The sequence below is a fragment of the Coenobita brevimanus genome, chromosome 40, assembly GCF_032717465.1.
Source record: "Coenobita brevimanus isolate Jiangsu-jjx chromosome 40, ASM3271746v2, whole genome shotgun sequence".
Taxonomy (NCBI): domain Eukaryota; kingdom Metazoa; phylum Arthropoda; class Malacostraca; order Decapoda; family Coenobitidae; genus Coenobita; species Coenobita brevimanus.
Window position 1 is genome coordinate 59,337,466 of NC_136993.1, and position 144,179 is coordinate 59,481,644.

The 144,179-nt window shown below is 40.9% G+C and overlaps 1 protein-coding gene across 1 annotated transcript; it reads right to left on the reverse strand.

The window, feature by feature from the left end:
• Positions 1 to 6,518: 6,518 nt before the first annotated feature.
• Positions 6,519 to 100,178, reverse strand: LOC145397141 (uncharacterized). Its single transcript, XM_080270338.1, has 14 exons — positions 100,144 to 100,178; positions 99,133 to 99,295; positions 98,700 to 98,814; positions 96,064 to 96,199; positions 95,461 to 95,485; positions 61,615 to 61,728; positions 56,435 to 56,667; positions 51,824 to 51,952; positions 51,118 to 51,289; positions 50,503 to 50,579; positions 13,801 to 13,938; positions 13,393 to 13,582; positions 12,588 to 12,800; positions 6,519 to 6,689 (listed from the first exon to the last, which is right to left on the reverse strand). Exons 1-14 carry the CDS (start codon positions 100,176 to 100,178, stop codon positions 6,519 to 6,521), a joined length of 1,911 nt encoding a protein of 636 aa, XP_080126464.1.
• Positions 100,179 to 144,179: the final 44,001 nt, after the last annotated feature.

Genomic DNA, 144,179 nt, shown 5'->3' on the forward strand with positions numbered 1-144,179 from the left:
GCTCCAAAGTGCCACAGACGATGTTTCTTTGGAGGGTCCACAGGCCGTACCGGAGTGATAGGACAGGTTAAGGTGATAAGGTTGTGATCGGACGAGCCCAACAAAGAGAAAAGATTAACAGTTTAAGCAGAAGGATTGGTTGTAAGGAAGAGGTCAAGTATGTTGGAGCTCTCTCCATGGTGGCCTGGGATACGGGTAGGGTGCTGTACAAGCTGCTCTAGGTCATTAACCCCTTAATCGCGGGCTTGTTTTTCTTTGACTTGTGGCTCCCGCGGGCATAATCGCGCTCCGACATACTCTCTAAAAAATTTTGCCAAAAATCAGTTATTAGTCCTAGAATATTAAAAACACATATGCCTATGGTACGTAGCTTCTGCTTTCTTCTAGTGTGTTTGTTGAGCCTTTGTCTAGTACCGTAGGACTTGTGGAGACCTCTGAAGTTGGGTAACGAAGTCTCCACTTTACACTTCCCGACAGCCCGTAATATGATTACCACAGCCTGATATTAGCACTAGAAACACTATTCTATGATTCTCAAATAGTTTGGAGTCCATACTCCAAAAAAAAACACTGTGAAAGCAATGAAAATTACGAGCGCTTATATGACCTTCCCACTTGCGATTGTTCGCCGCTGGTGTTCTGTCATTTATTATTCATAAAACCCCTCACAGTTTATATTTCTATTACTATATAACACGTATATATATCTACAGGCTTTATCCATAAGTTTCCTTCAGTAATAGTAGTTTATTGTCACTGTAGGCATTCAATTTCTCTTTCAGTAAAATATGTAGCATTCACTTCCTTGTCCTGTATACTAGCGTTGAGAGTGAATGTCACTTTCACCTTCACTTTCATAACTCATGGTATTCATACAAGCTTGAGTGAAACTTTCACTTTCATTTCTCCTAGCATATATACTCGTATTCTTATAATACTACTCATTTACATTTCTATTTACGTTCTCTATTTTATTTACATTATTTACATTTCTGTTTTATTTACACTGTGTTAGGCACTGTCACTTGCAGTAACTTATAAAACTATTTTCCACTGTTCACTTATATTTACATTCATTGCTTTCACTTGCTGTTTACACATTGTTTACACATTATTTACATTTCCACTTGCACTGTTTTACTCACCAGAAAGATCGTAGGCACTGTCCATTATTTTCATTGATAAATTAGCCAGTTCACGTTCCACAGTAGTCACTCAGCCCTTTACCTCTTTCCACACGAGGTTTAGTAGGGGGTAGAGGTCACAGGGCCCTTTGCATTGGGCTAAAAAGCGGCAGAATTTGGCAGGTGCAAATCCGACGTACTTTCACCATGAAAGACGACAGGAAACCGTTACTGGTGGCCTGCCTAGGGAGAGTGCATTACTGCCAACGTCAGCCTTGTGAGAGCTGCTAATATATAGCTATGAAATGATTGGCAGGAAATCTAGACAATACATAATAAATTAGGTAGTTCCAGGAGAAAGTTAATATCACTTAGGCTTCTCCCTTCCCTCCTTATGTATTTTTTTATTACGATAATAGATTATATGGCATATTTCAAGGGGAAATAAACAACGAAAATTAGCGAACGAGTGTACGTGAGGTGTTGTCAGGTGATAATTAGCCAATTCCAGGTGTATGGCACTATCACTTACCTTATTACTTTTTTGTATATATTATTTGGTATAAGAATAGGGCATAGGGCTTATTTCAATGGATCAAATCAGTGGAAAATTCCAGGGAAGATTTACTTAATGCAGAATACAGTGTGGTGGCCTGCAATAATTAGGTAGTTCCAGGTGAATGTAAATATCACTTAGGCTTCTCCCTTCCTTTCTTATATATATTTTTATTCCGAGAATAGATTATACGGCATATTTCAAGGGGAAATAAACAGCCAAAATTAGGGAACGAGTCCACATGAGGTGTTGTCAGGTGATAATTAGCCAATTCCAGGTGTATGGCATTCTCACTTACCTTATTTCTTTTTTGTATATATTATTTGGTATAAGAATAGGGCATAGGGCTTATTTCAATGGATGAAATCAGTGGAAAATTCCAGGGATGATTTACTTAGTGTAGCACAGCCAGGCAGGCTAGAGGAGAGGGTAATGGAGGGGAGTCAAGAAAGGGGAGAAATGGCTAAATTGTCAACAATGGATGGGAGTACAGATGAGATTAGGAGTGCTGACTAGTGTTGGACATTGGCAGTACTGATAGATGATACAAGCCACCACTTGAAAGCCTGGGCGAATTCAAAATAACACAGAATCACAAAAGTGACGCCCCGCGGTATGATCCCTTGCTCCCAAGCATCACGAAAGTGACGCCCCGCGGTTAAGGGGTTAAGGATAGAAAAGATGTAGGCTTGCTCACCAGGTGGATCAGTGAAAGGAGAGGAGAGCCAAAGATGGTGGTGAACATTGAAATCTCCTGAAAAGGAGATTTCAGAGAAAAGAGAAATGGATAGAATTTGTTTAATCGTAGAAGTAAGATAGTCAAAGAATTTTTGATAGTAGAATTTGGGGATAAGTAAACAGCACAGATATATTTAGTCAGAGAATGACAGGAAAGCCAAAGCTAGAGTGTAGATAATCAAGAAGAATTGAGTTCAGGAATACGAGACCAAAATAAGATGTATATATATATATATATATATATATATATATATATATATATATATATATATACAACATCCACTTTTGGCTTTGAAATGAGTATAAAGTAGGAGGATACAGAAAAGGGTTTGCTGTCAGTTGCCTCAGACAGCTGAGTCTCAGTGTGAAAGAGAAGGTGTGGTTTAGAGGAGGAGAGGTGGTGCTCAACAGAACGAAAGTTAGAGGAGAGGCCACGAATGTTGCAGAAATGAAGAAGATGTGAGTCACACAGTGGTTCCAGGCAGCTCAAGTCGTCACCAGGAGAGGGGTGGAAGATGGGGGCATTTATGGTCCCCCCCCTGGGGACTCTGAGGCTGAGTGTTGAGCAGCCATTATTATTATTTTTTTTTTTGGAAAGGGAAGTGTAGTGTGTAATGTGCATGTAGTTTGCTGTAGATAGTTAGAAAAATTTGTATTGGAGAGCATGCTGGCCTACTGTCTGTGTTACTGAGACACTGAAAAAGTTCAGCAAAGAGGAATGGTCAGGATAAGTCCTGAGGGCTGATGAAACGGGAGCTCCAGCTCTCCAAATAGTAGGGTTATTAATAATTCTGATACCTGTGTTTTGAATTATGTCTAGTTGTTTTAGTCCAACCTCCTCACGTCCAATCTGCAAGGGTGAGCAATATTCCAGCTGAGAGTGCACATGGCTCCTATAAATTATAGCTAGCTGCTAGCCAGTGAAGAAGTTACGAACTCTGTATAGTAATCTAGGTTTATTTGAAGCAGTTTTAGCAAGTCATCTAACATGAGGGGTCCAGCTGAGGGCATTGTTAACTTAAACACCAAGAATTTCGATACTTTTTGAGACAGGAAAATTAGTAGCATTGAATATAATCTAGGAATAAGGAATATCTGTCCATTAGTAAATTGTATATATTTGGTTTTACTAACATTAAATGAGACAATGTTATTTTGTCCCAATTCAATGACCTTAGATAGATCTTGATTTATGGAGATTTCTGTACTGAGTTGTGAGTTTCAAATACTGAACTTTTATGAATGGGTGTTTGAGTATGAAGTGTTGTGTCATCTGCATATGAATCGATGGGATTATGGATGACAGATAAGATATCATTAATATGAATTAGGAAGAGCTTGGAGCCAGAACTGACCATCGTGGCACGCTGGTAATTGGAATATACATAATCTACTTTAACTCTTATCTTTCTCTCACTGAGATATTAAGAAATCAGAGAAACAAAAGACGTTAGACCGTAGCAAGGGAGTTTGGATGGCAGGGAACGGTGACACACACTGTCAAAAGCTTTAGAAATATCAAGAGCTACTGCATGAGTTTTACCATGTTGGTCAATTGACGGATGGATGGTCTTAGTTAGGAGACTGAGTATTTCAACAGTGGATCTTTCGTGGCAAAAACCATACTGTCACTAATTAAGTTGCTGGATTCAAGATGTTTAACTACTAGTGTGCTTATTAATTACAATCTCAAATACTTTACCAAGAGAAGACCTGATTGCTATTGCTCGGTAATCAGAGGGGTCAGAGAAACTTCCCTTCTTTGGAATTGGGTGGATATTTGCTTCTTTCCAACAATCAGGGAATGAAGAGATCGCATTCTTAGTCTGAATAACTTAGGTAGAATAGGAGCAAGTTCTGGGAAACACTATTTCAAAATAATTGGAGGAACTCCACCAGGACCTGTAGCTTTGTTTGTTAGTAAGTTCTCTAGGATGGATTTTACATGTCTAGTCTATATCTTAAGTAGAGCAGTTCCGGGAGAGTCAAGTTCTAGTACTGTACAGGGATGTTCCGGCTGACCTATTCTAAAGTAAAATTATTGAGAAATGTATTGGCAAGGAAGTTTGTTTTACCATCCAGGCCATTTGTAATGCTACCATCTGAAGAGTTTAGCGGAAGAATGGGTGATGACTTGTAAAAGTAATTATTGAAAGAATTGAGAGTTGACCAGAATATTCTATTGTCATTTGAATTGTTTAATAATTTTGATGCTTGGTTGTGAAGAAAGTTTGATTTAGCGACATTTATTACTGCTTTGGCATGGTTTCTAGCAATATTTTAAATTGACTCAGAGATTCAGATGTTTTTAAAGTAAGAATTATATGCTAAGGACTTTTGGGTCGTTGCTCTGGCATAAGTGCTATCAAACCATTTTGGGAGTCCGGTCTTTTAGTGTTCTGTTGACTTCATATGAATACTGTAATTCCATATCAGCTTCTATTAAGTCATGACTGTGGGGACTGGGTAGAGGTAATGTCACTGGAGAAGAATGACTGCCATGGAATATCAACAAGATAATTTCTAAATCCATCCCAGTCTGCCATATCAAAGTGTCACGTGGTCACCCTGACAAGTTCAAAATGGAGAGGTTTCAGGGAACTGACCAATGTGGCTTTAATGAGATTGTGATTGGAGGATCCAAGTGGTGACAGTATTTTTGTACTGTATAGATCTGGATTATTTGTCAGGAATAGATCCAAGAGATGGGCGTTATGGTCAGGATTATCGGGTATTCTGGTTGGTTGTTTTACCAGTTGCATGAGATTAAACAATTCTGCAAACAGCTCACATCCTAGACCAGTATCATCAGTCCTGGCAGAATACAATATCCATTCTACGTTATGAATGTTAAAATCACCCAAAACGGTAATTTCAGAGGTAAGGGTGAAGCTAAGGTTAGTCAACTGTGTGGATATGGGGTCAAATATGCTGGGTTCTGAAGAAGCATTGGGGGAGCTATATACTACAAAGATATATTTGGTAATATTTATGTAGTTTATGTTATATAGTTAATAATCAAATTGGATGAAGTTCAATACTGTGTCAATTACGAATTCACATTTAATATAACAACAGGTGCCACTCTTGTTACAGAAGTTTGTGAGGAGATGGTAACCAGGAAAAGCAAAATTAGGATATTTCAGTAGAGGGAGATATTTAGGATTCTGTGAGGAATAGGGCTAGAGGGGATATTGACCTAAGAAAAGAGTGAACGGAATCCTTACTGGTAATAAGGCCATGGATATTTCTGAAATATAAGGTCGAACATGCACTTCTCTGTTGACGAGCATGAACAGAGTTTTTAACAGCTACAGTCAGCAGTCGCTTGATATCAACCAGAAGGACCCTGTGCCTACCCTGCCGGTGGCGGCAATTATTAACGCAGTGGCCACTGCTAATGGGGGATGGAAAGAGAAGGTGTAAAATCTAATGTGCATGTGGTGTAGTTGTAGACATTTGAAGAGGTTTTATGAGAACACGCTGGCATATTCTCTATGTTATTGAAAGCATTGAAAATGTTCAGCAAAGAAAGATGGCCAGGAACAGTTTCCTGAGGGCTGGTGAAACGGGAGCTCCAGCTCTCCCTGTCACCAGTTTGCCATCCACCTCGGGAGAACCTCCCTGTTCGACTGGTGTTACAGTCTATTGCCTTATGAAACTAGTAACAACATAAATATAGCTTGTCATCGGGAATAATGTCTACCTTGTTTTCCCGCCATGTCATGCCCCACCATATCCTGCCCTGCGATACCCTGCCTCACTGCATATATCTGATATGGCTATTATGATAAACAATTTCGTCCAAATTTTTAGTAATCTCGTTGTTTAGGGCTTCTCCATTCTGACAATTAGCACAATCTAATTGAATACATGGGTGAACCACAGTTGGAGGGCCCAATGTCAATTATAAAGCAATTTAGGAAAGTTGATATCCTGAGATTTTTATGCATCTACTAAAACACAAGTGAAGTTGTTGTACTGTTAGGCAAAAAAAAGTCATGGATTTTTTTTTTCTATGCTTGTACTCAATGCACGACCACAGGCTTTCTACCTATGAAAAAATGTGCAACGTGAAAGACCTCCACCTTGACCCAGATTTAGGAAGAATAAGCCCGGCATGTGTCATCCCTGACGGGGTGTGGCGAACCCCGTTGGTCCCTGGCAATGCTGGTATGCACAGAAATAGGCAGGGTGGGATCACCAGGAGACATGAGCCATAAGACGGAGTGGCCAAAGAAGTCCTGGGCAATGGATTTTTTCCCTGTTACCTGGGAAGATTATATTTTGGGTAGTGGTAACATCCAGTGGGACCAGTTATTAGGTAGGGTGGGAGCCGTGGTTGCTGTCCAGTAGGGGGAGGCCCCTCGGAGATCCTGACCAAAACAAAGCACACTAAAACAAGTAGCAGTGCCAAGGCACAGCAAACCCGTCCTCGGCAGTCATTTTAGTGCTGATGTATAAATGGAACAGGATATCTAGTCAAAGATGTCACATATGAAATTACGAGTAAATCGGGTAAAAATTGACGAGTGTAAACTCATTTGAAATTTTAGGCCAGACCCACCTGACATTGAACCCCCACAGCTAATTGGGGGGGTGACCCCCCTGATGTAATGAGGTATACTATTGGATGTAGATTTGAAAGATGCAGCTTTAGGTTTGGGTTTCATACCGATGTGACGAATTTTAAAGGAGTTATGGTGAAACCGATTTTTTAAAATTATTATTATTTTTTTTTAACATTTGTTGGAACTGCTTTGTGGACCTTGGCCGAGTTTAGGCCAAAATTTAGTCAGATGATCGGAGGGTCATAGCCGAACATCCCTGAAATTTTAGTCAAAATCACACCTGTAGTTTTTACATAAAGTTGTTAACAGACAGACATACAGACAAACAGAAAAACAAACAGACAAATCGAGTGAAAACACTACCCACACCCGAGCCCCTCCGGGGTGGAAGGGGTAAAAACACTGACAGAGAATACAAAACAATGCTAAAAAGGTGACATACATTTTCTGAAAACTACTTTCCTTGTCCTATAAAACCACTTACATATTAATTATGGACCAAATTTAACTCATATAATCTCATTTGTAAGGAGAAACTAGTCTGCTGATTTTTTTCCTTGGGTGGGTAGATTTTGCTGTACTGTTATCTTCTAAACTCCGTGATAAAAAAAAGGCAAGGGAAATACTTACAGTGACATTAACCATAGAATAAGGTACTGAATACATAAAGAAAATACTGTACTAGTGCTTGCCTGCAAAAAAATCCGGGACTAATACCCTATCCATCACCAAATGTATGCAAATACCATTATCCATGTTCCCATACAGTTACAGAGTCCAGAATGACCAATTCTGATCGAAAAAACGAAAAAATCGGATTCTTATATTTTCACTTGTCGCGATTTCCGACAGTTTCGTGCCCTCTTGTCGCACGCGATTGCCTTTTTTTTCTGACACTCCCTGTTCTTACCCTGATCTAATGCAAAAATAATTAGGTCGATATCTGTCACTATTCTCGGAAATGGAATAAACAAACTCGCAGACAGACACACACATACACAGCTTGACTTTATTTAAATATCCAACCTATAGAATAAGGTAACAAAAACACGGTCACCTCCCTCCACTGGTTTCATTAGATTGCTCTCTTGATTTACGAGAACAAGAACATGACTCAGCAAAAAATAAAAAAAATGTGAAAATATTTATAAATAAATATAACAAAATATGATGTGAAACAATATTCGCTATTAAAAACAACAAAAGAAAAAAACTAAGCACATTTTTGTAGTGCTATAGATTATGCAATGACAGTCTTTAAGCTGAAAGCTAAAATTTCAGAAGTGATCCCCAAAAGCAGTCTACCCCCGTAAGAGGAAGATAAGGATATGCTGATTTAGGTAAGATGGTAGTGGCAATAAAATATCATCATCATCACCATCCGGACCTCCTTTCCCACCCTAGGGCAGGGTGAGGAATAGCAATGTCCAGACAGCCCAAATTTTGCCCAATCTAATGGTCCACGCTTTCATTCACTAATTATTTAAGCCCCCGGAATCCTGGCTCTATCGGATAAGCCAAAAACATTCACCACGTTCTGTAGCTTAACAAAAACGTATCCGATAGAGTAAGTCCGGACGCTACCACCTTCAAAATGGTTGCCAGAACCCTGATCATGCACTTCTCACAACATTCATCCAGCCAGCTTGATGTCTTGTCAGTTCCCCAGCCTCATTGACTTCCAAACCTCTCTTCCTCACACTCTCATCCACCATATCTCTCCACCTTCTCCTTGGCCTACCTTGCCTCCTCCTTCTTTCAAATTCGCTCAGATAGGCCTGTACCTTTTGCACCACTCTATTGTTATTCATTCTCTCCACATGACCATGCCACATCAGTACACTCTCTTCGATTCTGGTGTCCACCGACTTCCTCACTCCACATCATTCCCAAATCATATTATATCGTATCATATCCACCCTCTGTACTCCACATACATTCCTTAGCAGTCCCACCTCCACTGCCCTTATTCTTGACTTTTCATTTTCATGCCACACCATAGTTTCACATCCCTATGTTAAAGCTGGAACTAACACTCCTTTATGTAAGCCTCGTGCAGCTCCAACACTCAAACCTGTTTCTTATCAAGGCTTTCATTGCACCAGCTACTTTTCTTCCTTGTGTCACTCTACTTTCCACTTCTTTTGCACATTTTCCTCTCTTTTCTATCACAGTACCCAGGTATTTGAACTCTCTCACCAATTCCAGTCTCTCTCCATTCACTGTAACATTGCACTGGGAGTCACCTTCTCTCTCAATAACCATCACTTTACTCTTCTACATTTACTCTCAAGGCACGACTTTCACAGACATCAGGAAACATCTGCACTAGCCTACCACGTTCTTGTCCGGTATTTGCAAGCAGTATTTATCATCAGCATAAAAAAACTTTGAGATATTCCACCCATCACCATTCATTACCAACGCCATCCCCTTCTCCATTACTCGTGTTTTTACTTCTTTCATCACCCCATCCATATATATATATATATATATATATATATATATATATATATATATATTGAACAACCATGGGGACATCACACAACCTTGTTGCACGCCCACACCGATCGTGAACCATTCACTTAGATGCCCATTAACCTTTACGCATGCTTCACTACCATCATAAAAACTCTTGACGGCACCTAGCAGCTTACCATCTACACCGTACATGCGCAAAACTTTCCACAATCATTCTTTGTCCACTTTGTCATGGCTTTTCCAGATCTATGAATGCCATAAACACCTTATGGTCCTTCTCTCAAGCTTTCTATGCTATCTGTCTTACTGCAAATATTTGATCCAAACATCCTCTGCCACTCCTAAAGCCACCCTCTTCATCACTCACTAGGACTTCTGATATCTCTCTTACTTTATTATAATTCTTCCATATACCTTCCCTACGACACTCATTAAACTTATGCCATGATAATTCTTGGACTCACTTCGCTCACCTTTATTTTTGTACAGGGGTACAGTCACAGCCTTTTTCCACTCTGCTGGCACATTTTCACTCATCCATGCCTTCTTACATATCTCCAACAAGCACTTCATTCCACTCTCTCCACTACACTTAATCATCATTGCATACACCTCATCAACCCCAGCTGCCTTCCCATTTTTCAGCTGCTTCACAGGACTCTTCACCTGTGCTAGTGTCACGTCTCCTGGCACTGCATTCCTTTTCTGCATACCCCCCAAACCAATCGCCTTTACATAAAATAAACTATTGACTTAATATCACGTCGGACCCTCTGCCAGGGTGTGCCGACTAAAGTACAATACCTTCAGGTTTCTGCCCCAGCTGACATCACATTCACACCATTTAACCTTCTCATATATTCTCTCTGACACAATACTCACTGCAGTTAGGCTTTGCCTAAATCTGTTATATTGCAGAGTTGAATGTACAGGCCCGTAGCCAGACTTTCGAAAGGGGGGGGGGTGTCTTCTTGGTTGAATCTGGACTTGCCTAGCAGCCGGCTAGTCAAAGGTCTGCCACCTGCTTGCTGTGGAGGTCTGAGTGTATGCATAAATAACGTTGAGAAACAGTACAAGACTTCTGAACAATGGAGAGTGACCCTTTTTGCACTGATTTCTAAATCCTGACCATGATAAAGTGAACCTTTAGGCAGGTGGGGGGGAGGGGGCATCCGACCCTTTCGACCCCTCTCCTCCCTCGGTTATGGGCACAAGAAGACTCATAAATTGCAAGGTCATAGTAGGAAAGGATGCAGAGCCACAATGTTTTCTTCTGGTGCCACTGTGGACAAAAATCACAATCAAGATAAGGTAAATGAAACAATGCTACAACTGACTCTTGGTCGTCATATGGAACACATTGTTAAGTCTTTTATTTTTTTATGCAACTGAATGTGACAAACGTTGCTCCTCCCACAGTCATTTATATGTGGTATACAGTGAAATTTCAGTGCGCCAATGGTATGTCTCACATCCAGATTTATCCTCTTCCCTTCTGTGTAATACAGGGTATCCATAAAGTCTTGCTGGGTTTATAAAAAGCTATTGCTAGTAATCGAATAATTAACATATTGACACAAAATTTCTTCCATATTGTTACATCTCCACTCCCACACTGCCACAGGCTCCAACAGCAGTAGTACAGTACAGGAAGGACGTTGCCCAGCGAGTTGTTCTTCTTATGGTCAGCCTTCAGGTGTGCAGTACACAAGATCAGCTGAGGCGAAAATAAACGCTGACTCCTTAAAATTCACTGTCTTTATTTACCAAGTAATTCCACTTAGTGCTTTCCAACTTCACTGTTCTCACAAGCACTGGAGCTATACACACTTTACTAACTGCTATTACACTTAATGCTTGACAGCACTTCACAGGTATTACACTTAGTGCTTGACACTTCACTGTTTTCTCAAGTACCAATAACACAAACTTCAATAACCCGTCACTGTTTGCCACTGTTTTCACAAATACCAAAAATATACAATCTTCACTGACACTGCGCTACACCAAAACCGACTGCACTTCACTCAAACTGACTTGACACCTGACGAAACTTGAAATAATCTCTACCCCAACTTATATAAGCTTGCATTATTCTAGACTGATCTACATTCCACGAGAATAACAGTTGCCAACTTAGACACATCAAAACGTACAGAGTTGTCTCACATTACATAACACTATAAATCATTTACCATACAAACTTAAACTACATAATTTAACAAACAATCACTTAAAAAAAAAAACATTATAAAGAAAAAGAGCATAGAAATAAATGAATGTTTAACTTACGAAATAACTATGCCCACAAACAACAAGCAAACTGGCAACTCTGATGACTCGTACCGGAACTTACGGTACCAGAAACGTCTCGACGGTACGAGACTACCTAACTGGCAAATCTCCCTTTATAACACTATAAAAGAAGAAGTTGTGACGTTTCTTATCGGGTGAATTTGCATTGTATTATTGCGTCTAAAAATAACAAACCATTTACAATGTTTCTTTTCCTAAGCCAACATGGCTTTGTGGATTACATGCATCTCTTATATTTTTGTTGCTTTAATCAGATGATACAATTCAACCTGGGAAAGGACCTCAGTAGTGAAGATGTTGATGATGGCTGCAGCTGACCTCGAGGACATGAAAAAATTTTCGTTCAATAATAAAATAATTATCGAGGTGGAAGAACAAGTAACCATAAAATTCGTCACCGAACAGAGAGGATGAAGATTTCCAACACTATGACGCCTGTTGTCTTTTATTCTTGTTAAATTCAGGGGTGGCTTCGTATAGTGGAGAAATTAACCCTTTTCTAAAAAAATAAATCTTTGCTGAATATAACCGTCTGATGGTAGACAAGTGAGAGCTTTAATACCTTTGACCTAGTGACGAATTTCCTATTTCGTTCTCCGGTTTCTAGACGATTTGGTTATTAATATAAGAAATTCGAAGTGGAAGGGATAGATGAAACCTTCAATAACCCTTTCTGTACCAGAGGTCTTTCGTATATAGAGTAAAACAGTTTGGAGCTGGCAACAGTTTATGAAAAAGGGCGTCATTTTATTGATGGGTTCAAGGATACGATGTTCTAGGTAACAGAAACTTCTCTAAAACAAAGATTATTCCTCCTAGACCATGACCCAGTAAAAGCAGCAACAGTGGGCCCTGAACATGAGTAAGCGTTAGACTCCTTAACTTTGTGCTATGACTGTCATTTTCCGTCTTTCCCTCCCTTTTAAGATTTCTCAGTTCCTCTCGCTGTCTGATGCGTTGGTCTCGAGCAGCGGCTGCCAGTTCTTCCTTTTTCCACTGTTCATACAAACCAGCCTAAGAACACAAAACAAATACCTTGTAAATCCACTTGATAAAAGCACATTATTCAGTTATATTAGTTTAATGACAAAGACAAATCAGTTGGATCAAGTAGTTTAATCAGTATATGGCGTTCACGAGCAACATGAGCCAGTGTTTCCCTATAGTTTGATGTGGTTAAGTTCATGAATCACATTAAGGAGACCATTAGCGCAGCTGCTCGCCAATACACAACGCATGCGCATAAGTCTACCTGGGCATAGAACCATTTTTTTATCTCACGCCATGCACACTCAGTAACAGCTTAATTAAAAATGTGTCTGATATTCTACAGGTAAGGTGGCTATTGACTTGGTGTTTCCTCCTGTGATGAACAAGTTAAACACCTGAGTCCAATGACGTAAATTTACTTAGTAGGGTTTTCGTCAAGGGGAGTTTAGATAAATTTTTCATATCAGCCTTCACTAAAACAGGCTGCTCCTAAGACGAATATAACAGTTGTCACAATAAAATGGTAAAGATATTGTCAAGTGGAAGTTGCTAACCATACGTTAACTAATAATAAAATTTCTAAGGATAGAGATAAGCACAATTCTTTTAGACTTACTTGCACTATATACCTCAAAACGTTGTCCATGGCAGGTTTGTACGGGGCGTCGTGTGTAACTGGCCAGCCGATCACGAGCTTCATCATACTCTCCTTTCCTAGGTACATTGGGGAGGTGCCGTCTAAGCGAGAGAATTGTTTGGACACGATGAGACGTAGATTCAGCTCACTGCCTAATTGAGCTTGGTTTCTGATGTGATATTAGGATAGACATCAAAACACTGGACACGTATGTAGATTGAGAGTTGTTTATATAATTAAGATTAGTAAGTCAGTATAGTAATGAACAGTAGGCTACTAAGAAAAATAAATCGCTAGTCGAGATGTTATAAGAAACATAAGCCAGCTAGAGGAGAACCATTTTTCCTCCAGTGTTGCTACAAGATATCACCAAGATTGAAAACTTACTTTTTCTTAATAGCAGCATTAAGTCCGTCGATAAGACTGCCTCCCAAGTGCATCAATCCTCCCAAAACTCGATATGTGGGCGATTCAGAAGTAGAGAAGAAGTCTTTGAAATATACGCCATATTTTTCCATCGTAATACTGTGGAAAGAAAACATAATTGACTGTGATAATACAGAAAAGTCGACGATGTATTCCTGTATTACAGTTTTGCTAATTTCAGACGAGTTCAGTCCGTTAAGGGAATACTTTTCGTGCTGGAGAAGTTGTTTGTAGCTTTAACTGACTCCTTTACTACTAGGTGGCTCTAATAAGGCAGAGTTCAACAAGAAAAATATAAATATTAAGTCCTCGATAATAAGTAGTAGTAATATAACAGAATAACTACTAGACGCAAAAAAGTCATTTGAGTTCGTTTGTACACGACCCCCAAAGACCTGACCCTTTGGAATAAGAGTACGTAGCAGCGTTTTGAGACAAAAAAACAAACACTTCCCTCATTTAAGTTATGGTGAATATGTATCCATCGTAGCCATTAAAGGACCGAGTCAGACAACTATTATCATTTACTGTGTTTTGTTCACACTGAGTGAGTGGTCTTGGTGTACACTTTCGGGCCCTGTGGTGGACTGTTGCCGACAACTCTGAGACTTAGCTACATTTCCGTTAATAACTCCCTTTCCAGATCAAACTTCTTTTTGACACTACATTTTCCACTTGCCTTAGTCGTATCTTCCATATACTGCCTGACTCTTAGAGCCCTTCAATATATGCTGCAACCTCGGCAAATAATGCGAAGCTGAATGGAGTAAGGGAAAGGAGAGTTGATGGGATGAAATTCGACTGGCTCGGCCATGTTAACAAATGTTGAATCTATAATCCCGTTCCCTATACATGAAGGGTGTACTACACACAGTGATTGTTTTCGAGAAAGTAGGCGACTGTCTTAGTGTTTAAATGGTGTATTATATTGTCTCCTATATACTTTCTGCAGGTGTTGCGAGTATGACATCGCTTTTGAGGACAGCTGTCTCCATGAGGATGGTACTTAGTACTGTCTGATGTTTCCCAAAGTCGATGAACGTATGGCATCAACGTGAGACAGCCAAGATAAACATATAGCACAATAACGATAGTAAGATGCGCGTACTGATATTGTTCTTCATTACAGCTAACGTGTCACAGCTAGAGGAATCATAAGTGTTGAATAATTTGTATACTGCCATATGGGAAAAATATCAAACTCATTGTCTTTTACGTCATGTTATTGATTTAGCTTACAACACATTCGTACAGAATGAGGTTATTTGAGAAGGTGAGTAGTATTGCTAGTGCGTGTGTGTGTGTGTGTGTGTGTGTGTTTGTGTGTGTGTGTGTGTTTAGGAATGTCAGTGCGAGTACTTATAGGCATCTGCTAGACCAGATTTAGGTGATAATTCATAAAATATTATTTCTACCAGCACATCCAGGCTGTCTTTATTCTCTGAGAGTTAATCAGGATTCCTTAGAAAGTCTTGGCATATGTGGATGAAAAATGAATTTAGTAAATACATTGTGAAAAAGATATACCACTCACTGCTCCTAACCATTCCTAGTATTTTCCCATCTTCCCTTATTTCCGTTTTCAGTAAACATTTTCTAAAAGTATACTACAAACCACAGTTAGCTGGGTAAGGCCTTACTTATCCACGGCATCGATGAGCTCCACAATCGTTTCAGGTCTGGGTGGCAGCCTAGGGAGGGTGAGGGAGCCGATGAGACTGCTACGATATGCAGTACTAATCACCACACCGAAACACAGCCAGGTGCCGACTAGTATGTGGTTTGAGTGGCTGGTTGAGACGCGGCCGTAAAGTCCCTGGCCCAGCAGGCAGCCCACTGTTTCCAGCACCACCGACCCTGTGCTCAGCCGACCGTGACGCGTCCTCCACATTTTGCTTCCCGTAATCTGTATCCCAAGATATCTCTCAAAATCTATAAAATTTGCATTATTGATTCATCGAATTCGTTTGTATTGCCACACTATGTCCTTGCAAAATTAGTTATTTATTATACTACGTTCCTTGCTTAAACAGTAAGTAAAATAACACCACCTGAAAATGCTTGTTGCTATGTGATCTACGAATAGAATTCATCACTCAGTGTTGGCAGTGCATTACTTACAGCGGTCCGAACTGCACCCCGTCACTGTTAAATGGAGGATTTTCTGTCATGTTAATGTCACTGAGACAGAGATTTTTCTCACAGCTTAAAGCCCTATGCTTTAGGGGAAGGCAATATCCACAGAAGGGAAAGTGTAATGTTGTGGTACAAGTTAATATTTTCTATACTAATTTTCGGGCGGGCAACTATGCTCCTAAAAGAGCTTTATAGAACTGGGTATTAGCCAACAAATACAGGAAAGTGCCAGGTTTTGAAAAAAATAATAGCTTTCTTATACTATCGTTAATAGGATTCTTGTTTACTTACATCATATTCTGTCATTACTTTTCAGCTACTATGCTCGTGAAAGATAAACAAACATCAAGGCTATTTGGTAATTCATCAAGATACAGTGGATTGGTTGATGGTCCGAGATTCCTGGAAATTATGTAGATCCCTGACTATGTGACTACCTACGAAAATATTTTGCCCCCAAGAATGTTCTGATTTTATGAGTTGCTATCTTGGAGGAAGTATTGACATTACACTATGCATACGCTAGCCAAATTAATGATATTCATACAGTCAAGGGCAAGTTGAACAGATTCAGTCAAACTATTCTCTCTTTAAAAATCTATCCTGTTGCAACGTATGTAGATGAGTTTTATATAATTATGAATAATGTCACAATATTTGTAACTATAAACATGCAAACTTGTCTTGAGCCTTCGTGACTTCCTTTGGAAGAGTTGGGTGCCCCCACGGAACAAGTGATCAGATTGTTATCATTAACGTCATGACTTATTGTTTAGTAGTAGTAGTAGTAGTAGTAGTAGTAGTAGCAGTAGTAGTAGTAGTAGTACCATTGTATGTATTACAAATTATTTGTGCCACCGGAATGCTGTGTTTACTTTGCAATATATATATTTTACTTTTACCATCCACCAGTAATGTTTGGAAATGCTTGTGGAGGAAGTCGTGAAGGTGTTTGGTCTTGTGCTAACGAAGAACAAAGTATAGATATGTCAATGTATAATGAAATTAACAAATAACCAATGTCCTAGTCGAGATTCCTTGTCAGGTGTGCTAGATTTAATCATACAGTATTACTAGGTTAGGTACGTCTCTTACAAACTTGGGAATGTGGGCTTCTTTACACCCTATTTCATTTTGCCCTAGTGATTAATTTGGTGAATTTCGAACACAACACCCACATGACGGCGAAGCATTGATAGTACCGGTTGAGGATACTGGACACTGAAATCTACAGCTCATCTGTGGAATGTAATGGCAATGACACTGCCACTTCAACCAGGAACATCAGCATCTGAGTCACACTGCCAGCCATGTCTTAACTCGCACCCCACACTGTTTCATAAGTAAAGACAGAACAAACCTTACCAAATTAGTCACTGCCCTGGCCGAGCTTTGGTCACTGGCCCTGTGTAGTGTTTACCTTTACACTGCTGGTGACGTGGATAACACACGCAATCAGGGATGTTCTGTAAATTTCGGATGATCTGATATCATGCATCCGATTCCTGCTATGGTTTGAAACCGACACGAATATTTATCGTATCCGATGACACAGGGTAACCCAAAGCATGCTCTAAGCCAGGCCACCTGTCATCTCTTGAGACGCAGTCGGGGTTAGACGTATTTTTTGTCATACTATAGCCTCTAACTCATCTCCCCAATGAGCAGGCCACTCCACTACACCCCTCACAAGCCACTGTATCCTCAACCTCTCATAAGCTGTCTACACGCGAATTAGCATGTCACACATACACGTGACTGTGTTATTGAGTGCAATGACTAGTGAAATCAGATGCAGCTGGCTACCTGTACTGGGAGTGCAAGCAATTAACACAGCCGATGGGCAAAAATTAATCTTGTTTCCAAATCTCCATACTCCTTGGTGCCTTGAGCTAGAGGCCTAGGAATACTTGCACTGGGAGAATGAAGAGGAGCTGAGACTCATTGTCCTCAATTGAATATTCTGTTTAGTCTAGTAGCTGAGATATGAAGGCGTTTAGATAACCATCTGGGGGAGGGGGGATCCGGAACGACCGTAGGCTCGCGGCAAAATACGAGTATAACTGGAGTCTGTAAGTTGTGGCATGACTTTACCACTGAGCCAAGAAAGTAATCTCCCTTTCTTTCAAGGTAATGCAAGATTTTAATCAGGAATTTACATCAATAGTAATAGTAACACACAAAGCTTATACCTCAACAGAGTATGGGCAACTAGGGTGAAGATCATGATTGCAACTTACACCAAGTAAAAAGAGGTCAGCAGTAACACACACATCTCCTGTACATCAACAAAAAGGGGCCAGGTAAATAACAGACAAACCTTATTTCTTACCTTTAAAATTAGCATGCAAACAACAACTGTAGAGGCCAGAACACCTATCCATACTTGGCCACTCAGGGGGTAATAGAAGCTCAGCCAGCTGGGAGTTATGATTGGAGTCGCCATCGCGAAATAAAATCCGCTTTGATGGAAGAAGAATGTGTAATCCCATCTGCAGAACGTGGTGAAAAGACCACAAGGTATATAGAAAATTAAACAATTTGGCCTGTACTGTCTGCTTGCTTATATTAGGTAATTAAAGCAAATTTAGCAAGACGTCAAAGACTATATAGAAGAGAATAAAATTCGGACTTGGCACTCCATACTCTTTGCTCCTTCATATTAGGTACTGAAAGCATTATTATAGATAATTCATGGATAGTTTTTTAGGGGGCAATAGTTCATACTCTGAATGGATTAATTCATGAAGACGTAAGGAAGGAAAGAAGCATTTAGAAGTGGTAGATGTCCCATTATTAACTTAGTGAATACAATACCTCGTGTGAGTAATATCCTCGGCCGTGCCCTAACAACAAACTCTGATACATAAAATTCATTTAAGTAACATCGATCAAAATATAACCAGGTTTGAAATTTACATAGGTTCCAAGATCAGTAAAAAATAGCCTCTACTCGTAAAAAAGACACCACAATAGTACAGTAGACAAATTTGGCAAAACTGTCTGCATTAAGCTACTGCAGGTAGAAAACGTTGAAGAAATGTAGGAAATACTCATTATTAAATTAATTTCTAACAAAAATTGGAAATGCCCTTGGAAATAAATGCAATAATAAGCTAACCTGGATTTCAGAAGATATGGAAAAAATATCGGTTATTAAAGAAAAAATAAAGAAATATATAAATTGAAAGGAGAGAAAGATGATGAGGCTGAATATTTTGTATTACAGCAGCAGTGCACGAGAATCATTAGAAAACCATTTTGAGGCAAATACTGTTAAAAAAAAAAAAAAAAAGTCAAACCCCAAAAGGCTTTTATTATTATTATTATTATTATTATTATTATTATGTACAGAGTAAGAAAATAATAGTTCTGGTCATTTATTAAACTCCGGTGAGAATCTCATTCATAATTATAACTCTGTTACTGTCCTATGGACAGTCACTGGTCTTCACCCACTGTTTCATAATGACCTTGCCCCCACTGAGGAGATTTCGATTTTTTTTCTATCAGCAATGGTCCATGCCATGATACATAACCTCGACCGTTCAGATTCCCTGCACAGTCTCCGGTTCTCCTGGGTCGTCGGGTGACTCTGAGGCCGGAATAACAATTATTAGTTTCGTATTTTAATTGTGTACCCACAATAAGGAAGCATTACCTTGTGATAAGGTATGTGCAATATAAACAAGATATGAAGTCCACAAGGTAACTTCTTGTGTAACATCAACAAGGGATCTGACAAAGGTGTCAAAGAATGCCATGTGTCTGCTCCTGTTTCTTACAATCATCTTGACCCCGTTGGGGAGATTTGGATTTTTTTTCTATGAACAATGGCCCATGCCAGGACACATAACCTGGGTTCTTCAGCTTCCTTGTGCAATCTACGGTTCTCCTGGAATCGTTGCGAGACTCTGAGGCGAGAATAATGTTACCAGCAAAAACAATAGTCTCCACCTACTACGCAGGCGAAGACTAATAATACCCGCAAAGACAATAGTTTCCACCTACATAGCAAATGGAGACTAATTAAACCAAATTATTCTTGTAACAGTCTTTTCACAGTGTAACCATATGCGTCTCTTTGGATATGGAAATGGATTATTAATTACCAATGTGACAGTAAATCAACTGGTCCACATAATTTGTTTCTTTATGTGCTCCAAAAATGTGGTAGGCAATTGGCCTATCCTACACCTAAAATTATCATAAGTATTTTGTTGAAGATAGAGTTAATCAGTGGATGTTTGCATATATTGCATACATGTGTTGTTTTTGTTGCCTTTGCTGTTGTTGCCACCCAAGGCTCATCAGAAAATGAATGCAATGGATTGCAGGAATCCACGCACCCCAGCTGATAACTCCTTGAGGACTTTTGTTGAGATTTTGCTGGGAGTGATGGTGTTTTCATGTGGGACGCCTGCACTGAAATGGGGGCATATTGGATTGTTTGTGAATTATATTTTCTGTTGGGATTCTGACAGGGAAGGGTCATGGCTGTAAAATGTACAGTAGTCTGGCCAGGTATACATGTGCCTCCCTGGACACGTTAAATTCTGAGAGATGGATGTCTGCTTCTGGTTCGTGAAGGATGCTGTTTTGATGTAGGCTTTCAATGTTTGTGGTGGCGATGTTTTTATGCATGAGTCTGTGAGTGTGACTGCAGCGTTGGGGAGTTTTTCGTTTTCCACATCATTGTTGAGGGGGTGATGCAACATCAAATTACAAGTTTGGAATTTGTCTTTCACTGATTCGTGATAGTGTCTGCCTCTCATATTCGTATTATATCGGATGTGAAGTATTTTTCTATCTTTATGTTGATGTTCTGAATTTCTAGTTTTAGTTTAACATCTGCCATTCCTTGTGTGTGTGTGTGTGTGTGTGTGTGTGTGTGTGTGTGTGTGTGTGTGTGTGTGTGTGTGTGCTTGTTTCTAAAGTCTGTTCATGTTTAAGTTGATAAGGGATGGGGGCCCATTTTGGATTGGCTTAATTCGTTGTTATTGTAATGAACTATTTAGACTGTTGACAGTTTTAGAAATTTTTGTGTTGGTGTTACTTGCATACCGAGAAACGATCATGAGTGTGTCTCAAATAAGTCCTAGGCATGTATGTTTTAGTAAGAAGTGTTGCTTAACGAGGGAAGCTTCAATCTGTGTTTGAGGTGTATGTCTAATATCAAGAAAGTAATATGTAAATTGGTTGGTGTGGCAGTCACTGTTTTCTCTATAATAGTATTCTAGCGACTATATTATGAACTTAAAACTTTAATTTATGTAAAGTAAGTGGTAGGTGGTGGCGACCATCATCCACTCACTTGATGTAGTGCTGCCTACTTCTTCCTTAGCCGTTATCATTCTTTTTCTGTGCCTGCCCTCCTCTCTTCCTGTTTCTCCCATCTTTCCTGTCACTACTTAATGCTTTTCTTTCCGTTACAGGTGGCTTTACATTGAGTGACAAGCCAAATGGTTTCCTGTAAGCCAAGAAACCATTTACAATGCTGGGTGGTAACCATTTAACCAAACCATACGTGCTCCCTACGTGTCAAGTGGGTTGGTGGAGGGTTAGTGCCCCTCCCTGTAAAACAAATAACTCAGAGGCAAATGGCCACTCCGTACGGGATTATGGCGTCTGGCAATAGATAGATAGATAGACATGGCCTTGGCTGCCTGAGAGGAAGCTACTCAGCCATTTATAATAACTTCCTTCCATGTTTATGTTTAAGATTTTTTTTTTTTGAGGGGGAGGAGGGTATAGACTGGTACCGTGGCTACAGCTTTGTTTAAGTCTACTCCTGCTTGAGTAGTTCTTATCAGTTGTTTTTTGTTGAAGTCATCTAGGATGCAGTGAGTTAATTTGGAAACGTGTGTGGTTGTTGGGTGTTTTGGTTGGAATCCATGTCAGTGAGACAGATGGTGTAATGTGAGGCGGTGGTCTTGAGGTTAACCTTAATATGATTTTAAAGGGTGTGCAAGTTAGTGTGTTATTGTTCAACACTGTTCAGGAGTACTGGGAGATTTAGAGGCAGTGTGGAAGAAGTTCTTAGACAAAATTTATCAGCGGTTCAAAAAATCAGCCTTCATAAAAATATAATGCTTACTGTATACTTCCCTGCGTGGTAAATGTCAGTCACCCTAGTCTCCTGTCAATACTGTGGCCACATACCATACCGCGTTGCCTGGGTCTGGGTCAGAGACATCCCACCAAGTGCTGACTCAGGTTGGGACTTTTTCCTGTGGTTCCTGCCGAGCCTCCACAACGAGTAACTGGTACATATTCCACTGGGTGGCTCTGTTACACATTTCTGACATGCCTTTGCAGGATCCGTGTCCTTAGGTGAGAAATTCTTCTTTCAGCATTATCAGCTACTACAAGTTACCACAACATGTCCATTTAGGTTTCTAAAGCCCATTCATCAGCCACTGAAATGAAAGTACAAAGGGACCTGTCAAGACTACTATTTGTTTCTGCTCTAGGCACTCTGTAGCCGTTATGCAAGAACTCGGTGCATGAGGCATAGGTCAATAGGTCAGACACAAAATCAGTCTTCTCAATGAGATTACTGGCGTTTATTCTCTTGTTGCTTATAAAGGTGCCATCACCAATAGATTTTCTTTTAATGCAAGGAAGAAGGAACCAAAAGCCAGGAGCCCGCAAACCATTCCTTCCAGGGGGAAAAAAAAAACAATAAAAAAAAAGAGACAAAATCATGGTCTGTTCATTTTGAGATGCCTGGACACTGCGATTGAAAGCCTGGAGATCATAGGAAGTAGGAAATACAGACAGAGGGAGACAGTTCCAGACTGACCTGTTGCATAAATGAAGGACTGGGAGTAACGGTTAACTCTTGTAATAGAGAGTTGGACAGAAAAGCAATGAGAGTTTGTTGCTAGAAGGGTGCTACGCACCCGTCGTAGAGGTGGAGGGATGCAAACAGACAGTTCAGAGGGTCAGTGACCATTGAAGTAGCGATAGAAAAGAGAAAGAGACAACAGTGCGACGAAGAGACAGAGGTTGAAGGGAGCCAGTAAGAGGAGAGTTAATGAGATGAAAAGCCTTTGACTCCACCTTATTTGGAAGAGCTGTATGTGGGAAGCCTCCCCACACATGAGAGTTGTACTATACACAGGGGCGAATAAAACCCGTGTATAAAGTCAACAACTGTACAGGGGTAAAGAAAGTATGGAGTCGGCTTAGCAAACTCAGTCTCCTGGAAGCATATTTTACAAAAGATGAAATATGATCTTTCCAAGATAAGTCCCGAGTGAATGAAACCCCAAGCATGTTCAAGGATGATGCAGGATTGAGCTGGATATTATTAAACATTAGTAGGTACTCTGGTGGAAGATTGTGTTGGGTTGATAGGTGTAAAAAATAAGTTTTTGATGCAATAAAAACATGATTATTTTCATCCCATTCAGTGATACGTGCCAAGTCAGACATTAGACATGCCATAGCCTCATCCCTTGTTTGTTGAAGTAACTGCTGAGATGGACGTTGCAGAAACTGAATGGAAAGGTGAAGGGTGGAATCATCAGCGTAAGAGTGGATAGGGTTAGACGTACAGCTTTGATCATTGGTGAATAAAAGGAAGAGAGTTGGTGATAAGACAGAGCCCTGAGGAACACCATTGCTGACAGATCTAGGAGAAGAATGATGGCTGTCTACAAGAGCGATGATAGAACGACCAGAAAGGAAGCTATAGATGAACGCACAGAGAGAAGGATAGAAACCGTAAGAAGGCAGTTTGGAAATTAAGATTAATGACAGACTCGATCGAAAGCCTTTGAGATGTCAAGTGCAATGACAAATCTTTCGCCAAAGTCCCGAAAGGAGGATGACCATGAGTCTGAAAGGTAGGTGAGAGGATCGCCTGTGGTGCATCACTAACGGAACCCATACTGATGATCAGAAAGAAGGTGGTGATAGGAAAGATGCTTTAAATTTTTCCTGTTAAGAATAAACTCGAAAACTTTTGAGACACAGGATGTACAAGCAATTGGACGATAGTTAGAGGGTTGGGAATGATCACTCTTCTTTGGGACTGGCTGAATGAGAGCAAACTTCCAGCAAGAAGGAAAGGTACAAGTTGAAAGACAAAGGCAAAAGAGTTTACCTTGGCAGGGTGTAAGCACAAGAACAGTTCTTGAGGACAACAGGAGGAACTCCATCAGGCCCATATGCCATGTTAATATTAAGGGCAGTGATGATAGAAAATACATCATCTTATGGAATTTTCTTGTCAGCCATGAGGAAGTCAGATGGGGGAAGTGATGGAGGAACAGCACCAGAATCGTCTAAGGAGGAATATGAGGAGAGAGTCTGAGCAAAGTGATCTGCTTTATCAGTAGTAGAAATAGCTACAGAGACATCAGAGTAGAAAAGAGGGGGGAAGGATAATGAGGTAAAGTTGTTAGAAAGGCTTTTGGCAAGGTGTCAAAGAGTGGGAAGAATTTGATTTGGAGAGTTGAGAGCATTTAGTACGGATGAAATTATTTTAGCAGAGCGAAGAACAGACTTAGCACGATTCCTGGCAGAAACATAAACAAGATGTGATTCAGGGGTGTGTTGGCTCTGGTACCTTTTATATGCCATCTCCTTGTTGTGGACAGCATTAGAACAAGTGTAGGCTTTCTTGCATTAGTCAAAGGGAAGAGAAGGGAATGTATGCTTGCATGCCCAAGAGAATAACCTCCATAATGCGTAAAACACAATCAGATGGTTCCTGGCCATAGAAGCAATAATCATTCCAGGGAAAGTCAAAGAAGTACTGCCTGAGGGCCTCCCAATCCACAGCTCCAAAGTGCCACAGATGACGTTTCTTTGGGGGGTCCACAGGCCACACCGAAGCGATAGGACAGGTCAAGGTAATAAGGTTGTGACCAGAGGAGCCCAACGGAGAGGAATGATTAATAGCGTAAGCAGAAGGATTAGTTGTAAGGAAGAGGTCAAGTATGTTGGAGCTCTCTCCAAGGCAGTCATGGATACAGGTAGAGTGCTGTACAAGCTGCTCTAGGTCATTAAGGATTGAAAAGATGTAGGCTTGTTCACCAGGTGAATCAGTGAAAGGAGAGGAGAGCCAAAGGTGGTGGTGAACATTGAAATCTCCTAAATGGAGATTTCAGAGAAAGGAGAAATAGATAGAATGTGTTCCATCATAGAAGGAAGATATCAAAGAATTTTTCATAGTCAGTAGAATTAGGAGATACGTAAACAGCACAAATATATTTAGTCAGAGGATGATAGGAAAGCCAAAGCCAGAGAGTAGAGAATTCAGAAGAATCAAGTTCAGGAACACGAGAGCAAGTTAAATCGTTGCGTCCATATATGCAACAGCCACCTTTGGTTTTGAAATAAATATAGAGAAAGTAGGAGGAAACAGAAAAGGGTTTGCTGTCAGTTGCCTCAGACAGCTGAGTCTCTGTCAGGAAAAGAAGGTGAGGTTTAGAGGAGGAGAGGTGGTGTTTGACAGAAAGTTAGAGGAAAGGCCACGAATGTTTCAGAAATGAAGAAGTGAGTCAGACAGTGGTTGCAGGCATCTCGCTGAGTCGTCACCAGGAGAGGGGAGGATGGGGGCATTTATGGTCCCTCCCCCTGGGGACTCCGAGGCCTAGTATTAGTGTGCCATTTTTTTTTTTTTTTTTGAAATGGAAGTGTGGTGTGTACTGTGCACGTAGACCGGTGTTAACAGAGAAACTTATATCACAAAGCATGCTGGCCTACTCTCTGTGTTACTGAAACACTGAAAAAGTTCAGCAAAGGGGGATGGTCAGGAACTAGCCCTAAGGGCTGATGAAACTGAATCTCCACCTCTCCATCATCAGCTTTCCATCCACCTTGGGAGTACTGCCCTGCTCGACTGGTGCTACAGTTTACTCCTCACAATGTGAAATGAGGAGTGTGATTTTTAATCTAGGGGTGTCTACAGAGCTGTCAATAGGACATGTAGGAGGAATGAAGATGTCTCTTTAAAAATTTAGTTGAACCCCTTAACCGCGGGGAGTCACTTTCGTGACACTCGGGTGCAATGGATCATACCGCGGGGCATCACTTTTGTGATTCTGTGTTATTTTTGAGTTCTTCCAGGCTTACAAGTGGTGGCTTGTATCATCTATCAGTACTGCCAATGTCCAACACTAGTTAGCACTCCTAATCTCATCTGTATTCCCATCCATTGTTGACAATTTAGCCATTTTTCCCTGTTCTTGACTCCCCTTCCTATCTCCCCTCCATTACCCTTTCCTCTCGCCTGCCCGGCTGCTCTGTGCTATGTAAATCTTCCCCAGAATTTTCCACTGATTTCATCCATTTGAAATAAGCCCTATGCCCTATTCTTATACAAAATAATATATACAAAAAAGAAATAAGGTAAGTGATAGTGCCATACACCTGGAATTGACTAATTATCACCTGACAACACCTCACGTGCACTCATTTGCTAATTTCCTCCGGTGATTTCCCCTTGAAATATGCTGTATTATCTATTCTCGTAATAAAAATATATATATGAAAGGAAGGGAGAAGCCTAAGTGATATTTACATTCACCTGGAACTACCTATTTTTTTTATGTGTTGTTAAGATTTCCTACCAATCATTTCATTGCATTTAAATTAGCAGCTGTCACCCTATTGACATTGTCAACCCTTGCCTGCCCATATACACTGCGGGAATCAGTTCTTTGTCGTCCTCTGAGGTGAAACCATGTCACACTCGCACCCCACCATTTCTGTTGCTTTTGCGCCCATTGCAAAGGACCCTGTGACCTCTATCCCTAGAAAAACTCATGTGGGAAGCAGTAAAGGACTTTGTGACTCAGCAGTGGAACGTGAATGGCAGAATTATCTATGATAATGATGGATAGTGACTTTGATCCTTCGGGTGAATCGTGTGATGAGCCTGGGGAGGAAATCATTACAGAAACTCCTAGTACGAGTGCTTCAGTGTCCCAAGTTATCCCTAGCTCCAAGGGAAAGGAGCCCTTAGTGCAGCAAGGGAAGGAATTTGGGAAGGGAGTGAAAAGGCGGCGGGTTAGCCCCAGAACAATGGCCCCGCATGACCCAGCCCGCCATGAGTCCCGAGGTGAATCACCTTCCCACTCCCCCAGCCCCATTTGACCCTTGTGCGGTGTGATGCGGTGAGGATCTGTCCGTTCTCCCCTTTGGAGCTAAGATGCGAATGAATGTGTTTGAATGGATGAGTAAATGGAGAGTGAGTCGTCCTGTCTCGGCTACCTCCCTTTCCTTGGGGGAAGCAGCCTAGGTATATAGATAGATAGATAGACTTCCTCATCTTCAGGGGAATTTTCTCCTGAGTCTTCATCATCGAAGTCTCCACCAGCACCTACAGTGAAGGTAGGCCGTAGGGGACGAGGTAAATCCCTGACTCGTAAAAGCAGAGTAGCAACTAGAGTACGGGCTGCTAGTGCTACACGGCAACCTAGGGTCAGTGATAGTGACCTTGAAACAGCCCAGTCTGCCTCACAGCCACCCTCCACCCTCACCCACCCTACACCACCAAGACAGGGAATCCTGGATGCCTTCGTGTGGATGGAAGGTTCCGATTTCGTCCCTGAACATCTTCATTTCGACGAGAGTTCCTCAGGGATAGAGCCTGCCTTCACTCTTGACGAGGATGCTGAGTGTGTGGACTTCCTTTTGGCCTTCCTTGATGATGAAGTCATGCAGCACGTATGTGATGAGACAAACAGGTACGAATCACAACATGCTGCAAGTGGTGCAGGTGCAGCGAAGATGCATCAGTGGACTGTGCTGGGAGTTCAGGAGCTGTATGTGTTCTTTGCCCTCATGCTTCTCATGCCACACTCAAAGAAGCATGAGTTGGAAGAATACTGGTCATTGGACCCCTTACTACCCTCACTCACCTTCAATAAATACATGGCCAGAGATCGCTTCCAGAACATCATGGGAAACCTGCACTTTGCCAACAACAATGTACCTTCCCAACCCGACCCACACTGGAAGATCTGGGAGATTCTGAGCAGTATGAAGGATAAGTTTATGTCATTCTTCCACCCCTTTCAGAAGGCTGTCATAGATGAATTCTTGGTTTTGTTCAGAGGACGTCTTAAGTTTGTATAGTACATTCCAAGCAAACACCATCGCTTTGGAATCAAGTTCTTTGTACTGTGCGACTGTAAGACGGGGTACATCCTTGACTTCGTCATCTATTCAGCCAGCACTATTGATCTGGACAAAACACACCCCCTTGGCTTCTCAGGCTGTGTAGTGAAAGTGCTGTTTGAAAGTTATTTTGGTGGGAATCATGTGCTGTATGCTGAGAACTATTATACAGCACCAAAACTTGCTAATTATCTTTCAGAGCACGGCATCGGCTCCTGTGGCACTGTGAAGAGCAATTGTGCCCACTTCCCCAAATTCCCAGAGGCAGGAAACTCGCAGCAAGGAGACGTGCACCTACACAAGTCTGAGAAGATGCTGGCAATACGGTGGCAAGACGAGAGGGTCGTGCACATGCTCACCACCGTAAAGAAGGGGGAAATGAAAGACAGTGGGAAGGTCGACTGTAGGACAGGTGAACCTGTGAGGGAACCTGATGCTGTCATAGACTATAATATCAACATGCAGCTGGTGGACAAGTCCGACATGATGATTGGTGAGATCGACTGCCTCAGGAAGAATACTAAGTGGTACAGGAAAGTTTTTCTGCATCTCATTGACATGACGATGCTGAACGCCTTCATCCTGTACAAGAGGAAGGTAAAGCCACCCAAGTCCTTCTCCCTGAGGTTGTTCGCCAGGACTTGTGTTCAGTAGCTGCTTGAGAGATATGGTAGGGTGACAGCAGCAACTCCAAGGCGCCATGCTGTAAGACTTACCAACAGACTTGGGCAATGGGCGTACATGGATTGGCACAGACTGGTGCAAATGCCTGCCACAACCAAGAGGAAGACTGAGATCCGCAGGTGCCAGGTGTGTGCACATACCACTCGACGCACACCTGAGCACAAATGTACCTCTTGGCAGTGCGCTGAGTGCGGTTCCCCTCTGTGTTACCTGCTTTTTTTATTACCACAGCCCGAAGCAGTTCTAAAAGTGCAAGTGGAAAATGTAAATAATGTGTAAATAATGTGAAAATAGCAAGTGAACACAATGGATGTAAATATGATGGAACGGTGTAATATAGTTTTATAAGTTACTGCAAGTGACAGTGCATAACATAGTGTAAGTAAAATAGAAGTGTAAATATTGAAAATACAATAGAAAATGTAAATAGAAATGTAAATAATTAGTAATATAAGAATATGAGTACAAATAGTTGAAGTTATGACTGTGAAAGTGAAACCTTGGCTCTCTACATATTTTACTGAAAGAGAAATTGAATGCCTACAGTGACAATAAACTACTATTACTGAAGGAGACTTTTGGATAAAGATTCCAAATATATATAAGTGTTATATAGTTATAGGAATATAAAAGTGTGAGTGTCTTCATGAATAAAATGACAGAATACCAGCGGGGAATGAGCGCAAGTGGGAGGCTCGTATTCGCTCGTCATTTTCATTGCTTTCACAGTTTTTTTTTTGGAGTATGGATTTCAAACTATTTGAAAATCACAGAATAGTGTTTCTAGTGATTATATCAGGCTGTGGTAATCATATTTCGTGGTGTCGGGAAGTGTAAAGTGGAGACTTCGTTACCCAACTTCAGAGGTCTCCACAAGTCCTACGGTACTCGATGAAGGCTCAACAAACATCCCAGGAGAAACTTGAAGGTATGTGCCATATGGATATATAATTATAATATTCTAGGACTAATAAATTATTTTTGGCAAATATTTTTAGAAAGTCTGTTGGAGCGCAAATATCCTAGCGGGACACGCAAGTCACGCCAAAACAAAAGGTTTTGAGGTTAAGGAAACTCGTGCCTATTAACGGTGGGTACTAAAAGAACTCACGTCACATCTCATGGAGAACCTCTCTCGCGTGTCACGTCATCCACTCGTTTACCACTAGTCTTGAAGAAGGTGAGAATAATAACACACAACTATTGGCTTTCTCCCTCTCCTGTACTTAAAATACAGGATCTGTATCAAACGCCTTGGAGGCAGCTCATGCCCTGGCATAACACTTGTACAATATTTTGCATTCACAAACCTCCAAGGTATATAGCTGTTTTTGACATCAATGAGAGAGTTTAGGAATTTCCTTTCATTTGCTGAAGGGGAAAATTATACAGCTTCCTTTACTCTCTGTGAACTGCATGCTGCTCCTTAGCAGTGTAGTAATTCTGCTACTGAACCTGATGAAATTCCCTCTTGTTGAGAAAAGGGATTTGCAAGTTACAGTAGATTGTGTTGGAGAATTCCCGATGTTTCTCATAGTCCCGTTACGAGTCAGAGTTGCCAGTTAGCCTGCTGTTTGTAAGAGTAGTTATTATGTAAACTGTAAATTACTTTTTGTGCTCTTCTACATAATGTTTTATTGATGTGATTGTTTGTTAGATTATGTAATTTTATCTTAGAGTGTTATGCAGTGTAAGAAAACTCTGGAATGTTTTGGACGTCTCCGAGTTGGCAACTGTTGCCCGTCGAGAATGTACTCAAAGGTTCGAGTATTATGCAAGCTTATATAAGGATGGGGAAGAGACTAGAGCAGTTTCAGTCAGTCCTCAGTTCAGTGTGAATGTAGTTCAGTGTCATTGCAGTTGGTGAAGTTTGTATACCTTCTGTACTTGGGAAAATAGCGAAATGTTGTTGGCAAGCATTAAGTGTAAGGATGTGTTTTGGGCGTTCATGGATTTAGAGAAAGCGTATGATAGAACTGATAAGGAGGCTTTGTGGACTGCTTTAAGATTGTATGGACTTGATGGTAGGTTACTAAAAGGAGTGAAAAGGTTAATGTAAATAATAGTGTGTAAGAGTGGGAAATATTGTGAGTGATTGGTTTCCGTAACAGTGGGGCTGCGGCAGGGATGTGTAATGTCGCCTTGGTTGTTTAATGTTTTTATGGATGATGTTGCAAGGGACATGAATGCAAGAGTGTTAGGTGGAGGTCTGAGTCTGGTGGATGTTGATGATAGAGTGTGGAATTTGAAGCAGCTGCCGTTTGCAAATGATACTGCACTGGTGGCTGATTCAGAGGAGAGATTGAGACAGTTGGTAGAGGAGTTTGGAAGGGTGTGTGAAAGGAGGAAATTGAAAGTAAATGAAAATAAGAGTAAAGTGATGAAGTGAACAAGGTTGGTAGATGGTTGGAGGATGATTATAGTTTTGAATGGTGAGTTGCTTGAGGAGGTAGAGTGTTTTAAATATTTAGGGTCACATGTTGCTGTGGATAGAAGAATAGATGCAGAAGTGAAGTTTAGAATGAGTGAAAGAGGAAAGATGCTGGTAGAAATGAAAAAAGTGTTTAGATGTCGTTCGCTTAGAATGGATGTAAAGAGAAGGCTGTAAGGTGTTATGGTACCAACTGCATTATATTGGTCTGAAACATGGAATATGGGTGTGACAAAGGGGAAAAGTTTGAATATAATGGAGATGAGGTGTCTGAGGAGTTCGTGTGGAGTGACGCATTTGGATCGAGTGAGAAATAATAAAATGCAAAGGAGAACTGGAGTTGTTCGGGAGATGGCTGATCGAGTTGAACAGAGGGTGTTGCAATGGTTTGGACATATGGAGAGAATGGATAATGAGTGATTGGTGAAAAAGATAACTAGATCTGATGTGAGAGGTGTAAGGCTGAGAGGAAGACCACGAATAGGATGGATGGACAGTGTGAAGAGAGCGCTGGATGTGAGTGGGATGTCTGTTGAGCAAGGAAGAGTGGTTGTACATGATAGAAATGAATGGAGAGAAATTATGAATGAGTAAATGATGATGCAGCTTTGAGGGGATATTCTCCCGCATTTTGTCTGATCAGCTGATCATGTCAGGTGCGGGTAAGGGGATGGGTCTATTATGATGTGGCAGGGGTAAACCAGCCCTGCTGTCGGGCCCTGCTATGGATGTCACTGAGTGCACTGCAAAGTTGACCTTCATGTGGTGTGGTGCGGTGAGGATCTGTCCCATTTTCCTTTTGGGGTTGAGATGCTAATGAATATGTTTGAGTGAATGAGTAAAGTGGGAGTGTTTCATCCTGTCTCGGCTACCTCCCTTTCCTTGGGGGAAGTAGCTTAGGTATTCAGACAGATAGACAGAAGAAGTTAGTGGAGATTATATAGCTCTGGTATTTATGAAAATAGTGAAATGAAGTTGGCAAGCATTAAGTGTAATTATCTGGAAAATAAAGAGTGAAGTTTAGAAGCTAGTGTTTATTTACAACACCTGAGCTGGTCTTGTGTGCTGTACACCAAAAGGTTGATCATAGGAAGAACAACTCACTGTGCAACATTCTTCCCATACTGAACTACTGCTGTTGGAGCCTGTGGCAGTGTGGGAAGGGGATGTAACAATGGTGTCAGGAGTGGGATCATTAAGTGCTGCAGTGAGAGTAACCTTTGATATAGAGGCAGGAGGTGTACAGAGAAGAGGCCAAGCTTTACAAGAGGAGGCATCACTGGCTGCAGTTATGAAGCTATTACAAGCACATAATGAAGGGCAGAAAGAACTCAAAGAACAATTATAAGAACAGAATGAAGTACAGAAAGAACTCAAAGAACAAGTACTAGCACAAAGTGTACACCTACAGTCCCAAAGTGAAGAACAAAAACAGCTCAGGAACTAAATCAAAGAACAGTTATTACAAGCACAAAGTGAACAACTAGGGGCATTACAGGAGCAACAAAGGGAGATACAACTGAGGATGCAAGGTCAGTTAGATGCCTTCATGGAGGAAATGAAGGAAGAGCAGCAACAGTTGAAGGAGGAAGTATACGCTGAGTTACAGCAGCAGAAGTGTAAGGTGAGCAATAATGTGATGGAGTGTAGACAGCATGTATACGACCAGATGGAGCATGTAGGCACCCATTTGAAGATAATTTGTGAGAGAATTGAGGCTGTAGAGAAATATTGCACTGCTGAAGCTCAGGGTAGTGGACAGGGAGCATATGAAAAAAACAGTAAGGTGAATCTTGACAAATCCCAAGCATCTAAAGATACAGTAGCATTACAGAGCTGAATAATCAGAATGCAGAAGTTTTAAATCCTGGACTTAATTATGATGCCCCAATTTTTTGGCCCCTAACCAATGAAGTGCATGGCTATAATGGGGGTCTAGTTAAAAAGAAACCTCAGGCCTTTAATGGTAGAGTATCTTGGGATGCTTACTGTGTGCAGTTTGAATTACTTGCAGATCAGAGTAATTGAGATGATAGGCAGAGAGCACTGCAGCTTGCTACTAGCCTCAAAGGTGCCATAATGGAAATTCTGGGCCAGACGTCATTAGTGGAGAGGAACAGTTATCAGACCTTAAGTAGAAGTGCTGGAATGCAGATATGGGACCATGTATCAGACTGAGGTTTACAGAGCAAGATTCTGGACTCATGTACGGGCTCGAGGGGAATCCCTACAGCAGCCTGCTCATGACCTGGTGAGTATGGCATACAAGGTGTACCCTGGTGCAGCACCTAACCTGTTGGCTATTCTTCTTAGGGACCAGTTCATCCATGCTCTTGATAGTGCAGAGTTGAAAGTGCTAATGAAGCAGGCACAACCCAGCTGCATGCAAGAAGCACTAGCCAGGGCTCTAGAATTTGAGTCTTTCGTGAGGTCCTGTACATCCACTTTTCAGGCAGGTCATAGTGCAGGATTGAATGCAAGAAACGAGCAGGTACATGAAACGGAAAAATCTGAAGGAAGTTGCTGATCCTGTGAAAAACCAGGACATAGGAAAGAGGACTGCTACAAGTGGAAGAGGGAACAGAAGACCGGAGAGGTTGCTGGTTCTGTGGGAAGCCGGGAAACAAGAAAGAGGATTGTTACAAATGGAAGTAGGAGCAAGACCAGAGCAGTGCAAGGAAATATTCAATTGTAACTAGAGCATGTTGGCTATGTGGTGAGGTAGGACACTTCAGTTCTTAGTGTCCGAAGGAGAAAAAGGAAGATAAGATGAAGGTCGCAAAAGACGAGAAAGAAGTGGAAAACTAGTGGAGGCTTGTGTTAAGGGACAACCACCAACTGGCTTTTTCCAAGTAGCCCCACAACTGAGAAAATGCAAGACAACTGCAATCGACAGCATGCAAGTAGACAGAAGAATAGATGGAAAGAAGTGTTCACTGGTGATTGATTCGGCCTCTGAAATACTTTTCTAAAGCCTGATGTGTTATATCATCGGTATCTGCCTGAGTCATCAGAACAACTGTGTGGCAAAACTGGGCACAGCACAGAAATGAGGGGACCCCTGGATGTCCGGATTGAAGTGGCAGGGTAAAAGGCTACTCTTTCAGTCTACATGGCCAACATGGAGGATCCTTGCCTTCCAGGTCTGGACTATGTGATTTCCATGGGATGTGACCTGGACTTCTGTTCCAGGAAGTAGAAGGATTGAGGAAATTCGGTTCCTGTTATGGCAGTGAGATGTACCAGTTCAGGTGGCGAAGTGAGGGCACTCTGCACTACAGTGATATCCCCAAAATCCAAACTTGTGCTCCAGAGCAAGGTGAGTGGCACTTTTGACAGCTGTCTAGGGGCAGTGGAGTCTGATGTACGGTGCAAGAAAAAGGCCAGAGTGATGGTGGGGAGAACTATGGTGAAAACAGGTGCAGGTAAAGTGCCGTTTGTGGTGGCCAATTTCTCCTGTGAGCCGCAGAAGATCAAGGAGTGAGAAATTGTCGGTCTGTGCCAAGCAGTGTACCCTGAGTGGGACCAGAGGAAGGCCTGTAAATGGAGTGTAGTCAAAGAAGATGGGCAGCTGCCATATCACTTACAAGACCCATTTTCAAGGAGTCGCCAATGCCTGGATGATTCACAAGTGCTGAAGTTGAGACAGCTGCTGGCAGAGTCTACTGATATGTTTTCCACGAGATACCTAGACCTGGGATGCACTGACTTGGTGGAGCACTGTATTGACCCCGGGAATCACTGCCCAATTAAACAGTCAGCGTGGAGGATGGCGCCAACCCAACTGCGAGAAATGGAGATGATGGAGAATCTCAAAAGTCAAGTAGTGGCAGAAAAGTCCAGCAGTTCTTGGGCACAGAGTTGCCAACATAGCGCTTTTGGCACTAGATCTAGTGCTTTTCATAATAATTTAGTGCCAAAAAATAGTAGATTTTCTTCTATATCTAGCACGTTTTGAAGTTCAATTTAGCGCAAAAACTTGAACTGTGTACCTATAGTTTAGAGCGTTTTAAAGTTGAGCTTAGCGCTTTTGAAGATTTCTGCTTGGCAACACTGCTTGGGCATCAGCAGTGGTTCTGGTAAGGAAAAAGGATGACTCAATTAGGTGCTGTGTAGATTATTGAGCCCTGAATGAAGTGACAGTGAAGGATGCACACCCTCTGCCAAGAACTGATGACACCCTGGATGCTCTGTTATGTGCCGAATGGTTCTCTGCTCTAGATAGGAAAGCAGGATATCATCAAGTCAAGGTAGCAGAAAAGGACAAGAAGAAACCAGCCTTTTCATACAGGCGGGGTTTATGCCAGTTTGAAGTGATGCCATTTGGCCTATGCAGTGCCCCAGCTACTTTTGAGCATCTCATGGATTGTGTACTTGAAGACCCGCATTGCCAGACGGCTCTCATCTATCTGGATGACATAATGGTGTTTGGATGGACTTTCGACCAGGAACTGGAAAGGCTGTCGGATGTGTTGAACAGGATCCAAGCAGCACACCTCAAGCTGAACCCCAACAAGTGCTACCTGTTCCAGAAGGAAGTGAAACACCTGGGACACATTGTAGGCGAGGGAGACATCTGTACTGACCAAGAGAAGGTGGCAGCTGTGGAAAACTGGCCAGTTCCAACTTGGAGTTATGAAGTTTCTTGAGCTTGTGCACCTACTATCGGCGTTTTGTCAAGGACTTTGCAGTATAGCTGCACCTCTACACAAGGACTGCATGACTCACAAGGCCTTCGATGAACTCAAGCATGTTTTGGCAAGCTTTCCAGTACTGCTGTACCTAGATTAAAGTCAGTCATTCATACTGGACTGTGATGCTAGTGACCATGGTATTGGTGGAGTCCTGTTACAGAAGAAGGATGACAAGGAGTATGTGGTGGCATACTACAGCAAGAAGCTCAGCCCACTGGAGTGGAACTACTATGTGACCCATTAGGAGCTCTTTGCAGTGATGAAGAGCCTTGATTTCTTCCATCCCTACTTGTGTGGGTCCTATTTCATCATCAGGACAGACCATGCAGCACTCAAGTGGCTGAACACAGTAAAGAATCTGGACTGGCAACTGGCACACTGGCTCAGGAAGCTGAACCAGCACAACTACGAGGTGCACCACCATCCTGGGCGGGTACATGGCAATGCTGATAGCCTGGGCCAGCAGTCTTGTGACCCAGAGTGTCAGCAGTGTAGTAAAAAAGAAGATTGTAGCAAGAAATCCAGCCGTACTGCAGTGGCAGGGCCAGCATCAGATGAAGAAGACCTGAAAAGGATGCAGATTTACAATCAGTGCTAATGTGGCTGCAGCAGAGTACAGTGCGACCATCTTGGGAAGAGGTTTCCAGATTCAGCCTTGCAACCAAGAGCTACTGGAGTCAGTGGGACCTTCTTCATTTGAACCACAGACTACTGGAGCATCAGTGGGAGGCACCCCAAGGCCTCAGCAAGTATTGGCAACTGGTGGTTCCAAAGAAAATGAGGTGAGAGATGTGTCCCATAACCAGATCACTAGTGGGTACCCGGGAGTGAAGAAAACTCTAAGTTGGCTGGGGCAGAGGTTCTACTGGACTGACATGTGTCAGGACGTTGAAGAGTAGTGTCAGGCCTGTGATGCATGCTGTGCCAAGAAGGGGCCCAAGAAATGTGGTTGCGCCCCTTTTCAGCTGTACCAAATGGGTGCACTGATGGAAGGAGTCATGGTGGACTTTGCTGGACTTCTGTGACTCACTGAAAGAGGAAACTGGTATACATGTGCCGCCAAGGACTACCTCACAAAGTGGCCAGAAGCCTATGCCATCCCCGATCAAGAGGCTGCAACTGTTGCTCAGGTGTTGGTTGACCAGTTTTTCTGTCATATTGGGATGCTACAAGTGCTACATTCAGACCAGGGTAGAAACTTTGAGTCTTCTGTGTTCTGTGAGTGCTGCAAGTTACTGGGGATCAAGAAGACCAGCACGACACCATTAAGGCCATAGACTGATGGGATGGTGGAGAAATTCAACTGGTCCCTGAGACAAGATCTGGCCAAATACTGCATAGAGGGACAAACAGAATGGGACCTGAAATTACCTGTGTTGTAGATGGCATATCGGTCTGCATCCCATGAGGCTACTTGCTACACCCCTGCAAAACTGCTGCTGGGCCATGAGTTACGTTTACCCATTGGCTTGATAATGGGAAGATGAAGAGCTGCCTACAGACACCTCCAGCTATGCAAAGCATCTTCAGTAAAGGCGAGTTACGTTTACCCATTGGCTTGATAATGGGAAGATGAAGAGCTGCCTACAGACACCTCCAGCTATGCAAAGCATCTTCAGTAAAGGTTGGCTGAGGTACATCTTCAAGTGTGAGAAGCCCTTAAGTTTTCAGGAGAGGTGATGAAGTGCAAGTATGATGCCAAGGCTAATGAGGTGAGCTTCAAGGATGGTAACAATGTTTGGTTATACAATCCTCAACGGAAGAAAGGAGAGTCCCCAAAGCTGCAAAGCCTGTGGGACGTGCCTTACACTGTGTTGGACCACCTATCAGAGGTAACGTACCGGATTCAGGATGGCCGGAAATCTCACCCAAAAGTGGTACATGTGAACCTTCTGTGGCAGTACCATGGGCTAGGACAGTACAGCTGGGACATTTCCGAGGAATTGTGCTCACCCTCAGCTGAGGATATTGAGGAGGACTAAGGAGCTGAAGTACAAGAGGATGGTGACAGTTTCCAGTTGGAAGAAGTAAATCAGGAAGAGGACCAAGACCTTCCATGAAGGGTGGACTGTGTGGAGGAGCGTGGACGTCGTCAGAAACGGCATAGGAGAAAACCTGATAAGTTGAAGGATTATTTTGTGTATAATTAAATGTTTAGTTTAGATTTAGGGTTATGTTTGTATACATTGGGTAATTTTGTCGGGACAACAAAGGACTAGGGAGGGGGTAGTGTTGAGAAGTGGCATTTGCTAGTTAGGCCATTGCTGGCCTCAGTACTAATAAGGCATATGGGCCTGATGGAGTCCCTCCTGTTGTTCTCAAGAACTGTGCTTCTGTGCTTATACCCTGCCTAGGCAAACTCTTTCACCTTTGTCTGTCAACTTGTACCTTTCCTTCTTGCTGGAAGTTTGCTCTCATTCAGCCAGTCCCAGAGAAGGGTGACCATTCCCAACCCTCTAACTATTGCCTAATTGCTTTAACATCCTGTATCTCAAAAGTTTTTGAGTCTATTCTTTAATAGAAAAATTTTAAAGCATCTTTCCTGTCACAACCTTCTTTCTGATCGTCAGTATGGGTTCCGTCAGGGACGCTCCACAGGTGACCTTCTCACCTGCCTTTCAGACTCCTGGTCATCCTCCTTTCGGGACTTTGGTGAAAGCTTTGCCATTGCACTTGACATCTCAAACGCTTTCGATCGAGTCTGGCATAAGTCTTTAATTTTCAAACTGCCCTCTTACGGTTCCTATCCTTCTTTCTGTGCCTTCATCTCTAGCTTCCTTTCTGGTCGTTCTAGTGCCGCTGTTGTAGATGGCTATCGTTCATCTCCTAGATCTATTAACAGTGGTGTTCCTCAGGGCTCTGTCCTATCACCAACTCTCTTCTTTATATTCATCAATGACCTTCTAAGCTGTACATCTAACCCTATCTACTCATACGCTGATGACTCCACCCTTCACCTTTCCATTCGATTCCCACAACGTCCATCTCAGCAGTTACTTCAACAGGCAAGGGATGAGGCTATGGCACACCTAATGTCTGACTTGGCTCATATCTCTGGCTGGGGTGAAAATAATCTGGTTGTTTTTAATGCATCAAAGACTCAGTTTCTGCACCTATCAACCTGACAAAATCTTCCATGGGTATACCCACTTATGTTTAATAATACTCAACTTAATCCTGCATCATCCTTGAACATACTTGGGGTTTCATTTGCTCGGGACTTGTCTTGGAAAGATCATATTACATCTCTTGTAAAATCCGCTTCCAAGCGATTGGGTGTGCTAAGCCGACTCCGTTCCTTTTTTGCCCCTGCACAGTTGTTGACTCTATACAGGGGTTTTATCCTCCCCTGTGTGGAGTACAATTCTCATGTGTGGGGAGGCTCCCCACATACAGCTCTTCTCAATAGGGTGGAGTCAAAGGCTTTTTGTCTCATTAACTCTCCCCCTTTTACTGACTCCCTTCAACCTCTGTCTCTTCGCCGCAATGTTGCATCTTTATCTCTTTTCTATCGCTACCTCAATGGTCACTGTTCCTCTGAACTGTCTGCATGCATTCCTCCACTTCTATGATGGGCGCGTAGCACCCATCTAGCAGCAAACTCTCACCCCTTTTCTGTCCAACTCTCTAATGCAAGAGTTAACCGTTACTCCCAGTCCTTCATTTATGCAACAGGTCAACTCTGGAACTGTCTCCCTCTGTCTATATTTCCTGCTTCCTATGATCTCCAGTCTTTCAAACGCAGTGTGTCCAGGCATCTCGAAATGAATGGATCTTGAATTTGGCTCTCTCTTGCATTTTGTTTTTCTCTTGGAAGGAACAGTTTTGCGGGCTCATGGCCTTTGGTTCCTTCTTCACATTAAAAAAAAAAAAATTATGCTGGAGAATTCCCGATGTTTCTCATAGTTCCATCACAAGTCAGAGTTGCCAGTTAGCCTGCTGTTTGTAAGCGTAGTTACTCTGTAAGTTGTACATTAATTTTTTTGCTCTTTTTTTTTTCTATATTGTTTAATTATGTGATTATTTATTAGATTATGTAATTTTATCTCAGTTTGTATGCTAAATAATTTAGGATGTTATGCAGTGTAAGAAAACTCTGTCATGTTTGGGATGTCTCTGAGTTGGCAGCTGTACTCAATGGGTCGAGTATAATGCAAGCATATACAAGGATGGGGAAGAAACTAGAGCAGTTTCAGCCAGTCTTCAGCTCAGTTTGAATGTAGTTCAGTGTCAGTGCGGTCGGTGAAGTTTCTATAACTTCGGTACTTGTGACAATAGTGAAGTGTTGTTGGCAAGCATTAAGTATAATTGCAGCTGGTGAAGATTGTATAGCTGTGGTATTGTGAAAATGGCGAAGTAAAGTTGGCAAGGATGAAGTGTAATTATTAGGAAAATAAAGACAGTGAACTTTACAAGCCAGTGTTTATTTACAACGCCTGAGCTGGTCTTGTTTCCTGTACACCGAAAGGCTAACCATAGGAAGAACAACTCACTGAGCAACGTCCTGAACTACTGCTCTTCAAGCCTGTGGCAGTGAGGGACGGGGATATAACGCTATAATATGATTCGCCATTTACAGTACGAGTTTCTATTGTTTTTATTAGATTTTTATAATACGATATGGGATGAAGGTGTAGTAGCCAATAACTGGAAGATCTACAGTCCTCTTGTTTCTTACGCTATGTAAGGGACACTGTCTGTCTCTATATCTATTGCCAGACACCTATATCCCGCAAGGGGTGGCCACAAAAAAATCGCTTCCATGTCACCGTGTCCCCCGCCATTTGCAGCCCTTTCCTTAGCTCACATCCCCCTCACTCATATACCTCACCACTCTATCCCTCCACCTCATCCTCGGCCTCCCCCTCCCTCTCCCCCCTCCAGCCTACTCACATACTGTCCTCATTATTCTCTTGCTCTCCATCCACTCTAGCGGGGGAGGCGGTGGCTCAATCGGTAGAGAGTTGGCCTGCAGTCCCGACGGACCCGGGTTCAAATCCCGCTGAGGCAGGGAACAGTTAAAGGATTTGAGTTTCATAAAATCAGACTTTCCAGATGTACCTGATGACCCACCGACATGTCATAAAAATACCACCGCTAATACCAATACACCAGTTCTGTATGAGACAGCCCTAGCATGTATTCAGTATGGGTGGTGGGTGTTAGCGCCGAAGTTGTGACATGTAGAGGTGTGCGGTACGTAGGAGGACTACTGGGCCTTGAAAGCAGGCTGTGAAGCCTATGCCCAGAGTCGGTCACATAAAGAAAAAAAAACATAGCCAAACCACTTCTTTGTATTTCTCCTAATGCTTTCCATCACATCCACATCCACACCACAACGCTCCTCCACTTCTTCATATGTCTGTATCTCCATGTAACCACATGCTCCTATAAAATAACTCATTCCCACTGCTCTCACTCTCGACTTGTGTCCTTCCAACAAGGTCCAAGCATCGCTTCCGTACGTTAGAGTTGGTATCATAATCCTGTCATGCAGCGACTTCTTCAATTCCATGCTCATTTCCCTATTTCTTACAGACACACTCACACACACAGACACACACACAGATATATATATATATATATATATATATATATATATATATATATATATATATATATATATATATATATATATATATATATATATATATATATACTATTACGGAACAGAGAAAGATAATGTACACTTTAAGTGAGAATACTAAAAATCACTACTGTCCTGTAAAGTTCCAGGTTCAAAGCAAAAGAGTTAGGTAAATTTACAAGTCAAAGTTTAATGCTCAAACTAACAACAAAACATTCAGGACTCATAAGAATAATGTAATGGCAAAAACAGGTTAAATATATGGTTAACTGCAATAGCCTCTATTAACACGAAATTAGCAAGAGTAAATTTATCTAAGTCAGCCCTGATAAAGTGAGAAAACCAGATATATTATTACAGGTACAAAATATTATTACCACTGGCTGACAATATGAATTACAAAAACTTTACTAGGCCTACGAATCAACACCTTATGCTATACAGTACAAGAACAAAATGTAATAACACTTATACTCAAATTACACAGCTGCTAGATGGTTGGAGACTTCCTGAGCACTCACAATAATAACAACTGTACAGGGGAGGACAGAGATATGAACAAAATGAGGAGTAGATCTAAGTGGCAATAATGCAGAGACTGAGCTCATTATATAGGGGCCGGCAGAGCTTGATACAACTTGTAAGAAGGACGCGCAAATGAAGCCAGAGGGGACAAAAAGTTGACATTCCTGCTCTGAACAACAGAAAGAACGACTTACTCTACTATAAGGGAGGACGGGGGGAGTGAGGTAGAACACGCTCGTGATCAAACATGCAGCATACTGTACGTTAGAATTACACAAAGGATGATGAAATTATAGGCTATGTAACACCTCCCCACAAAGAAAAAAGAAATTTACAAAGGAAATTTCTTATTACTCTAAAACAATCTGTCTAAAGTCTAGATAAGCAATCTGCAATAACATTTTCTTTCCCCTTGACATGTTGTATGTCTAATGAATACTCCTGAAGTAGACTCCGTCTTGTCAATCTCTGATTTTTATCTTTAAACTTACTAAGGAATTTCAGTGGGTTATGATTGGTATAAATGACTATGGGGTCAAAACCAGAACACAAATAAAATGAAAAATGCTGTAAACCCAAAATCAAGGCCAAAAGCTCTTTCTCAATAGTTGAGTAGTTCTTTTGAGGTGGAGTGAACTTCTTACTGTAATAAGATACAGGGTGTTCAATACCCTGATCATCCTCTTGCAGCAAAACAGCCCCAGCTCCTGTACCACGTGCATCAACAGCCATCTTAAAAGGCTTAGCAAAATTTGGAGTAGCGAGCACTGTCTGACTTAATAGGATAGCTTTAAGTTTGCTGAAAGAGGATTCACAGTTATCGGTCCAGACAAATTTAACTCCCTTTTTCAGTAGGTCTGTAAGTGGTGATACAAGAATTGAAAAGTTAAGAACAAATCTCCTGTAATACCCTACCATTCTCAAAAATCTTTGTAGCTCTTTCCTACTTTTAGGTCTAGGAAGATCACTTATAACCTGAACCTTAGCTCCTGGTGGTGCAACATGTCCATCACCAATTACGTACCCAAGGTACTGAACTTTAGCTTGACCAAATTCACACTTTGATAAATTAGCTACAAGATTAGCCTGAACCAAACGCTCAAGAAATTTACTGACATGGCATAGGTGATCTCTCCAGTTGTCACTGAAGATTAATACATCATCAATATAAACAACACACCCTGCCAAACCCTCTGTTACAACATTCATGAGCTTCTGAAATGTGGCTGGTGCATTCTTCATACCATATGGCATTACAGAACATGCAAAAGTCTTTCCTAGTGTTACAAAACATGAGATCTCCCTAGCACGTTCTGTCACAGGTACTTGCCAGTATCCCTTTAACAAATCAAACTTACTTATGTACCTAGCCTTTCCGATCTTGTCTATGCAATCTTCCACACGAGGGAGAGGGTAAGTGTCTGTTTTGGTTATCTGATTAACACGTCTGTAGTCGATGCAAAGCCGCTGTGACCCACTTGGCTTAGGGACTACGGTGACAGGAGAACTCCACTCGCTCTGACAGGGCTCAATCATCTTGTGGTCCAACAGGTAGCCAAGCTCCTTCTGGATGAGAGGAACTTTCACTAGGTTCACACGGTAAGGAGGCAGTTTAATTGGCTTTGCGTCTCCAACATCGACATCAAGCATCAACACAGTGGTTCTTCCTGGAGTGGCACGGAACACTTGCGGGTACTCCTGCAGTAATGCCGAAAACTCCTGCCTTTCCTCGGGAGGTAGATGAGAAAGCTTAGTCTGGAGATCATTCATGATATCAGGATTCTTCCCCAAACTATCACTCAGGCTCATACTGCATGGGAGAGCTTCACTTGCAGACTCGGGTGGAACAGCTACAGTGCAGACTGGATTATTTTCGTCCCGCCTGTGATATAAATTTAGCATGTTGATGTGACAAAGTTGCTTGTTCTTTCTACGATCTGGTGTTGCGATGACATAGTTGACATCACTGAGTTTCTTCTCCACGAAATAAGGACCACTAAACTTGGCTTGAAGAGGTTGCCCATGCAACGGTAGCAGAATCAAAACCTGATCTCCTGGCTGAAAGTGGCGTAACCTGGACTTCTTATCATACCAATTCTTCATCTCCTGAGCAGCTCCTAAATTCTCTCTCACCAACTGTAAAGCAGTCGACAGCCGTTCTTTGAACTTCATCACATACTTCAGCAGGTTGACGTCATATTCCTGTGACAGCCAGCATTCCTTGAGTAGCTTAAGGGGTCCTCTTACTTCATGGCCAAACAGTTGTTCAAAAGGTGAGAAGCCCAGTGATTCATTTGGAGATTCTCTTGCAGCAAATACAACGAATGGAAGATCTTTATCCCAGTCTTTCTGATGTTCCAAACAGTATTTCTTGAGCATCGATTTGAGTGTTTGATGATATCTCTCCAACGCTCCTTGGGTCTGGGGATGGTAAGCTGAAGACGTAATCTGGGTGATGCCCAACTCTTTCAGAGACTGCTTGAAAACATTTGACATGAAATTACTTCCCCGGTCTGACTGTACCTCCTAGGGCAGACCAAACTTTGTGAAGAACCCTAGCATTTCCTTAACCACGTTCTTTGCTGAGATATTTCTAAGTGGAATGGCTTCAGGATAACGAGTAGCCATATCAATCAGGGTCAACACGTAAGAAAATCCTGAAGAAGTCTTAGGAAGAGGGCCCACAATATCCACCAACACACGGGTGAATGGCGCCTCAAAAGGAGGAATGGGAACTAGAGGTGCAACCTTTTCGGTCTGATTACACTTCCCCACAACTTGACAGGTGTGACAAGACTTACAATACCAGGAAACATCCCTGAAGATACCTGGCCAGTAGAAGTGTTTCAAAATGTGTGCCACAGTCTTCCTCACTCCAAGGTGTCCTGCCAAACTGGAATCATGAGCCACTCTAATGATGTCCTGCCTACAAACACGAGGGATGACAACTTGATGTACAACCTCCCATTCACAGTCGACTGATGCTGTTGGGGGTCTCCACTTCCTCATAAGTACTCCTGACTTTATATAATAACAAGTAGAAGCACCAGCTGACTCTTCCTCACTGCAAGCAGAGTTAACTAGACCTTTCAACTCAGGGTCAGCAACCTGCAACTCAACCAACTCTTGACGAGACAAATTATCAACACTACGGGGTACTGCCTCATCTGGTGAGTGGTCCAAATTAGCAAGAAAAGTGTCAGCTACGATGACATCATCATCATCATTATCCTCTAAGTCACCAGTAACTTTAGACTGAGCCCTAGTGACAGCACATGCAGGGAACACATCAGGGACATCACAATCCTGGGCCGAAGCCACTGGCTCACTAGACAACTGAGGAGCTGGACACACTTGACTTCCACCAATATAATTTCCAAGTAAGAAAGTTACACCTGACATTGGGAGTGTTTCAACCAACCCAACCATAACGGAACCATTAACAAAACCAGACTCTAAATTCACTCTGCACAGAGGGACAGAGAAGTAATTATTCTCTACACCTTGTAAGATCACAGTTTCATCAGAGGAATTAACATTAGAGCCTAGAACACTGGTCAGCATAAGGGATTGGCAAGCACCTGTATCACGATATATTTTAACTAATTTCCTGTCATTACTGTCCAGAGGACTGACAAAACCATCAGACAGGAAATTAGCACATGAACTCTTGAGAGTGTCACCCACGTTACTGCTCAAAAGAGGAGCTTCATCATGAGAATTTAATTTACCCCTCAAAGCAGGTTCAGTTAACTCAGTTAAAGAATTCTGGGAACTCTCAAGGGTGGACACTAGACCAATTGACTGAATATTTAAAGACTCCTTTTTGTTCACATCACGCTGTCTCCTGAAACATTTCTCCGTAGTATGACCAAGCTTACTACAATAAGTACATTTACTTTTCTGAAACCTAGAGGTGAAGCTGGTATTTACTTCCTGAGAAACATCATCTTTATTCTCTTTCCTGTCACCTGTACTCTGAGTAGAGGCAATGTACTTACTCTCAGCTTTCCTTTTTTCTTTAGAATATCTCTTGTGAGTGAGAACATATTCATCAGCTAAAACTGCAGCATCAGACAAATTATCTATTCTTTTCTCATCAAGATATAGGCTTACATCCTTATTAATACACCTTTTGAAGTCCTCCAGCAAAATCATCTGCTTAAATTTGTCAAAATCAGAATCCACATTCTTAGAATTTAACCACTGCTCTGACAGATCTTCTTTGATTTTTGCATACTCAACATGGGATTGCTTATCTTGCTTATAAGTTGTCCTAAATTTTACTCTATAGGCTTCAGGAACAAGCTCATAGGCCTTAAGAATCAAGCTCTTAACGACATCATAATTATCAGATTGATCCTGAGGCAAAGATGCATAAGTTACTTGAGCTTTACCGGTGAGAACAGTTTGAAGGAGTACTGGCCAATACTTTTTGGGCCAATTAAAACCTGTAGCTACCCTCTCAAACAACTGAAAATACTTTGTTAAATCAGACTCATTAAAAGGAGGGACAAGTTTAACATTTTTAGCCACATCAAAATCATCAGAGCTAGATGATCCAGTTCCACCTTGTTTCATGTGACACTCATGGTCTGCCTGAATCCTAGCAAGTTCAACTTGTGCCTGAAACTCAACCTCCTTAGCACGAGCTTGAAACTCAGCCTCCTTAGGATTTGCCTGAAACTCAGCCTCCTGAATACGAGCTTTTGCCTGAAATTCAGCCTCCTTAGCACGAGCCTCCAGCAGGGCTAGCTGTAACTTAGCTAATTCAATCTGCGTTTGCTCATTTGGAGGAGTTACATTAAACAAGCTTTCATTAATCATGTCAACAATTTGATCTTTAGAATGATGAGAGCAAACAGCAATTCCCAATTGTTGAGCAACAAGCTTAAGTTCATTCTTTGTTCTGTTTTCTACATCACACACTGTTTGCACATTTGACAAAAAATCTTTGGCTTCATCAAGCGTAGTAATAGTAGACATCATGAATAAATCACAGTCATAAAATATCAAGCAATATCCGTATGATAATATCCTGATAAGAGGTCGCCAAATTTATGTTACGGAACAGAGAAAGATAATGTACACTTTAAGTGAGAATACTAAAGATCACTACTGTCCCGTAAAGTTCCAGGTTCAAAACAAAAGAGTTGGGTGGGTAAAATTACAAGTCAAAGTTTAATGCTCAAACTAACAACAAAACATTCAGGACTCATAAGGATAATGTAATGGCAAAAACAGGTTAAATATATGGTTAACTGCAATAGTCTCTATTAACACGAAATTAGCAAGAGTAAATTTATCTAAGTCAGCCCTGATAAAGTGAGAAGACCAGAAATATTATTACAGATACAAAATATTATTACCACTGGCTGACAATATGAATTATAAAACTTTACTAGGCCTACGAATCAACACCTTATGCTATACAGTACAAGAACAAAATGTAATAACACTTATACTCAAATTACACAGCTGCTAGATGGTTGGAGACTTCCTGAGCACTCACAATAATAACAACTGTACAGGGGAGGACAGAGATGTGAACAAAATGAGGAGTAGATCTAAGTGGCAATAATGCAGAGACTGAGCTCATTATATAGGGGCCGGCAGAGCTTGATACAACTTGTAAGAAGGACGCACAAATGAAGCCAGAGGGGACAAAGAGTTGACACTCCTGCTCTGAACAACATAAAGAACGACTTACTCTACTATAAGGGAGGACGGGGGGAGTGAGGTAGAACACGCTCGTGATCAAACATGCAGCATACTGTACGTTAGAATTACACAAAGGATGATGAAATCATAGGCTATGTAACAATATATATATATATATATATATATATATATATATATATATATATATATATATATATATATATATATATATATATATATATATCCCATTGGATCCCAGAGCTGCTGGGCGAGGCACTGCGGGAGGGTGCTAAGCGTACCGCCCTCCGCCTATCGGCTCATAGTCGCGAAGCTCATAGGTCCTTACCTGGGGGTTCCCTACTTTATTAACTTTTGAAAATTCCCAGTTCCGTCCTATTTTGAGGACACTGGGCTCCAATGATATATATAATATATGTATATATATATATATATATATATATATATATATATATATATATATATATATATATATATATTTATATATATATGTATGTATATAATATATATATATATATATATATATATATATATATATATATATATATATATAAAATCTTATAGATTATCAGTAATGACAGCATTGTCACCTTTATACCTCACCACACCCATCGCCCCTATCTGTTGTCTAAGAGCTGTATCGTGCATGGTTTTCGAGCATGTCCTGGTCAGTGAGGGATATATATTGCAATCCTTCTGCAAATACGTGACTTTTTATACTAACATCTTAGAAGCCGTCCTGCAGCTGAATGTATGGGCTGAGACTCAACTCCTTCGTAAACCATGCCTGACAGACTGCAGTCAGCCAGGAACGTGTATGAGCTGGATAAGATCGAAGTATAGAAGGATGTTTCACATTTACATGTTCATTTTATCGAACCGCGGTGTATATAACCAGCGTAAGTAATGATGCAGGCATTGCTGTTCACTGAAAATAATGATGGATCAAGCAGTTATCACAGATTTCCCAAACTCTGTCATTTTTGTCCTTTATCCCTGTCCTTCCCACTATCTCGATGAATCCGGGGAAGCAAATCAAACAACGCCTGATCATCCTCTTCCTCTATCCATGAACATGACACGAGGCAGATTAGAGCAATGGGGTGTGTCTTAAAGTGCCTGTGTGTGCATCTAGTCGGCCGTGTACCTGCTTCATTCCGAAATAGTAGTCAATATGACTCGGCGGGGTAGGGGCAGAACACTGAGTAATAACTGTACTGCGATGGCCTTCAAGCCTGAATAGTGACATAAAAACATTTAACCAGTAAATAATTATTTTTTCCCCTTTAGGTTACTACACTGGAGGGTTCAGTTATCAAAGGTGAGTTATCAAAGGTGTCCTCTCTCTTGTCCGTGCAGAGATGCCAACAATCTTTTTGCCTCCAGTACTTTTTTTTCTCTCCTTAACGATGTTTGTATGGTTTCTGGTGATTCACTAAGTTCTTTTTCAGAATCTGAGTCTTTTGGCTCATTCCTTGTGCTGGTTTCATTATTTTTTTGAGTGACATTTCCTCATTGGGCAGTGCAGCTTCCAAGTGGAATTTTGGTATGTTGATGTCCGTTTTATTGTGTCAGAAAATGTGTAACGTGATTCAACAGTAATCCCGCAGCAGCTTGTCTTGTCCAAGGGTAGTAAACACGGCCAATTCTGGATCTTTGCACTTTTTATTTGCTGCCATTCACCACTGTTGACAATGTCCGTGGGATGGTCTAGTGGCTATTAATCTTCCCACTATCTAAGCGTGCTTGAAGACTTTGGAGTTTTTAAGTGGAGTCGAGGCCCTGGCTCAATTTTGCTATAGTTACACTCATGTCACGCTTGCGTTTTTGTGAAGAGAAGCTCCCCCCATTCCTCTAGTGACTCGTTCCCATGATTAAGTGACTTCCCTTGAAGGGGTGCACCATTTTGGTGGTGATATGAACTACAAAGTATGACGGAGGGATTGAGTGTTGTTTTGACCATTAGTCATAATGGTAGTCAGCACACAGTCTGCGTTGTATCATGGACTGCTTGCTACTGGCTAGTCCAAAACTTCCAAATCCTCTTTGGTTACTGGTGATGATGTAGGTTTCATTGTCTTTTGTTGATGCGTAAAAAGGGGATCGTACTGTAGGAAGGGGTATAACTTGCTACTTGCTAAGAGTGCACGTTACCTTTACAAGCTGAAGCAGGCATTGTTTTTGTCAGTTTATCTCATAAACTTCATGTTAGGCTTGGTTAATATGCACATTTTCAGAGTTTTCGTTTATCTTATTTTATTCTATTATTTTTGGTCTGTTCTTTTTTAATTATAAGTAGCACAGTATGTTTCATAAAAAAAAAAAAACATGCAGAGTTGTTTCGTGTTCGATAGCGTATATTTATGTTTTCATGTGCCTGACTTTGGGTATAGGTTTTGCAGTCTGTTCCCAAGGCCCAGTAGTCTCTCTACACACCATACACCTCCACATGTCACCACTTCGACGCTACCACCCACCGTCCATAATGAATACATGCTCCCTAATACAGGACTGGTATATTGGTAATAGCTGAGGTACTCTTACGACATGTCGGCTAGTTTTCTGGCAATTCGCCCTCTGCCTAATGAAACTGAGTTCCTTAAATTGTTCCCTGCCTCAGCCGGGTTTCGAACCTGGGTCCAGTAGGAGTGGGAGCCACACCTCTCTACCGATTCAGCCACCGCCTCCCCTAGAGGTGTGTGACCGCTTGGAGTATATTTCTTTTCAGTAATCAGTCTTTCCCATTACAACATATACAATTGCATAAAGCCTCTCATGAACAAGCTCACCTCTTATATCTGGTTGGGAGAAACGAGTAGGCTACAGGTGTTAGCAAGGTTCGACGAATCTCCACCAGATCTTCCACCTGCAATGCATTTAATGTCCATCATAATTTGTCACTCAGAGTATATATTTCCTGTAATGTGCAGTATCAGTCAGTAACCTAATTAATTACAGAAGGAACACCATATATCCTCGCCATCATTGTATTAATATTCACGAAATAAGTGGTACATATTGTCTGCCATATATGAATAGAATTAAGTTTTAATTTTACAGTAAGATGAAAAAGAATACCACGCCCTTCTGAACCTGGGTCTCTGTAGAAGAAGCGATCATCTCTCTTGGAACTCCAGTTCTATAAAATTTTGAATTCTCTCTTCTGCCCAGCTGCAAGATGGGAAGACATTTAAAGAGAATGAAGATGAAAAGTGCCTGGAAACCTCTTATAAGTTTAATTATGGAGAGTAGATGATCAAGGGGTACACTTCTGTATACTTGCGATGAGATGACACATAGGATCCCAAAGATAAATGATTAGAGATGCTGCAGAGATCGTGTAGGCCTACCACGAACAGACGCCTTCAGGGGAACAAGAATGACATACGGTAAAATGAACAAACCTCTGCCCAGCTGCGTGTTGGAATATGTCGGTAAGTGAAGTTAAGAGCCTCAGATAAGGTATTCAGTAGATTGTAGTCCATGCCGGAGTAGGTGGTTGTTTTGCCTGTCACCGTTACTTTCCAATAGGGCTCGTAGTTCAGCACAGCAACGTCGATTGTGTTACCATGGAAACTGGAATATTATCACAGTTCCTTCTTACAAACTGACTGAAAATATTCAGCCTGTTAGTACTATGACATCTTGATTCAGTTAATTCTGACTGAAAATAATCAGCCTGTCAGTACTATGACATTTTGATTCAGTTAATTCTTCCTACTACCATATTAATCATTACAGTTTAGAAAGGACTATTCGCACTGATTCTTCTTATATCCTCACTATGGGAAGGTCTTATAAGCTGGACAAGATCAGTAGATGGTAACAAGAATAAACCTCAAAATTACAATATCATACAAAAAATGCTACTCCTTCACCATAATAGAGAGAGTTCTCAGTTCAATAGCAACGTTTCTTATCCTTTGACGTAGGTTGCATAATTACATTCTTGTATCCAGTATATTACCGGTAGTCTAGTTGAGGTGGTTATGCAAAAGGAAAATATACCTTATAAACCATGATGCCTGTCTCATACTGTTACTGTATTCCAGAAGAATGAAGGTAGGAAATATTGACAGTCATATTCGCACCTGTAACAGGCCACATTACCTAAGATATTTTTCTGGAAAGATTGTGAGTGGCGTAAGATAGTGGAGACCTCTTTCGGGGATCCAGGAAGCCACCTGTATTACCTGGGCACCGTCGGGGCTGAACGGTAGGTGAACCAATAACCTGCACCTGTTCAACGTGATTATTATTTATAAAGTACTTAGGTCAATTTTCATTTGAAAGCACTGAGAAAAGGTATGAGTCATAATGATATTTAATACAGTTTCTGTTTATTTTCAAAAACAAAATTAGAATTATTGAACTTTGTTAGTTAACTGTCATCAGTGTAGCTGGTAAGCAGAATCCAAGATCTTTAATTTTGGATATAACGAATGTGTTTTTGTTTACAGATATTATAATGGCAATTTTATTAAACAGTTCGTAGAAAACATCGACAAATAGGCCCTACATTGCAGCATTCACAACATGGCTCCATCATACACTTCTTCATTTATGGCATTACCACCACTGTAAATTTTGCATAATGTTTTTGTATTGTAATACGGTTGTACTTATGAAGTTATTATCATAATATTCATTACTATTAACCATCTTCAACTGAGGAGATCTTCTAATAACATATGGCACGCTCTATCACTGCCTATTCTTTCCCTGCCAAGTGACTGTATATAATCGGTTCCTCCACTTATATCTGTACTTTCGTCATGGTTTTCCACTATAACTAACCCAAACAGTTAGAAGGTGCCCCTATATAAATACTCTGACTAAGGTTAGGATATTTATTTCAGGTTGGGAAGGAGCCGTGTGAAAAAGTGTAAACTTATACATTCAGTTCATCAGCTTTGCAAAACAAATGACCTCCCCATAACTGCTCTGATGAACACCACTTTCTTGCTAGTGATGCCGAAGATAATGCTCTCTACGCTTCGTGAAAAGGAAAGCCAAATTTGAAATTGACAGTTACATTTTTTTCTCATAATTAGTATTCTAGCAGGCTATTGACAGGTTAACTGGGTGATGTAAGTTCAAGCAATATGCATTTTTTTTATTTGTCCATGGGCAGATGTGCCTATTATGAGGGATTCTTCTAGCCTTAAGCCACGTGTGAGGGAAGGTGGTAAATTAGATCGCTACCTAATTTTCATTTCTTCTTACTATAATGAATGTACGATTGGAAGGAGACATAGATTCAGGAGAAAGAAATGGATATCAGAGGAAACGTGGGATATGATAAAAAAGAGAGGTGAGGCTAAATTGAGGAGTGAGATGCAATGCGTTGATGAACGAGAGATTGAATTAGCAAGAGCTGCGTACTGGAGTTTGAATTCAGAAGTAAGAAGGTTAGGTAGGAGAGATAAAAGAAGATGTGTGGATGAAAAGGTTGCAGAGACTGAAATCTTAATAAACAAAAATGATGGACAGAGTCAAAGAATAGCATATGAATCGATTAGAGAACTGAGTGGTAATGCAGGTAAACGCAAAGAAATACCAGTTAGAGACAGGGAAGGAAATTTATTGACCAAAGATGGAGATATTAAAAATAGATGGAAAGAGCATTTTGAGACAGTTCTTAATAGACCAATACCACCAGACGAGGATATACCGTCTGCTCAGGAAGATTTAAATATAGAAACAGGAGAGTTGAGGCTTGCAGAAGTGGAGAAAGCAGTAAAACAGTTAAAGAATAATAAGGCACCAGGGGAGGATGGTTTATTTCCGGAAATGTTTAAAGTGGAGGGGAATAGATTAATAATGATCTTGACCAAGCTATTCAATAAGATATGGGTGACGGGGTTACTACCATCAGTTTGGAAGAATGGTGTAATTGTTAAAGTTCCGAAGAAGGAGACCTGAGTGAATGTGGTAATTGGAGGGGAATCTCTTTGTCACCGATAGCTTTGAAAGTTTTCAGTAGAGTGTTGTTAAATAGGTTGGAGCCGGTGGTTGAGGGTATTCTGAGGGATGAACAGGCTGGTTTTAGAAAGGGACGTGGTTGCAATGATCAGATCTTTATAGTTAGGCATTTGATGCAGCAAGTTAATGAAATGAGAGTACCGTTAAGTCTTTGTTTTGTTGATTTTGAAAAGGCTTTTGATAGTGTTTCGAGAGAGACTATGGGGAAGATCATGAGACATTATGGAATACCAGAGGAGTTTGTGAGGGTCATTATGAACATGCATGAGGACACATTTTGTAAAGTGATGGTTGATGGTTGTCTGAGTGATTCGTTTGAAGTCAAGTCCGGAGTAATTCAAGGTGGTGTTCTATCGCCTTTACTATTTATATTGGTCATTGATTACATTATGAAACGCGTTGGAACAGAAACCGGTGCAGGTATACTTTGGGGAGAGAACAGGAAACTTTTGGATTTAGATTATGCAGATGATATAGTTTTGATTTGTGATGGGCCAGAAGAGATGCAGAGAGTGTTGGACTGTTTGGTGAGTGAAGGTCGCAAGGTGGGTTTGGTTATTAATTGTGGAAAAACTGAAATAATCAATATGAATATGGAAAATGCGCAGGAATGTGTAATTGGAGGTATGGTTGTAAAGCAAGTTGATAGGTTTAAATATTTAGGTACTTATTTAGCCAAGGATGGTTCTTTGAACTTTGAATTCGAGGAAAGGTTAAAGAAGGCTAATCAGGCAATGGGAATGCTTAAAAATATTTGGAATAATAACAATTTTTCTGTGCATACAAAAATCAAACTTTATAAGGTAATGGTTAGGAGTATCTTAATTTATCGACACGAGTCTTGGTACAGCACAGTGACTATGGAAAATAAATTCTTGGTGTTTGAAAACAAAGCACTTAGAAGAATATTAGGAGTTAAGTGGTGGGAAAGGATACCAAATAGTAGAATTAGAGAAATAAAGGGAGTGCAGCCGGTCGATGAATATGTTAGGTTCTCACGATGGAAGTGGCTAGGACATGTGTATAGGAGACAGGGAATAGTACGAGGTACACCAAGGTGGGTGGCACTTGGTAGGAGAGGTAGAGGAAGGCCAAAAGAGACGTGGGTGAGGACAATGAGACGGGAAGCTGGAGATGAGTGTTGGGGAGATCTTGAGGAGTTAGCACAAGATAGGATGTGGTGGTGTGAGTTCATCGAGGCCCTATGCATCCCCGTGGGTGCCACAGGAAATGATTGATTGATTGATAATGATAACGCCGTAGACTGCGCACTGATTGCTTACCGTTTCTTACGTATCCTTATTCTACCACTTGCGAGCGAGGATAAAATTTGGAAATTGCCTGTATTACTATTCCTGATGAAAAAGATCTGTTAAATGAAGATGAGTGGGAGCAACAAAGTTTGGTAAAGAAATTTGGAAGCGTGAGGCACAATATTTAAAGATATAAGTAAGGAAAATTAAACTTGCGGATTATGAGAGAAACGAAGTCATGGAGTGCATACTGAGGCGGAATGGTCAGGACATGGAGGTCGTAGATGCCGTCATATAAATATGTAATGTGATGTGCAAGGATGGCAGTTTTGAGGATGAACTGCGAAAAAGATATAAAAAGAATGCAGGGCTTGAGGGTACAGTGAAGGTAATTACAGGGAATGAGGTGAGAGCAGGAGTAATGTATATATTCCTTATAGAGCAGCGTTATGATACCCATACCTCCTGCTGGAAGTAAAGCTTGGACTCTGGCAGAAGGACACAGGTCAAAGAGTGAGAGAAATAATATATCTGAGAGGTATGTGTGTGGAGTACCATGGTGACTCAGAATGACAAGTGAGGAAGATCAGGAGTATTGTGGTATTCATATTGATGTCTTAGATGGTGTTTGGAAAAAAAAAATCATTATGCTGGTTTATCATATGGAAAGAACAGAGATTGACGTGTGTGTTGGAGGAAGAAAGGTGGAGAGGAGACCGAGGACTACGTGGTGTGGTGGAGAAATAGACTAATCTAGATTTTTTTTCTTCTTATTATTAGGAAAGTCTGACGGCAGAGGATAGTATGACTTAGGGGCAACTTCTTTTTTTGATCTGTCTCTACCTCCAGGGTTTAGACGGCTGGCTATCGATAGATGGATGAGCATTACTTACCGAGTGCCATTTTCGACCAAGGATCTTCAAAGCTACAAGCAAAATCACTCTTTGATATAATACTACATAATAAAGCAGTGGTGAATAAAAATATATATAGGCTATCAATCTTCTGGATCCATGGCATGGCATTTTTTTTTTTTTTTTTTTGTGCGAGTGTGTCCGACTCCCGGCATTGGCTTCACAGCCTGTTCTGAAGGCCAAGTAGTCCTCCTACATACCATCCACCTCTGCATGTCACCATTTCGGTGCTAACACCCACCGACCCCTTCGAGTACATGCTAAGGCGGTCTCATACAGGACTGGTGTATTAATATTAGCGGGGGTATTTTTATGACATGTCGGCGGGTTTTCTGGTAGACCAGTAAAGTCTGCTTTATGAACTTCAGATCCACTGTTCCCTTCCTCAGCCGGGATTCGGACCTGGGTCCATTAGGACTGCAGGGCACTGCTCTACCGATTTAGCAATCTCCTCCCGCAAATTATACCATTACACCTCTGTTTTGATAAAAGAAAGCATATTGATGTATATGGAAACATCTATTGTATGCTCTTACTTTTGACAGTACAATCTGTTCTGGTGCATTTACCCTTTTGTTTCCAAAGTAGGGTTGATATTCATTGTCATGGTGTTCATCATGGAGAAGGTCCAGTGAGACGCGAGTAAAGCCCAGAGGTCCTCCCTGGGCAGGCGAGTGACCACCAGGAGCCTCGTCGACCACACCAGGAGGCGGCCCTTGAGGGACCACTCGGCGAAGGCAGTGAGGAAGACTGGGTCGTCACTCACCACCACCACCGTCACGCACCATGACACCTGCCGCATCTGTTTGTAATACCATGCTGAATATAAGTCTAATATTCAAGAACTTGTTTCTTGCTTTTATAGTGCTATGTACTGATTAAAAGAAAGAGTTATACCAACATATGGATACTGCGTTATGTTTCCATTCGTGGCTATATCTATTTGAGCTTAATATTTCCAGCGCTCAGAGAAAACACTTACTAAACAGGATGGTAACAATGAAAATACCAACGAAATTTCTGTACACCAAATAAGTCAAGGCTCTCCAGCTGCTACTTTACTTGTCCCATAAGTGTGCAGGTCTTACGGGTAATGGGATCTTATTACTAATGAAGTGCTGCTCAGAGGTATGACTGATCCCCTCGCTTTAAATATGTGGACTGTGGAATGGAAAAAAGATGCATGCTAATCAACATATCGCATATATTGCGATCAAGTGGTAGTAGAGTAGACTACTGACCTCATGCGTGTTGAAGTATTGCTCATCTTGAACATGTACAATGATAAGGACTGAAACTTTAATACACCACGCCCACAAGACCCACTGATGTCATAAAATCACATGCTATCTCTAAACCATTTATGACTGAGGTAGCAACATCCAGTTTCAGTAAATCTTTTATTGTACCAGCACCCATACGATTGCATCTGAGTGTATTTTGGCAACTGTTGCAGGCAGAAAAGTTAGTAAACCTATAAAAAAAAAAAAAAAGAGAATCTGTTGGCTGTACGGTGGTTCATTCTGAAAGTTGGTCATAAATAAGTAATTATAAAAACGTCAATACATCAGCGCTTCTGCTGAGCTGACTAACTATATTTGGTATTAAAAAGAATTTTTTACAAAGTAAAGGCCCGTGGACTGAAAGGGTTAGTAGAGCTTACAGTTTGTAGCACTTTCATCCCTATGCATCTTGTCTGTTCGATACAGAACCGACCTGTAATTAGAATTTTGAAAAATCATTCACTGTGTCCACAAAAAGATAACTCAAAGAAAAATGCCCAGAAGTTAACAGTTTCTACGGAGTATGCTCATTACACAGGTACAATTTACGAAGGACTTCCATTTATTTTGAACCTCGTGAATTAGTTGCTGTATTTCATGGTGATAGTTGGGGTCGCCCAGCAACCACTCACTTAGTGTGGCGGTATTCTGTGTTAGGGTAGCTCCACATTGAGTGACAAACCAAATGATTTCCTGTAAACAAGCGAATCATTTACAGCGCTGGGTGGTACCCTTATAACTAACCCACACGTGTTCCCTACGTGACAACAAGTGGGTTGGCGGAGGATAAGTGCCCCTTCCCGGAACACAACTAAAAATACAAACAAGAATCCTCGGATTAGGACTGACCAACAGGTGACGACTAAGGACCAAGCAAAGGATGTGGTATACATTGCAACATGGAATGTAAGGGTTGCGAATGATGATGTGAAAGAGAGAGAGATTGTCCAGGTTCTTAAGTGTGCAAAAGTGGACATATGTGGAATAACTGAGACTGAATGGTTAGGTTAGAGTGGGAGAGAGTGGGACTATGGATGGGGCAAATGCGCGGGAGTACTATAGGTGAGAACGAGAGGGCATAAGAAGGAGTATGTATCGTTGTGTGCAAGAGATGGAAGGAGAATGTAAGAGAGTATGATCAGTTGGCTCGAGGATTGCGTAGGAAAGATTGAAAACAGGACCACAAATGTGGGCAATTGTGTTTGTGTATGTGCCAAGATAAGAATGTGCAAATAGAGTGAAAGAAGAGTTCTGGGCAAATGTGGAAGCACGCTTGGATAGGTTTGAAAGGAATGAGAGAATGTTTTTTATTGGAGATATTGATGGAGAAGAAGGGAATGTGAAGGTGAATGGAGTAGTTGGTGAGTGGGGTGTGCCTGCAGATATGGATGATAATGGCAGTGCTGTAGTGGACATTTGTGCGGGGAGGGGGTTGGTGATAAACAATACCCTCTTTAGACACAAAATGATCTACAGGTATACCTGGCGAGTGATGAGAAGGGTGGGTGTGAACTGAACGAACAGAAGGCAATGACTGATTGTGTGTGTGTGTGTGTGTGTGTGTGTGTGTGTGTGTGTGTGTGTGTGTGTGTGTGTGTGTGTGTGTGTGTGTGTGTGTGGATGACAGAATAAGTTGTGTAATGGACGCAAGGGCATACAAAGGTTGGGGGAGTGGATTTCCTGATCACCATGTGGTGGTGGTGACAGTCAAGGTTCAAATGCAATGAAGGAAGAGAGAGAGGGAACTACAGGAGGAAGTATTCCATACAAGGAGGGTATAAAGGCTGCAAAAGGATGGAAAAAGGCCGAATGTAAAAGAGAAGTGGAGGAGCGATTGAGTAAATATAATTTGCAGCCGATGAGGTGGGGAGTGGAGGGAGGTGGAAGGGGAGCGCAAGATATTCACAGACGAAATCCGTGCAGCATGTGAGGTGGTGTGTGGGGTGAAGAGAAGATGAAAGGGGATGCAATGAAAGGGGGTGCAATGAAAGTGGATGCAAGAGTTGGTATGGTGGGATGAAGAGATGAGACAAGCTGTGACGCAAAAACAGAAAGCAAATAGTGAGTAGTTGGGAGGCAAAGACGTGAAGGAAACTGAGAGCCAGAAAAAAGTTATATGTAGAAAGGAAGAGAAAGGTGAAAATATTAGTGAGAGAGAGTAAAAAGAGTGTGAATGGGGAATTTGGAAGGAATCTGAGTGTAATGTGGAGGGAATGTAAGATAATGTTGTGGAAAGAGGAAAAGAAAGTAAGACAGGGTGATAAAGAAGTTCTTATGAGTAAAGATAAAAAGGTAGATTGCTAGTGGAGAAGGATGAAAAACTGAGCAGATGGAGAGAACACTGTCAGGAACTGTTCAACATAGGGAATGAAAGTGATGCGACGATAAATGGCTAAGGAATGGCTGGGAGAAGGAGAGAGGTGAGGAAGAAATCATTAGGATGGAAGTAGTGGAATAGATGGAGTGTGTGGTGAAATGTTGATGTATGGGGGAGAGTTAGTAGTAGAATGGATATGGAAGACGAGCAGATTGGCCTGGGAGGAAGGTAGAATCCCGGGAGATTGGAAGTCAGTAATAATTATTCCCCCGTACAAAGGAAAAGGGGAAAAGAAGTGTGTGGTAATCACAGGGGCATTTGTCCTCTTAGTGTAGTGGGAAAAGTGAATGGTAGAATGCTTATAGACAGAGTTAGGGAAATAACAGAGGTATTAATTGGTGAAGAACTGGGAGGTTTTAGGAGGGGACGAGGTTGCGTAGATTTGCTATTTATTCTTAGGTCTTTAGTGGAAATGTTTCAAGGGAAGGAAAAGAACTTGTATGTGGCTTTCATGGATTTGGAGAAAGTATATGACAGGGTGGATAGAAAAGGAATGTGGAAAATTTTAAGAATATATGGTGTAAATGTGAAGTTGTTGAATGCCGTGAGGCGTAGCCTATGTATGAGGGGGCTAAGACTACAGTGCATGTGGATAGTGAATCGAGTGAATTTTTGTATTTCAATGTTGGATTCAAACAAGGATGTTTCATGTCTTCATGGTTTTTCAAAATCTGTATGAATAGGTTATAAATAAGATACAGGACAGGGTAGTGGATGTTGGAGCATCCCTAATGGGTGAGGGCACCCTTTGGAAACTCCCTGTACTATTGTTTTCAGATAATACTGAATTGTTAAGTGAAGACGAAGGGGAACTGCAAGGCTTGGTGAATGAGTTTGGAGGTGTGTGTAAAATACGAAATCTAAAGGCGAATGTAGGAAAGTGTAAAGTTATAGTCTTCGAGAGAATTTAGGTCATTGGATGTACGAGGCTGGATGACGAGGGAATGAAAAATGTGCGTGCATTTCAGTACTTGGGTAGTGTGACGAGTAAGGATGGAAGTTTGGAGGTTGCAGTGCTTGAAATGGTACAAAAAGGAATGGCTGCTGGTTCTTTGAAAGCATTGATAAGAAATACCATGGAAGTAAAAAAGTCGCTGCAAAACAGTATTGCGATACCAACTCTAACATATGGAAGTGAAGATTGGACCTTGTTAGAAAGAAACAAGTCAAGAGTTAGAGCAATGGAAATGAGTTATTTGAGAGGAGCATGTAGAGTTATATGGAGAGACAGATTGACAAATGAGGAAGTCAAGGAGGGTTGTGGTGTGGATGTGGCTGTGATAGAAAAAGTTAGGAGAAATAAACTGAGGTAGTTTGGCCCTGTGGAGAGGATGAAGAGCGAGAGACTGACGACGAGAGTGTATGTGAATGAGCTGGAGGGGGGAAGAGGGAGTGGGAGGCCAAGGATGAGATGGAGGGATGGAGTGGAAAGGTATATGAGAGACGAGGTTGTGAGCTGGGGGGAGGGCATTGAAATGGTGGGACATAGGGCGACATGGAGGCTTTTTGTTTGTGGCCAGCCCTTACGGGATTATGGCTTCTGGCAACAGATAGAAAGATGGCAATAGATAGAAAGAAGAGAGGTAGATAGATGGTTTCAAAGATCCTTCCTGGTGTAGTGGACAAGAAGCTACCCGGAAAAGGGGTGTACTAAACATCAACTGTGTGCATGGTTGATGACTTCACGAGTGTTCTGTAGCGTATTTCTGGTGAGAGATGTAGTGGACTCTGCAAGGATCTCTCCTTGCCAAGCAAATGTATATGGCCCACTGGTTCTAGGTTGGGGGATTCCCAAACTTCGCCCTCTATCAGCCATTTATAAAAGCTAAGTTATATATTCTGGTAGAAACGGGTGCCAGAATGGATGTTTGAAGTTCAGATTCATTTTTCTCCTGTGGTGACTTGAGTGCGCATGGTGTTAATCGAATGTTTGAGGTAAGGAAAGCCTGGAAGTTCCTAGTTGGTAAAATATCCATGATGCATGAGCGTGAATACACACTTGTCACTCAATGCATTTCTGGTCCAGGTAAAGTATGGTCTACTCTACTGGAACACTCAGTTTAATATGGCATGCCGTAGGCTACCGTACCTGGCGAGCCCGGCCAATCAACAGGGACAGCTGTGCCTGAGTTACGTTTGCCTCCAAACCGTCCTTCACAACTTCAAACACACCCAGACCCCATGCTGATAGCAGCTCGTTCATCTATAATGAAAAATATCTAGCTCTAATCACACATAAACTACAACTATGCCTAGTCTACAGGTTATGTTTGTAAAAAATTTGCAAATGTAAAATACAATATCATCGTCACACGTCACATCTTCTGTTTACTTTTCAGTGATTTTTCTTAAGACAACGAAGTCAGCTTATTATGAACGTCAGATTCGGATGTTGGTAATACAAATGCACAAAAACACAGTATATAAAATCTACTACAGGTTAAAGGTAAAAGCAAATTTCATTATGTGTGTGCGAGCGTGTGTGTGTGTGTGTGTGTGTGTGTGTGTGTGTGTGTGTGTGTGTGTGTGTTTCTCTTGAGGGGTGCGTCATAGCTCACCATACTAGGAAAACATGTTGGCATGAGCCCGTCTCAGCACTGACTATGGCGAATAGCAAGTCTCCCCGATTATATTCTTAAAAATATCGAGACTGGACCTCAAAAAATATATATATATATATATATATATATATATATATATATATATATATATATATATATATATATATATATATATATATATATATATATATATATATATATATATAATATATATATATATAATATATATATATATATATATATATATATATATATATATATATATATATATATATATACCTCCCTCTCTCTCTCTCTCTCTCTCTCTCTCTGTATATATATACATATATATATATATATATATATATATATATATATATATATATATATATATATATATATATATATATATACCTCCCTCTCTCTCTCTCTCTCTCTCTCTCTGTATATATATATACATATATATATATATATATATATATATATATATATATATATATATATATATATATATATATATATATATATATATATATATATATTCTAACTCCAGAAATGACACATGTCCTTCGTGAGCAAAATACACTGGTCTGAAGGTCGCAAGAATAATTTAGAATAATTTGGATTTGTCGTAGCTGAATATCTTGTAATTTGTTCCTTTATGTGAAAAGAGTGATAACAATAGGTTTTACCTGTTTTGTTGTTAACTTTTTTTTTTTTCAGCTGGGTAACGTCATCATTTTCTGTCGTGTTAAATAAATGAAGTACGTGCGTGTTTGGTAATGTGTCAAGGGGGCTAACCTTTCTGCTGTGCCAGTTGATAAAGTCTTTTCGTATTACTGACCATTTTTTTTTGCAGCGGCTTTGACCACAACATTATCCCATAACTTTCACTGCACCTTTGACATTCACCTTGAATATGGTGGTGTGTGATGTAGAGCCCTCAGAAAGAAGGACAGCGTAACACTTGTCTTGCAACAGAGTCGACAGTACTGAACCAACCATCTGGGCTGAGTTTTGCCAACACGCCCTTCAAATCTGTAGATGTATTAATTGTAAAACATACTTCCTAAGGGTAGTATTTACCTGGGGTTAGAAGGCTTTATATCATCAGCTTATTAACTACAGTATTTATCTTGCAGTCTGCACACTGTAACTGTCTGCGTACTAAGCGCAGGACTTAACAAAGACATTAGGTGGTGTACATATTAGAGATGAGAATATTATCGTGCTCTGTGCATAGACAAAATGGAAAGACCCAAGTAATCTTCTTATCCGACAAAAATACATTACAGTGTTTCCTTCGTTTTCTCCACAACGTTTCTTCAACGTGGTCTTCAACTTGTCGCCGGTCCTTTATTTCTTCAGTTTGCATTAATATTGGCACAGCTGTCCATTGGTCACTTAGGACCAGACATCACTTCCTTTTTTTTATTCACTATCTTATAGGCTTTCTAGTGCCAAGCGTTAAACCAAATAAAGAGGAAATTTTGATTTTGGGGAAGTATGTTAACAAACTATCATGTCACTATGCACAGAAGCATGTCATTATGCTATAGATGTATTGAGACCATCTTGCACTCCATTGCGTATTTTGTCATTTTTTAAAAACTAAAATACCGAGCAAAGTATTACCATGTTTGGAATGATCCATAATAGTGAAAGAGTTAATGAAAGTAATAGCTTCTCCCATCATCTTGAAATTTCTCAAGCTACAGTAAAAAAGAAATAAATTGGACACAGCAAAAACAACAATCAAAATTTAAGGATATGACCGTTCTGAAAGTCTTCATCTAATTATACTAGGTCAGAGTGAGGATTCGTTTTTTATTTTATTATTATCCGAGTCATTAACTAAGTGTGTGCGTGTGTGTGTGTGTGTGTGTGTGTGTGTGTGTGTGTGTGTGTGTGCGCGTGTGTGTGTGTAATACAAGAATATACCTGGGGAAGGCATGAGAGATAGGGCTGCAGCACAAGACACAGACACAACCAACAGGAGGGCTTGAGTGGACTTCATGGCATCCTTGTCTGGTCACTGCTTTCTGGAATATACCTTAATAATTACATGTTATGGGGATGATTCTCTCTCTCTCTCTCTCTCTCTCTCTCTCTCTCTCTCTCTCTCATGTGGAGGGGTAACGCCATAAGTCTGGGATTAATTGAACCCACAGGTCTGCTATATCTGATCAGAGCTTGAGATATTAAGAATAGCTCTTACTGCGAAATTGAGTGATGATGATAGATGATATAATTAGGTTACTGAGCTAAGAGAGGAAAGAGATAAATGTATGCCTGACGACTTCACCTCCACATTAACTCGCCCCGTCCCGTCGATGTACGGGTACGTTGCAACGATTTGCATTTGTCGGTCCCGGCGACGTACCAGTACGTCGTGCAATTGCCAGGTCCCTAATTTGCACAATTTTCAATTTTCACACGTGATTTTTCGTATGTATACACGGGACACCTTCCTCTATTCCTCTACAAGATGCCAAGCAGGGACAATGCCTTACACTGCATAACCTCCCCCCTCCCCCCCTCATGCCATTGTCTTGGCAAAGGACCTGTTACCAGTGACCTGGCTAGTAAATATATTCAGGGCCAGAGTGATTCCCCGATTGATGACAATGTGGAGGACAATGTTTACATAGCATTAGAAGAAGAAACAGCCAGAAATAATGATCAGGTAATGTGGCAAAAAAAGGTCAGGTATGGTGATTAGTTAGTGAGTGAAACAATGCTTATAATGCCTTTATTACTGCTTGAAAGCCAATGTACTCTCATACTACATATACATTCGTACCGAGTAAATAAATAAATACCATTTATGAGTGGATAAAATAGTTACCCTCCCATAGAACTCGTTTTCTTTGGTGCCAGCTTGTTAGAAAACCCAGTCAGGTAAGGAGGAACTCCTACCTGGATTGGGTATTTTAAACCTCAGGTGAGCGATTTCTCTATGAATTTTCGATGTTTCTCACCAAAAGCGAAGGTTTTAGCCAAAGAAAAATTTTTCGAAAATACCTCGGGACTGGGGGATGTCGGAGGTGCGGAAAACCTCGGGACGTGACGGGTTAAGTGAACAGAGATTGAAGGGGATGGAATTACAAGGAGACTTGTTGACTATGATGAAGGTGGGAAATCAACCTCTTTCATTCACACCCGAAGATGACTTCGTGTCTGGTACGTGTATATGTTTATATACGTATACAGTAAATATAAAATCAATATCAAGCGAACACGTGAGGACAAACTTGTTGAAAACCCGGAAGGGAATCAAAGAACAGGACCACTGGGCTTTCCTTTGTAATTATCTTTACGGTAACGAAATATACAGAGGAAGGCAGGCTTTCCATGTGCAGTAGGACCCTCATCAATGAAACATTTTCAAATGAGTACAAGCAATAAACCAATGCGTCTGGAGAATACCCTTAATACGTCCTTGTCTGTCTCCTAGGTAAAAGACAAGTGGAGTGAGCCGCTCCTAGAGATGCTCTTCCACCCCAAAATTTGTTTGGCCTGGATATTAATATATATATATATATATATATATATATAAATAAATATATATATATATATATATATATATATATATATATATATATATATATATATATATATATATATATATATATATATATATATATATATATATATATATATATATATATATATATATAGATGACTATTTTTATATTGCTTCGCACTTTTTCTGTTCTACATGATTCAGGCCAAAGGGTTGAAAATGACACATGTACATGCACGATGTGATACGTTTTCTTTTCTTTCTCTTTTTTTTTTTTTTTACCTTATTCCTTCATCTTCCGCCTTTGCTTTCCTGAGTTTCCTATTTTTATATTAATATCATGTTCTTATTATTATTATTGCTTTTAATAATAATAATAATAATAATAATAATAATAATAATAATAATAATATTATTATTATTATTATTATTATTAGTAGTAGTAGTAGTAGTAGTAGTAGTAGTTATTATTATTATTGTTATTATTATTACTGTTATTTCTATTATTATTACTCGAATTAAGGCCGCCTTTGGTGGTCTTTCCGCTCGACATCAAAAGGCCAGAAATAAGTCATAACTCGAGAACCTGTAGCGCCATTGAACTGGATTTTGCTTTATTCTTCCTGTTACAACATGTTAACGGTACCTTGCTATAAAAAAAATTGCGCTACAGTGCGCCGGTTTTGCTGTATTACTGTCGCAAACGAACAAATCAACAAACACACAGAAATCAGATCATTATAATATAGATTATCATTATTATTATTATTATTATTATTGTAATCATCATCATCATCATCGTTTCATTTCGTTTTTCGTTATGGAAGGCTCCAGCATGTTTGCATGCATTGGTCTTGGTCTCCTAATGGCAACTCTCAATGCTGCTCGATTTCTGACAGCTTCCCTATTTAATCCCATAACCCTGAGGTCACATTAATGACCTCGTCCCACGTAACTTTTTCGGTCTACCTGTTACTACCCTACCCCCAGCAATAACACTTCTCACTTGCTGCACTCAGTTATCATCCCCCATCCTCTCCACAAGCCCAAACCATCTCAGTCTACCTCGTCATCACATGACTAATATACTCCAGTCCTATCTTACATCGCAAATCTTCCCTCGTTAACCTAGCCCCCTCCAACCAGGCCTTGCACTCAAGGATGCACTGCACATCCACCTTATCATTTTCATTTCTGTACGTTAGAACCTGCGAATATCTTCTTCGCCCAGGTCTCACTACCATACAGCATGCCGCATACAAAGATCCCATAGTATGAAGGGAGAGCCCTCTCAGTGTCAGGAGAGGCAAGAGCTCCCTGAACTTCTTCCAACCACTCCTCACTTTAGCCACAGAGCAATCTTTAGCACATAACATGTCTTCCAAATAACAAAACTCTTCCACACACTGAAGCGACTCACCAGCAAGTTCAGTGATTTCACGCCTGGCAATATCCACATGCTCTCCTCGACACACCGCACACAAGAAATTGGCATTATCTCGCAGGCGGTGGCTGAATCGGTAGAGAGGCGGCTTGCAGTCCTTTTTTTTTTTTTTTTTTTTTTATGTGTCCGACTCTGGGCATAGGCTTCACAGCCTGCTCTCAAGGCCCAGTAGTCCTCCTACATACCGTACACCTCTCTACATGTCACCACTTCGGCACTAACACCCACCGTCCATATTGAATACATGCTAGGGCTGTCTCATACAGGACTGGTGTATTGGTATTAGCGGGTGTATATTTACATGTCGGCGGGTCATCTGGTAGATCAGGAAAGCCTACTTTTTATGAAATTCAAATTCTTAAACTGTTCCCTGCTCCAGCCGGGATTTGAACCTGGGTCCATCAGGACTGCAGGCCGCCTATCTACCGATTCAGCCACCTCCTCCTGATGGACCCAGGTTCGAATCCTGGCTGGGGCAGGGGACAGTTTAAGGATCTGAATTTCATAAAAAGCAGACTTTCCTGATCTACCTGATGACCCGCCGACATGTCTTAAAAATACCCCCGCTAATACCAATACACCAATCCTGTATGAGACAGCCCTAGCATGTATACAATATGGATGGTGGGTGTTAGCGCCGAAGTGGTGATATGTAGAGGTGTAGGAGGACTACTGGGCCTTGGGATAGGCTACTTCCTCCGAGATATAGGCCCTGAAACCTTTGCCCAGTGTCGGACACAAAAAAAAGAAAAAAAGTCTACCTCTCCTGTAATATCACTACATCTCTTAGGCACCCACTTACCACAAACACTGCACAAGATGGACTTACTTCCCACGCCCTTGTGACAAATCGCACATGGCCACTCTCCCTCTTCTTTGATAATACTGCCCCCAGCCCGAGATACCATCACTTTTGTTCTATGTGCCCCATACCATCTCTCCACTTCCTATATCTTTCCTTTCCCTCCCTTTCATTCTCTCCAACCATCACCAAATCATCTGCATACAATATCTCCCACGGGAGTCCATTTCTAGTCATGCGAGAGGGCTTCAAGTACAATATTAAACAATAAAGGGCTCAAGACTGACCCCTGATACACACCAACATTCACGGAACACTCATCATTTAAATCTCCATTCACCCGTACCTGGGCGTGAGCATCCACATACATGGCCAGTCCTCGATTCTAAGCATTCTCATTGCCCACCTCATCACCTCTTTAGGGACACTGTCAAAGGCCCCTATATATTTCTCCTGAAGCTGTCGAACAATGAATATGGCATCAGTGGTCCCTTTGCCTGGCACAAACCCAAACTGCATCCCATCAATATTCACTCTCTCTAATCATTCCATGTAGAACTCTCTCCATTACCTTCATTATCTGGTCTAAAAGTTTTATGTCTCTAAAATTTTTTCTTTTTCCAGGGCATCACCCCTCCCCTTGTACCCATTTACAGTAATATTACTCTCTTCAGTCAATCATCTGGGACAACACACTCTTATATAATCATATTTATCAGGTCTGTGACTAACCTCATTCCTGTATCTCCTGAGGCTTTCAACATATCAGCAGTCAACCCAGAAACAACTGCTGCCTTCCCCATCTGCATCCTGCCTATTGCTTCACTCACAGTAGCAGCGTCAATCAAAGGCCAAGGACCAAACACTGGATCAACTGGCTCCAAAACCTTCCCTGTCCCAGTCAAACTCCTCATTCAGCAACCGGCTGTAATGCTCTCTCTATGCGTCTTTAATATCCCCACTGCTCACCACAACCCTTCCTTCATTACTCTTCATGCATTGCTCTAGGTCAAGGTCACCAAAGGTCAACTTGTTGACCTTTAGCAGCCATTTTGGTGACCTTGACCCCGAGTGCTCATTTTCGAACTCGTCCAAGATTTTGGCCATATCTTGATGCCCTGAAAGTTTCATGTTGATAGGTTAAGCCATTCATGAGATATGTTGTGTACCTCTACACAAACAAAGCCAGCCAGCCAACTTCACAACTGAAAACATTACCACTCCAGTCGCTTACCACCCGCTTTGTGATGTTGGCTGCCTGGCTCTGTTTGTGTGTGTTTTATATCCTCAAATTGAGCCAAATCAGAAATGGAGGTGCAAAATTATGTGCTGGGGAAAAACTTTCCGGCTACGTGGATGGTGAGATCCCATTATGAGATGGCTTCTAGTTATTATTATTATTATTATTATCATCCTCATCCTCATCAAGTTTCTGACCTTTCCCATGTGAGTTAACAACAGTAGACAGGTCTTTTGTAGCACCCGTCTAGCAACAAACTCTCATCCCTTTTCTGTCCAACTCTCTAATGCAAGAGTTAACCGTTACTCCCAGTCCTTCATTTATGCAACAGGTCAACACTGGAACTGTCTCCTTCTGTGTGTATTTCCTACTTCCTACGATCTCCAGTCTTTCAAATGCAGTGTGTCCAGGCATCTCGAAATGAACGGATCTTGAATTTGGCTCTCTTTTGTATTGATTTTGTTTTTTTCTTGGAAGGAACGGTTTGTGGGCTCTTGGCCTTTGGTTCCTTCTTTCTTGCATAATATATATATATATATATATATATATATATATATATATATATTAGGTTTGACTGGCAGTAATGTTGGGAGGGGTTGATACGGGTTGGGATGAGAGAGTAACATGGTCTAGGAGTGGTGTAGGTGTGGGAATCAATAGGGTCTGGCAAGGGTGGATGATGTTGGTGGGCAAGTGCTTAAAGAAATTGTCTGTTGTCCTAAAAAAAAAAAAAAAAAACGCGAGTACAATGCATAGCTGGGGACAGGAAATTGTTTAATTATTTGACAATGATTAACCCTTAAGTGGCTAACCAAGATAAATAATCCAAATTTCTTCCAATTTGGAATGTAAATTCGTATTGATAGTCTTTAGATTACAACCAGATTTTACAGGTAACAGTTTTATTTGTATATATTTTTGATATGTTCCCAAACTGGAAACGTTGGCATTTACATGCTCCAAATATTACCCCAAAAAGGAATATGGAAATATTCTTCGCCCTTTTTTAGTTTATTTTATATGCAGGGTTGGAAATTAATTTTCCTGTCATGATAACATTAAATTCAAATTTATTTCACTAAATTCTGTTTACTGAACAGTGCACACTCTAGAAATATCAAAATTAAAACTCCCCACATTCCTCTTTGTCAAATATTACATCACGCATTAAAATTTTGATGGAAGGACTCACTGCACCTTTGATGTAATATTTTTAAACATTTTATGCACTACAGTCGTGTGTTCTTCATACATAAAGTAAGTAAGTAATAAGAACTAGCACCAAGCCCAAGAGGACTATATGGCACTAAAACCGATGTATAAAAATGACGGGTATGCTATGGTGCACTAAAAGCAAAGGGGAAGGCGGGGGAGACACTAAATGTGAGGCAAGATACGGGTTTGAGATAGGAAGCGCATGAGGTGTGTGATGGAAAACACAGGGGATTCGCCACTTCATACATAAAGTGCATTTACCTTGAGAACATGTCACCAGAAAGTGAATGACTCCATCATATCTCACTGCTCTGGCTGGCGGTGCCGATGGCACTCGAAGTTTCTTCCTCATCTCTTCAACCTGTATCATACCTCGTGCAATTTCTCTCCTGGACTGAGGGTGCGTTGTAGCTACAGTTGGATCAATATTTTGGTGGAACCTAAAAGCAGCTATTACTGCCATATTCGGTATGTATGAAAAATGTCCCCCGCCGCTTTTTTTTTTTTTTTAAATGTAGGTTTGGTCTGTCGGATACCAACTTTCTGTCGCAGACATCAACGCCTCTTATTCCTTTATTGTATTTCTTGATGAATATTGTTGGGAGACTAGTTTTTTGCTTTCTTTCTTCACATGCCTTTCTGCTGTTTAAAGTGGATTCACACCAACCTGTAAAACTGTGATGTTTCCATTGTCAGCAGACTCTAAGAATCTGCGTCTGTTGACCAGTGAATATGCAGTGATACTCAAGGGAGAGCCAGTGAGCTTATATATCTAGGAGAAGTTTAGGTGCATCAAGTATCAGCTTGTTTCAGCCTGCAAGGCAGCAATGTAGTAGTAGACTTGAAACCTGCTTATTCCTTTATGAACATGGGTCAGTTTTATAGGGCCACGTACCAACGTTCCCATTTTGGGAACATCAGAGAAAAATAATGTTACTCTGTCTCTACAAAGTTATGCGCTTTAGGTCTACTAATAATTAAAAGTGAGATAATACTTGCTAAGGAAATACTCAATATATATTTGCTGAAAAGAGACTAAAGATTTTAGCAACAAATAATTCAAGAACAAAACTAGCTGGAGTGGGAAAAAGTCGTGAAAACTTTAAGAGCACAAAGCAATATTAGAGCTGATAAAATAAAAAGTTAATTCAGTATACATGTTTAACGAAACATCAGTGAAGTTATTTTTGCACTGAGGGTAAAAAATCATCAGTAGACTGATTTATTATTATTATTTATTATTGTTCCCATAATGGGGACATTGTCGCTTAATAGGTTAACTGTTCTTATTAAAGTTGCACGAGATCGATCGAAATATGTTAATTTCACCCCCTATAGTATCATCACATCGGTCCTGAACGGGACAGCCGTACTAGGTATTGAGTATAAACGGTGGCTATTAGTGCCTATGTGGTGACAAGGTAAGGTGTGTAAAATGTAGTAGAATTGCTTAGCCCTAACGAATGGAATATCACATCTATGCCTTAGACAGGCCTTTGCAGATCACATTGATTTTTACATGATGAAGTTTTACAGGTGAGGTCATTGTATCTTATTCTAGAGAATGAATTTTTTCTTTCTTTTCTTTTCTTTTTTTTCCTAACCAGAACAAGTCCGGATTTTTCATTAAGGGCTGAGTAACATGCTGTCTTGGTAAAAACAAAACTATAATGCGGCAACATATTTGAAACGGGAAAAAAAAACAAAAAGTAGAAAAAAATATTCCGAAATTCAATATTATATATATATATATATATATATATATATATATATATATATATATATATAGATAGATAGATAGATAGATACATAGATAGATAGATAGATAATCACTTCAGTGCAAATACGGTTTTATTCAGGTATAGATCCTACTTCCATGAGTTCCTTCTCTAAATCTTTTCCTAAAGCTATGTGACGGGAATAAGAACAAAAAAGAATGCACTGAAAATTTTAAGAGGTATATATTAGTGAAATTACTCTAGTCACACGTCCAGGCTATTGCTACGCCACAAAGGATGTTAATTAACCGTATGGATCAGAGGACATCTTATATACCGGTTTCTTTCCATCACCCGACGATTTCCTTCAATATATTAGGGTCTCGGTGTTGTGGTGAGACTTATGCGGGATTTATGCAGGATCTATAGAGAGTTTCTGAGTGGCTGAATGATTTATGCAGTCTCTTGAGTGGTGGAAGGATTCATGCAGTCTCTGAGTGATGGCAGGATTTTTGCAGGATCTCTGGATGGAGTAAGGATTTATGTAGGATTTATGCTGGGTCTCCGAGTGGTGTAAGGATTGGTGCAGCGTCTCTGAGTGGTGGAAGGATTTATGGAAAGTCTCTGATTAGTGGAAGGATTTATGGCAGATGTTCTAATTTCAGTATAAAATCGTTTGAAGTTATCACAAATAAAACTGGAAATACGTCTTTGGAAAGAATATGTCAATCATTTAATTGGTCACTCCGAAATGCATTACCTACACTGAATATCTCGCTACGCTCAGGGTGAATGGCTAGAAGACGTAGCTGTTAACAGGGTCAGTGATGAGTGTCATGCTATAATACTGCGGGTCATAAGCTGCGGGGAGGATCAATGGTAGTTGATGAGTGGGGAAAACTTGGCCTTCTTGAGCGTTTGTATTCGCATTAGAGGTGGATTGACTCTGACACTTTCTAATCTGAGGTCGTGTCTCAACTGTTCCTTCTTTCTGCCAGCGATGGATCCAGCGGTAGACAGTTGAGGTACTTGCTCCTGTTTCCAGGACTATGTTTCGCACAGATACGCCTCCTAGCCACAACCACACGATCCGCACGCGATCCGTCATTGGCTTGGTCTCAAACCTATCTCCATACATTTTCCTTGTCCTGTCAGAGAAGGTGACTGTTTAATATCCAACGTTAATATCTTTATTCATGTGATTATAAGGTTATACTCGGTACTAAAATCGCATGTGATATAGCTTATTCTTGCTACTTCTGTTTGAATTTATTTAGCTTCATGGAAACAAAAACCGTTCACTTCCAACAGGTGCTGGAAAGAGGCACCTTCCAACACCGTAACTCACTTAATAAGGCATAGAAACATCTCTCAGCTCCCAAAAATAAGGATGGTGAATCATAAGAGACGGCCAGTTTCAGACTGCAGTCCACCGCGTTAACATCCAAATAGGCCTGCTGCCACAACTATAACAATTACTATTTGTACTACTGCTACTAAGAAATTTTCATAAGCTGAAAACAGCAGCATGATTGAGGTAAGAAACTCTAAGTTTACAGGTATTTACACTAACCTGGCCAAGATTTTCGTCCTATTGCTGTTTGTCAGGACTCCGTATATAATAATACAACTCGCAGATAGATAGATAAACAGATAGAAGCACCAAGCCAGGGGGTGAGATAGGAAGTGTGTCAGCAAGAATCGGGCAAAGGGAAACAGGCTTGCAAACCTAAGGTGAAGGAATGCTTGACGTGCACCGGAAGCAGTACATACACACAGACATACAGTGTTCTAGAAGCTTCAACAACAGTATAGCTCACGTGACACGACCCCTGCTAAAGGAGAATGTAGGAATCAGAGATTAGAAAGGGGCTAGCCATAGAACCGACAGGTAGTGGAGAGTAGGAGGCTAGCAACAGAAGCGAGAGGGAGGCAGAGAGAGAGAGGGTGAGACAAGGAGGTAGCTAGCGGGACTCTATACTCAACTCGTGTGTGACACCACCACTCACACCTTTCCCACCATGGTAAAAACTAGTGAGTTACACAGTTACTTCATTTTTACAATACACAGTGATAGACAAAGAACTTATGCACAAACATATAAAACGTGCTGTATAGTTACTACTTACGTACACATACCTACTTCAGTTATCTGCATAATTCAATCACTAAATACTTACACCAACAATAAATATTCTACACTGTATATATTCATTCATTTATTATAGCATTTATTTACTACCAACGAGTGTTACCATTTATACCTGCATAAAATACGTGTTTCATACATACAGCTATACATTATTACATCCACAAAGTAATAGAGAAAATATACCATCACAGTTACTCAGTGAGCGATTAAAATAACTATATTAAACATTTATTAATTAAAGCTACCTAGTGGAAACAGACAAATTACGTTACAAGGAAAAAAAAAAAAAGGCCAACACAAATGACGTTAGCAAGAATGAACAACATCTTCCCGACAATCGTGAAGACAAAGATTTCCACACAGTGCTGACACATATATTGCCCACGATAGGTACAAGTGAACAACAAGTCAGTGTATATAATTAATACTGTATTTAGTGTATATATATTTTTTGTAAAAAAATAAAATATGGGGCTATATAATATCATTTTCAGCAATATTTGTGCAATATAAACTAAGCCTTAAAAAAAGGGTCCCAGCCAACTATTATGCAACCTTAGACAACACTGAAAATGCGTAGACAAACGAAGAAAAACAAACTATAGAAAATCAGTACATAAAAAAAAAAAAAACAGTAAGATCGCATAACAAACAAATGAAAACAGGTGTGTTACTACAAATGCCAAAATACCACATAAACTCCTTCTATAAGTGAAACAAAAAGCAAATTGTTGTTTTCCACGAGCCAGTGGCAAGGCACATCATCACTATCATCGACCGCAGCATGACCGGATTCGATGTCAGGACTGCAGTTACTATAATATTACTGCAATTACTACAATTATGTAATGACGAACGATTGCATTATGTTACAGTTGTTACAATTATGTAACTACAAACGATATGTAACAATTACAATACAATTATTACGTAACAATGCAATTATGTAACAATTCATATAGCGTTACAATTATGTATTACTACAATGTTACTACAATATTATTACAGTGTTACTAGAATTTTGTTACCCAGCCATACTGCAGAACTTCTGCCCATCAGAATTCTTTCATTCCCCGAACTGCACCTCTCTGGAACTCGCATCCCCAGAGTTGTTTCCCTCCAAACTTCAACCTACAGCTGTTCAAGTCTAACTATTACAGATATTATATTGACAGAGGACACCAGTAATCTGGTGCATGAATTTTTTTAAATTCATTTGTTTTTCCTTCCTCTGTTCTGTTATAAAAAAAAAACGATATGTAACAATTACAATACAATTATTATGTAACAATACAATTATGTAACAATTCCTACAATGTTACAATTATGTATTACTACAGTGTTACTACAATATTACTGCAGTGTTACTAGAATTATGTTACACTTGCTACAGTTATATAACTACAAACGAATTGTAACAATTACAGTACAATTATGTACAATACAATTATTATGTAACATTACAATTAAGTAACAATTCATACAATGTTACAGTTATGTATTAATATAATGTAACTACAATATTACTGCAGTGTTACTAGAATTATGTTTCACTTGCAATAGTTATGTAACAATTACAGTACAATCATGTACAATACATTTATTGTGTAACAATTCATACAGTGTTACTACAATTCTGTATTGCCAGAATCATCACACCAGTTAGGTGAAATATTAGACATTACCAAAGGGGTAATGCCATATGTAATGTAATGACCTAGCAGTATTACCACTGCACAATTATATGCATATGTCTATATGATTATTTATATCTCTTCGTAATGATGGCCAGTAATATAACAACTGGGCTTGTCTGAATGTCCTATCCTTCCCAGGATGTCCTTCGTGTATCGTTCGTAATACTTGGGGTATCATGTCATTAGGTACTACCAATTTATTATTATTTCTTCCGCGTTTTGGTTGTCCTGGGTTGATCTTGTATAAGGCATTACCGGTACTGATTACTGTGAATTGTTCGAGTGGTACATGTAGTTTGGGTAGTTGTATATCATCTCCACTCTCTAACTTGTATATAACTTTAGACCATGTTGGATCAAGTCTCTGTGCTTTCGCGATTTCATCATGGTTAGGGATGTCTCCTTTGAGATCTAATGCCGCGACATGAATTGTCTTTGGGTTCCTAAATACTGCGTTGGCTACTAGATTCATTTTGCCTTGTATATAATGAATATGTACATTGTAGTTTTCGACTGTACATTTCCATCTTACTCTCCTCCCAGAGAGGAGATTTTCTTTAAACATACCCACTAGCGGTTTATAGTCGGTAAATAAGCGTATTTCGTAACCATATACCAAATCTCGAAACTTTTGTAATGCAAAAACCACTGCAAGTGCCTCTAAGTCTGTAGTGCAGTGATTTTTCTCTGCGTCTTTCATTTGTCTGCTGGCAAATGCAATTGGTTGATTCTGTCCTCTTTTATCTTCTTGCATCAATACAGCCCCTAATCCTTTAACTAATGCATCTATACAAATAAGAAATGGTTTTGTAAAATCCGGGTATGCAACAAGGTGCATTTGTTAGTTTACTTTTTAATTTGTTAACCCCTACACCGCGGTCATGTTTTTGCTCTACTTGCGTGTCCCGCGAGGATATTCGCGCTCTGACTGACTTATTAATAATATTTGCCAAAAATCAGTTATTAGTCCTAGAATATTACAATTAAATGTGCTTATGGCACATACCTTCAGCTTTCTCCTGGGATATTTGTTGAGCCTTCGTCGAGTACCGTAGGACTTTGGAGACTTCTGAAGTTGGGTCACGAATTCTCCACTTTACACTTCCCAACACCCTGTAATAAGATTACCACAGCCTGTATTATCACTAGAAACACTATTCTATGATTTTCAAGTAGTTTGGAATCCATACACCCCCCCCCCAAAAAAAAAAAAACACTGTGAAACCAATGAAAATTACGAGCGTGTACGAGCTTCCCACTTGCGCTTGGTCCCCGCTGGTATTCTGTCAATTATTATTCATAAACACTCACACTTTTTATTCCTATTACTTTATTACACCTATATATATATATACAGTATTAATCCATAAGTTTCCTTCAGTAATAGTAGTTTATTTTCACTCCAGGCAACTTTCTCGCTCAGTAAACTAGCGTAGAGAGTAAAAGCTTTGACTGTCATTACTCCAAGTATTTGTACTCATATTTTTATATTAGTAATTATTTACATTTCTATTTTATTTACACTGTGATATACCCTGTCACTTCCAGTAAATAAGGGCTCCTTTCCCTTGAAGCCAGGATGAACTTGGGACACTGAAGCACTCGTAGATTATCACCATTTCCTCCACTGGCTCATCACACGATTCACCAGAAAGATTGTAGTCACTGTCCATCATTATCATGGATAAATCAGCCAGTTCACGCTCCACAGCAGAGTCATTTAGTCCTTTACCTCTTCCCACACGAGGTTTAGTAAGGGCAGAGGTCACAGGGCCCTCTAGAAGCGGCAGAAATGGAGGGGTGCGAGTGCTACGTGCTTTCATCTTAAGAAACAACACTGAACTAAATGACGAGGTGGATATGGGGCAGCCAAGGGTTGACAACGTCAGCGAGGTGACAGCTGCTAATTTATATGCTGTGAAATGATTGGCAGGAAATTAGGTAGTTCCAGGTGATTGTAAATATCACTTAGGCTTCTTCCTTCCTTTCTTATATATATTTTTATTACGAGAATAGATTATACGACATATTTCAAGGGGAAATTACCAGGGAAAATTAGTGAACAAGTGCACGTGGGGCGTTGCCAGGTGATAATTAGCCAACTCCAGGTGTAAGGCACTATCGGTTACCTTATCATTTTTTTTTTGGTATATATTATTTTGTATAAGAATAAGGCATAGGGCTTATTTCAATGGATGAAATCAGTGGAAAATTCTGGGGAAGATTTGGCTAGTGCAGCGCGGCCGGGCAGGAGAGTGGAGAGGGTAATGGAGGGTAGGTAGGGAGGGGGAGTCAAGAACAGGGATAAATAGCTAAATTGTCAACAATGGATGGGAGTACAGATGACATCAACAGTGCTGACTATTGTTGGACACCGGCAGTACTGATAGATGATACAAGCCACTAATTGAAAGTCCAGGAGAATTCAAAATAACAAAGAATCGCAAAAGTGATGCCCCGCGGTATGAATCATTGCGCCTGAGCGTGGCAAAAGTGATGCCCCGTGGTTAGGGGGTTAAATGCTTGTTTTTGTTCTTCTCCCCATTGGAATATAGCATCTTTATGAGTAGTTGGAATAGACGAAAGGCTATATGAGAGAATTGTTGTATAAAAGACCTATTGTACCCTGCTAGAACTAAAAGTTGCCTAACTTTGTCAGTTGTAGTGGGTTCAGGGAAGTCTCTCACTGTCTGTATTTTGTCACTGGTGGTATGAATACCATTAGCACTTAATGTGTGGCCTAAGAATTTTATTTCTTTAAAGCAAAATTTGCATTTAGAAAGCTTAATTTTTAAACCAGCATCACCAAGCTTTTGTAAGAGTAGGTCTAATTTCTGGAGATGTTCTGTGATATCTTTTGTTGCGATGATAGTATCAAGACAAACAAATATTCCTTTTCCTACAATTCCGGACAATACATAATTCATAAGACGCTGGAATGTGCCCGGGGCTGTCCTCAGTCCCAGTGGCATCTTTCTGTACCGAAAATGTCCTCTATTTGTGGAAAAGGCAGTGTATTTACATGACTCCTGATCTACTGGAAATTGATAATAGCCACTTAGCAGATCGATCAAGGAAAATACATTATTTTCTGGTCCAATATTCTGTAGGATGTCGCTTAGCAATGGCATGTGAAATCGGTCCGGGATTGTGTGATTGTTTAGTTTACAGTAATCTGCTACCGCACGCATTTCTCCATTTCATTTGGGCACGAAGAATAATGGGGCATTCCACGGGGAGACTGATGGCTCAATCATTCCAAGTTTTAACATTTCATCAGCATACTGGCTTGCAAGTGTACACTGAGATTGTGGGATTCGATAGGCAGGTACGAAAATTGGTGGTTTATCTGGGTGCACGATAATCTTGTGATTAATCAGGTTAGTACACCCTAATTGTTCTCCGGGGAATGCTACGGTGTCCCTGTGTTTTTTCAACAGGGTTAACAAATCATATTCTTCATCAAATTCACCTGAGTGAATTAAATTCTCTTTTATGCTTTCTCTATCTGTAGATTTTATCTCACTTGTCACTCCAGCTACAACTATTTCCATTGCAGGGGCGGGACATTTTTCATTATTAACTATACAAATCCCCTTTTTTAACTGTACTTCCCCATTCGTGTGATTATTTATGAATGTCTGAGTTTTCCCATCGTCGTTCATCTGGCATAATGCGTTTTCTACTGACAATCCTTTTACTTTACATAATTCTTCTAAGACAATAACAGTGCTATTCTGTAATTTGCTCTTGATGGTAACTTTCTTTTAGGAGTTAGGTGGTATAACTAAGTCATTGGTGAGATGGGCGGGAAAAACTGATAAATCAGTACCTTTACCTTGGTCTCTAGTCTTGGAGGCTGGGGGGGATGGTGTCAGTGGATCTATACACTCATCTGTTTGTGTATGTTTGTATAGGCTTTTAATATTACCAATTCTTTTTGGTTCTGTTTTACTAGTCGGTGAGGACTCGGATGGCATTTCCTCTATGAATTCATTAACAAAGTCTATTCCATTCATTGTGGGAGTAAAGTTATTTTCTCTGTTCTCATGCATCTTAAGCCCAGTAACATATGAGCTTTAATTGCTAAGTTTTCAGCAATATAAAAAAATGCAGAGATTGGTCTTGTAGTCTCTGTGAAACTGATGTTTAACCGTATCATACCTTTTACTGCAATTTGTTTGCCATCTACCCTATATAGGTCTATATCAGATTCTTCCAGAAAAGTTACCTTCTTCTAATTTCTAATAATTCTGTCTATTTCTTCTTGTGTTACAGAAGAAATATGTGCAGCATGTGATGTGGTGTGTGGAAGGAAGAGAAGACGGAGGGGGGTGCAAGGAACAGCGTGGTGGACTGAAGAGGTGAAACGGGCTGTGGCACAAAAGAAGAAAGCATACAATGAATGGATGAGAAATAGGGGCGTGGAAGAAGTTGAGAGGCGGAAGAGAGAGTTATATGTAGAAAGAAAGAGAGAGGTGAAAAGATTAGTAAGAGAGAGTAAGAAGAGAGTGGATGAGGAATTTGGAAGGAATTTGAGTGTAAAGTGGAGGGACTGTAAGAAAATGTTCTGGAAAGAGGTGAAAAGAGTAAGACAGGGTGGAAGTGAAGTTAGCAGGGGAGTGAAAGATAAAAATGGTAGATTACTAGTGGAGAAGGGAGAAAAAGTGAGCAGATGGAGAGAACACTTTAAGGAATTGTTGAACGTGGAGGATGGAAGTAATGCGAGTATAAGTGGCTGGGGAATGGCTGGAAGAAGGAGGGAGGTGAGAAGACAGGAAGAAATCAGTAGGATAGAAGTTGTGGAAGCAATGAAGAAAGTTAAATCAGGGAAAGCCCCAGGAATTGATGGAGTGTGTGGTGAAATGCTGAAGCATGGGGGAGAGATAGTAGTAGAATGGATGTGGAAGATGTGCAGATTGGCCTGGGAGGAAGGTAGAGTCCCGGAGGATTGGAAGTCAGGTATAATTATTCCCTTGTACAAAGGAAAAGGGGAAAAAGAAGTGTGTGGTAATCATAGGGGCATTTGTCTTCTTAGTATAATAGGAAAAGTGTATGGTAGGATACTTATTGACAGAGTTAGAGAAAGAACAGAGAAATTAGTTGGAGAAGAACAGGGAGGCTTTAGGAAGGGAAGAGGTTGTGTAGATCAGATATTCATTCTCAAATCTTTAGTGGAAAAGTTTCTAGAGAAGGGAAAGAAGTTGTATGCGGCTTTCATGGATTTGGAGAAAGCATATGACAGGGTGGATAGACTAGGATTGTGGAAAGTGTTAAGAATATATGGAATAGATGGGAAGTTGTTGAATGCTGTGAAGAGTATGTACGATGGTGCGAAGGCTGCAGTGCGTGTGGATGGTGAACTAAGTGAATTTTTCTCTTTGAAAGTTGGGTTGAAACAGGGATGTGTCATGTCTCCATGGTTGTTCAATCTGTACATGGATGGGGTAATAAAAGAGGTACAAGGTAGGGTAGTGGATGCTGGAGTGGCCCTGGTGAGAGAGGATAGTGTTTGGAAACTCCCTGTACTGTTGTTTGCAGATGATAAAGTGTTGTTGAGTGAAGACGAAGGGGAGCTGCAAGGCTTGGTGGATGAGTTTGAGAGAGTGTGTAAGAAAAGGAATCTAAAGGTGAATGTAGGGAAGAGTAAAGTGATGGTCTTTGAGAGAGGTGAAGTCAGTGAATGTACAGCGAGGTTGGATGGTGAGGAATTGGAAAATGTGAGTACGTTTAAGTACTTGGGTAGTGTGATGAGTAAGGATGGAGGTTTGGAGGGTGAAGTGCTTGAAAGGGTACAGCAGGGAAGAAAGGTTGCTGGTTCTTTGAAAGCAGTGATAAGAAACAGGGAAGTGAGCATGGAAGTGAAAAAGTTACTACATGACAGTATTGTGATACCAACTCTAACGTACGGAAGTGAAGCTTGGACGTTGTTGGAAGGACACAAGTCAAGAGTGAGAGCCGTGGAAATGAGTTATTTAAGAGGAGCCTGTGGAGTCACATGGAGAGACAGGCTAACGAATGAGGATATAAAGGAGCGTTGTGGTGTGGATGTGGATGTGATAGGAAGCGTTATGAGGAACACACTGAGGTGGTTTGGCCATGTGGAGAGGATGGAGGATCAAAGACTGACGAAGAGAGTGTATGTGAGTGAGGTGGAGGGGGAAAGAGGGAGGGGGAGGCCGAGGATGAGATGGAGAGATGGGGTGGAGAGGTATATGAGAGAGGGGGGTGTGAGTTGGGAGCAGGGGAGTGAAATGGCGGGGGACAGGGCGACTTGGAGGCGATTTGTTTGTGGCCACCCCAAACGGGATTGAGGCGTCTGGCAATAGATAGATAGATAGATTATTAAGTTCACTGGAGAGCCTGTCTCTAAAAATAAGAAAACGTTTTGATCCTCACATACAGCTGGTATCAAGGTACACTCATTTCCCAACATGCCTCCTATGTGAATTTTCGACTTGCTTTTCTTTACGTTTTTTCGTTTTTTGGCGTGTCTTGGCCTTCCCCCGGTTTGAAAATGGAAACTAATTTCTCTACTGTCTTGCAGTTACTAGTCCAATGCCCTTGGCACCGGTGATGCCTACAGTAGGGATCAAATCCTTGTATCTTTTGTCTATCCTCTTTTCTTTTGATAAAGCATTCATTCTGTGTGTGTCCTGATGTTGCACAAAAATGACATAGAATGGACCTATCTCCTGACTGTGATCTGCGAGATGACTTCCCATTTTTAGTGGTGTCTGTGGCGCGAGATCTGCTTGGGCTGCGCGGAAACTTATGAAACTGCCTATGGCCTGGTGTTTGTGATCATTGCCTAGATGCGTTTGGTTGTTTGCTTTGTCTGCTTTCGGGTCGCAATCAATTTTATTCTCTGTTTGGGGTAGTTGTAGCTGTTTTCACAGCTGATACTGTCTCAGGCACTCTCATTCTACTAGAATGTGATTGTGTTTTGATCACCCCTGCTTTGCTACACTGCATCTCTACCTCGTTCATCAAGTCTAGTAAGCACATACCTGTGGTGTACGCAATCGTCTTGGCGATCTTTTTTTTTTTTTTTTTTTAATAACAGAATGGAGGAAGGAAAAACAAATGGGGGAAAAAAAATAATCCATACACCAGATTATTGGTGTCCTCTGTTCATAAAATATCTGTAACAGTTAGACTTGAACAGTTGTAGGTTGAAATTTGGAGGAAAACAACTCTGGGGAAGCGAGTTCCAGAGAGATGCAGTTCGGGGAATGAAAGAATTCTGATAGGCAGAAGTTCTGCAATATGGTTGAGTGACATTCCAGTCATGAGCGCTACCAGATGCCCGTGTAGCACGAGGGAAGGCATGGAGAGGTGGCACCATGGATGCAACTTCGTCTGAGCATTTGCCAAAAAAATATCTGCAAAATAATACAAGGGAGGCAACATTCCTTCTTACTTGCAGGGGAGGTAGTTTATATGTAATGGCAGGGTTGTTACTGATTCTAACAGCTTTATTCTGAATTTTGTCTAGTTGTCTTAATGCAACCTCTCCACAACCATTCCACAAGGGTGAGCAATATTCAAGCTGAGAGCGCACATGACTCTTATAAATTATAGCTAACTGCTCATCGGCGAAGAAGTTACGGACTCTGTACAATAATCCAAGCTTCTTTGAAGCGGTTTTAGCAAGTGATCTGACATGAGAGGTCCAGTTGAGGGCACTGTTAAGTGAGACACCAAGAATTTCAATATTTTTGGAGATGGGAATATTAGTAGCACTGAAGGTAATGTACGAATATGGTAATATCTGTCTATTAGTAAACTGTATATATATTTAGTTTTACTAGCATTAAAAGAGACAAGGTTGTTTTGTCCCCATTCACTGATTGTAGATAGATCTTGATTTATGGAGATGGCTGTACTGAGTTGAGAGGTAGAGATATTAGACTTTGTAAATGGATGTCTGAGTGTGAATGAACTATGTAGTGTTGAGTCATCTGCATATGAGTGAATGGGATTGTGAGTGACAGATAAGAGATCATTAATATGAACCAGAAATAGGGTTGGCGCCAGAACTGATCCCTGCGGCACGCCGGCGTTAATTGAGTGGAAATTCGAATATACATCATCTACTTTTACTCTTATTTTCCTGTCACTAAGATAAGAAGAAATCAAAGGAACAAAAGACGTTAGTCCATAGCAAGGGAGTTTGGGCAGCAGGGAACGGTGCCATACTCTGTCGAAAGCTTTAGAGATATCAAGAGCTACTGCATGAGTTTCTCCAAAAAGATCAATTGATTGATGGATGGTATGAGTTAAGAGATTATGTCAATGGTGGATCTTTCGTGGCGAAAACCGTATTGTCTATCACTAATTAAGTTGTTGGATTCAAGATGTTTAACAATATGCTTATTAATTAAAGTTTCAAATACCTTACCAAGAGAAGATGTGACAGCTATTGATCTGTAATTGGAGGGGTCAGACGAATTTCCTTTCTTCGGAAGTGGGTGGATATTGGCTTCTTTTCATGAATTTGGGAATAAAGAAGTACGTATGCATAGTCTGAATAATTTAGCTAGGAAAGAGGCAAGTTCAGGGGAACACTTTTTCAAAACAATTGGCGGAATTCCATCTGGGCCTGGAGCTTTGTTGGTAGGTAAATTGTCTAGGATGGATTTTACGAATCTTGTCTGTATTTTAAGTGGGGCAATTTCGGGAGAATCAAGTTCCAGTACTGAGACATTCTGGCTGGTATCATCTATGGTAGAGTTTCTTGCAAAGGTACTAGCAAAGATATCTGCTTTCCCACGTGGGTCATTTGTAATATTGCCATCTGAAGATTTTAGTGGGGGAATGGAAGATGACTTGTTAAAGTTATTATTGAAAGAATTAAGAGTTGACCAGAATATTCTATTGTCATTAGGGTTGTTAAGTAGTTTTGATGCTTGCTTTTGAAGAAAGTTTGATTTAGATAGATTTAATACAGCTTTTGCATGATTTCTAGCAATTTTAAATTGGGAGAGTGATTCAGATGTTTTTGATTTTAAGTAAGAGTTATATGCTAATGACTTTTGGGCTGTTGCTCTGGCACAATTGCCATCAAACCATTTTGGAGAGTTTGATCTTTTAGTGAATTGTTGACTTGGTATGAATAAATCCATACCAGCTAGTATTAAGTCGCAAATGTGGGACTGGGTAGAACTGGGATCACTAGAGAAGAAAGACTGCCATGGAAAATCAGCAAGATAATTTCTAAATCCATCCCAGTCTGCCCTGTCAAAGTGCCATCGGGTCACCCTGACAGGTTCGGAATGGGGAGGGTCCTATCATGTAATTTACACAAGGCAGCTACGTAACCAATGATGTCCACAACAAGGTCTGGGGACATCTTTCCATCTCCTGTTACCCAGGTTGAGTTTTCTAAGGTAGCTAATAATGTTCTTTTGATAGTGGAGACATCGGCAGTTATTTCACTGAGGACATGATTTGTAGTGTGCTTCCTTACAAGATCTACAATCTTATGTAATTCTGGGATTATACCTGGGAAAAACTTCATACCTCCAGAAAATTTCTTCCAAAATTCAATTTTAAATTCATCATATGTCTTAGCTCAGAGAAGTTATCTGACTTAAGCAAGTTTCCTGCCGGGCACCTTTCCTGATTAATCCAAGAGGAAATAATAGCAATTTTCTCTTGTTCATCTGTTATGTGCCTTCTTAGGAAGATCTGTTTGCACTGATTGACCGATGAAATAACATCAATGCGATCTTTTTCTGCGCCAGAGAATTTTGGGGCAGTTCTATCCTCATGATAAATGTAAACATGAGGTGGGGATGTTTGATCCGTGGTATTGGTTGCGTTATTCATTTTCACTGGTTGCTCTGTTAATTTAACTTGGACTTGTTTATCGTTGTGTGAGGGAACAGTGGAATAGGTTTTCCCTGAACGATGAACTCTGTTAAGTATATTTTCATAGATGTGCAAGTCAGAGACAAAGTTCTCACTCGCTACATCAGAGGGGGTTTGCCAATCATCATCATTATCATCTAGAATTGAGGTATTAGTTTCTTTGTCTTTAGTCGGCAGTGAAGTTTGTAGGGTGGGTGTGTTACCCTGGTGCTCTCCTTATTGTGTATCCGCAGTGGGCGCTAACTGTGTATCATCTGTTACTAATACGGGTGGATGTGAAATATTCCTGCCATATCACTCAGCAAAAAAGAATTCATGTTGCTAAGGCATGGTGTTATGAAATACGTCTTTTGTTTATGTCCTAACTAAACAGATGAATGAATGAGCTGTAATGAATGATAGATAGTGAGTGTATAAGTGTACGGTATATATAAAATTAAGTAAAGGAGGTGATTTTACCTAATTTATAGCACTGAGAAGAAATGAGTAAGTATAATTACACCCACTTGATACATGGGCGTGTTGACAGCAGATGTCGATCTCAGAAGATAAATGCAGATTTGAATTGAGATCTCCTTTCGATAATTCTAGGGCTGAGTTGATGGACGATATTACTCCAGAAATTCCATGGCCTGATTTCAGTGTTGATTGTAGTGGTTAACAGCTGCAGTCATAGGCAAACCTCACCATAGAACGTCGAATTCCCACTCAATACTGTGGAAATAAATGAGTATGAGTAGGAGCTATGTGAATAAGAATGAGTAACGAGCAGTGGGTAAGAAGTGCCTGGTGTCAGTCACACGTTGATTGGCGTGGCGTCATCTCAGCAAACACGCATGGTGATGTCGTCTCAGGAGATACACATGGTGACGTCGGCTTCCCACACTGGTAGCTGTGGTGACTAAATGAGTAGCGATGAGTCACCTGAGTGAGAAGGTGAGTAAGATGCATTATAAATGTGGCTCTGGTGTTTGCCACGTCGTCTTGACCTGCGTCAGCAGTGGAGATAGGGGGGGCGGTAGGAGGTTTGTCCACGAGTCTAATATATGTATAACTGATCTACAAAACACACTACAAGAAGTTACAAACTTCCTACAAGAAGCTTACTGCATGTTGCTCATTGGTAGGCACGTACAATGCTAAGGTTCCATATTATGTCCATAACATTTCTCTGGGAATAACATCACATCCTAATGTTAATGTATTATTGCACATCAGCACTAAAGATGCAGACATAGTAATTTTAGGCCTTGTTAAATTATAATGTGTATAGTAAAATTATCGTACTTATTCGGATGAAATGGTTAATATAAAGTAAATATCTGTCTGCTTATAGTCAGATGCCACAGTTCTGGAGGGGATGGTCATGAACAAATAATCTCATTTTCGCCCTGTTATTTACTATCAGGGTGTCCTCCCTTCAACTCACACTACCCTCATTCATGTACCTGTCCGCACCGCCCCTCCACTGGACTACCTCTCACTGTCGTGCCCTCAAATTTTATTCACATACACCCCCCTAACCCACCTCTCACTCTCCCCTACCATTACAATGATAAACCATCTCGGTGCACAATGCCTAAAAATAGTTTCCTCACTTGGGGGTTGATAGTTGTGAAATCATAAGCTCACGTCTGTAATAATAATACACCTGTATTAAATATAGCATTGATGTGTCACGACTGTAGGAAATGCGTGTGATAACACTATAGCATAAATATGTCACATGTCATAAATATTTCAGGGCTACAAACATGTGTCACAGGATCATAAGGTATCAGTCGTGTTTCAAATTACATCGTTGATATTTCAGTTTGTTTACCACAAAGTTGTTCTCATACTTGTATTTTTTTTTTAACGCACTGTACGTCTTATAACAATTAAGAGCATATCCACATCTACACCACAATACTCTGAAGCTTCCTTATCTGTCGTAGCAGTCTCCAAGGAACGCCACGCACTTCTCTCAAATAACTGTTTCCAATTCCTATTACTCCCGACTCATGCCCTTCCCTCTAATTCCAGGTGCAATCCCATGCATTGACAATGGATGACAAAGCTATCATACAAGGTTTTCTTTTCTGTTTTTAATCCACGCTCATCTTACAATTACTTGTCAACACCTCATACCTGGAGATTTCCTTCCTCGTTGTATATTTTCACGCACCTCATCTTCTAAGCACTGCACATGATTACTACACTACATTAAAAATCTGAAGGCACTGACGTTCTCCATTTCCTGACCATTCATGCTCCCTGAGCACTTCAGTTCATTCCTTTCAGAAACATTAACTATACTCTTTTGCTGTATTTACTGTGTTATTTTGCTTCTTACAGTTTCTTCCCAATTCATTCATCAATTCTCACAGTTTCCATTCACTTTCATTTAACATAAACTCAGCAATCAGGAGCAAATCCAATTTTCAGTTCCTCCCCTATTTCATTAGGTACAGTCAGGGAAAGTTCTGCATTACCCACCTCCCGAAGCACTGGTGTGAGACAGGCGAATGTGAAGCGGCAGCCAGACCTCTTATGTCTGGTAACTGGGTGTGTGAAGGGGGGGGGGAGGCGGGGGACTGGGGACAGACGAGGGTTTAGTGATAGGTTGGGAATCATGTGTAGGTCTGTAATGTTTGATTTGGACGGTGTGTCAGAGTTAATTTATTAAGGATAGATGGCAATATGATGCTAGCAATTTATGGAAAAAATTATGTAAATGTCTGTAAAGCTAGTGTTGTCAGGAAAGTTATGGAAGTTTACTGGGTCCGGGCAGACCTTTGAATACTTTCATTCCTTCTCGACTCTAACATTAGACGTTTCCGCAGGAGATATTCATAATGACATAACATATTTTTATAATGTGTGTTGACTCAAAAACAAGACCACTCTCTCTCTCTCTCTCTAATTATATATATATATATATATATATATATATATATATATATATATATATATATATATATATATATATATATATATATATATATATATATATATATATATATATATATATATATATATATATATATATATATATATATATATATGGAGCCTCTGTGGTACCGTGGTAAAGTGTGCGTTTTTGTACACTGAAGAACGAGGGTTCGCGCCCCGCCAGGGTAATAAATTTGGGGCGTTCTTATGGCCACGTACTGCATTGGCGGACACAAGGGGTACTGTGGCTGAACCAGTGTCGCATACTATAAGGTATGCTTACACTCAGTCGGCTTACGCGGGCCGATTACACTTGGTTCACAGACTACACAGACATCCAAAGCCACTCCAACACTACAATTACTCTTACATTCACGTCTCACCCTACATACAATCTCTGCTAGACAGCCTAAGCCACTTGGTAGAGATACATTGGCTGTATCGTCCCCACTTCGGTAGGGATAGGCCGATCCTGCAGTGGACACTCAAACGGCTGATGAGATGATATATATATATATATATATATATATATATATATATATATATATATATATATATATATATATATAAGAAGGGAAGGACGGGAAGAAGGAGTATTTGTAAGGAGAGTGGAAAGGTTACAAGAGGATGAGAAAAAGCCAGAGTATAAGAGAGAAGCGGAGGAACGATTAGGCAAATATGAATTGGAGCAGATGAGGGACGTGGAAGGTGTGTGCAGGATATTTACAGAAGAAATATGTGCAGCATGTGATGTGGTATGTGGGATGAAGAGAAGATGGAGGGGTGTGCAAGGAACAGCGTGGTGGAATGAAGAGGTGAGACAGGCTGTGGCACAAAAGAAGAAAGCATACAATGAATCGATGAGAAATAGGGGCGTGGAAGAAGTTGAGAGGCGGAAGAGTTATATGTAGAAAGAAAGAGAGAGGTGAAAAGATTAGTAAGAGAGAGTAAGAAGAGAGCGGATGAGGAATTTTGAAGGAACTTGAGTGTAAAGTGGAGAGACTGTAAGAAAATATTCTGGAAAGAGGTGAAAAGAGTAAGACAGGGTGGAAGTGAAGTTAGCAGGGGAGTGAAAGATAAAAATGGTAGATTACTAGTGGAGAAGGGAGAAAAAGTGAGCATTTGGAGAGAACACTTTAAGGAATTGTTGAACATAGAGGATGAAAGTAATGCGAGTATAAGTGGCTGGGGAATGGCTGGGAGAAGGAGGGAGGTGAGAAGACAGGAAGAAATCAGTAGGATAGAAGTTGTGGAAGCACTGAAGAAAGTTAAATTTGGGAAAGCCCCAGGAATTGATGAAGTGTGTGGTGAAATGCAGAAGTATGGGAGAAAGATTGTAGTAGACTGGATGTGGATAATGTGCAGATTGGCCTGGGAGGAAGGTAGAGTCCCGGAGGATGGGAAGTCAGGTATAATTATTCTCTTGTACAAAGGAAAAGGGGAAAAAGAAGTGTGTGGTAATCATAGGGGCATCTGTCTTCTTAGTATAATAGGAAAAGTGTATGGTAGGATACTTATTGACAGAGTTAGAGAAAGAACAGAGGAATTAGTTGGAGAAGAACAGGGAGGCTTTAGGAAGGGAAGAGGGTGTGTAGATCAGCTATTCATTCTTAGATCTTTAGTGGAAAAGTTCCTAGAGAAAGGAAAGAAGTTGTATGCGGCCTTAATGGATTTGGAGAAAGCATATGACAGGGTGGATAGACAAGGATTGTGGAAAGTATTAAGAATATATGGAGTAGATGGGAAGTTGTTGAATGCTGTGAAGAGTATGTATGATGGTCCTAAGGCTGCAGTGTGTGTGGTTGATGAACTGAGTGAATTTTTCTCATTGAAGGTTGGGTTGAAACAGGGATGTGTTATGTCTCCATGGTTGTTCAATCTGTACATGGATGGGGTAATAAAAGAGGTACAAGGTAGGGTAGTGGATGTTGGAGTGGCCCTGGTGAGAGAGGGTAGTGTTTGGAAACTCCCTGTACTGTTGTTTGCAGATGATACTGTGTTATTGAGTGAATACGAAGGAGAGCCGCAAGGCTTGGTGGATGAGTTTGGGAGAGTGTGTAAGAAACGGAATCTAAAGGTGAATGTAGGGAAGAGTAAAGTGATGGTCTTTGAGAGAGGTGAAGTCAGTGAATGTACAGCGAGATTGGATGGTGAGAAATTGGAAAATGTGAGTACGTTTAAGTACTTAGGTAGTGTGATGAGTAAGGATGGAGGTTTGGAGGGTGAAGTGCTTGAAAGGGTACAGCAGGGAAGGATGGTTGCTGGTTCCTTGAAAGCAGTGATAAGAAGCAGGGAAGTGAGCATGGAAGTGAAAAAGTTACTACATGACAATATTGTGATACTAACTCTAACGTATGGAAGTGAAGCTTGGACGTTGCTGGAAGGACACAAGTCAAGAGTGAGAGCAGTGGAAATGAGTTATTTAAGAGGAGCCTGTGGATTCACATGGAGAGACAGGCTGACAAAATATAAAGAAGCGTTGTGGTGTGGATGTGGATGTGATAGGATGCGTTAGGAGGAATACACTGAGGTGGTTTGGCCATGTGGAGAGGATGGAGGGTGAAAGACTGACGAAGAGAGTGTATGTGAGTGAGGTGGAGGAGGGAAGAGGGAGGGGGAGGCCGAGGATGAGATGGAGGGATGGGGTGGAGAGGTATATAAGAGATTGGGGTGTGAGTTGGGAGCGGGGCAGTGAAATGGCGGGGGACAGAGCGACGTGGAGGCGATTTGTTTGTGGCCACTCCGAACGGGATTTAGGCGTCTGGGAATAGATAGATAGATAGATAGAGCGTGTGTGTGTGTGTGTGTGTGTGTGTATATATATATAGATATATATATATATATATATATATATATATATATATATATATATTCAGAGTAAAACAGTTCCAGAGTTGAACTGCTGCATACATGACGGACTGGGAGTAACGATTAAATCCTGCATCAGAGAGTTAGACAGAAAAGGGATAAGTTTTCTGCTAGACGAGAGTAGTGGTGCGGAGACTCAACCAGACACTTCAGAGGAGCAGCATCCACTGTATTTCTTTAAATTTGCCTCATTTAACCCCCATCGTTTTAAGGCAGCCCGTAAAATTTCATTCATTCATTGCCAGACACCATGTATCCCAAACGGGGTGGCCAAGGGCTTAGAGTTAATTGTTTTACAGGGAGGGGCACTAATCCTCCACCAAACACACTTGACACGTAGCCCGTATAATCTTAATATAATAATCTGTCAGCCTATTGAAATTGAATGTTAGCGAGTTAATACACCGTCATTCATTTATATATATATATATATATATATATATATATATATATATATATATATATATATATATATATATATATATATATATATATATATATATATATATATATATATATATATATATATATATATAATGTGTGTGTGTGTGTGTGTGTGTGTGTGTGTGTGTGTGTGTGTGTGTAAACAAAGAGAGAGAGAGAGAGAGAACAAATCAGTCAGATGGCATTTCATACTACCATTGTCTTGCCGCACCAGGGGCGTACGCTGGATTTTTTGTATGGGGAGGGGAAATAAATTATACACATATGTGCGGTTATAATACTGTATATCAAAATACACACACTCTAAATAGGCATAGGCATATACTTACATGAGTTACATGACTTACATCAAATGCATAGTGACAGAATGCATGAATCGACTCAAATCAATCATCCTTGAACAAGAACTGAAGCCGTCGAATTCCAAGGAAGAGGGGCAACTGTCCCCCCTTGCCCCCCCCCCCCTCCGGACGCCTATGTGCTGCACCTATTATTCCATAGAGTTATGACACACAAATGCCCTCGAAATTATTTTAATAAAAGCCATTACATTATTAGGTGTTGGAGCATCTTTTGGACCGCCTTCGTCTGTCAGTGCCTCACTAATGACTTTCGGATGTGAGTTGGATAACTTTCACAAAAGTTAGCGTTATTTTGAAAACCACAACACCCACACAATCCCAAACAAAAATCAACCTCCCCCACGAATGCAAACCACGATCATTAACGGAATGGCTTAATAATTCCCTCTTGTAGTAATTTTATACTTGTTACAGTGCTATTATAATGTATTTCAATGAAAGGTTAATCAACCAATGGCTAGTAGCTCGCAAGATTATTCCCTTCAAGAAAAATTAAAAAAGGATGGGACGGCTAAATTTATTATCTGTTCACTTCGAGATGCCCGAACACACTGCGTTTAAAAGACTGAAGTTTGTAATAGGTAGGAAATACAGACAGAGGGAAACAGTTTCAGAGCTGACCTGCTGCATATATGACGGACTGGGAGTAATGGTTAACTCCTGCATCAGAGAGCTGGACAGAGAAAGGATGAGAGTTTGCCGGTAAACGAGAACTACGCGCCCGCCATAGTGGTGGAGAGATGCAGCATACAATTCAGAAGAGCAAAATCCACTGTATCCACCGTACTTTTATTTTTAATTTGCCTCACCTCCATCAATCTGAGGCAACGCTTCAAATCTTAATAATCTATGACATCCTATTGAAATCGAATGTCAGCGAGTATATAAACCGAAATTTAATCTCGAACTTTGACAATCATGTAATCATGCTGTAGAAACTATAATACGACACCTCACTGAACGAGGTTAGGTCGAATATGACCAGAATATTTTTGTCTGTTAGCCACTCGTTAACACAGAAACAACATTATTATATTTCTGATCCGGCACTTTATCAATGGGACAGTAGCCGTATTTTAACCTGTCTGCTTTAGCTATATGGCGTCTAACGTTTTCGAAAATGCTTGGCACACATTAAATAAATAGTAATCAATATCAAGACAGATTATGAAAACGTCTTCATCAAACAAAACATTGTTTACAGAAACTTCCTTTTCAAGTCCTGCATCGCTTATCCTCCCTATTTTTTTATTATTATTATTTTTTTTTTTTTCGCGAAAGACTTTAGCAACAAGAATGGTTCACCCAGATGGAAGTTGAACAAAGGCAATACATCTGTAACAGGCTCGCTGTGAGAAAAGATTCTTCAACGACTGTCAGACTCAGAACCTTACCTTTTCAATGGTATCCAACAAGCAGAAACCACCAACTTTGCACCCTCACCAACTATTGCAGTGTACGCTCATCTCTGTACCTTTATATATCCGTGGCTACCACAGCACACAATGCTCCCGCGCAGATCGTGTGTGTGTGTGTGTGTGTGTGTGTTCTTATGAACCGAACTCGCTTTGACGTTTACAGTCGGAACACTCCATCTTTTCTTCTGAAACCTTTGTTTCTTTAGCGTTTTTCTTTTTCAATATATATTGAAGATAAAATAAATTCAGAGCTTACATACCACTCAAAGTGTATAAGAGGAGAACACTTTGTATTTTTTTAAACTGGTATAATTATGTGCTGTGGAATCAGCCATCTAATCTCTTCTTTACCCCCCGATCAGGACCAAAGGAATTATGGCTTGACTGCTCAGTCCAGAAAATGACGGCCTTCGTGACCAGTCAGGTCTCGTGAGTGGCGTTACTGGAGTAATAAACTCCAACCAAACTATGAATTTTACGCCTTCACTACGATGAAATATTAGTTTTCCTTACTCTTGCTGTTTCAAGACGATGTATAAAACTTAGGAATGGTCGCTCGCACTAATGGGGTTAATAAAGGTTATACGTAACTTTATTCAAACTCAAAAGCCTTGAAGTTGAATAAAATTATCAGCTGGTTGCAAAAAAGAAGAAAAAGAAAAAGAGGAAGGAGAAAAAAGTTCTCTGAAGGAATTATACCAATACAGGTTACCTCTGGTTGAAGCACCTTAGCACACTAAGTCACCAGGCCATTCGATCCCTTGCATAACACTTAAGACGGCATAGCTGGTACTTGTACCAGTTCAACCCAACCTTCAGATCAGTATGATCGGTCTAACCAATCCGTGAGCCTTAGTCCCCAGCTGTGATGGAGCAACTGGACGTGGCTCCAAATCAAAGGGTGCTTTGTTGTTATTGTCATATTCCCCGGCTCACTGGACGGGAACCAGGCAAAATGGAAGGAACCCCCGTCCTCAGCTAGGTACTCTCAGAGACTATTTCCAGGTTTATGGTGAAGGTTTGTCAGAGTTGTAAGAGTAATATGTTTCAGGTGAGTGCATTGTAATAAGAGATGCTGCATTACAGTGAAGGCATAGCGGACTGGGTGTGAGTTTTAGTTTGTGCTGACAGTGTAGTAGATAAGGGTGGTGTCTGGGAAGGACACATCTCTGTCTTAGGTCTCTGTGGCTACAATATCCTTGATTTGGGGAGCTGGATCTCTGAATGCATAATCAGTCACATGGCCTTTGATGGCCAAACTTCCTCATAGGAGAATTAATTGGTTGTTTCTCTGATCATTTACGGAGCTCTGTTAAGCATCCCTTGGCCGAATATAAGACCAGGCGCTATAATTAAGTCCATTTTTTTTTTTTTATGGGAGCATGATTCTAATTCACTCCTTCTTCGTCTCCAAGTTTTTGTGTCAGTTCTGTTTTATTTAGCTAACGGTAATCGATTTTATTCAGTTAAGAGTGATTCATAGGATCCATAGATGATTAATATGATGTGTCGGGGAGTAAAATGAAGAATATAACCCATGTTAACGTAAATGCCATGCAGAAATGCTGGTAGCAATTTGTAAAATTTGATTCTGACTGGAAATATCTAACAACAAAAATGTTTCCATAAATATCCATTACTAGCTGGGGTACCCGTCGTTGCTCGCGTAAAACCCTGTGATCGTGCATACAAGCATTACCTGGGACCCTGGAAGATAACCAACCCTGTGGGAGAATACCCCATGGTACAATTTTACCCTGTGATCCTATGTTCCTCATTGGGCCCATTTCCCCAGCGATATAATCCCCAAGGATCTATTCCTCTTGTGGACATATTTTTCCCATTACCCACCTACTCACCAAACCTGCCCACTCACCCCCACTGCCCTGCCCACCCCACCAATCTGTCTACCTTAGGCGACTCATGGCCTTAATACTAGATGTCTTAACATAACAAAAATGAGGAATCCAGGTCAGTCGTCTATCAAAATAAGACCCAGAAACGAAATCCCTTCCTTGCACGAGCTTCTGGTACCACAGAGATGCAGGACTGGGTGTCGTTGAAGCTCACGAAGATGACAAAATTGCATAGCCACAGTCTTTGTATATGCAATATGGAAGCCTTGAAACATAGCCCACTCTGCAATCCTATTAAGAGCCAGCTATAGTTCAGCCAAAGACATCCCAGATGTAATGACAGATATCAAAGCTTGTCGACACTGAGTAAGCCAGTAAACCATCCGGGAGTACTCTGATTCACTGTCAGTGGCCAAAGCAAAGAATGTAAAACAGAGGATACTCACCTACGGCACCCTGTCATCGAGTGAACGGGGTTTATACTGTTCGTGTTAGCCTGCTTCTCTTGTGCCCCGCCCCCTTCTGATGCCCCGGCCACGTCCAGCTCTACTCGTTGCTGATTGGCTGAGATAATTCTTCTTACTGAAAGAATAATGAGCCTTACCATGAAACAGTATCGTATTAAGTACTTTTACTTTGAATTCGGTTCTTTATGACAAAGGAAGCACTAAAATTTGCTAAATGAACCAAAATCAGTTTGAAAAGAACTACCCCGCCTCCACCCGCGACTGCAGCTGAATTTTGGCGCCAAGGAAGTTCGGAGATTGGCAATAACACATTGCAGCTGTGCCGCTGTTGCTATTAAACATATTAGTCTTCTGTTATGTCTGGTAAGTTACCTCAGTATCATAACGATATTGTAATTTTCATTATTTATTTCCTTCATTAATTTCATTAAAATTAGATGGATCGAATACAGAAGTAGGATAACGAAATGTCACTGGCTTCGCCTACTCAGTACAGTATAATTAGTTATACGGTATAATTATTCATACCAACAATGCCGTATAAGAATTTTGATTCTATACATGTGGTCATTATAATCTTACAGAGGGAAAAGGGTTGTGCTATGTGTATGTGTGTGTGTGTGTGTGTGTGTGTGTGTGTGTGTGTGTGTGCGTGTTCTCCAGTCCTCCTCCTCCTCGTCCCCCTCCTCTCAAATTCATCTCCCTTTCCTCTGTTACTTTTGTACTATATTTCTTATCGTCTCTCCATTTCCATCTTATGTATAAGGAAAATGTCAAAACAGTTCTTTGTAGAATGTATACCTTTTTATTTTCATAGAGGGAACTTTCGTTACTTCACAAACCTTTCAGGCCGGTGATGTTCCTTGGTACTTTTCTCCAGCATCCTTTACTGCAAAACATATATCCTAATTAAATGGAAAAGATATAATTGCAGTTAAGGGGATAAGTAAAAGTTTTGTTGCTTCGATAGAGCTCCTGACACGTTTACCTGATGCTGGCCCGGCAAGACTGGCTCAGAACTCCTACTCGGGCCGAAAGGTGAGTGCGCGGGGCAAGGGGGCGGGGGACAAGAGAATCAGGCTAACGCAAACAGTATAGAAAGCACGCTCCCATTTGGACCCTTAGAAAACTGTTAGATAAAAACTGCTGAACAAAAATTGGCAAGCGCCCAAGAACAGCAAATGCATGAAGAGAACGTAATATGACATGGAACCAGGAAGTGTCACATACCTTTTCCAGATCGAAGGAGATCGTGACCTGGTGCTGGTTAGTGGATAAATCCTCAATGACAGAAGATTCCAGGGACAGCACGGCATCAGAGGAAGACTGCAATTTACGATAACCATACTGGACTGAAGACAGGTAATCATTTCACGCCAAAATCCACACAACCCGACCATTCACCATCTTTTCAAAGATTTACACATAGAAGAAGTTAGAGAAATGTGCCAATAATATGTTGCCTCTAGATTATCCTTACTTGGCTTGGGGATGGGGGGCAGCAACATCCCACAAGGTCAAATTTTCACCAGTACACCAGATTCTTTTATACAATGACAGCAAAAAACGAGAGTGATCTATCAGACAGGTGGCGTAAAAATGCAAAATGAATATCATCACAACCAGGAGAGAGACCTGTCAGAGATCCTAGAAGGTCAGAAAAAAAAAAAAAGACTTCATAAGACTCTCTTCCAAAAGTGGCAAAACTGAAACCACGAGATTCCAAATGCTGAAGGCAAATAAGTATTAATCTTTAACATACCATCCCATTGATCTACAAACAGCTCGGTAATAACAAAAGGATTATATGCGTTCCAATTGTATTAGATAAAACAAGAAGAGGGGGGGGGGTAAAAATCCCTAAAGTTTTTCTCACCACACCTGAGTGAGCTCTTGTTAATAGTGGAAACATATCCCCTCCATGAGTAACGTTTGGCCTCCTTTAACACCCGTCATGCACGAGCTTCGCCCTCCCGAATGCCATCAAACATGAAGGACCCCCACAATGCTTATAAAGCCGAGACAAGCATACCCATTTGGTCCTCAGTGCAGAACTGCAGTCATGGGTCCTCCATGGAACAGGATGTTTATGAAACTGACCTTCTTCTTTGCAATGGAGAAAAGAGTTGCTGAGTGCAACAAATCAGGTAAATAAGCCACCACTTCATCAGCGCTCCCAAAATCAACCACAGAGCAGCCAGTGGAACAAAACTCTGTGAAAATCTGCCAGTCCACTCTATTCAGACGCCAGCATGAAAGACGAGGTTGTAGGCACCAGTTATAAGGGTGGGGTGTTGCAAGTTTGGCAGTATACTCCAGTCAGAATCCAAATCAACATCAGCTGGGCACAAAGACAAATCAATGACAGTAAAAGTCCCAATCTGGCTATGGAAATACATCCTCTCATCAGAATTCAAGGCACTCAACTCCTCATACCCAACAAAAGAAGCCAGCATACCACCCCGAAGGTTGGCCACATTGTCATCTCACAGTTGGTGTCCACCAATCAGACCTCTCAGTAAGAGAAAGGATGAAGGAAGATTATGAATACGGTGTTACAGATCTACCCACACAACAGTAGCACTAAGAAGGAGATTAAACTACAAATTGTATACCAATGATGTAGACAAATATGAACAGCACCAGCTTGCAAGTGAATGGAAAGGCTAAGATGAGTGAACGGAATATCACAATGTAGGAAGAAGGCAGTTCCTCCATGACATTCTTAGCCTGGAACATGATTAGAATGAAATACATGGTACCCATGACCAGAAGGAACAGCGTCACCAACCAAGGTCTCATGGATGTGCATGCATATTGGCGAATACTGTGCAACAAGACAACGCAATTCGTCCCAACTGACAAAGAAACCATGGCAGAACCACTAAATGACAGAACCCATAATGCAGGAAGGAGCAGGGTAAGGTATGGGAAAGAATAGTCCCTGGTAAGCAGGCAGGTATGGACACTGTGCCAAGGATCTGAAGGCAATCATGAGGAGGAGGAAGCAGAAAGCTTTATAACATTCTTCTTGGGAGCTGGTCAAACAGGCTGTTTGGCAGGTGATTTGCAGGCCACCTTAGGTGATTTCAGGTAGCCAGCACCACCAACAAAAGCATCAGAAGGTGAAACTGACTCCACAATACCAGGACCCTGTGAGGATGAGATCACATGCAGCTGAACAGGAGCACCAAAGATCTGGACATGTTCCCTCCAAGAAAAAAAAACAAAAACAAGATAACAGAGAGCCAAATTCAAGTTCTGTTCATTTTGCGATGCTTGGCACACTGCATTTGAAAGACTGGAGATCGTAGACGATAGGATAAACAGTCAGAAGGAAACACTTTATGAGTTAACCTGTTGCATCCTCACCGCTGGGGGACACCTTGACGTGGTGACGGGTCTTGAAGCGTGGTTGGCTGTCCCACCTACTTTGGAGGCATGCCTACCTTTGTAGGGTTCGGCATTTGTCGGCCAAGTGGGCCAACAACCCCCTACATCACTGGTGGAGGAGGCCTGCTGGTGATGTTAATCCTTGCCTATTTGCCGTCTATGGCAAGACTGTTGCCTCCCCACGTGTTTGCCGTGTGTGGCGTCCTGTAATGCTGGGAGACGGGAGTCCTGGGGGTTGAGCGATGCTGCACGATGCACCCTGCGGCTAGCAATGCACCTCTTTGGTTCATATTCTGGCTAGATGGGTGGCCTGGTTGGGCCCATCAGGTCAATAGGCTGGTCATGCATTGACTGGGGTCAAGTGGGCACTGGGGGGCCTGGTGGCTCCGATCGTCCTGGAGTCACCCTTGCCCAGGTCCCCCGGTGGTTACCCACATATACTTTTCTGCTACCTCTGGGGTCACCAGTGGTGTTGTCTCTGGCATATGACCTCCCCTTGTTGGGGTCTGTTGTGGGTGGAGAGGTGGGGAAATGAAGGCTTTTGTTCTTTATATGATAGAAGCAACCCAAAATGAATTGGCAGGCAACCCAACAACACAACCCTGTGGCATGTCTGAAGGACCTCCTATGAATTCTCCGTCTCTTGTGGCGACCCTGGAGCCTTACAAGGACGTTGACCTCCAGCTAGGGGATCCTGTCATCGTCCCATGAGAGTAGTCCGGTCTGTGTTTGATCTGCATGAACAGAAAGAGTCATTTACAAAATTTGTGGTCGTGCACTCGGAAGAAGGAGCAGATTTGAGGAAGTGTGACATGTTCGCCATGCATAAAGCATTGGTGAATGTTTGTGGTAAATCCCCTAAGGTTGTTCCTCAGGCTGAGAGTAGCTTGGTAGTAGATGTGCCTGATAAATATGCAAGTGTTATTATGCTGTACCAGACCTTTTTCGGGGATCAGCCTCATGCTTCATTAAATTCCTCTAGACGTGTCGTTTATGCCAAAGACTTGATGATGTATGATGAGGCACGAACCCTAGATAGGTATTGTGGGGTCTCAGAGACCCCAGTCCCCGAAATTTGATTTTAAAAAATATGAGCATAAGGTCTACAGATCTGTCCGTCTCATTACCTTCCTGCCTAGTGAATCTCTTCATGGGGATGATGGGGTCATAGCTGTAACTGGCTCTGATTTTGCTCTATACTGTAGAGCCATTGGGGTATGTTAGACCCCCAGATTACCTATAATGTAACCTAGGTGAGCCCTCGTGATTTTTTTTATTTAAATTTACTGTCTTTCTCCTTTTGTATACAGAAGGTCCCAACATCGGTCTACTGCAGGCCACCGAAGGAATCATGATATTACTTTTCAATTTTGCAAGATTTAATTTTAAAATTTGCATACCTAAAATTTAATCATTTTTGTATAAACTTTAAAAAATATATATATTTTTTCAAATAAACTTTATTTTTTCTGGCCCTATTTAAAGATAAGGGGTTGAATTATTTGTGTATTAAAGCATTTCGAAATATCTCAAATGGAAGTTTTTTTTTTTTTCCGTGGGGTCCATCAGACCCCACGTTACCTAATATGTAACAAAATGAAGATTACATATCTAGGGAAGAAAGCTTGCTGATGAAAATATACACAAAAGTCGAGAGAATTAAGAAGAAGATGGGTGGTGACCAAGTTCTGATGCTGACACTAATCATTACATTTGATCTTCTCCATGTTCCTGAGATTCTGACTGCTGGTTGGTATCGTATTCGAGTTAAAGAGTATGTTCCTATGCCAAGATGTCTTCACTGCCAACGATATGGTCAGATTGGTTGGTCCTGCCAGCTTCTAGCCCTCGGCCTGCCTCCAGTGTGTGTCCATGTGGTATGGACATTCATGAAGGGAAGGATTGCATTGGTCCTGAGTCTTGTGTTAACTGTGGTGGTAGCCATGCACATCATCTAAGTCATGTAATCAGTACAGATTTGAGAAGGAAGTTTTGTCCCTATGTGCCAAAGAGAGGCTGAGTTTTCCTGAGGTTTGTTCGCCAAGGTGTTACATTTGCTGCCGCGCTCTCCAGATCGAGTTCAAGCGTCTCCTCTAGGGATAAGCTTCCAAGTTGCATTCAAGAGTACATGCTTCTGTGTCTGACAATGGTTCTGTCCTTGAGCCATCCAATTCGGCTGTAGTTCCATTTTGACCTGCTTGTGGTGAATCTCAAGAGTCTTCCAAACCCTCAAATGAAGTGTCCTCTCCAGTCTCTATTTGTGGTGCATCTCATGAATCATGCCATCCCCCAAATGCAGAATCTTCTCTGGTCCCTGTTTGTGATGACTCTCAAGAGTCTTATGAACACTCAACTCCAGAGTCTTCTCCAGTCACTGTCTCCAATTCTGCCCATCATACAAAGCCGTGACCTGCAGTTGCCATGTCTAGCAATTTATATAGATCATGTGTTCTTCAGGCTTCTAAGCCTACATCTGCTACCCAACATGGTTCTTCTGGTGCATCAAAACGTAGTAGGGGGTCATCACAGTCGGTTTTGACAGAGGATCTTCCAAGCAAACTCTCTGCCAAGGACGCCAGTCAGAGGCACCCTGACACTGGTACTTCTGGGGCTTCTTCTCCTGTGGACGTGCTGGTGGTGGTTGGTGTAAGGGTTGGTGCATCCTCTGCCGCTACCTCTGACTATGCTACATCAACCAAATCTTGTTTCTCTGGCTCCTACAGGCAACCCAGTAACCAATGATAAACTAATCCATCTTTCTAAACACCCTGCATGACCTCCATCATCTGTTCCATGTCTGGGTGGATCCAGTGTTCCTCTTCCTAAAGTTTCCTGGTAAACAACCATGCCTGGTCCAATAAATGTTGCTTTACAGTGGAACTGTCATAGTGTTAGAGCTAACTGGGAGGAACTTCAGGTGCTTCTGAGTTTCACCCTTTCTGTGTTTGTCTTCAAAAGACTATGGTCGGAGATAGGCCTCTTTCTGCTCCTAGAGGCTATGCAGTTTTCTACTTCCCTCCTTCAATTTGCTGTATTTATCAGGGTGGTTGTGCTATTCTGTGCCAGACAGATGTTCCATTCACTTCCTTTTCTGTTAGATTCCCTCTTCAGACTGTGGCTGTTCAGTTACACTTGGAGAGAAGATATACATTTTGTTGTATTTATTGCATTTATTTACCTCCATCTGTGCCTGTCTCATGCGCTGACCTTGACCACCTTATCAATCAACTTTTTGACCATTTGTTCTTCACGGTGATTTTAATGGGCATCATGTTTTGTGGAGTGATACAATTTCTAATCCCCGAGGTGATCTGGTATCTTTGATTGAGGATTTTGACTTTGTTCTTCGGACTACAGGTGACCCTACACATTTTCATGTACAGGCTGGTTCTCATTGAGTTATTGATCTTATGTTGGCCTCTCCAGATTGCTCATTGAATTTTTCGTGTGTGATTCTGCACATTTTGACCCTATTATGGTCAAAATATGCAGTTCAGTGCCTGTGGAACGCATTCCTCGATGGCGTTTCTTTAGACAAGGCTGACTGGGCAGAGTTTGAGGAACACTGTAGGCTTGAATTCGGTGTTTGTGAGTTTGAGAATGTGGATGATTCAGAACAGTGCTTCCAGTCTGCTGTTTTCCAGGCTGGGATTTCTTCTGTCCCGCAAACGTCTGGCAGGTTCTGCAGAAGACCTATGCCTTGGTGCACTGGGGAATGTGCCTTGGCTTGAAGTGTTTGAAAAGCAGCTGGCAGAAGATATAGGAAGATCAGTAATATTACTTCTCCAAAAACTGAGTACAAGAAAGCTCAAGCTCGCTCTCGTTGGGTTCTGAAGAACTCCCGCCAGAACTCTTGGAAGTCATATGTCTCGACTGTTTCTTCATCTACTCCTTTACCATTGGTATGGAAGAAGGTGAGGAAAACAATGGGTAATCATTTGCCTTCTTCCCCGGTGATGACTGATCATGGTGCCTCTGTGTCTAACACTTTCGATGTGGCATCAGCTATGGTGGAACATTTTTACAATGTCTACAGTAAGGATCCTTCTCAGGCATTCAGTTGTTACTGCAGCAACAGGAGAGGCTCAGGCTTTCCTTTCATTCTAGAGGTGAAGAAACCTATATCACATATTTTACAGTCAGTGAATTACAAGCTGCTCTCTGACAGTGTCGTGATCCTGCTCCTGGTCCAGATGACATACCTTATGCCATGATTCGCCACTTACGTGATGAATCTCTCCTGTGTTTGTTAGACCTTTACAAAAGGATTTGGGATGAAGGTATTCTGCCCACTACTTGGAAACTGGGTACAGTCCTCCCATTTCCTAAGGCTGGTAAGAACCATTCTCCTGTTTCTAATTACCATCCTATTTGTTTGACTTCTTGTGTGTGTGAACTGTTTAAGATGGTTAGTGTGAGGCTGGCTTGGTTTTTAGAGAAGAATGGGTTCTTCTGTCCTTCACAGACTGGCTTTCGCAAGATGAGGTGTACATCTGACAACCTCCTCAGACCTGAATCAGTGATCTGTGAGGCTTTTGCCTTGAAGCAACATCTTGTTGCTGTCTTCATTGACTTGGAGAAGGCGTATGATACGACATGGCAGCATGGCATCATGAGTACGTTTCACAGCTCTGGGTTGCATGGCCATCTGTTGGTGTTGCTCCAGGACTTCTTGTCGAACTGCAGGGTTCAGGTCTGAGTGGGCTTCTCACTCTCTGCCCCTCAAGTTCAGAAGGAGGGTGTTCCACAAGGCAGTGTATTAAGCATCCTTTTATTTACAGTTGCCATTAATGGCATAATAGACTCATTGCCTGAGGGAGTATCATCCTCCCTTTAAGTAGATAACTTGGCAATCTGGTTTGCTGGATCCTGCATGTCGGTGGTTGAGAAGCGAATGCAGATTGCATTGGACAGGGTCGCCAACTGGGCAGACCTGAGGTTTTCATTTTTCGTTGAGCAAAACTGTAGCTACGCACTTTTTTAGGATTAGGGGAATTCACCCAGACCCTGACTTACTTCTCAGTGGGCGCCAGTGTCATATGCACGGAGTGACTTTATGCAGGAAGTTACTGTTCCCTTCTCTATTTAGCCTAAATTAATCTAACATAACAAAACCTAAATTAACCTAACCTTATCCTAGATCAACCTGACATAAATAAGCCTAAAGTATACTAACCTTGCATCACGAAAAGACTGATTTCACAGTCGGCCTGTAACACACATATGTATATTTAGTTATATACATCTATATATCGACCTATAGTTACCTATAGGTCGACAAGACATCCAACTATCACCATGACACATATATATATCATAAAATGATGTTGATAAATGGCACAATACTTGAGATAACATGCAGATACTTTCAGCACAGCAACTAAAAGGGCACTCGGAGCATGAGCACTTAGCAAAACACTAACTTCCTGAACAAAGTCACTCCGTGCATACGACACCAGCTCCGGAGTGTGGAGGAAACCAAGTTTCTTGGTCTAAAGTTTGACTGCCAGCTGCCTTGGGTTCCACGCTTGCAACATCTGAAGGTGTCTTGTACGTGGACTATGAATATATTACAGGTTTTGTCCCATACTGAGTGGGAAGCTGATCGTAACACTCTCCTACACCTATATCAGGCGTTAGTTAGATCTAAACTTGCCTATGGTTGTGAGGTTTACTCCTCTGCTACTGTGCCTCGACTTAAGGTTCTTGATCCTGTACATCATGCTAGTTTGCGACTTGCTACAGGGGCTTTTAGGTCCTCCTCAATCCCTAGCTTGTTGGTGGAGGCTGGAGTGCCTCCCCTGGATTTGCAATGCAGGTCCTTCATTATTCATTACTGGAACTGCTTGAGACGCATGCCAGACTCGCTTACAACAGTTTGTGTATCTAACCACTCATTTTTTAACCCTCCTCAGGTACATCTGGGTCTGACAGTCCCGGGCAATTTTTTTGAGGGTATAGTTCAGTAACTTATAGATACCTGGGATCCCTGTCCTTCTCAATAGCTTCCTAACTTTTTGTGCCCATGCAGGGTGTAGGGGGGTTACTTTCGTGTTTCTCTACGCTTTTGCAATATATCACTCAGAATTGCATGTCAGGTCTGTGAGACCCAGGTGTACCTGAGAAGGGGGGAGAATTTTCCACTATGAGTTTCCCAGTTTATTTTATGTTGTGTGAGATCCACCATGCCCATAATGAAGGTCCTCCATGCTAGGCTCATAGTGTTCTTTATTTTTGTGTATGATGACTGAAAAAAAAAAAAAAAATTTACATTGGCATTTTTTTCATAATTTACTTTTTAAATATGTGGAGTTCAATGAATTAGAACTTATTCACATAGTTTTGTAACTGAGAACACCTAATACATTGTAGAATATTCAGAAATTCATTATATAAATGATGTGTGACACTACAGCATTTTTTTTAAAGCTGGGTCTGACAGACCCAGGTGTACTTAAGTTGTAAGCAAAACTGTAGGTCTACCTGAGGAGGGTTAATTATTATGATTCGCATCCTCGTGCTCCACGCCCTTTTAAGTACTGGTTTAGGCAGATCATAGAGGACTTTAGTCTTTCCATATGGCATGTCTGCCATGTCCAGGTTCTGAGGATTTTTTTTTTTTTTTTTTTTTATGTGTCCGACTCTGGGCATAGGCTTTACAGCCTGCTATCAAGGCCCAGCAGTCCTCCTACATACCATACACCTCTACGTGTCACCACTTTGGCGCTAACACCCACCGGCCATATTGAATATATGCTAGGGCTGTCTCTTACAGGACTGGTGTTGCTCTGTGGTTGCTTCCAGAGGTGTGTTTCTGCAGGGTTTTTATGGGCTCCAAGTCCTCTGTCCCTTCTCAAGCCCATCGTTAATTGTTATGGGGAATATATATATATATATATATATATATATATATATATATATATATATATATATATATATATATATATATATATATATATATATATATTGCCAGACGCCTCAATCCCGTTTGGGGTGGCCTCCAAGTCGCCCTGTCCCCCGCCATCTCACTGCCCTGCTCCCAGCTCACACACCCCTCTCTCATATACCTCTCCACCCCATCTCTCCATCTCATCCTCGGCCTCCCCCTCCCTCTTCCCCACTCCACCTCACTCACATACACCCTCTTCGTCAGTCTTTCACCCTCCATCCTCTCCACATGGCCAAACCACCTCAGTATGTTCCTCATAACGCTTCCTATCACATCCACATCCACACCACAACGCTCCATTATATCCTCATTCGTCACCCTGTCTCTCCATGTGACTCCACAGGCTCCTCTTAAATAACTCATTTCCACTGCTCTCACTCTTGACTTGTGTCCTTCCAACAACGTCCAAGCTTCACTTCCGTACGTTAGAGTTGGTATCACAATACTGTCATGTAGTGACTTTTTCACTTCCATGCTCACTTCCCTGTTTCTTATCACTGCTTTCAAAGAACCAGCAACCTTTCTTCCCTGCTGTACCCTTTCAAGCACTTCACCCTCCAAACCTCCATCCTTACTCATCACACTACCCAAGTACTTAAACGTACTCACATTTTCCAATTCCTCACCATCCAACCTAGCTGTACATTCACTGACTTCACCTCTCTCAAAGACCATCACTTTATTCTTCCCTACATTTACCTTTAGATTCCGTTTCTTACACACTCTCTCAAACTCATCCACCAAGCCTTGCAGCTCCCCTTCATCTTCACTCAACAACACAGTATCATCTGCAAACAACAGTACAGGGAGTTTCCAAACACTATCCTCTCTCACCAGGGGCCACTCCAACATCCACTACCCTAACTTGTACCTCTTTTATTACCCCATCCATGTACAGATTGAACAACCATGGAGACATGACACATCCCTGCTTCAACCCAACTTTCAAAGAGAAAAATTCACTTAGTTCACCAACCACACGCACTGCAGCCTTCGCACCATCGTACATACTCTTCACAGCATTCAACAACTTCCCATCTACTCCATATATTCTTAACACTTTCCACAATCCTTGTCTATCCACCCTGTCATATGCTTTCTCCAAATCCATGAAAGCCGCATACAACTTCTTTCCTTTCTCTAGAAACTTTTCCACTAAAGATCTAAGAATGAATATCTGATCTACACAACCTCTTCCCTTCCTAAAGCCTCCCTGTTCTTCTCCAACTAATTTCTCTGTTCTTTCTCTAACTCTGTCAATAAGTATCCTACCATACACTTTTCCTATTATACTAAGAAGACAAATGCCTCTATGATTACCACACACTTCTTTTTCCCCTTTTCCTTTGTACAAGGGAATAATTATACCTGACTTCCAATCCTCCGGGACTCTACCTTCCTCCCAGGCCAATCTGCACATCTTCCACATCCATTCTACTACTATCTCTCCCCCATGCTTCAGCATTTCACCACACACTCCATCAATTCCTGGGGCTTTCCCTGATTTAACTTTCTTCATTGCTTCCACAACTTCTATCCTACTGATTTCTTCCTGTCTTCTCACCTCCCTCCTTCCCCCAGCCATTCCCCAGCCACTTATACTCGCATTACTTCCATCCTCTATGTTCAACAATTCCTTAAAGTGTTCTCTCCATCTGCTCACTTTTTCTCCCTTCTCCACTAGTAATCTACCATTTTTATCTTTCACTCCCCTGCTAACTTCACTTCCACCCTGTCTTACTCTTTTCACCTCTTTCAAGAACATTTTCTTACAGTCCCTCCACTTTACACTCAAATTCCTTCCAAATTCCTCATCCACTCTCTTCTTACTCTCTCTTACTAATCTTTTCACCTCTCTCTTTCTTTCTACATATAACTCTCTCTTCTGCCTCTCAACTTCTTCCAAGCCCCTATTTCTCATCGATTCATTGTATGCTTTCTTCTTTTGTGCCACATCCTGTTTCACCTCTTCAGTCCACCACGCTGTTCCTTGCACCCCCCTCCGTCTTCTCTCCCTTCCACACACCACATCACATGCTGCGCATATTTCTTCTGTAAAAATCCTACACACACCTTCCACGTCTCGCATCTGCTCCAATTCATATTTGCCTAATCGTTCCTCCACTTCTCTCTTATACCCTGGCTTTTTCTCATCCTCTTGTAACCTTTCCACTCTCCTTACAAATACTCCTTCTTCCCGTCCTTCCCTTCTTATATATATATATATATATATATATATATATATATATCATCTCATCAGCCGTTTGAGTGTCCACTGCAGGATCGGCCTATCCCTACCGAAGTGGGGACGATACAGCCAATGTATCTCTACCAAGTGGCTTAGGCTGTCTACAGTAGTAGAGATTGTATGTAGGGTGAGACGTGAATGCAAGAGTAATTGTAGTGTTGGAGTGGCTTTGGATGTCTGTGTAGTCTGTGAACCAAGTGTAATCGGCCCGCGTAAGCCGACTGAGTGTAAGCATACTTTATAGTATGCGACACTGGTTCAGCCACAGTACCCCTTGTGTCCGCCAATGCAGTACGTGGCCCTAAGAACGCTCCCTAATTTATTACCCTGGCGGGGCGCGAACCCTCGTTCTTCAGTGTACAAAAACGCACACTTTACCACGGTACCACAGAGGCTCCATATATATATATATATATATATATATATATATATATATATATATATATATATAATTGGAGGGAGAGAGAGAGAGTGGTCTTGTTTCTGAGTCAACACAAATTATAAAAATATGTTATGTCATTATGAATATCTCCTGCGGAAACGTCTAATGTTAGAGTCGAGAAGGAATGAAAGTATTCAAAGGTCTGCCCGGACCCAGTAAACTTCCATAACTTTCCTGACAACACTAGCTTTACAGACATTTACATAATTTTTTCCATAAATTGCTAGCATCATATTGCCATCTATCCTCAATAAATTAACTCTGACACACCGTCCAAATCAAACATTACAGACGTACACATGATTCCCAACCTATCACTAAACCCTCGTCTGTCCCCAGTCCCCCGCCTCCCCCCCCCCCTTCACACACCCAGTTACCAGACATAAGAGGTCTGGCTGCCGCTTCACATTCGCCTGTCTCACACCAGTGCCTCGGGAGGTGGGTAATGCGGAACTTTCCCTGACTGTACCTAATGAAACAGGGGAGGAACTGAAAAATGGATTTGCTCCTGATTGCTGATTTTATGTTAAATGAAAGTGAATGGAAACTGTGAGAATTGATGAATGAATTGGGAAGAAAGTGTAAGAAGCAAAATAACAGTAAATACAGCAAAAGAGTATAGTTAATGTTTTTGAAAGGAATGAACTGAAGTGCTCAGGGAGCATGAATGGTCAGGAAATGGAGAACGTCAGTGCCTTCAGATTTTTAATGTAGTGTAGTAATCATGTCCAGTGCTTAGAAGATGAGGTGCGGGAAAATATACAACGAGGAAGGAAATCTCCAGGTATGAGGCGTTGACAAGTAATTGTAAGATGAGCGTGGATTAAAAACAGAAAAGAAAACCTTGTATGATAGCTTTGTCATCCATTGTCAATGCATGGGATTGCACCTGGAATTAGAGGGAAGGGCATGAGTCGGGAGTAATAGGAACTGGAAACAGTTATTTGAGAGAAGTGCGTGGCGTTCCTTGGAGACTGCTACAGACAGATAAGGAAGCTTCAGAGTATTGTGGTGTAGATGTGGATATGCTCTTAATTGTTATAAGACGTACAGTGCGTTAAAAAAAAAATACAAGTATGAGAACAACTTTGTGGTAAACAAACTGAAATATCAACGATGTAATTTGAAACACGACTGATATCTTATGATCCTGTGACACATGTTTGTAGCCCTGAAATATTTATGACATGTGACATATTTATGCTATAGTGTTATCACACGCATTTCCTACAGTCGTGACACATCAGTGCTATATTTAATACAGGTGTATTATTATTACAGACGTGAGCTTATGATTTCACAACTATCAACCCCCAAGTGAGGAAACTATTTTTAGGCATTGTGCAACGAGATGGTTTATCATTGTAATGGTAGGGGAGAGTGAGAGGTGGGTTAGGAGGGTGTATGTGAATAAAATTTCAGGGCAAGACAGTGAGAGGTAGTCCAGTGGAGGGACGGTGTGGACGGTACATGAATGAGGGTAGTGTGAGTTGAAGGAAGGACACCCTGATGGTAAATAACAGGGCGAAAATGAGATTATTTGTTCATGACCATCCCCTCCAGAACTGTGGCATCTGACTATAAGCAGACAGATATTTACTTTATATTAACCATTTCATCCGAATAAGTACGATAATTTTACTATACACATTATAATTTAACAAGGCCTAAAATTACTATGTCTGCATCTTTAGTGCTGATGTGCAATAATACATTAACATTAGGATGTGATGTTATTCCCAGAGAAATGTTATGGACATAATATGGAACCTTATCATTGTACGTGCCTACCAATGAGCAACATGCAGTAAGCATCTTGTAGGAAGTTTGTAACTTCTTGTAGTGTGTTTTGTAGATCAGTTATACATATATTAGACTCGTGGACAAATCTCCTACCGCCCCCTCTATCTCCACTGCTGACGCAGGTCAAGACGACGTGGCAAACACCAGAGCCACATTTATAATGCATCTTACCTTTCCTCACTCAGGTGACTCATCGCTACTCATTTACTCACCACAGCTTCCAGTGTGGGAAGCCGACGTCACCATGTGTATCTGCTGAGACGACGTCACCATGTGTATCTGCTGAGACGACGTCACCATGCGTGTTTGTTGAGATGACGCCAGCCAATCAACGTGTGACTGACACCAGGCACTTCTCACCCACTGCTCGTTACTCATTCTTATTCACATAGCTCCTACTCATACTCATTTATTTCCACAGTATTGAGTGGGAATTCGACGTTCTATGGTGAGGTTTGCCTATGACTGCAGCTGTTAACCACTACAATCAACACTGAAATCAGGCCATGGAATTTCTGGAGTAATATCGTCCATCAACTCAGCCCTAAAATTATCGAAAGGAGATCTCCATTCAACTCTGTCTTTATCTTCTGAGATCGACATCTGCTGTCAACACGCCCCTGTATCAAGTGGGTGTAATTATACTTACTCATTTCTTCTCAGTGCTTTAAATTAGGTAAAATCACCTCCTTTACTAAATTTTATATATACCGTACACTTATACACTCACTATCTATCATTCATTACAACTCATTCACTCATCTGTTTAGTTAGGACATAAACAAAAGACGTATTTCATAACACCATACCTTAGCAATATGAATTCTTTTTTGGTGAGTGATATGACAGGAATATTTTCACATCCACCCGTGTTAGTAACAGATGATACACAGTTAGCGCCCACTGCAGATACACAATTAGGAGAGCACCAGGGTAACACACCCACCTTACAGACTTCACTGCAGACTGAAGACAAAGAAACTATTACCTCAATTCTAGATGATAATGATGATGATTGGCAAACCCCCTCTGATGTAGCAAGTGAGAACTTTGTCTCTGACTTGCACATTTATGAAAATATACTTAACAGAGTTCATCGTTCAGGGAAAACCTATTCCACTATTCCCTCACACAACGATAAACAAGTCCAAGTTAAATTAACAGAGCAACCAGTGAAAATGAATAACGCAACCAATACCACGGATCAAACATCCCCACCTCATGTTTACATTTATCATGAGGATAGAACTGCCCCAAATTTCTCTGGCACAGAAAAAGATCGCATTGATGTCATTTCATTGGTCAATCAGTGCGAACAGATCTTCGTAAAAAGGCACATAACAGATGAACAAGAGAAAATTGCTATTTTTTCCTCTTTGATTAATCAGGAAAGGTGCCCGGCTTTTCTGAGTCAAGACATATGATGAATTTAAAACTGAATTTTAGAGAAAATTTTCTGGAGGTATGAAATTTTTCCCAGGTATAATCCCAGAATTACATAAGACTGTAGATCTTGTAAGGGAGCACACTACAAATCATGTGCTCAGTGAAATAACTGCTGATGTCTCCACTATCAAAAGAACATTATTAGCTACCTTAGAAAACTCAAACTGGGTAACAGGAGATGGAAAGATGTCCCCAGACCTCGTCGTGGACATCATTGGTTATGTAGCTGCCTTGTGTAAATTATTGATAGGACCCTCAAGATCGCCAAGACGATCACATACACCCCAGGTATGTGCTTACTAGACTTAATGAACGAGGTAAGGATGCAGTGTAGCAAAGCAGGGGTGATCGAAACACAATCACATTCTTGTAGAATGAGAATGTCTGAGACAGTATCAGCTGTGAAAACAACTACAACTACTCCAAACAGAGAACAAAATTGATCGCGACCCGAAAGCAGACAAAGCAAACAACCAAACGCATCAAGGCAACGATCACAAACACCAGGCCATGGGCAGTTTCATAAGTTTCTGCGCAGCCCGAGCAGATCTTGCGCCAGACACCACTAAATATGGGAAGTCATCTTGCAGATCACAGTCAGGAGTTAGGTCCATTCTATGTCATTATTGTGCAAAACCAGGACACACAAAGAACAAATGCTTTATCAAAACAAAAGAGGATTGACAAATGACACAAAGGTTTGATCCCTTGGACTAGTAATTGCAAGACAGTAGAGAAGTTAGTTTCCATTTTCAAGTCGGGGGAAGGCCGTGTCACGACAAAAAACGAAAAAACGTAGAGAAAAGCAAGTCTAAAATTCACATAGGAGGCATGTTGTTAAATGAGTGTATCTTGATACCAGCTCTATGTGAGGATCAAAACGATTCATTATTTTTAAACACAAGCTCTCCGGTGAACTTAATAGCACAAGAAAATAGATAGAATTTTTAGAAATAAGAAAGTAACTTTTCTGGAGGAATCTGATTTAGACTTACAGTATATACGGTAGATGGCAAACAAATCACAGTAAAAAACATGATACGGTTTAACATCAGTTTCACGGAGACTACAAAACCAATCTCTGCCTTTTTTTTTTATCGTTGAAAACTTAGCAATTAAAGTTCATATGTTTCTTGGCTTAAGATGAATGAGAATAGAGAAAATAACTTTACTCCCACAAATTAATGAAATAGACTTTGATAATGAATTCATAGAGGAAATACCATCAGAGTCCTCACCGACTAGTACAACAGAACAAAAAAGAATTGGTAATATTAACAGCCTAAACAAAGATACACAAACAGATGAGTGTATAGATCCACTGACACCATCCCCCCCAGCCTCCAAGACTAGAGACCAAGGTAAAGGTACTGATTTATCAGTTTCTCCCGCCCATCTCACCAATTACTTGCTATACCACGTGACTCCTATACGAAAATTACCATAAAAAGGAAATTACAGAACAGTACTGTTCTCTTAGAAGAATTATGTAAAGTAAAAGGATTGTCAGTAGAAAACGCATTATGTCAGATGAACGGCGATGGGCAAACTCAGATATTCATAATTAATCACATGAATGGGGAAGTACAGTTAAAAAGGGAACTTGTATAGTTAATATTGAAAAATGTCCCGCCCCTGTGATGGAAATAGTTGTAGCTGGAGTGACAAGTGAGATAAAATCTACAGATAGAGAAAGCATAAAAGAAAATTGAAGTCACTCAGGTGAATTTGATGAAGAAAATGATTTGTTAACCCTGTTGGAAAAACACAGGGACACCGTAGCATTACCCGGAGAACAATTAGGGTGTACTACCCTGATGAATCACAAGATTAATGTGCACCCAGATACATCACCAATTTTTTTTACCGGCCTATCAAATCCAACAATCTCAGCATACACTTGCAAACCAGCATGCCGATGAAGTGTTAAAACTTGGAATGATTGAGCCATCAGTCTCCCCGTGGAATGCCTCATTATTCTTCGTGCCCAAACGAAATGGAGAAACGTGTGCAGTAGTAGATTACAATAAACTAAACAATCACCCAATCCCGGACCGATTTCCCATGCTATTGCTAATCAACATCCTACGGAATATTGGACCAGAAAATAATGTATTTTCCACGATCGATTTGCTCAGTGGCTATTATCAAATTCCAGTAGATCAGGAGTCACGTAAATACACTGCCTTTTCCACAAATAGAGGACATTTTCAGTACAGAAGGATGCCAATGGGACTGAGGACAGCCCCGGGCACATTCCAGCGTCTTATGAATTATGTATTGTCCGGAATTTTAGGAGAAGGAATATTTGTTTTTCTTCATGATATTATCATCGCAACGAAAGATATCACAGAACATCTCCATAAATTAGACCTACTCTTACAAAAGCTTGGTGATGTTGGCTTAAAAATTCTTTCTAAATGCAAATTTTGCTTTAAGGAAATAAAATTCTTAGGCCACACATTAAGTGCTAAGGAAATTCACACCACCAGTGACAAAATACAGGCAGTGAGAGACTTCCCTGAACCCACTACGATTGACGAAGTTAGACAATTTTTAGGTTTGGCAGGGTACAATAGGTCTTTTATACAACAATTCTCTCATATAGCCTTTCCACTATTCCAACTACTCAAAAAAGATTCTATATTCCAATGGGAAGAAGAACAAAAACAAGCATTTAATAAACTAAAAAATAAACTAGCAAATGCACCTTGTTTGGCATATCAGGAATTTACAAAAACATTTATTGTTTGTACAAATGCATCAGTTAAAGGATTAGGGGCTGTATTGATGCAAGAAGATAAAAGAGAACAGAATCAACCAATTGCACTTGCCAGCAGACAAATAAAAGGTGCAGAAAAAAATTATTGCACTACAGACTTAGAGTCACTTGCAGTGGTTTTTGCATTACAAAAGTTTCGAGATTTGGTATATGGTTACGAAATACACTTATTCACCGACCATAAACCGGTAGTGGGTATGTTTAAAGAAAAACTCCTCTCTGGGAGGAGAGCAAGATGGTAATGTATAGTCGAAAACTACAATGTACATATGCATTTTATACAAGGCAAAATGAATCTAGCAGCCGACGCATTATCTAGGAACCCAAATACAATTCATGTCGCGGTATTAGATCTCAAAAAGGACATCCCTAACCACAATGAAATCGCTAATGCACAAAGACTTGATCCAACGTGGTCTAAAGTTATATACAAGTTAGAGTGTGGAGATGACATACAGTTACCCAAACTATATGTACCACTCGAACAATTCACAGTAATCAATAATGCCTTATACAAGATCAACCCAGGACAACCAAAACGCTGAAGAAAATATAATAATCGATTGGTAGTACCTAATGACATGATACCCCAAGTATTACAAACGATACACGATAGCCCATATACAGGACATCCTGCAAAGGATAGGACATTCAGACAAGCCCAGTTGTTATATTACTGGCCATCACTACGAAAATATATAAATAATCATACAGACACTCATATGGATGTGCAATGGTAATACTGCTAGGTCATTACATTACACATGGAGTTATCCCTTTAGTAATGTCTAATATTTCACCTAACTTGTGTGATGATTCTGGTAATACAGAACCGTAGTAACATTGCATTAATTGTTACACAGTAATTGTATTGTACATAACTGTAATGTAATTCTTACATATCGTTTGTAGTTACATAACTGTAGCAAGTGTACCATAATTCTAGTAACATTGTAGTAATATTGTAGTAACACTGTAGTAACACATAATTGTAACTGTAATGCTAGGTGTTTGAGGCCCGACTCCTTGGTGCTAGAACACCTAACGTGTAGCGGGGTCCTCTTTCGAGACCGGGGCTTAGTACAAATAGGAGAGAGGCAGGACACAAAAACTCTGGGCAATAAACTTTACACGTATATTACTTAGTCAGACACAAGACAAAACAGCAGATAGTACAACACAGTATTTCGTCAATTATAACTCTTACAACTAGATAATCAGTATCTCACTGGATACTAGTTCAATGTGCACTGGTAAGAACACTCTAGGTGTAGTGTACAGGATTAGTATCGTCCAGGGTCTCCGTGCACGTGGGGAAGTTGGAGGTGGGTCTCACGGGGGCGGTGGTGAAGCACTGGGGTTCCAGTTGTATTTATAGTAATGTAAAGTGGAGATTATGTCAGTGAGTTCAACTTATTATTTTCTGATAGCTAGGGGGTTTTGGTAATTTACCATAACACGAATCAAGGTTTCTGCATACCTGGGGAAATTAGGGAAGAGGTTCACTAAGGGAGGGTGTAAGGCACTGGGAGTCGCGTTATATTTATAGTATTATAAAGTGTAGGTTATTGATAGCACGGTCGCTTTACTATTTTCTGATAGCAAGGGATACTTGGATATTTTACTAATATAAATTCCACAGCTTGAGTGGTATGGTCATAAGGTCCATAATCCTACACAAAACCACGAATTTTTTTTTAGGAAATGCTGTACGACTTTACTTTCCGATCTGTAGTAAGGCAAGAGCCCGGGAGAGTTGCCCAGCCAATCAACACGCTAGCATCATGATGCCCGCCAGCCAATGGGAGTGCAGTAGGACCATCAGTCATAGCTCCCGCCTCGTATCAACCGGTTTACTTTTTTTTTTTTTTTAATATGAGAGATTGGGGTGTGCCTTTGTTCAACTTCCATCTGGGTGAACCATTCTTGTTGCTAAAGTCTTTCGCGAAAAAAAAAATAATAATAATAATAAAAAAATAGGGAGGATAAGCGATGCAGGACTTGAAAAGGAAGTTTCTGTAAACAATGTTTTGTTTGATGAAGACGTTTTCATAATCTGTCTTGATATTGATTACTATTTATTTAATGTGTGCCAAGCATTTTCGAAAACGTTAGACGCCATATAGCTAAAGCAGACAGGTTAAAATACGGCTACTGTCCCTATGATGAGGAGCCGCCTCACCGTCGCCATAGCAGGAATCCTGCACTACCTTCCAGGCGAGGTTCCACCAAACCAGATTGGGGTAGAGCTGTCTGTCGAGCTCTAATCAGCGCCCCTCAGGAGTTGGCCTGTAGCCACTCCTACCTTCCTAAGGAGTGTGCCAGTAGCCTCTCCGAAGGTGTCTTCCCTTTAGGGACGGCCTGTAGCCGCCCGCCCCTTGTAAAGGAATCGGCACACCACCGACCTGAGGGTAATCAGGAGACGGCCTGTAATCGCTCCCACCTTCGTCAGAAGGTGTTCTTCTGGGGACGGCCAGTAGCCGCCCCACACTCCCTCCTGACGGAGTCGGCCTGTATCCACTCCCACCTTCATCAGACGGCCTGTAGCTGCTCCTCACCCCTCCTCCAGGAGTCAGCCTGTAGCCACTCCCACCTTTGTCAGACGGCCTGTAGCCGCTCCGAAGGCGTTGCCCCCAAGTCGGCCTGTAGCCGCTCCACACCCCTCCAGCAGGAGTCGGACTGTAGCCACTCTCACCTTCATCAGACGGCCGGTAGCCGCTCCGAAGGCGTTGCTCCTGAGTCGGCCTGTAGCCACTCCTCTCATCAGTAGGAGACGGCCTGTAGTCACTCCCTCCTTCGTCAGACGGCCGGTAGCTGCTCCGAAGGTGTTGCCCTCGAGTTGGCCTGTAGCCGCTTCCCATCCCTCCTGCTGGAGTCCCGCCTTCGTCAGACGGCCGGTAGCTGCTCCAAAAGTTTCCAGAGGTACAACTAGATAATCAGTATCTCACAGAATACTACTGTAGTTCAATGTGCACTGATAAGAACACTCTAGGTGTAGTGTACAGGATTAGTATCGTCCAGGGTCTCTGTGCACGTGGGGAAGTTGGAGGTGGGTCTCACGGGGGTGGTGGTGAAGCACTGGGGTTCCAATTGTATTTATAGTAATATATAGTGGAGTTTATGGTTAGTGAGTTCAACTTATTATTTTCTGATAGCAAGGGGTTTTTGGTAATTTACCATAACACTTTATTAGTGTGTTTGGTGGAGGATTAGTGCCCCTCCCTGTAAAACAATTAACTCTAAGCCCTTGGCCACCCCGTTTGGGATACATGGTGTCTGGCAATGAATGAATGAAATTTTACGGGCTGCCTTAAAACGATGGGGGTTAAATGAGGCAAATTTAAAGAAATACAGTGGATGCTGCTCCTCTGAAGTGTCTGGTTGAGTCTCCGCACCACTACTTTCGTCTAGCAGAAAACTTATCCCTTTTCTGTCTAACTCTCTGATGCAGGATTTAATCGTTACTCCCAGTCCTTCAATGTCATCTTTCCTTTTCCTCGCCTCTCATTATCTCTTCTGTTCTACAAGCATTGGAGCTATACACACTTGCTGCAATATCTTGGCATCTTGTAGAGGAATAGAGGAAGGTGTCCCATATACAGATACAAAAAATCACGCGCGAAATTTGAAAATTGTGCAAATTAGGGACCTTGCAATTGTACGACGTACTGGTACGTCGCCGGGACTGGCAAATGCAAATCGTTGCAACGTACCCATAAGTCGACGGGACTGGGCGGGTTAATATGGAGGTGAAGTCGTCAGGCATACATTTATCTCTTTCCTCTCTTAGCTCAGTAACCTAATTATATCATCTATCATCATCACTCAATTTCGCAGTAAGAGCTATTCTTAATATCTCAAGCTCTGATCAGACATAGCAGACCTGTGGGTTCAATTAATCCCGGACTTATGGCGTTACTCCTCCACGTGAGAGAGAGAGAGAGAGAGAGAGAGAGAGAGAGAGAGAGAGAGAATCATCCCCATAACATGTAATTATGAAGGTATATTCCAGAAAGCAGTGACCAGACAAGGATGCCATGAAGTCCACTCAAGCCCTCCTGTTGGTTGTGTCTGTGTCTTGTGCTGCAGCCCTATCTCCCATATACAGGAGGTGGAGGAGCGGCCGGGTGTTGGTGGTGCAGGTGAGCTGTCAGGTGAGGTGTGGTGCAGCGTGGCGGCGAGTGCGGTCTTGTGGCGCCATCCCAGTGTTTGGTGGTGGGGTGGTTTGGGCGGTGGCAGGGTTCTGTGCCAGTGGTGTGGGGTGGGCGGTGGGTGCGAAGCCAGGGGATGGTGTGGGTGTGGGGGTGGTGGCGGGCGGTGTGCGAACCATGGTGGCTTGGCAGGGGCTGAGGAGTGGGGTGTGGCGGATGGTGTGTGTCATCAGACGCGAGGAAAGGTGGGGTGAGATGTAGGGGGAGAAGGAGCCGATCGTGGTGGGGAGGTGTGGGCTTGCAGTGTTGTCTGGGTGTTCAGTGATGGGGCTGTGGCCACAAACAAATCGCCTCCAAGTCGCCCTGTCCCCCGCCATTTCACTGCCCTGCTCCCAACTCACACCCCCCTCTCTCATATACCTCTCCACCCCATCCCTCCATCTCATCCTCGGCCTCCCCCTCCCTCTTCCCCCCTCCACCTCACTCACGTACACTCTCTTCATCAGTCTTTCACCCTCCATCCTCTTCACATGGCCAAACCACCTCAGTGTGTTCCTCATAACGCTTCCTATCACATCCACATCAACACCACAACACTACTTTATATTCTCATTCGTCAGCCTATCTCTCCATGTGACTCCACAGGCTCCTCTTAAATAACTCATTTCCACTGCTCTCACTCTTGACTTGTGTCCTTCCAACAACGTCCAAGCTTCACTTCCATACGTTAGAGTTGGTATCACAATACTGTCAAGTAGTAACTTTTTCACTTCCATGCTCACTTCCCTGTTTCTTATCACTGCTTCCAAAGAACCAGCAACCTTTTTTCCCTGCTGTACCCTTTCAAGCACTTCACCCTCCAAACCTCCATCCTTACTCATCACACTACCCAAGTACTTAAACGTACTCACATTTTCCAATTCCTCATCATCCAACCTCGCTGTACATTCACTGACTTCACCTCTCTCAAAGACCATCACTTTACTCTTCCCTACATTCAGGGGGTATATATATATATATATATATATATATATATATATATATATATATATATATATATATATATATATATATATATATATATATATATATATACAGTATATTGTATATGTTATTTAAGAAGCGAGATTTGCCAGTTAGGTAGTCGAGGAGCTTCTCGATGTTTCTCGTATCATAGGTTTCGGTACGAGTCAGAGTTGCCAGAGCTGTCTCGTGGCATTGTTTGAATAATCCGCGGGTTATTTTCACCACATGCAGCCACTGCCAACCCTCCTGCGCACGTCTGAGTCATATTCCTGTTACCTGCGTACCTCCATATTGAATAAACCTACACAAAAAGTTTTCCCTGTGTCTGGATCCTTGGCTGAGCACCTGCAGCTGCTAACTTCAGCACCAATAAGGTCCAAAGGCCAGAAAAGGCCTTAGTGATAGTGTGACAGGGAGAGAACTCGAGGTGACATTATCGCCAATTGTAAGTGGAGAAAGTGACTTTTCCTCTCAGGAAAGTGACCACCATAATGAGTGTCAATATTTATGCATTGTGTGAGAATGTTGAAGGATGTGAGTCCTCCAGTCAACTGTGCACCCATCGTTTCCCCTTGTATGTTCATCTGCTATTTCCGATGATGGGAATGGTTCAGAGAGTATTGACGATCCTGGAGAGGGGGATATTGGCACGGATGAGGAGACGGAAGAGGAGGTAGGGAGTGGAGACAGGGAGGAGGGAGGGAGGAGGAAACACAGTGCATTGAGCCTTGCGCCACCGCTCTGTCTGTTTATGTGAATAATGGAAGCAGAAAGTGTGTTTCATGATGAAATCAGTACCTTACTTTTTATTGAAAGTTTTCGTGTGTGAATGTTTGCTATGATGAAAAAGTACAAATCACAGGAAAAAAAATGTTGAAGTGGAAAATATGATTGAGTGGAGAAAGGGAGGAGGAAATGTGGTGCCTTGTGCCACTGCTCTGTCTATTAATATGAACAATGAGAGCAGACTTTGTTTCATGATGAAATCAGTACTTATTTTTTATTGAAAGTTTTCGTGTGTGCATATGATGAAAAAGTCTAAATCACAGGGAAAAAATTTCTGTTATAGTGGAAAATACGGTATTTTCGATTATGGACAATATGTGAATAACTGTTTTGTTCACAGTATATAAATAAATAAATATATCTATATCTATCTATCTATCTATCTATCTATATATATATAGATAGATAGATATTATTTTATGTAGTAACAGTAGTAGTAGTTGTAGTAGTAGTGGTAGTATTTGTAGTAGTAGTGGTAGTAGTTGTGGTACCTTTAGTAATGGTAGTTGTAGGAGTAGTAGTAATTGTAGTCGTGTGTTGTAGTAGTAGTAATAGTAGTTGTAGCGTGGTAGTTGTAGTAGTAGTAGTAGTAATAATAGTAGTATTTGTTGTAGTTGTAATACCCAGACTTCTAATCGCACAGTGGTAGCAGGATTGAGCGAAAACGCAAGCCAAACATACATCTCCGTGTGTGTGTGTGTGTGTGTGTAAGAGAGAGAGAGAGAGAGTCGGTCTGCCTGTAAGGCGGTGTGGTGATGAGGCAAGCAGGCAGCCTACCTCCAGGTTGTTGCTATGGTTGCCAGCCTCCCAGTAGCAAGTAAGCCCAATTGTGGAATATTTTTCGTGCAAAGAGTGTTTGTGGTGGATTGCAGTCTTCTGGAACTGTTATCGAAGTTTTATTATTGTGGAGCACAAGTCTAAGCCTTAGTTGTGGCACCGAACCTCTGCCACGCACATGAACACAGGCAAAAAAAACAACGAAAATGTCGCTTTTCCCCACACACTGTCCCTACACGCACTTCACGGACTATCTGATGCAATCAGCTTAAGGACAAAGGATTGGTGAGTATTATGACATTTTTTTTTTTTTTTGGTTAAGTATTAACTGAGATATGAAGGTTTAAAAATAGATAATTTTATCAGGAATTCCCAGCTGTGGGAAGGGTTCATGGCAATATGTGCCAGATGCAATGGGTTAAAGGAAATGTAACAAACTTTCGCTTAGTCTGACTTGAGTATAGGATTTTTTTGCTATCGTCCCAGTTTTTTTTTTTTCCCCTCATTTATTAATGTAAATATATGGTTTTTACACTCATTGACAACAGTTACATTCCCCTGTAGCAGGATAGTGCACACATCACATGTGAATCATGTGTGACTGATTTAGGATGTATTACATTAAATTTTTTACAGTTTTCCAGAGTAAATTTCATTTTCATGGGACGTAATGTCACAAATTCACGACTGTGTATTATTACAGGAACTCGCAAACATCAGTGATGTCCCAGAAAATTCACTCAGCAAACTGTCCTGCGATGGCACTCTGACTGGAACAGATTTTTGCTCTTGTTTCAGGAGTGATTGTTTATATTCACAAACATTGGTATATCACTGAGCAAAAATGGTGTATACTGTATATATATCACTTGCCTGCCTCTGTACCGGTTGGGAAGGGAAACCATGCCCATTTTCTGTGAACGTGCATTGTGTCGTAAGGAAGACAGTTCAGGTGGTGATGTGCAGCCGAGAGAGGCGGATGTGGTGACAGGGCAGTGCAGGAGCAGTTAACACCGAAGACTACCCTGGTATTCTGGTGTCTTAGTGGCTACATAACCCAGCCTTTTTGTAGCCCTGTGACTTCATATCTCTTCAGCCAGCAGCCCCGAGACACCAATCTTTATTTTTCTGTTTTCTAGGTTTAAGTCTGTTAGGTAGCTTGACTGTATGAGTAAGTGAATTTACTTGGTCTAAGATTCTTGCATCGTAAGAATTCATTTTGATGTAAATAAATTTACAGCTTTTCCTTCAAGCTTGATCATGTCTGAAATTGTGCATCATTTTTCCATATTGTTTGCTTAATTTTCTTGCTCCCAGTTTGCACAAACTTTTCTTGATATTAACTACAACTGGTAGTTAACCCAGTTCTTTCATACTAACTTAATGCAAACTGTTTGCTCAAGCTGGGAGAGGCTAAAGCAAGAACTGGTTTAGTATTTCTAGGTTCCAGGGTTAGTTATTAGTTGTCAGGGGGCAAGGATCATTGTTTCTGTCAGCAGCTGAGAGTGCTAATAATTCAGCATTCGTGAGTGATTATTCCCTTTAGAGTACTGTTTGAGGAGAAAATTCATAACTTCTTCGTTTTCTTATATTGGCGATGTAAGCCAGAGTAAAGCCTTTAATTTTATAGGTCAGAACTTATTTAAATTTCCCCCATTGATAAGTGGCTATAATCCCTTCTCCCCACATGTAGGCTGGTAAATAAGGTTGATGGTAGGCAACCTGCCAGCCAGCAAACGACCCACCCGCTCAAGCAAGCAGGTAGACATACAGCCAGTCAGCAAACCAGTTACAGAAAGACATTTTGGGCTGAATGGAATGAAAGCAGTCTACATTTTTTTTTTTTTTTGTAATGTTTCTTTGTGAACTGTGTCCTACAATAATAGATGTCCATATTTTTCTACTTTCATTTTTGTTATTAGATCTGCTTTTTGATTTCCTATTTTCCCGACAGAAATGAGTGGCCGATAAGGAGAAGCAAATGAAAAACGAATTATGGACAATGAATTAAGACTGTAAGGATTATTAAAATTTGTGAAAATAAACGCATGCTTTGGACTTTAATACATTGGTGTACTTTATCTGTAAAAAAGAACAGGATGGTGGAAGGCATATATTAAAAAGAAAAAAAGTAATGGAAAAAAAAGGGAAAAATATATAGGTGTGACCAGTGTATAGCTTATTATCAGCACCCATTAAGTATTCTGTTTCGATTCTAAATATTCTATTCCTTAACCTGCTGCGTGCCATTGCCGTTTTAAAACGGCCTGACAAAAATCTGTGGTCAGTGCCAGTGCCGTTTTAAAGCAGCTTAAAATTAAAACATTCACTGTGACTGCATTTTTCAAGATTCGCAGGTAAAAACTGGAAGGCATGTATGTTAACTGTTCCTTTATCATAACTCAGATGGTCTAGGTCATACACTCACTCGCTCCCCCCTCTCTCACGCTCACTCTGCCTCATTCTGCATGTGTGCCTCATCCAGTGCTGTACATAATGAAGGCATGTTGTAAATATTTTCACGAAAGTGTAGGGACTATACATAGTGAAATCAAGTTGTAAATATTTTCTTTCAAGTGTAAGTACTATACATAGTGAAATCAAGTTGCAAATAGGGGAGGCTGGTGATGGTTCGGACACTTAAAAAAAAAAAATAATAAAATTTCAGGTTTAAGCAGAGTAATCTGGTTTATGTTAAAATGTTGCCACATCATTTGGCTCTGTAGGCTGATAATATGAAATTCTTAGCTCTTTTCAGCTTTAAGCTATAGTTAATGAAACACAAGTGACTAAATCATCCGAACCATCCCTACCAGTGGTGATGGTTCGGACAGAAGAGTGGGATGGTTCAGCCATATGTATTACTTGGCATATTCTTAAAATTATGTGAGTTGGATTGGATAAAATCAAACATTTATTAATTCAAAGACATTTTGTAAGTACAATATTAAACTTCAGAATCAAAATGAACTACTTGATACTTCTTAAAAAAGAAAAATATATATATATATATATATATATATATATATATAATATATATATATATATATATATATATATATATATATATATATATATATATATTGTTACGGAACAGAGAGAGATAATGAACACTTTAAGTGAGAATACTAATAATCACTACTGTCCCGCAAAGTTCCAAGTTCAAAACAAAAGAGTTAGGTAAAATTACAAGTTAAAGTTTAATGCTCAAACTAACAACTAAACATTCAGGACTCATAAGGATAATGTAATGGCAAAAACAGGTTAAATATATGGTTAACTGCAATAGCCTCTATTAACACGGAATTAGCAAGAGTAAATTTATCTAAGTCAGCCCTGATAAAATGAGAAAACCGGATAATGCTCAGTGAATGCAAATTATATTATTACAGATACAAAATATTATTACTACTGGCTGACAGTAAAAACTCTACATTAATCACAAAAAATCTCACCAGGCCTACGAATCAACATCTTATGCTATGCAGTACAAGAAAAAATGTAATAACACTTATACTCAAATTACACAGCAACTAGATGGTTGGAGACTTCCTGAGCACTCACAAAAATAATAACAACTGTACAGGGGAGGACAGAGATGCGAACAAAATGAGGAGTAGATCTAAGTGGCAATTAATATAGAGACTGAGCTCATTATATAGGGGCCGGCAGAGCTTGATACAACTTGTAAGAAGGACGCGCAAATGAAGCCATAGGGGACAAAGAGTTGACACTCCTGCTTTGAACAACAGAAAGAACGACTTACTCTACTATAAGTGTTAGAAGGGGGGAGTGAGGTAGAACTTGTCACTATAGAAGCCACGAGGCGAATCGTGATCAAACAAGCAGCATACTGTACGTTAGAATTACACAAAGCATAATGAAATCATGGGCTATGTAACTATGTAACAATATATATATATATATATATATATATATATATATATATATATATATATATATATATATATATATATATATATATATATATATTATAACTGAAATAACCTTCACCAGATTTATTAATAACTGACTTAACCTCTTACTTTCTGCTTCAAAATTATGCATAATTAACCATATCTCTCTCTCTCTCTCTCTCTCTCTCTCTCTGGAATACTTCACTTTTCACTTTCCAGGCCTTAATTCAGACTGACGAGCTTCATACTTTTAACGCATATTGCAACCTGCAAAACTGAAATAGACGTTGTAATACCCATTCCATCTTTTTACACTTTGAGGAATAGGTTATATAAATAAAACTATAAATATATATTCTCTGATAAGTATGAAGAATGGTGTTTCACTCTGTGTTCAAATATAAATGATCAAAAGTAGCATTATCATTTGATAGTCATGACTTGGTAACAGTGGAGGGATAGTTCAGACTGTCCGAACCCTCCCCCTTCTCAACTGTCCGAATCATCCCGAATCTATGAGGAGTAGACTGTAGCACCAGTCGAGCAGGGCAGTACTCCCGAGGTGGATGGAAAGCTGATGACAGGGAGTGCTGGAGCTCCCGTTTCATCAGCCCTCAGGACTAGTTCCTGACCATCCCCCTTTGCTGAACTTTTTCAGTGTCTCAGTTACACAGAGAGTAGGCCAGCATGCTCTCCAATACAAATTTCTCTAACTATCTACACCAAACTACATGCACAGTACACACCACACTTCCTTTTCCAAAACTCAAAAATAAATTATGGCGTCTGAACACCCAGCCTCGGAGTCCCCAGGGGGGGGGGACCATAAATGCCCCCACCTTCCGCCCCTCTCCCGGTGACGACTCGAGGTGCCTGGAACCACTGTCTGACTCTCTTCTTCATTTCTGCAACATTCACGGCCTTTCCTTTAACTTTCGCTCTGTTGACCACCACCTCTCCTCCTCTAAACCTCACCTTCTTCTTCTAACTGAGACTCAGCTGTCTGAGGCAGCTGAGAGTAAACCCTTTTCTGTATCCTCCTACTTTCTCTATACTCATTTCAAAGCCAAAGGTGGCCGTTGTGTATATATACGCAACGACTTATCTTGCTCTCGTGTTCCTGAACTCGAATCTTCTGAATTCTGTACACTCTGGCTTTGGCTTTTCTGTCATTCTCTGACTAAATATATCTGTGCTGTTTACTTATCCCCTAATTCTACTGACTATCAAAAAATCTTCGACTATCTTACTTCCACGATGGAACACATTCTATCCATTGCTCCTTTCTCTGAAATCTCCATTCTAGGAGATTTCAATGTTCACCACCACCTTTGGCTCTCCTCTCCTTTCACTAATCCACCTGGTGAACAAGCCTACGTCTTTTCTATCCTTATTGACCTAGAGCAGCTTGTACAGCATCCTACCTGTATCCCAGACCGCCTTGGAGAGAGCTCCAACATACTTGACCTCTTCCTTACAACTAATCCTTCTGCTTAGACAGTTAATCTTTTCTCTCAGTTGGGCTCCTCCGATCACAACCTCATCACCTTAACATGTCCTATCACTCCGGTACGGCTTGTGGACCCTCCAGGGAAACGTAGTCTGTGGCATTTTGAGGCCGCGGATTGGGAGGCTCTCAGGCAGTACTTCTTTGATTTTCCCTGGAATCATTATTGCTAACATGGCGGGGAGCCATCTGAGTGTGCCTTGCGCATTATGGAGGTTATTCTCTCGGGCATGGAAGAATACATTCCTTTCTCATAACCTTTGACTAAAGCAAGAAAGCCTTGGTTTAATCACGCTTGTTCTAATGCTGTCTGCAACAAGGAGAGGGCCTAAAAAAGGTACCAGAGCCAACCCACCCCTGAATCACATCATCTTTACGTTTCTGCCCGGAATCGTGCTAAGTCTGTTCTTCGCTCTGTTAAAACTAATTTCATCCGTACTAAATGCTCTCAACTCTCCAACTCGAATTCTTCCCGCTCCTTCTGGCACCTTGCCAAAAATCTTTCTAACAACTTTACCTCATCATCCTTCCCTCTTCTTTTATACTCTGATGGTTCTGTAGCCATTACTTCTACTGATAAAGGAGATCTCTTCGCACAGGCTTTCTCCTCCAATTCCACCTTAGACGATTCGGGTGCTGTTCCTCTATCACTTCCCCCCTTCTGACTTCCTCATGGCTGACATTAAAATTTCTTCAGCTGATGTATTTTCTGCCATAACTGGCCTCAATACTAACAAGGCATATGGGCCTGATGGGGTCCCTCCTGTTGTTCTCAAGAACTGTGCTTCTGTGCTTACACCCTGCCTAGGCAAACTCTTTCACCTTTGTCTGTCAACTTGTACCTTTCCTTCTTGCTGGATGTTTGCTCTCATTCAGCCAGTCCCAAAGAAAGGTGACCACTCCCAACTCTCCAACTATCGTCCAATTGCTTTAACGTCTTGTATTTCAAAAGTTTTCAAGTCAATTCTCAATAGAAACATTTTAACCTGTCATAACCTTCTTTCTGATCGTCAGTACGGGCTCCGTCAGGGACGCTCCACTGGCGATCTTCTCACCTACCTCTCAGACTCCTGGTCATCCTCCTTTCGGGACTTTAGCGAAAGCTTTGCCATTGCACTTGACATCTCTAAGGCTTTCAATCGAGTCTGGCATAAATATTTAATTTCCAAACTGCCCTCTTACGGTTTCTATCCTTCTAACTGTGCTTTCATCACTAGCTTCCTTTCTGGTCGTTCTATAGCCGCTGTTGTAGACGGCCATCGTTCTTCTCCTAGATCTATCAACAGTGGTGTTCCTCAGGGCTCTGTCCTATCACCAACTCTCTTCCTTTTATTCATCAATGACCATCTAACCCTATCCACTCATACGCTGACGATTCCACCCTTCACCTCTCCATTTGGTTCCCGCAACGCCCATCTCAGCAGTTACTTCAACAAACAAGGATGAGGCTATGGCACACCTAATGTCTGACTTGGCTCGTATCTCTGACTGGGGTAAAAATAATCTTGTTGTTTTAATGCATCTAAGACTCAGTTCTTACACCTATTAACCCGTCAAAATCTTCCACAGGTATACCCACTAATGTTTAATAATATTCAGCTTAATCCTGCATCATCCTTGAACATGCTTGGGGTTTCATTTACTCGGGACTTATCTTGGAAAGATCATATTACATCTCTTGTAAAATCTGCTTCCAAGAGATTGGGTGTGCTAAGCCGACTCTGTTCTTTCTTTACCCCTGCACAATTGTTGACTCTATACAGAGGTTTTATTCCTCCCCTGTGTGGAGTACAACTCTCATGTTTGGGGAGGCTCCCCACATACAGCTATTCTCAACAGGGTGGAGTCAAAGGCTCTTTGTCTCATTAACTCTCCTCTTACTGACTCCCTTCAACCTCTGTCTCTTCGCCGCACTGTTGCATCTTTATCTCTTTTCTATCGCTACTTTAATGGTCACTGCTCCTCTGAACTGTCTGCATGCATTCCTCCACCTCTACAACGGGCACATAGCACCCGGCTAGTAGCATACTCTCATCACTTTTCTGTCCAACTCTCTAATGCAAGAGTTAACCGTTACTCCCAGTCTTTCATTTATGCAACAGGTCAACTCTGGAACTGTCTCCCTCTGTCTGCATTTCCTGCTGCCTATGATCTCCAGTCTTTCAAATGCAGTGTGTCCAGGCATCTCGAAATGATGGGATCTTGAATTTGGCTCTCTATTGTACTTTGTTTTTCTCTTGGAGGGAACTGTTATTGCGAGCTCATGGCCTTTGGTTCCTTCTTCCTCGCATAAAAAATAATAATTGACAGGTATTGTCAAGTTTCACCCGAGAGAGTTTAACAATCATTTTTCATACCAATATGTTCTACATGCAACACAGAGTCACCCTGATAATGCACAGTTTGATGCCTGGCATATAGATAAAGGTAGAGCTTACGATATGCACGCAGATTATTACATAGGAGATGCAAAAGAAACATAAAATCTGACCTGCATCAAAAAGTGAGGCGTTTCTATCTTGGATGTTCCGTGTGGTCGAAGTAAACAACTCTCTCACTTTCACGCAAGATCACACGGCCATAGGTCCCATACTTTTCTCAGGGAATGCACTGTCCGAACCATCCCATTGTCCAAACCATCACCACCCTCCCCTACCTTCTTGTAAGTGCCAGGACTGTACATAGAGAAGTCTTGTTGCACTAATCTACAAGTAAGTGTAAGAAAATGTATTCACAGTAAGAGAGACACGCAAATTGTGACATGTTGAAGCAATAAGTAATCAGAAAAGTCTACTGAACATTGCTATATCTTCCCAGCATAAATACCTGAGTCTACCTTACATAGAAAACGGCTTTCTCTCACCTACATGGCGAGCGTAAGAGTGGGAATACCTGTGTACGAGTATGCCGGACTTAATAAAACCCATTTCTGAGCTTCAGTGAGTATTTTTAATGGTGAAATTAGTTGTTTTCACATCAAAATCTATCATTTTAGCCAAAAAAAAGATAAAATAATGGCCAACACGGAAGTGACCTATAGGGCTAAAAATAGGTGGCACACGGCAGGTTAATCCCTTCACTACGATGGCGTCGTCTTCATTACATGTTAGCTGTTGCTAGATGTATATATTCCACTTGCAAGGCATGTTTATTACTGGAGGGTTAAATTATGGATATATCAGAAAATCTCTCTAAATCAGAGCAATATTGTCTGACCGCAGCAAGAATAAAATAAAGACGATCTCAAACCGAACAGATTAATCAAGTCGGTTGCATAGACTTATTCGTCTGTTATATGAGGAGATTAATTACTACTACAATTCTACAGTGATGTAGTTTATTAAGAGAGCAGCATAACAATGACGACATTCATCAATGATTTCAATAAAGAAACGGTAAATTTTAGTCTAAAGAGTGCAGTGGATCATTTCTCTCGTGACAACACCAGGACCCTCTCCAGTACAAAGGCCAAAGCACTCACAGTAAGGCCTACCAAAAGCAGCAGCAAAGGGCCTTGTATGTGTGTAAAAGTTAAACTTCTGAATCCTGTTGTTGGACTGTTTTCTGACATTTCTTCCTCTCCGAGATTCTTAAGGTTCTCACGCTGTTTAATTCGGTTTTCTCTAGCAGTTGCAGCCAGTGCTTCCTTCGTCCACTGCTCGTACAAACCAGCCTGATGAAGAATTAGTCTGGGGTTAATATATATATATATATATATATATATATATATATATATATATATATATATATATATATATATATATATATATATATATATATATATATATGTGTGTGTGTGTGTGTGTGTGTGTGTGTGTGTGTGTGTAATCAGCTATGCCTCTCATGAGATCGTATAATAAAAACGATATTCCTAACGTTTGTTATTGTACTTGTTAAGAGAGCTTTATTTTTGACATCTACCAGCATAATATATTTTGTATTATCTGCCACATCTCCGTTAATGCAGATAATATGCTCCCTGGCATCCTAAATGAATTTTCTGTTATTCTACTAGAGTGCAACGGATCCAAGAAACGGAAAACAGAATATTGCTGACACAGTGACATTTACCATAGAGCAAGTTTCAGCTCCATCATACAGGTCAGGTCATCGTTCGATCACACAGATCAGGTCATGTGTGTACTGTAGACCCTCCTGCACTTCCACCTGTCACAGTCAGAGTTGTCAGTCCCGTTTCTCCAGGAGTTTCGAACCCTGAGTTAATCGACTCAAACTTCGAATGAGCAGTGGTGAAGGAGAAAGGACAGTCGACGAGGGGAGTTTAAGGATGATGCAGACGGTGGGATATTGGAAGAGTGACAGGGTTTGGTGCTTGGGGAGAGTGAATAGACGAGTCGGGTAGGAAAAACGGAGGACTTGTCCACAACATATTACATAATAAACGCAGAAAAAATGAGAGACAATATGTGGTGTATAACATGGTGTGTCACAATTTACCAACTATCAACAGAATAGGTTAATTCAGCATAACCTACACAGGTCTTGCACACACACACACACACACACACACACATACACACACACACACACACACACACACACACACACACACACACACACACACACACACACACACACACACAAGAATTACAGTACACCCTTTATCATCCCTTCATATAGAAGTGATGACTTCCTTGACCATTGTTTTTGACATTATGATGGTATTTGCGTTATTTTGGAAAAATCGCATTAAATTAGGGTGCTGCAAAGTGCAGGGTGCTGATAGTGATAAGGTGATGCGCTGTCTGAATTTTGGAATGTGTAGGTTTATGAGTTATCAGGTGGCGTGCTCCTGAGAGTACCGGCCTCTATACACTGCTGCCATAAGGGAGTAACGTGTAGATGGCCAACGCCTTGGTTTGTCAAATGCTGCCAATTCGTAAGTTAACAGTCTCTCACAGAATAATGAATGAATAAGAAGACTGAAACAACTAATAAATAAATCATATCATAATATCCACTAGGTTCACTCTTAATTTTTTTTTTTTTTTTCTGACCAAAGAAGCACACTGGAAAGATATCTGGTGCATGGGTGGTTCACAGTACTAAAATGCCGCACGAGGGAGGAGGATTTTCCGACACGGAGTTATTGTTCCAGCAAAGGTTTAACAAGAGTTGTTCACAAAAGTATAAATGCAAATAATTCATGGTTCTCTCTCTCTCTCTTTTTTTTTTTTTAATATAAAGATTTTTCTGTTCATAAAAATATGAAAATCATTAATTTATCACAGGAATTTGACTGCCATTAGTGGCACCCCACCTGATTGGGAGAGCAATCAGCGACAATTGATACTTGTATACAGTCATTCGTCAAGTAAGTGTAATATAAAGATTGAGTTCTATGGACATGGATTAAACTGAAATTATGTAGAAGCCCACTAAACACAATCATGCCGATATTGTTAAACAACAAAGTAATACGAACGGGATCTGAGCTAGGGAAGATTAGGGTGGCTGAAAGTAATACAAAACAAGAAGCGATGCCAAAGCACAGCTAACCCGTTCCTGGCAGTCATTTTAGTACTGACGTATAAGCACAACAGGATATCTACTCAAAGATGTTATATAGCAAATTTGGAGTAAATCGGGTGAAAATTGACGATTTTATGCCCATTTAAAATTTTAGGCCTGACCCACCTGACACTGACATCATGTAATGATGTAATGAGGCATGTTATGGGATGCATATTTGAAAATTGCACTCTTAGGTTATGGTTTCGTGTCGATATGACGAAGTTGAAAAGAATTATGGCGAAAAAACGATTTTTTTTTTTTTTACTTCTTTTACATTTATTGGGCCTTCAGCCTGAGCCTTGGCCCAATTGGGCTCAAAATTTAATTAGGTGATCAGGTAATAGCCCATCATCCCTGTAATTCCAGTAGTTGTCATGAAAAGTTGTTAACAGACAGACAGACAAACAGAATGAAAACAATACCCGTCCCTGAGCCCCACCGGGGCGGGGACGGGTAAACATTCTCTTGCATTAGTTATAACTGATGTTCGAGGTTAAAATTTAAGGATCATACTGAGAAAAGTACAATACGTATTTATAATGAAATGCTGTTATAAAAAAAGCACATAGAGAGTGCATACCTCTGCCAATGCCATTGCAGGATCTGGATCTAGATCCACCCTAAAATCTGATCAGTTCTTTCTTGACCGATGGCTTACCCTTCCACAAAATTTCATTGTGTGGACATCATACAAACAAACATAAGTGAATACCTAACCTCCTTCAATTTCATTGGCAGAGGTAAAGATTCGACAGAGGAATGACATATATAAATCATGTTCACAACTGCTAATGTTTTTGCTTTGGTAATGAGATAATACTTAAGTAGCAGTAGAAGATCTGGTCAAGTGGATCCATCAACTGCAGGCAAGCTGTTGCCACTGCAGAGTTAGTCTGCAGAGTGAACCATTGTTCCCTTGGGGTGGACAGTGCATTGCTGTGGCGAGGCATGGGGAAGAGTGTGGAAGCTTGGTTATTGGATGGACGCCGCATTTGCGTCTCACCACTCAGTTAACAGTGGCACCATAATAGGTTCCATGTTACTGCGTTTTTTGATTATATAGTTTCTACTCAACCTTGAAAATGGTTTCTTTGGTTACGGCTTTCAATCAGTGAAGAGTCGCCAAAAGAATTAGGCAGCACTACATCAAGTTGTTACTTTTAAGTAATCTTGGTCTGCTTCGCTAAATAGATCCATCATTTGCAGGCAAGCAACCGCCTTGCAGGGCCATCCTGTGTGGTGAACCTATGTTCCCTCATGCTGGGGGGGGGGGGGAAAAGCATGGAGGTTTGTTACCCAGATGGACGCCGCATTTGGTTCTCAACACCCAGTGAACAAGGGAACCATAGAAATGCTGTCTTTCTGTTACCAGAGCTTGTGTGCTAAGAAATGTGTGTGTGTGTGTGTGTGTGTGTGTGTGTGTGTGTGTGTGTGTGTGTGTGTGTGTGTGTGTGTGTGAGCAGACTTTATGGTGTGCCACATTAACCTACTTTGTTGTAAATTACGAAAATAAATTGTGATAATATGGTATGATGTATACATTTCTATTAAGTGTTCCTCATTGTACTAAGTGTTTTGGTATTGGCAAGTCCTTCATTCTTCATATCTAACTGGGCTATTTACTTTCCCCAAGCACCAAACGGCATGATCATCCGTAATATCAACCGTCTGCATCATCCTAGAATTCCCCAGACTACTCTTTCTTTCTCACCACTGCAGGCTAGAAACGTGAGTTAACCAACTCAGGGTTCACATTCACGGAGAGATGGGACTGACATCGCTGACTGGAACAAGCAAAATTGCAAGAGAGTGTACGGATACCTTATCCCCTGGGTACCGGGCGATTTCTACTGCCGACAGCCGATCTGTATGGGCAATTTTCCCAAAATTGCTTGCTTTCAAAGCTTAATATCTCGGAATGATTTAATTATTCTTAAAGAAAACAGTTAAAACCATAATACTCACCAACTCTTCCTCTTGCGAATGAAAGCATCCCCAGGTCTGTTGGTGGTTCAGTTGATGAGTAGGGACATAAAGAAGACAGGTTACTTGCAGCACACGAGTTGGTATGTGTCCGGCCCATTGTGCGCAGCCCAGGCTTCGGTCTTTGCACCTGCACGCTGGTCAGCATATGCAATACTGACTTCCCAGGTAGAGTAGTGCGTCTGTAACACTGCCCAACCTCTCACCATGGAATTTTCCATTTAGTAACCAATCTCTCCCACTTTCCCTACTCACAGCAAAGGGTGTGAGTCATCACCTGGTACATGTGGCTCGCATATATGGTCTTCTGGTCGTAACAACATTGCACTTTGCCCAGTTTGTGTATGGGAGAAGTTGAAGGACACAATAGGCCTACTTACTCATTTTTCCCTCACTGACTTACAACTTTGCACTTTGGAAACAGTTTGAGAGGAACTTTCCATCTTTCCATTTAAATTTTTTCCACAAGTAGCACATACTGGTGTAATGAATACTTTATTCTAAACCATGAGGAAGATGATTGTACTATTGGTTAGGCTTTTTGGCACATTTTCTTGGCATTGGGCTAATGCTTTTCTCGCTAATCATGTTATATAGTATTTTTACCATTGGCACTTCATATTACATGTACTGAGCATATCTCGTATTTTGCACAATAAAGCAAAGGCAAGAACTATACGTAAGTGCTACCACAGAAAGCACTTTTCTACAAGTGCGCATAATGTTTTCTTTCATAAGTGGTAGGGTACCTCAACATATTTACAAGCACTTCACATCAGCTTTGGACATATGTTATTACAAAAAAAAACACACACACAAACACATAACACTTTCTTGTCTCTGTCTGCTATTTACATACATGCTTCCACACACCTGTGCTTAGAATTCACGTTCACGATGGAACACGAACGAGCACTCCAGACAAAGTGCAATCTTGCACTCATGACACTGATAGGCCGTTTACTTGCGTGCAGTGGGCCGACATTTGGTCACTGAATATACCTAATAATGCCTGTATGTCACGAGCCTTGCAGGTGTTTGGCCCAGATGGATGAGATAATGCCTTTCCAGGTACTGCATGCTGGCCAACCTATCAGCCAGTGGCCCTGGGGCACCTGCCTCCTTCCACTTACAACCTCAACAGTTCCATACTTTTCAAGAAGTTGCCGGGCCAGTTCTTTCTCATATTCACATAAGGAAAGACTCTTACCCACAACCCCGTTGTAAAGTATGTGTATATCCAAAAGGTGCAGTAACACCTTTTTATACCATCTGCAAGACTTCCGAAGGCAATCTATCTCTTCAATCTGCATAGTTATCCATGAGCCACATGTTGATGTTATAATCATTGGCCGCATCTGGCTTCGACAGTGGTTGCCTGGCCCTGTAATCTGTCTTGCCTATATGCTGCAATATCCCACGGAGAACTGTCGTAAGCATATTGACCTTCCACTTGTCGTGCCAGTGAATTGCCATGATACCACATTTCCAGGTTTAACAGGGCACCATTCTCAGTCTTTTCTGGGAATGATTGAAAATTCCGTCTTTGGGCATGAACAGTTCCACAGGACCCAGTCTCATGTTGAGGTAAATACTGCATCAATGCCGGAGAAGTGTAGTAATTGTCGGTGTACAAGATATGGTTTTTGTGGAAGTATCTGTCCATCAGCACTTTTACCACAGCAGCAGTGAACCCATGGGGATCATCACTGGGTATATTCACATCTGTTGCCGAGTACACTATCACGTCTAGCACATATCCAGTCTTGCAGTCACATAAAACAGAGAACTTAGGCCAAAGCAATGTTGTTTGGAAGGCACATAGAGAATAAATGCTAAATGCCCCCAGGAATAGAAAAAGCAACTCATCAGTAGTCACTTTCTGAAACCACTGGAAAAACCTGATAATTTGACTCCTTCAGCATGGTAAGAAGCAGTCTGATCTTCTACAACTTGTCATTCAGGGCTGGGGCATAGTTTCTGTTGAAGTGTAGGAACCTGAGAATGGCCAAGTACCTTTCATGGCCCATATACTTACCAAAGACAGGTGTGTGTAAGATTTCATCCATAGCCAAATAATCGTGAAGAACAAGATTCTTTACATGTGCCATTATCATCGTCATTGCCAGCTATACATACATTTCTCCGGCCTCCACTGCCGTCCAAATTTTCATTTTTGCACACTGGGACATCGACACCTTAAGCCATTGGACAGATATAGCCCGGTGAAAGTTTATCTCCTCCACCAGGTACTGGATAATAGTGGTAGTAAATATAGCTTGAAAAATGGACAAGATTGTTGATTGTCCTGCCCCCAGGTGCTCCCTCTGAACACCTGCCCCTGTGTCATCAAAGGCAGGCAGGGTAGGCCTAGATTAGAAGCCTTCACCCTCCTTCCACACAAGAGTGTCAAGCCTACCGATGCCGGGGCTGCTAGGGTGTGACCTAGCAGGAATAAGGTGCCTCTTTCTACCATGTGCACGACCACGACCACAGGCAGGGAGGGGGGAGGGGAAGGAGAGGTTATGGTGGAGGTAGGGGAGGACACGGGTGATGACTCACCTGTATCAGGGACTTCCTGGGGTGGTACTGGATTGCCACATGTCCTCGATGGGGCTGCAGACCTTGCTTTCCTCATACGAAGAGCCAGGTTGTGGGGAAATGGCCCTTGAGGTGTTCGGTTGTAGTGATGAGGACCTTCTTGCTCAGAGAGTGGTGGAAAGATGAGGCAGCACCGTTTATATACAAAGTGACAGTCATCAACACCACCATCTCCTTCACTTACCACACTTCCTGGCGCGTCCTCCTCTTCGTCAGAAACAAATGTGTCACTTTTGTGCACCTCTCCAGCCTCCAGAAGCACTTTCAAGTCTTTATCCGACATGTCTGAGGGAGCTGGGGTGAGTGCACGTGACACACCACTCTTAACGTGATAACTTCCTTCATTTTCTGAAGAAGTTTCGTCACTCTCTCCAAGAGTGGACACAGTATCATCAAGTACATGTCCTATGGCGCTGTCAATAAGCCATTTCCTCACATCCTTCAGCAGGAGTTTGGCTGGAGTGGATGATGAAAGGGGGCTGCGGGCAGCAGGGACAGATTCTGATGAAGAGGATCCCGAAGGCACTGTATCACACCTGGCCACGGCGCAGGACAGACTGACTCATGCTCCAGTGCGGAGGCGGGAGTACACCACCACCCTTTGGTGATGAGATAAATTGGTGGCCGCTTCAAAAAATGGCGTGAAAACAATTGCAGCCATAGCCGTCACCTGGCATTCCCAATCCACAAACTTTGCATGGGATACAAACGTCCCCCGGCACCTAGGGGTTATAATTAAGTCAACCTTTCAGGACTCACGAGGAAGTGCCCACCCACTAACTGCTAAACTAATCCATTCAGTTTCATGATGTCCGATTGTAGTGTATTCCTGCAACTTTGAGATGATTTTATTTAGCTAACTCATTTTACATTTAGAGAATTAAGAAAAGCTATATCAGATTTCTGCTGTCTAAAAGTCTTTCCAAACATAAGTAAAATCCTATAAAAGAGCAACAAGAATATCTACAATATCTCACCTGACTAATTCTCATAAATATTCTGTCGATCGGATCCTTGTACGGAGCATCAAGAGGTAACATCCAGCCAAGAAGCATCTGTAGTAGATGTTGTTTTCCCAGATACAACGCAGCAGTCCCATCTATTTGCGTGAAGTGTTTTGCTATTTTCAGTTGCTGATTCAGATGTGGAGCAGCATGAGCCTGCCTTGGAGTAACAAGTGTTAGTTGTTAGGTCATGTGCACAGCGTAGGTTGGAATCAAGAATATTCAGTGCAAATTTTCCTATTCTGAAAGTTCAGATAAATTCGAGAAGAAACCTGATTTCATTAAGCGAATTACTCTACATGCAGTTTCTCAATGAGAAACAGAATGCGTGGAATATGAGCCAATGAAATGGGGCGTTCGCTGTTTATTTCACATCTCACCGTACACGACTGTATAATTTGTGTATTACGTCTCATCCGACCGGATTGTGGCGTTCATTCATTTAGAAGTTTCATACACTTGTACTTTCTACGATACCCGTCTATGGTGACACACACACACACACACACACACGAAAGGGAATATACAAAATCCACTCAACTACCGACCAGTATCACTGACCAGTGTTGTAAGCAAGGTATTAGAAAAGCTTATAAGAAAATCTTGGGTAAATCATCTAGAAGAACACAATATGATAACAGAAAGACAGTTTGGTTTCAGAAAAGGAAAATCATGTGTTACTAATCTGTTGAGCTATGACAGAGTAACAAACACAATACAGGAAAGAGAAGGATGGGTGGACAATATCTATTTAGATTTCAAGAAAGCATTTAACACAGTACCACACCAAAGACTTTTATGGAAATTGTACCATCAAGGAGGAATTCGAGGCAAACTGTTTTGTTGGATGCAAGATTTTCTCATAAAAAGAGAAATGAGAACAGTACTAAGGGGAAACTACTAATCATGGAAAGAAGTGACTAGTGGAGTACCACGGGGCTCAGTGCTGGCACCAATCATGTTTTTAGTGTATATAAATGATATAGACAGTAACACTGGAAATGAAAGCTATCTAAATATGTTTGCAGATGATGCAAAAATACCAAGGAGAATTACTAATACAGACTCTTGTAAAGAGCTACAAGAAGAATTAAATAAACTTCATGAATGGAGTAATACGTGGCAAATGGAATTCAATGTGGACAAGTGTCATGTAATCAAGTTTGGTAAAAGTGGAAAAAGACCTGATTGGGATTATACATTAGGAAATAAAACCCTACACACATCAGAAAGAGAGAAGGACCTAGGTGTGATTGTCAATAACAGACTATCTCCGGCTGACCACATCAATGAGAAGGTACGGAACATGTATACACTGCTTGCAAATATGAGAATAGCATTCACATACATAAATGAAGACATGCTAAGAAGGATAATAACATTATTCATCAGACCAACCCTGGAGTATGCATCAGTAGTCTGGAGTCCTCATCTCAAAAAACACATAGACAAGATTGAAAAAGTTCAAAGGGCCGCTACAAGATGGATAACAAGCTTAAGGGATCTAAGCTACGAAGAAAGACTAAATAAACTGAATCTACCAACACTACAGGAGAGAAGGAAAAGAGGTGACATGATAATGCTATATAAGTGCATATCAGGGAAGGAGAAAATAAACATAAATGATTACTTAACGTATGTGGAAGCATCAGCAAGAGGACACTGCAAAAAACTGCATAAGAAGAGAGGTGATAAAGACGTGAGGAAATTCAGTTTCCCAAACAGAGCAATTGATCAATGGAATGCACTACCGAATGAAATCGTGTGTGCCAAAACAATTCACAAATCTAAGGATATGTACAATAAATATGGTTTAAGACGGGACAGTCCGAGCTTGACTCATTCCTGTAAAGATACAATTAGGTAAGAATTAGGTAAGAACACACACACACACACACACACACACACACACACACACACACACACACACACACACACACACACACACGTAGATAGATTGATAGATATAGATATAGACAGATAGATAGATAGATAGACAGATGTTCACGTGAATAATAAACAATCGGCTAACAGTCACTCGAATTACTCGGATCTGATAAGTCACTTAACAAACTGCCTTTGGTTAACTGACGTGGCATGACCGGAGGAATCACAGTCTCTACTTCAGTTCTCAATGTACCATCGAAGTAGGAAGCTATGTTAACTATAAACACTGTTATGAACATTATTCATGGATTTCAAACTGAAACTGGGCATGGAGGTGAAAAGACAACCTATCGAGCAGTGTCTAATCGGTACGGTAACATTCCATGCTCATTTATACAACAGTACATCAGTGTGAAATGTGTGTGGTAGGTCTCCATATTATAATTGCAAATCATACTAGATAGATAGATAAATAGATAGATAGAGAGACAGATAGAAGCAGGAAGTCAAATGATGAGAAGGTGTTGTGTCTGCGAGAATCGAGCAGTGCTAAGCATGCTTACACACTCTTAACACTGAGGAAAGCTGACGACAGCGGCCAGTAAGGAGATGATGCAGTTAGCTGTCAGCAGTCCTCTCGTGAACAAAGATCTAGTCCACCCCTGCTATACCAGAATTTAGGAAAGAGAGCTCAGACGGAGATTAGCCACCGAACAGGCTAGACAGAAGGAGACAAGCGACCCTAGAGAGAGGTCGAGACGGAGATTAGTCTTAGAACAGAGAGAGAGAGAGAGATAGCGAGACAGGGAGGTAGCTACCCAGGACTTATACTATTATACCTGTTTAATATTTCCAAGACAAATAAAAATAGTCCCATACTATTCTTTACCTCTCCCGTCACTACATGACATCTGGTGGGGAAACTACTACAAGATATAAAAGCCGCTCGACCACAAGTCTAAAATATACTTCTCTACAAGTAACTACAAAGTCTTATGACATTTGGTAGCAGCGAACGTATACGAACCTCGTCTACGAATCAACATTAAATTACTACAAAATATCAAGATTGAAAACAAGAATATCTCTCTCAACCAACAACATAACCGGCTCCTGACGCTTCTCTCCATCCCCCTCCGTCTCCCAGATCTTTACGCTGATGCAGAGGTCAAGAGATCACTCGACGCCTTGCAAGTAGCTTAACGACAAATCAGCAAATCTGCAGACATCGTCTCCGAATTAAAAGCAAATTTCTACAAAAGCAACCGATACTACAAGATTAGCTTCAGTTCTACATTGAATCCTACAAAATACAGCCTACAGTGCAAATAGTCTACAAGTCTACGACGAATAAGCGAACTACAGCCATCTACAATCAACTACAATTAACAACTCTACGTCGTCTGTATAATCTTCTACACGCACCTACAAGTAGCGGCAGTCTTCATTCTACAACGAGTAAATCACAAGAAAAAAAGGACCAAGAATACATCAAGAAAGAAAAAAAAACACAAACAAACAAACAAACGAAGAGTGAGAGACGACTCACAACTCATAACCACCAGACCTCACCCTCCTCTCTCTGCTACATCCACCCAACCCCCACCGCTTAAGGCAGGTGTGAAGAGGTCAGGACGACGAAGCAAACACCAAGTCCATATTCACAACTCATCTTACTCACTCGTCTTCACTCAAGTTACTCATCGCTACTCATTCACTCACCACAGCTACCAGTGTGGGAAGTTGAGGTCATCATGCGTGCTTGCTGAACAGACGCCACGTCAGTCAACACACCACCTGCACCACCACTCACACCATTCCCACCACGGTAAAATTAGTGAGTTACATAGTTACTTCATTTATACAATACACAGTGATAGACAATAAGCTTCTGCACAAACATATAAAACGTGCTGTATAGTTACAGTTTAAATACACATACTTACTTCAGTTATCTGCATAACTCAAATACTAAATAATCACCAACAATAAATATTCTACACTGTATATATTCATTCATTTATTATAACATTTATTTACTACCAACGAGTGTTACCATTTATACCTACGTAAAATACGTGTTTCATACATACAACTATACATTAATTATATCTACAAAGTAATAAAGAAAATATACAATCACAGTTACTCAGTGAGCAATTAAAAGAACTGTATTAAACATTTATTAATTAAAGCTACCTAGTGGAAACAGACAAATTAAGTTACAAGGTAACCTAGAGAAGAAAAAAAAAATGGCCAACACAAATGCCGTTAGCAAGAGTGAACATCTTCAACACAATCGTGAAGACAATGATTTCCACACAGTGCTGACACACATATTACTCACGATAGGTACAGGTGAACAACAAGTCAGTGTGTATAGTTAATACTGTATATAGTGTATATATTTTTTATATAAAATAACAAAATATGGGACTATATAATATCATTTTATAGTATCTGTGCAATATAAACTAAACTTTAAAAAAGTATCTCAAGGAAATTAGTCAGCAATTATGCAACCATGAACAACATGGAAAAAAGCGTACACAAGCAAAGAGAAACAAACTATGGAAAATCAATACATACAAAAAAGAAAGAAAGAAAAGTAAGAAAGAAAAAAAGAGAAATAGAGTAAGATCACATAACAAACAAATGAAAATAAGTGTAAATGTTACTACATAAGTCAAAATACCACGTAAACTACAAACAAAAAAGCAAATTGTTGTCTCCACATACAAGTGGCACGACACATCATCACTATCATCGACCGCAGCATATGTTAGGACTGCAGTTATTACAATTATGTTACTCCATATTATAATTATGTAACTACAAACAATATGTACCAATTTATGTGACAGTTGCATTAACAAGATGTAACTTTTATGTAACTTTAACTACAATTATGTACCTACAAACGATATGTAACAATTATGTAACGACAAACGATTGCATTATGTTACACTAACTACAATTATGTACCTACAAACGATATGTAACAATTATGTAACGACAAAACAGTTGCATTAACAAGATGTAACTTTTATGTAACTTTAACTACAATTATAAGGCCAAGACACATATGTAATAGTTGCATTAACAAAATGTAACTACAATTATAAGGCCAACACAATTATGTAGTACCACAATGTTAGTACAATATTATAAGTCATACAATTATAGCACAATTCTGTATTACCAGTATCATCATACAAGTTAGGTGAAATATTAGACATTACTAAAGTGATAACTCAAATATGTAATGTATAACCTAGCAGTATTACCATTGCACAATTATATGCATACGTCTGTTGTACATGCACGTCTTACAAGTGTTATACAACAACCATTGCATTTATTCAAATATGTATACAACTTGTTTAAATGTAATATTACTGAATAATCACTATTTATTATGAATAATATATGTATACAATATTCATACATTTATGTTACTTTACAATATTATGTATTTCACTTAATTAGCTTATAAGTTCATTATAATGTGTATGTAGTATGTATTAATATATTATAACTATTAAATGTCGATGGTACGCCATTTTCGCGCGGCCGAGCAATGTGGTAGGTCTCCATATTATAATTGCAAATCATACTAGATAGATAGATAAATAGATAGATAGAGAGACAGATAGAAGCAGGAAGTCAAAAGATGAGAAGGTGTTGTGTCTGCGAGAATCGAGCAGTGCTAAGCATGCTTACACACTCTTAACACTGAGGAAAGCTGACGACAGCGGCCAGTAAGGAGATGATGCAGTTAGCTGTCAGCAGTCCTCTCGTGAACAAAGATCTAGTCCACCCCTGCTATACCAGAATTTAGGAAAGAGAGCTCAGACG

Excerpts from the sequence above, each read along its gene's own strand:
- LOC145397141 (XM_080270338.1), bottom strand. The coding sequence starts at position 100,178 with ATGACAGGATCCCCTAGCTGGAGGTCAACGTCCTT. Across the intron at positions 51,953-56,434 it reads CCTACTTTGGAAACAAAAGG|GTGCAGGTTATTGGTTCACC; the intron begins GTAAATGCACCA and ends CACGTTGAACAG. Across the intron at positions 12,801-13,392 it reads TTTTGAGGTATATAGTGCAA|GCTGGTTTGTATGAACAGTG; the intron begins GTAAGTCTAAAA and ends TTGTGTTCTTAG.